Source organism: Canis lupus, chromosome 20, assembly GCF_003254725.2.
Source record: "Canis lupus dingo isolate Sandy chromosome 20, ASM325472v2, whole genome shotgun sequence".
Lineage (NCBI taxonomy): Eukaryota > Metazoa > Chordata > Mammalia > Carnivora > Canidae > Canis > Canis lupus.
The window spans coordinates 19,854,198-19,978,054 of NC_064262.1; the positions used below are offsets into that span (position 1 = coordinate 19,854,198).

At 41.9% G+C, this 123,857-nt stretch overlaps 1 protein-coding gene and 1 long non-coding RNA gene across 2 annotated transcripts; one reads left to right on the plus strand and one right to left on the minus strand.

Annotated features, from left to right (window-relative positions):
* The first annotated feature begins 5,976 nt into the window (after positions 1-5,976).
* LOC112666072 (RING1 and YY1 binding protein) lies at positions 5,977-85,999 on the plus strand. The gene is made up of 5 exons (XM_025456580.3): positions 5,977-6,161; positions 7,024-7,149; positions 81,192-81,368; positions 81,459-81,557; positions 81,962-85,999. Exons 1-5 carry the CDS (start codon positions 6,130-6,132, stop codon positions 82,212-82,214), a joined length of 687 nt encoding a protein of 228 aa, XP_025312365.1. The 5' UTR covers positions 5,977-6,129; the 3' UTR covers positions 82,215-85,999.
* A 28,865-nt stretch (positions 86,000-114,864) lies between these two features.
* LOC112666071 (uncharacterized) lies at positions 114,865-118,311 on the minus strand. The gene is made up of 2 exons (XR_003140714.3): positions 117,146-118,311; positions 114,865-116,614 (listed from the first exon to the last, which is right to left on the minus strand). It is a non-coding gene; the product is annotated as an uncharacterized LOC112666071 (long non-coding RNA).
* Positions 118,312-123,857: the final 5,546 nt, after the last annotated feature.

Genomic DNA, 123,857 nt, shown 5'->3' on the forward strand with positions numbered 1-123,857 from the left:
CTCTTGAGACCGGCTTCTGTCACTTAGGATAACGTATTGGAGATTCATCTGTGTTGCATATGTCAGTGGTTTGTTCCTTTTTCTCGCTGAGTAGTATTCCATGGTAGGGATGGAGCCACTCTTTGTTTCTCATTCACCAGCTGAAGGACATTTGGGTTGCTTCCAGATTTGGGTGATATGAATAAAGCTGCTATAAATATCTGAGTACAGGTTTCTGTGTGAACATATGTCTTTATTTCTTTTAGTAACTTTCTAGAAGTAGGATTGCTGGCTCATATGGTAAGTGTATGTTTAACTTTATAAGAAACTGCCAAACCGTCATCCCAGAGGAACTGTACCATATTGCACTCCCACTGGCATTGTGAGGGTCGCTGCACTTCCTCCCCAGCACTTGGGATTGTCAGGATTTTTTTGATTTAAGCCATTCTAATGTGCAGTGGTATCTAATTGTGCTTTTAATGCGCATTTTCCTAATGAATAATGATGCTGAGTGTCTTTTCATGTGTTTATTATTTATTTTCATGTGTTTATTAGCCAGACACATATGAATGTCCATTCAAATCTTCTGCTCATGTTTTGTTAGGTTGCTTATCTTTTAGTGTATAGTAAAAGTTCTACATATATTTTTGCATGTGATTCCTTTATCAGATACGTGCTTTGCAAATATTTTCTTCCAGTCTTTGACTTGGCATTTCATTTTCTTAACAGTATCTTTCTAAAAAGAACAGTTTTTAATTTTGATAAAGTCCGAACTATCAACTTTTTCTTCTATGGATCACATGTTTTGTATCACGTCTAAGAAATCTCCGTCTATCCAAGGGCACAAAGGTTTTCTCCTGTATTTTTCTCCCAGAAGTTTTATAGTTATAGGTTTTACACTTGGGTCTATGATCTATTAGGAATTAATTTTTATTAATGGCATGAGCTATAACCCAGGACAATTTTGACTGGTGATATTTCCTACTGTGCCAGAAGCAGATCAATAAAACTTCATAGCTCTGATAAGCACGTGCACAGGTGACACTGGCTGGTTGCAAAATCTGGTTAAGGTTCAAACACAGATGGTCAGGGGAGCTCCACCTCTCTCTGACTCCAGGGCTGTTTCTTCAGACGTTAATCCTATCCTTAGTATCGCTCTGCAGATGTCCCCAGTGATACCAGCACAAGCCTGAGTCTTTCTGTGAAATAAGCTAGGTTCCCCCCAGTTCCTGAAACACTATGTGCAGTTAGTTGCTTTGAGAAACAATGTTTTCTCTTAAGCACTGAAGAACATTGAGTGCAAAGTAGGGCATTAAATCTTAGCCATTAGGGTGGAAATCTTAACCTTCCTAGTTTCTGTCCTGTTTGGGTGGCTTTGTTAGTCACCAAATCATGCTGTTTTTTTCCTTCCTCTTCTCTGTAACACTCCCACTGAAAGTTTCATTAAAATCGTTTAGATTTTGGTATGCTTAAAATGTCAAGAATAAAATTGGTGAGGAGAGAAGGTTAGAAAGTCAACATAAGGGTGCCTGGCTGGCTCAGTCAGTAGAGCAGTCAGTAGCCACCTCCACAATCAAGATGTAAATTGCTTCCATCTTCTCCCCAAATTCCCTTTTGCTGTTCTTCTCTTGGATGAAACCCTCCCTTAAGCACATCCCTGGGGTTGTGAGTCTGAGCCCCACACTGGGTGCAGAGATTACTTAAGAAGAAAGAAGTCAACATAGAATTGTCACCTTGTGATGTGGCCAATTGAGAACATTTTAAGAAAGACAACTAATGTCTACTATTGCCTCTATTTAAAAAAAAGGCATTTATTTATTACATCAAGAATGATGAAACAGAAAAAAGCAAGAGTATTTGAAGGGGTCTGGCACTATTTCTACAAGAGTATTATGTCTTTAGTTCAAGATAGAAATATCGAATTCTTACACTGGTCTAGTGCATGAATCTGATGCTCTCACTCAACTATAAACAAGCCAAAAAGTTAATAAACCTAGAAATATATAAAAAAAAAAAGAAAGAAAAGAAAAGAAAAAAGTGGGGGGGGGGGGGCGGAGGAAAGGGGGCATTACATTATTCAACCTTCCAAGAAAAGAAAAAAGTTGGAAGGACATGATCTCATTATAAAAAAATACTCTTTCCCAATAATCAATTGTTGATAATTTACTTGAATGTAGGAAAGTATTCATACATTTGCCCTTAGTTTACTTATTTTCCCTCACTGCAGACCAGTGAAAACCTCACACGGAAACCCAGTTTGGGACTCAGACCAGAATGTGAAACATGGATGGGGTGGGATAAATCGGGAGATATTTAGAGAAAGACTTTTTTCTCTCATTTGTTTATAATAACTATACTGGATATTCCTAAGGTTCAAAGTCCTACACTTAGTGAGTATGTAAGTTTTCTGCCTAGAAGTAGCACTTGCAAATTTAAAGGTAGAAGGCAGCAGAGTCGATAACATTCCAGACCCTTCTTTGGTGAGGACCAGTCATTTTTGCTTCTTTCTTGAGCAAAAGAAAGGAAGTTGTTGGAGCTGCCCTCCTGCTCCAACTATCAGGCCAATTTAAAGGTCCTTCATGACCTCCCCCTCCAGGGGGATGCTGCTTTCTCCCAGCATCTCATTTATTAAGGCAAACTACAAACAGTCTCAGGTGCAACAAATATTCTTGGTAAACTCGTCAGTGGCTTCCATGGCACTTGGGATAAAGGCCCTACTCCTTCAATGCCTGCTTACAAGGCACTCTTCAGGGCACTTATGTAGAATAGTGGAAAGGAGAAAAACAAAACAAAACAAAAAAACAAAAAGAAAAAAATCCTTGCTGTTACGGAACTTATATTCTACTGGGCAAAGATCTGCTAAACAAGATAAGTACACTACATGGTATGTAGATGGTGGTAAGTGCTAAGGAGAAGAAAGTCAAGTAGTCAAGGGGGACAAAAGCAAAGTAGTTGAGGCTTCAGGTTATGGGTTGGTGTGCGATCTGTTTAGATAGGGTGCCCAGGAAAAACCTCACAGAGAATGTGACTTTTGAACAAAAACCTGAAGGAAGTGAGGCAGCTAAGAATGTGGTTATCTAGGGAAAGAGCATTCCAAGTAGACAGAATAGCAGGTGCAAAGGCCCTGGGTTGGGGAACATGAGTGCTCCAGGAACAGCAAAAGAAGCCAGTGGTCTTTTCTTCTGTCTTGTGTATCTGTGGAATCATTTACATCGGACACTTCTTGGGGAGTGCTTCTAACCAGTGTCTATTCTAAAGACCATGGATTTCAAATGGTTTTTAAAGCAGTAGAACCTTTCCTTCAAATGAAACTGGAAATGGAAGTTCAAAATAGGAAACAGAGGAGCAGGGGAGGTGCTGTCTGTCAAATCCCACTCATCCCTACACCTCACAGGGGTTCAAGGCAACACCACAGAGGAAGATTTGTTCCCCACACAGGGTGGTAGTGGTGCTGCCTTGAGCCAAGGTATTTTATAGCACACTGCTCCAGTAGTCTTGTTTGGCTCTTGTACCTACCAGGAGACTTTCAGTAGATATTTACCTCCAACAAGGGAACGAAATTAGAGCCTCTACAGTTACAACCACATGGTGATGTGTGGGTCTGATATGTTCCTAGAAATTAGGAGCTCTATTCTGGAGCTTCTTTTTTAAAGACATTAAAAAAAAAAAAAAAAAAACATTGTTTTTTGAAAAGGTGAAACAGGTCAAAGAATTTAAAAAATGCACTAGAAAAGTTAATCTCTTAGGGATAACTACATTGTTTGCAATGGAATTCCACATACTTAAGCAAGCAAATAAAAGGGAACTACTGATAATAGACAACAAGATAGAGGAATATCTCAAATATTACGTTGAGTAGATACACGAATACCATATCATATAACTCATGTCTATGACACTCAAACAGGCAAAGCAGATCTTTGGTGACAGAAGTTGGAATAGAGGTTGCCTGAGGGGAGGGGAATTACTGGGAGGATGAAAATGTTCTATATCTTGATCCGGATGGTGGATACAGAGGTATAGTAGATATCTATAAAAATTCACGGAGCTGAAAAATGATGTATGCATTTTATTTCGTGTATATAATAAAGTCAGTCTCCTTTCCACTATCTCGGCTCCCAGCTACCCAGTTCCCCTACACAGAGGCCACTCCTCTAGGGATTTCTTTTTTTTTTTTTTTTCCTCTAGGGATTTCTTAATGCCCCCTTCCTTTCATTACCTTCATTCATACCAGGGGTGGAGTCCTGGGAGGAAGCCAGGCAGACACCAGAGGCCAAGGCTGTGGGCACCGGGCCACGGCTTGTGTGCATGCCCCCTGGCTTCTTCTGGCCCCTTTGGCCCTCTGTCTCCCTCCTCTTCCTCCTTTTCTCCCTCCTTTCCTCAGAAAGCAGGGGTGCGGAAGCCAGGGAGGCCCCCCGCAGGTTGCTGACCCTTGCTAAATCCTGCTGTCCCTCCTGGCTCTCCAGGGTGTGCCTGCCTGCAAAGGACAGCATGTGCTGATCTAGCTTATCGTTGACACATTCATTCCCTCCCTCTTTTATTCTCCTTTCTGTTCCCTGGAATGATCCTAGGACTTCCTGCTCCTTGGGTGATTCGGTCTCAGTGAGCTTCCCCGGGGTCTGGTCTCGTGCCTCCCTCGGTGATGTTTCCCTTCCAGGGGGCAGTCCTGATAACCCACTTTGTGTTTGCATGTAAATATATCTCAGTAGATGTCGTGGGCCTGTCTTATCTTCCCTCCACACCCCTATCCCCACCTCCCAACTTCTGGCATCATTCTTTGACCAGTTCCCTACCCCCTACCCGGAGCTTCCGCCCAGCCGAACCTTTTATCTAATCATCTAGGGTCCTGACTCCCCGAGGGCAAAGGGGCCTGAGTCACGTTCAAGTCAATTTGGCGAGCATTCCCGAAGCTGGGCAGAAAGCAAAGGGTACTGACTGCTGCTACCTGTTCCTCGCCTTCAGGAATGTCCTGAAGCTGGGGGAGCCGCTCGGTGCTCAACCCAGACCCACTTAACGGTAGTTCTTAACCCAGTACTTTGGACTGGTCCTTCCTCAACGCCAGGCACCGGCTTGCGTGCTTTCGGTGGATTATACCCGAATTCCCCGAACGGTCCTGGGAGGAAGGTTGCTCAGCCTCACCTTGCAGGCAGGCGAAGGAGCTGAGGCACAAGGTTAGGCTGCTGGCACGTGGCCGCCGGGGATTTGAACAGCAACTTCCCTCGGGAAACGCCCCAGTTAGGCTCCGGCGGGGCGGGGAGGGAGTCGGCGGCCCCGAGCTCGGCGTCGGGTTTCGGGGGGACCCTTCAGCCGTGCCACACCCTTTCTGCACAGTCCTGCCCTGCGCCGCGGGCCGGGGCGGGGGCTCGGGGCCGGAGTGTCGGCAAGGAGGCCGGGGCTCCAGCAGGGGCCGATACAAAGCCCCGCGTGGCGGAGCAGCAGAAGGGCGCGGGGGCACACGGGCCCAGAGAAAGAGGCCCTGCCAAGCTCCCGGGGCTCGAGCCTCGAGGCGTTGCAAGCGGCGCGGGGCGGCGCGGGGCGGCGCGGGCGGCGCGGCGCGGCAGTTGCGAGCCCCGGTGGCGGGCGCCAACTACTGCGCCCAACTACTTCCCCGGGGGCGGCCCGGCGGCCCGGGGTCCCCGCGACAGCCCCGCGGGGCGGGCACGCCCGGGCGGCAGCCCCGCGCCGCCCCCCGGGCGCGGCCACGTGCGCCCCGCCGGGCTCGCACGCTCCGCCGCGCCGGGCCGCCGGGCCACCGGCAGGCACGCGCGCCCCCAGCGCGCACACACTCCCGGGCACGCACACCGACGGCCCGGCCCACGTCCGCCACGCCCCGCCCTCCCCCGCGCCCCGCCCCCGCCCTCGCGGCGCCGGCCGCCGCGCTCCCATTGGCCGCCCGGCGCGTGACGCGCGGCGCCCGGCCCCGCCCCTCGTCAGTCACTCGGCGGAGGCGGCGCTGGCGGGGACTAGTCTCGTCCGGAGACTGGCGGCGGCGGCGGCGGCGGCGGCCGGAGCTCGAGCCCCAGCGGCGGAGGGCGGGCGGGCGGGCGCGGGGGAGGGAGGGGGGCCGGTCCGCGACGACTCCCCGGACGGCGTTTCTCCTCCGAGCGGCGCCGGGTTCGGCTTTGGGGGGGGCGGGGGTACAGCCCATCCATGACCATGGGCGACAAGAAGAGCCCGACCAGGTACCTGCTCGGAGCGGAGGGGGCGGAAGGGGCGGGAGGGCGGGGGGCGGGCGGGGGCCGGCGACGACTAGGCCCCGGAGCCACCCGGGGCGGGGGGAGGCGCTGCTAAGATGGAGATCCGGGGGCGGGGGGAGGCGGCGGCGGCGGGCGGTGGCGGCGGCGGCGGCGGCGGCGGCGGGAGGCGGTGTCGCTCCGGCTCGGGGCCGGCGGCCGTGCGCGCCGCAGCCATGGCGGCTCCTCCTCGGCCGCCCTCCGCCGCCGCCGCCGCCGCCGCCGCCGCCACTCCTCCCAGACAAAGGGAGATTTAACCAGGTGGGGAGGGAGGGAGGGAGGGAGGGAGGGCGCGAGCAGGGGAGGGGAGAGCGAAGGAGCCGGCCCACTCCCCGCCGCCGGCCTCGGGCTGCCCCTGCGCGCCCCCTCCAGATCCGGCCCGCGGCTCCCCTGCCGGCCCCCCCAGCCCCACGCTCAAGTCCACAAGTCCGCCCGCTTCCTGCGCCCGCCGCGGCCCTTCCCGGGGCGCCGCCGCCGCCGCCGCCGCCGCCGCCGCCTGCCGCCTGCCGCCTGCCGTGCGAGGCAGCGCGGCCCCGGCCCGGAGGTTGCAGGGTGCCGGCGGCGGGGGCGCCCCCTGCCCTCCTCCCTCGGTCCCCGGAAAGGGGGGGAGGGGGGAGGGGGGAGGGAGGAGGGAGGCTGGGTGGTCGCCCGAGCGAAGTTTCCAGCGCTGGATCCCTGCGGAATCGCGACGGCTCACCAGCGCCTGTGTTGTGTTTTTTTTTTTTTTTTTTTTGCCGTTTCTCCCCCCCCCTCCCGCCCGCTCCTCGTCTCTCTCGCCTCCCCTTTCCCCCCACTCCTCACCCCTTCGAAGGCCAAAAAGACAAGCGAAACCTGCCGCAGACGAAGGCTTTTGGGATTGTAGCGTCTGCACCTTCAGAAACAGCGCTGAAGCCTTTAAATGCAGCATCTGCGATGTGAGGAAAGGCACCTCCACCAGGTACTTGAGGATGTGTGTTAGCTTTTGTTGAAGGACTTTTCCTAATTTTTTTTTTTTTAAAGGTGGGAGAGAGGGTACAGAGCTATACTTTGTGCCCCCTCTCCAACTTGTTGATTATGGCTTTTTTTTTTTTTTTTTTTTGGCATTTGGGGGTGGGTGATGTGTGGTCTTGGTTGTGTGTATTTCGTGTTGGGTGCAAAGCCTCCTATGCACTGAATGATTTATGGGAGGGAATTTTTCCAGGTTTTCGTCTTATTTCAAACAGGCTGGATTTATTTGACACTTGTATCCATTGGCTTATTGGTATTGGCTCAAAAAGAGAGGAAGCAGTGCTTTTGCTATGGATTGTAGGACTTTAGACCTTTTATTTTTGCCATGTGTAGAATGTTTTTAATTTGCCTGAACTGAATTATTTTTTTTCTTCTCTGAGCCATTTATAGTTATCTGAGGATGCTGGTGGTTGTGTGTGTGTGTGTGTGTGTGTTTTCTGCCTTGAGCTGCAAACGTCTGTTATTTTCTTGGGCTTGAAAATAAATGTTGGGGATTGATAAAGTGCATTTTTTTTTTTTTTTTTGGAAGGCCGAGCTGTCAATTTGTGTGTGTTTTTTTTTTTTTTTTTCCGATTAGCTTATGCAGAATGGTGATGGAGGACGATTTTGCAAAATGGTGAAATGGATAGACTGTTTTGAAGTTTTTTTTGTGTGTTTTAAAGCTTTATTACGACGCAAAGAATGTTGAAAGAATTCCTTTTCCTTCTTGGGAAGGTAGTAAATCCCATCTGGTATCAAAACGAGTTGAACTGCTCCACATTTTAACATTTAGATATATTTGGGTAAAACGTCAAAGCTGGATTTTGTAGTCTTCTGGTCATCTTTTAAACTGAATCTGGAATTTGTGTCAGTGATGTTAGAGTTTGAAGTTAAACTATTCTTGATACTCATTTAATGGGAAGACATTGTGCTATATGTATGTGAAAGCTGGGGAGAAGGAATGAGTTCCTAGTGGATCCTTGAAGGCTTAAGTTGATTGCCAGGAGTCTTCATTTCATCAGGTACTTGTTTCTGAGTTGGTGGTGTTCCAATATGACTGTGTAGTAGTACTCCATAGTTCTAACTGGATGTTATTCTTTGACTAAATGAAGGTGTCCTGTTAGGGTTTCCTTGCTTTATTTATACCTGGGATTACATAGGATATTGGATCACCTGAAGAATTTAATTCCGGGATGAATTATATTGGTCCAATTACTTTACTGGTGGAGCAGTTCTGTGACTTCCACTATTTAAATAATGAGTGATTTGAAAAAAAGTACTCAAGAACTAAAAATATTTCTCCAGAAGTTGTTTTTCCAGCAAATTCATGTCCGTTTTTGTATTAACCATAGAACAAATTTAGTTAAAATAAAAAGCACTTATTGGGAGCTTAATAGATTTTGTTTTGCTCTCTGAAACAGGGAATTCCATCAAATGGCATGAAAGTTTAGAAATGTATTTATTATTTAAAGCAATAGTGATTGTATTATATTTATGAGTAATGTTTTTTTACATGTAGAATCCCTCAGGGGCCAAACCTCTTTATTGTGGTTTTGCTTTGAGTGTTACCGTAGATGATGTTCAAGTAAATGACTAGGAAACTCCTAAGAACTTGAGAACTTTACTGGTGAAGAGCAAAACCAAATTCAAGTTTACATCTGATGTATTGCTGGGAATGATTATCTTATAATGAAATGCATTTCAGTTTCTACGTGTATTTAAAAAATCTGACTTATCAACTTTTTGGAAATAATGTGGGAGGTTTTGATTTTAAAAGCAATAGAAATGTTTATAAAGTTTTTTTCAGAGTTACAGATGATGACAGTGAAATTCAGTTTTTTAACAAATTGAAGATGAAATATTTTAAAGTCTGTTCAGGAACAGGATACTTTTCTCTTTAAGGGTTTTCCTGTAGTTTTTTGAGGTCTCTTATTGAGTAGAATTTGAACACAGATTTCCAAGATCCAAGGACTTAGACGCTTATCAAATCGTGATACCTGTATGTGGCCTAAGTTTGTTTCATCTTGGTTATTATCAGTGTTTGGATGTTTGAGATCTATTCTTGAAGGCATCATTAAGTGGAAAGTAAACAATATTTTGGCTTTCTTACAGTATGAATGGGTTTCATGTAGAAAGGTGAATATCACAGGTCTTCCTTCAGGCTTATCAGGTGTAGAAAACTGTTGGTTAATTTCTCTGCCATACTAGTTACTGCTGTGTGATTTTTCCTGGGTCTTACTCTTGTACTGTATTTGGTACCTCAAAGACTTTAACATTTTCTGCCTTGCATAGTTTTAACCAGACCTGGTATTGATGACAGTACAAAACTTGTTGGGTTTTGGATGCTGAGTAATAGGCAGAAATTTGTGATTTTAGAATGACTTTTAAAAATAATAAAAGGGCTTTGTTAACCTCTGTTGACTGGTATAGAAGTTGGGTTTTATTGCTCAGAGCTGGTGTTTGGTATTCCTCTTATACAGCCTAGCTGGTGGCCTCGCCAGTGGTCATTTGGAGTTTGTTCATCATTTTTGTCATTGTTGCCATTATCTACCAAGTCAACCAAGGAAGTCAGGTTTTAATTAGTAGGTCTGGTAGGACACAGAACTGTATGCACTCTTTGAGGATAGAATTGATGTTACTTAATTTGATGAGGAAAATATTGAGTGTTCTACAAAGAATGTTTATTAAGCTCCTAAGATGCAAAATACTGGTCAGGATAATTGGCGAGGGGTGGGAGGGTTGGTTGGACATGTACAATGATGATCAGAATCCAAGCTATACAGGCTCTGAGAGATGTATAAGTGAAGTGCTATGGGAGATTGGAGCAGTCTGAGTTGGGGAATCAATTAGAAGGATTCCTTCTCCCCATTTCTTCTGAAAAGGGAATTGATTTCTAAAAAATCACCTGCCAAATTTTTATGGTTATTGTCACGTGTATGTTATATATTGAATTCTGCAGGTAGATTTGTGAAAGTGATGGATAAGGCCTTTTTTTCTTCTTGCAGCAGCATAGAGCAGAATGAAAGTCGAGGGTCAGATGCTCCCAAGGAACATGTTAGGGGAAGGAGGAAGAGATACTTAATGAAAGGCTACTTGGAGGCGCAGGGGGCAATAGAGATCTGTATTTTGGATGTGTTAATTATATGGAGGGTCTCTGGGTCTTAGATACACTCCTTTTTCTAACTATATCATCCCGCTCTCTACCTTTTGCTGGTGATTTTTTTTTTAAATATAGTTTTATTGAGTTTTATATACTATAGAATTCACTAATTTTAAGTGTATATATGATTCATTGAATTTTAGTTATCTTAAAGACTTGTGCAACCATCACCACAAACCAGTTTTAGAAGATTTCTTCATATCATATGGTTTTCTCCTGCCTGTTCTGTGATACAACTTAAGAGATTGGAGGGGTCACCTGCAGCCTCCTCCCTGTGCTGAGAGAACTCCAGAGTAAGCCGTACAGTATAGGAAATAAAGGAGTGTGTATATAAGGTGGCTGTGGGTGGGGAGGAAACACTATCCCTTTCCTAGGTGATAAATTGAAGATAAAGTGGGATTTCCCAGCCTTGTTTGCCAGTCTCATGAAAGATGATAACCACCAGTTTTCTGAAGGAAAAACGCCTGCAAATTAACAAATTTACTTAGCCATTTTGTTAAGTTGAAGCTCTTGAGTGTTGAGCAGAGTAACTTCCTATACTTGGTGATGAATAAAATATACTTAGCTTTGGTTTTGCTACTTTTATGAATCCAACCATGTTTTTGTTGGAGATACAGATTGCCAAGACCCTGCTGCAACTCTAGCTGATTGGTGAGTGGTTCTTTGATCATAGTGCTGCATTTTGACCTTCAGCTACCGCTTAAATGACATTCATTTGAAAATGGGTAGATTTTTGCTCTGGGTAGTTACCATAGATTTAGAACTTATCCAGTCTTTAGTGCCAGATTTTATCCTGATACTGGGTTCAAATCATGTTTATTTGAATACCATCCCCCTGAAAAGTGTACTGTTTTTAGAGCTTTTGCAGACAAGTAGAGGTGAGGAATTTACTTTAGATATGTAATAAGATCATGGCCATTTAAAAATAAAAAATGTTGGTATTCCGTTTGTAAAATGCTTTTTCCTTGTTCAGGAACTTGTATTTCAGTGTTGTAAATTTGGATGTTTTCTCTTCCTTAAGTTCAGATAGCCTAATAACTGAATATCCATTGAATAGTCATGAAGTACTTCAGTTTTAGGGGAAAAAAATACATGATTTGTGGCAGTTCCGATCTCGCTTCAAAAGTGCATCACCCTGAGTTACTTTTCAGATAGGAAAACTCCCAGAAAGCAGGGGTGGGGGTGTACCTAATCTGGAGCAGAGCCAAGCCACTTTCCTATGGTTTTGGATCATCCACCACAGTGGTTTTGCTCCTTAGGTCACATTGGTTTTACTGTAGTGTTTGTCTTTTACAGAATTTCTCCATAAAATACATGGAAAAATTACCTGTCTTCCGAACCATCAAACCTTACCAAACCTTTCGGCCTCAAAGCTGGTAGAGTTTTTAAAGATCACTCTTATCCAGAAACAGTGATAATTTATTTTGTATTTGCTATTACATTGGACTTACTGATTTATTGGTACTAACTTGATCTTATGTATACTTGGTGACCTTAAAGTAAATTACCTGGGTAGTTGTGGTTATTTGACAAGTTTTTATTGAGCTCACAGCTAAATGGGCTCTGGATATACAGTAGTGGAAAGACAGACAAGGTGCTTGTTCTCATAGAGTCTGAATTACTATGGAGAAGAAGAGAAATAAACAGAAAAATAAAGTAATTTTGGCCAGTGGCAAGTGTTTTGAGAAATTAGAGCAGAATGTGGAACTATAGAGTGATGAGAACTGGGGGAGTGACTGCTTTCTAGACAGTGTTAAGATACACATTTGCCTTTTTAGGCAGCATGCATGCTGCTTTCTTTTGGAACAAGGGGATAGTTATTTCTGTAGGTTATTTCTCTAGCCTGTGCCATCTAGCTCATTGGGTTGGGGACAGTTTAGAGTTGGAACCTTTGTGTACAGGCTACTCAGCTTTTCCTTAGTTGCATGCCCTATACTGAGGCCAGGCCAGCTAACTTGTCAGTATATCCTGTTAGTTACTGGGATGGGAGGTTTGAATGGATTATTCATGTGGCATACATTTATCCTGTGCTGTCAATGCTGAAGAAATGCCAAGATTAATAAAAACTATTTTGGTAAACAACAGCTACTTGAGGAAGTTGTCGGCACTAACTCAGTTCATTATTAGTACTTCAGGTAACAGTGGGTCTCTGTCTCCTTTGCAGTTTGAACTAAAACATTCTACAGTCTTTCTGGCTCTCATTTTCTCTTTGGCTCTGTCACCAGGGCCTTTTTTTGTTTGTGGCATCTTTTATCCTCCCCATCAGAAATGTTCCCTTCCTCTTTTTTAGGTAAAGAGGTTTTTTTCTTTTTTCAGGTTTATTTATTATTTGAAAGATTTTATTTGTTTTGAGAGAAAGTGGGGGAGGAGCAGAAGGAGAGAGAGCGCACTTGATTTAACGGAGTGGGATTAAGGGCTCAATCCCATGATCTGAGCCACTCAAGAGATGGATGCTTAACTCACTGAGCCACCCAGGTGCCCCTTTAAGTAAACTTTTTGAACAGTAGCGTACATATGGAGAAGTGCACAAATCAAAATTAAAAGGCTTGAGGGACCTTCATAGGATGAAGACACCATGTATCTTGTACCCAGGGTAGGAAAACATTACCAGGACCCCAGAGTCCATTGTACACTCTTAGGACGGTCACTTCAGCCAGTGTCCTAACTTCTAACGCTGGAGAGGAGTTCTGCATGTTTCTGAACTTCGTATAAGTCATACAGTTATGTTCACTTCTGTGTCTGGCTTCTTGAGATTCATCCATGTTAGTGTATGTGGTTCTTGTTTTTTCAACCAGTGTTGCTGTTTTATCCTAAGAGTATCTTAGAGCTCAACTCTGCATGTAGACCCTTCAACATTCTAGAGATAGGATCTCTCCTTGATAGCTTTTTATTACCTATTTAGTTGAACACAGTTGTTTTCTTTCAGCTGTAGTGTAAATTCACACATCATTAGGTGTAAGGATAAAACCTGGTATGTGGAACTTTCTACAGTACAGAAATGGAGTAAACTTTTGCTTCTCATCAGATGTAGTGTTTATCAGTCATTTATATTTCAAGTCATTGGTTAAGTAAACAGAAAATTCCTGCTTTCAGAAAACCTAACAAATGTTGAAAAGGTAAGACGGTAAAAAGATGTTCAGTGATGTAAATAGGCATGGAATGAATGAGCACATGGTAGAAATAGTCTGTATGGGTACATTGGGAAAGGCCTCACTGAATCTGGAATTTAAATGAGGCCTTTATGATTCTGTAGAGTTTCTTGTACCGGCTAATAGAAGTTGTTTGCTCCCTCCTACATCCTTTTCAGCTCTTCCTCATTTCAGATGTCATCCATACCTTTCCATTTCTCCCCACAGGCTGGTAATTCTAATACACTATTAACCATCCATCACCACCCTTATGCATGCATGTTCATGGCTATCAAATCCAACTGATTTTGGGGCCTCTCCACTTGGTCAACTTATATCAGCTCCTATTCTTATTGCCTTCAAGATACAAAGTCCAAATGCTGAGCATCACAATAGTCCTTTCTTGTTCCTTTAGGATTTCTGGAAGCAGACTGCCACCACACCCCATCTGCCCTCCACATACAGCATGTGTGTGTTTCATGCCAAACTGCTTGTTTCCCAAGCATGGGCCTATCTCATTTCCATACCTTCACACCTTCCCTTCTCTTGATTTTCTCTGAAGTGCTTTCCCTTGCTTCTGTGTCCTGCCTAACTTCTATTTGTCCTTCTAGATGTTTCAGGAGGCCTTTCCATTGCCCTCCAACCAGGTGTACCTCATCGTAACACTTGAACAGAATTTTTATTTGATCACTTACTATGTTTTCACCTTTTCGGAGGGCAGGACCTTTCTTTCTTTCTTTAATTAATTAATTTTAATTTGAGAGAGAGAACGGAGATTGAGAATCTAAGCAGTCAGTCTCTCCGCGCAGCCTCAGAGACCGATGTGGGGCTCCATACATCTCATGACCCTGAGATCATGACCTGAGCGGAAACCAAGAGTCTGATACTTAAGTGGCTCAGTCAGTTAGGTGCCCCTTAAGGGCAGTACCTTTCGTTTCACAGCTTTATTTTTCTTGAAAATCTAGTACAGTGCCTGGCACTTGACGGGCTCAGTAAATGTATATAGAATAATGAAGACTAAGAGTTTAAATTGGGAGTTCTCTTTAAAACTGTTCCAGTTTAAAAGTTTTATCTAGGGCAGCCAGGGTGGCTCAGAGGTTTAGCGCAGTCTTCAGCCCAGGGTGTGATCCTGGAGATCTGGGATCAAGTCCCACATCAGGCTCCCTCTGCCTGTGTCTGTGCCTCTCTCTCTATCTGTGTTTCTCATGAATAAATAAAATCTTTAAAAAAAAAGTTTTATCTAAGAAATATGCTTTCATACTGAGGCTTGGATCATGTATGTGTAATGTTATTGGTTTAGGGGAAAGTTGTCTTTATGAAGTATGTCCTTAAAAGTGGTATTCCTGTTTTTCTGGTTTTGTTTTTGTAAACGTGTGCTGGTAATTAAACACGAACCTTCAGCGTTCGCCGCTGTAGGCAGTGCATTTTTTTTTTTTTTTTACTTTTAGGCAGTGCATTTAAAGTACTTCCTGGAGTGGTTTGGAGCTTTATAGCATAGGCACATTTACCTAAATAAGAACTGTGACGATTCTTTTTGGGTGCCTATGTGGGAACTAGATGGGTGTGCTTGTTTGTAAGCTGGCATTTAAAGGCAGTTTAAAAATGGGCACAAAACGTTTTGAGTGTTATTATGCTGTCCATTGTATAAGTTGTGTTAACGTACCTATAAGTTGGAAGTTGTACCTTGTACATGGAGAATATTACTATCCTGTTGAGTAATTTGGATTAAGCACTTCTGTTAAATTGAAGTTTTGACTCATTCACTTCATTTATTTAGCATTAATTTCAGTTCCATGCAGTGATTGACACAGACTGTTGTGTCAAAGAAGAAATCTCAGTTAAGGCAATGAATGTAGTAAACTACAGTGTTAGAAATCATGAATAGTTGAAATCACAAGGTAAACAGGTGAAATTTTAATTTTTCAATAGCATTCGATACTACTGCTCTCCTTCCCTGCCTCCATCAATTTAGAAAAACTAAATTATCTTTTGGTTGGAAAAAGAAATGGTGGAAGGGATATGTAAAAAATAAAATCTTAAAACTTTATAATTTAAGAACATTAACAATATATATTAAGATGAAGTTCACTTTGAGAGGGACAAGAAATTAAAGGTGATGTAGGATGCTAATTTCATCAGCCTATATTGGATCTAAAACCTAGTCAGTACGTGGTGGTTAGTCATGGAGGAAACAAACTTGGTGACTGCTTTCTTTTTGTTTTTGTCTTTTGAAGACTTTATTCATGAGAGAGACAAAGAGAGGGAGGCAGAGACACAGGCAGAGGGAGAAGCAGGCTCCATTCAGGGAGCCCGATGTGGGACTCGATCCCAGGACTCCAGGATCACGCCCTGGGCCGAAGGCAGGCACCCAACCGCTGAGCCACCCAGGTGTCCTGGTGACTGCTTTCTAAGAAGAGATCAGATTTCACATATAGGTTATAAGGTTTATACTTGTTCATTCCTTTATAGAACTAAGAGTTGTTTAGTATCATAAGTCTGCCAGAATATTCAGGGTTTCAAGAAATAATTCAGCTCAAACTATCTTAAGTCAAAATAAAACAATTTTGTTGTCTTGGGGCATCTGGGTGGCTTACATGTCGGTTACATGGTTGCCTTTGAGACTCAGGTAATGATCCTGGGGACCTGAGATCTAGCCCCACATCAGGTTCCCTTCTTACTGGAGTCCGCTTGTCCTCCCCCAGCCCACATTCTCTCACGCACACATGCTCACTTTGAAGGAAATAAAACAATAAGGTCTTAAATTGTTTTTGCTGTCTTAACCAGTAATGAGAAGGATACCATTTAAACTCAGAATCAACTGCAGGAATCAGGACTCCTGTTAACTTGCCCAATTCCCGGGCCATTCTTTGTTTCCTGGAGGTTGGGACGGTTGGATTGGCCAAGGCTAACCAGTCTGCAGAGTCTTACTTGAAGAAAAATGGAACACTTAACCAAGTGGATAGGAAAATAGCTACCATAGTAACACACCTTTGTAACTGGGTAATAATACTCATATATTCAGTTCGAGTTTCAAACTATAATAAACTGGATGATTGGAACTCTGTTTACCTGGTACTTACCCATTTTTATCATACAGATAAAGGAAAGATTATCAGTGCTTTGGTAAAATTTAAAAAATCTGTATGTTATAGGTTAATTTCCTGTACTATTACCTATGATCATGGTTCTCTTATTTTAGTTCTGAAGATGGTAATACATGCTTATTATAAGAAGTTTGAGGACAAAACAAAAACATAAGCAAAGGCCACCTATATTCTGTCATGCAGAATTTTTTTTTATTTGTTGACCAATTTATTCATGCTCTGGACCACAAATATTTGAGTCGCTATAGTTCTCCATGTGCTGTTTAATATGCTAGTTCATTGAATTTTCAGAGTATTGTAGGTGGTAGTTCCATGTAGGAATAGGAATGTCAGGCAGCGTGCGATACAAAACATTTAATCTCTGGTTTGAAGGATATGCATTCTGACTTGTTAGTTTTATGTGGTTTATTTTGGGTTTTTCTTCTAAGGGAAATTTTTTGTGAACACTTAATGGTTTGGGGGATTCCTTTTTGCACGAAATAAAGCTAACATCCAGTTTCCAGTTTTCTTTTTGAATTGTTTTAATTTGGGGGAGAATGAAAATACATCATTGAATTCTTAATATCTGGTGTGATTAACTTTGCTGAAGTCTTTCATGCAAAGAATAATGAAGTATACAAAGCAATCCAGATTTAATGTTTTTATATTAAATTCATTTAGAGTGGTGATTCTCATACTTTGGCATGTATCAGAATCACCTGGAAGGCTTGTTGAAACACATTACTTGATTCCCTACTCTATCCTCCACTTTCTGGGTTTTTATTAAGTAGGTCCGGGTAGGGTCTGTGAATTTGCATTTCTTAAAAGTTTTAGGTGATGTTAGTGCTGCTGGTGCTGGTCTAGGGAGCACACTTTTCAGAACTATTGGTTGAATGACCTTTAATTCTCCTAAAGAAAAGCCAACTTCTCTTAATGAAACTGGAGATAGTTTTTGATATTTGTTTTGGAAAATTATGTGTTGGCATTTCACTGGGATTTTAAGAGAAGTGATCAACATTCGTGTTTTTAATGAAGAGCTGGCATTGGAGGTGATTTCTTAATAAATAGGTTGTGTGTAATATAGGAATATTTAAAAATTGCTACCATATCAACTAGTTTCTTTTATACATTGGAAAATCAGGATACTGTCTTGCGTTAATACATCAATTGGATTTCAGATATATGTATTTTTAAAATCTTTGCAAAATATGCTAGAACCAACTTTTACAATCAGTAAACCAACATTTCAGTAAATAGTTGCCAAAGAACAGGAATAGGTAGTTAATAAAAGAACTACAAATTAAGTCAGTAAACATGAGAAATTTACAGCCTTCCCATTACTTAAATAAATACAAAGTAACATTTTTGATAAGCCACACTTTAAAGATTAAAAATTTTTTAGTGAGTCTAGGAAGAAGTGGACATTCTCACAGACACTTGGTTGCTGGGGAAGTTGCTTTACGTTTTCTGAAGGCCATTATGACAGTTGATATCAATTCCTTTAAAAATGTTTGTACCTTGTAACCCAACAATTCAGTTTCTAGGAATTTAGGTGATCTGCATATAAAAATATCTGTGTATATATATTAATTACATCATCATTATAACAAAATGACTGGCAGGCTGATGGACTCAACAAGTGTTGATAGTGTGCTACATGAGGGGCAGGTCTTTTGCTAACACCACAAGGTCTTTGGCCCAACAAGTGGAGTTTGATAGTAATTCTTGCTGCAAGTTAAAAAATTACCTGCATAGGAATCAGCAGGGAATTGTTAAAAACTATGGACTAGCTCTAAATATTTTGCAGATCTAAAAAATGTTTTGAGTTCTTTCATACATTTGTGTTAGAAATGTAGAATGATAAAGCCACTCTGGAAAGTAGCTTGGCAGTTGCTTGCAAAATTAACCATATGCATACTGTATGACCTAGTAGTTGCATTCCTGGGCATTTATCCCAGAGAAAGGGAAACTTAGGTTCACAGAAAACCTGTTAACCAATACTCATGGCAGCTTTATTTGTAATGCCCTAAAACTGGAAATAACCCACATGTCCTTCGGTAGATGAGCGTTACGTTTATACCTCATGGAATACTACTTACTCAGCAGTTGAGAAGAAACAAACTCTTGATACATACAGCAACTGGCATGGATTTCAAGGTGATGATGTTGAGTGAAAAAAACCAGTCTCAAAAAAAAAAAAAAGAAAGAAAAAAAACCAGTCTCTAAAGGTCATGCACTATAGGTGACCAATTAACATTTTTGTAATAACAAAATTAGAACAGATTATCAGATTATTGGTGCCAAGGATTAGGGCTGTTGGGGTGGGAGGGAGATGGGTGTGACTCTAAAGGGATACCAAGAGGGAAAGTTTTACGTTGATGAAATCTAATCTTGATAGTGGTGGTGGTCACGTGAATCAACGCATGTGATGAGGTGAAATAGAATGGTTACACACACATCCCAATGTGAACTTTTTTTTTTAAAGATTTTTTTATTTTATTTATTCATAGACACAGAGAGAGAGAGGCAGAGACACAGGCAGAGGGAGAAGCAGGCTCCACACAGGGAGCCCGATGTGGGACTCGATCCCGAGTCTCCAGGATCACACCCCAGGCTGCAGGCGGCGCCAAACCGCTGCGCCACCGGGGCTGCCCCCAATGTGAACTTCTTGGTTTTGATGTACTATAATCCAGAGAATGCAACCCTGCCTGAGAAATGGGGTGCAAGTTATGTAGGACCTAGTACTACTTTTGCAATGTCTTGTGACATTTATTTCAAAATAAAAAGTTATTTATTTCAAAATAAAAAGTTATTTATTTCAAAATAAAAAGTTAAGTTTTAGAGTATGTAATAGAGGAAATGTTCATAATATTAGCAAAAAAACGGTTCAAAATGATATGACAGTAAGATCCCACTTTATATTTCATGCCACTGGGATCCCTGGGTGGCACAGCGGTTTGGTGCCTGCCTTTGGCCCAGGGCGCCATCCTGGAGATCCGGGATCGAATCCCACGTTGGGCTCCCTGAGTGGAGCCTGCTTCTCCCTCTGCCTGTGTCTCTGCCCCCCCCCCCTCTCTATCATGAATAAATAAATAAAATCTTAAAAAAAAATGTTTCATGCCACTTAATCTAATATATACCTGGAAGTAATGAGTGATCAAAATATTAATTCTGAGCAATAGCACGATGGATTCTTTCGTGTGTGTGCTTTTCTGTAATTTCTGCAGTGTAGATTAGTTGGTATCACTTTGTAGTTGGCAAAACCAATTTTCGTGATAGGAAGTTCAAAAAAATTAATTCTGGAATATTTAACATTTTACATTGAGATTGTAAAGTTTTGTTTATATTGGTTACACTAATTTAGCATTTAAATAGCTATTAACGGAGATTGGAAAATATATTTATACTCTAAAACATGTTATGTTTGTAAATTTAAAGCTGTTTTGTGCTTGTGGTATTACAAAAACATACAGTATGATGTTCTAACATCATAACTTATGCTGTCCAACATAAGTATATGCATTGCAAACCACACGAAATTATAAACTTCATTAGCCACAGTGGGAAAGTAAAAAAGCAGGTGAATTATTTTGAAGAATTTATTTTAATCCATTATATCCAGAATACTATCATTTCAATATATGATCAGCATAAAATTGCAACGAGATATTTTACATTCTTTTTAGTGTACTAGGCCATCATACTTTGGTGTACATTTTATAATCACAGTGCAACCAAGTTCAGACTAGCCACATTTCAAGTTCTCAGTAACACATGTGGCTACCATATTGAAAGTAGTAGTAGGAGTTGAGAGCCAGGGCTTTGGTGTCAGGCCTAAGTTAAGTAACACCAACTCTTACTTGCTAATCTTGTGATCTTGGGCATGTTACTTAACCTTGTGCTTCAGTGTTTCATTTGTGAATAGTAACTTCTCCATGGTGGTATTATAAGGATTAAGTGAGTGAATGTGTTTAGCAACTTGGCACAGGACCTAGCACAATAAATACTGTAAAAAATGATAAAGCTGTTGATGGATTGTATTGTATTGTATTGGATTGAATGACTAATCATTTTAAAGGCACAACTGGTTTCTTAATAATATTACCAGTGAAAATACATAAGTAGTACGTGAGACCTGCGTTTTCTGGAATTCAACTTTTGGGACCTAAGTTTTAAATGATGATCGAATAAATGGACAAATATTTGAGCACTTATGTGCAATGTATTGCGCTAGGCACTTGAACATTTAGACTGTAAATCTTAAGATGATATTCTCAAATATTATATATTTGCATAGCACTTTACATTTACCATACCAGTTTTTTATCTGTTTTCCCAATGTAATACTCAAAGCAATCCTGAGATAGAGTTGTTATTCCCACTTTCACAGTTGAGGAAGTTGAAGATCAGAAAAGTGAAGTAATAACTTAGTTGATTTCATACCTAGCTAGTAGAATAGAAGAAATAGAAAGTTGACATAATTAAATGGACAAATTAATATTGTACCAAAGTGTTTTAACTGGCTTCTTTTAATTCCTTCCCTTTCTCCTTTGCTGTCTCAAGAGAGAATACTTTTCCAGGGCCATTTAAATTAGATAAGGGCAATAATATAATGTCCACTTTATTGAGAATTATCCTGAGATTTATTAGCTTAACCTTATCTATAATATAAAAGGTTAAAATAAGTCTATATAGGTTAGGTGATTTATTGTGCTTATTGTGATTTTTTTTTTTTTTTTTAGAACGTTGACTTTTTCTCACTCTGTCTCTTGGTGAAATATACTCCGAAAATGGGCTGAGAATATGCAGTATATACTGTCTGAAAAATAAACTTTGAAGTAGTTTGTCATGTGACTCATTCAGAAAATGACACAATTCTTTGAAAGAACCTGGCATGCCGCCATTAAAAATCAGTGGTCAGAGGCAGCAGTGGGAGGTACCTGCTCCTGGGCAGAGTCTCATGGAGCACATGTCATCAGGCATTAGGTATCTGTGTTCTCTAATATGTAGAATCTGCTTTCAGTGTATGCATGGCTGTCTGTTTGTGGGATTTTTTTTTTCCCTCCAGTTAAGAAAATTGAGGGAGTCACAGGAGGTCTAATTTGCTGTTGAGTACTCTGGGACAAAATGTATGACAGTGAACTTATCCTGACATGTACTTTTGGTGTGCATCATTGAAATGTATTTATAAGAAGGAGAATTAGATTTTGGTGCTCAAGACAAGAGTGATAATAGGGGGAGGTGGGAAGGTAGGTAGAGTGTTCTTTGTTCCCTTGGTTTTTTCTCTGCCTTTTCTTTTTTCTGGCTCAGCATAATGTGCCTGACAATGCGTCTCTTCTTGTCTATCTAAAAGAACCCCTCAGAATTCTATATGAAAAACTCACTTCTGATCTTTGTGAATTTTAGCAATGTGAAATTCTGCAATTAGAGTTTTCTTTCCCTTCATTGAAGGGTTGTGAGGCTTGTGGAATGTGGTTCTCTAGACGGACTGAAATTCGACGTAATAGGATTCAAGATTTTTGTTTTTTCTCCATGCTAAGGATGTCTTAAAAGCTTGACTGTACATAGTTCCTGTATATTGAAAGTAATTGATTTGCAATGTCTCATTTCTCCACCCTCAAGATATGTCAGTAGATATTTATATATTTCAGAATCTCTGAATGGGAAGGCTTTATCTTGCTAAAACTTTTGGCAACGGAATGTGTAGTTGAAATTTCCTTATTTAAGTTATAGTTAATGCGTTTATTTTGAAATCCTTCATTTATGTACTTAAATATCTTTATCCCTCTCTTTCCCAGTCTAAGAAATTAAACTCATCACAGACTGACCAAAACAGTAGATTCAGTTAATCTCCTATTTATGGATCTCTAAGATAAGGGCTTTCTGTCACAACACTTGATGTAGAGGGTATATTAACTACAGACAGGTGTACTACAGCCCTAAGGGTATTCTTAGTCTTTGTTATTTCATTTAATTAAAAGAAAACTCCAATGCTTCTCTTGGGGGGCGGGGGGGGGGGCGGGAGTTTGTATTACTGAAATAGTTAATATTGTGTCATGCCCCAAGGCAAAGCTTGTTTCTAATAGAACAGGTGTACATTTGTACTTTTTTATGCTTAGCTTTTATTGAACAGCCATTATTGAGTGAGTTAAGTACTATAACTGAAACACAGACCTAGGAATTTCATTGGTTAATAGGAAGAAGAGTGAGACACAGCTCTTAAAAGGCTTCATCAGTGACCTGCAACTAACCCAATAATAATGCTGATAAGGGCCAGCATTTAATGGGCATTTGGCGAATAGCAGGCACTGTATTAAGCCTATTTCATGGATTGTCTCCTTAGTCTTTTTTTTTTTTTTAATAGATTTTAATTACTTATTCATGAGAGACACACAGAGAGGGGCAGAGACATAGGCAGAGAGAGAAGCAGACTCCCTACAGGGAGTTCAGTTCGGGACTTAATCCCAGGACCCTGGGATCATGACCTGAGCCAAAGGCAGATGCTCAACCGCTGAGCCATTCAGGTGTCCCTCATTTAATCCTTTTAATGGTATGATATTGTATCTCCATTTCACAGATAACAAAATGAGGCTTAGAGTTTATATCCCCAGCCCGAGTTTATATAGCACAGTTGCACTTGACTCGGATCTTTTCCAGCTTCACATTAATATTATTTCTGATGGTGACGCCCGGGTGGCTCAGTGGTTGAGCATCTGGCTTTGGTGTAGGTTGTGATCCCAGAGTTCCAGGATCGTGTTCCACATTGGGCTCCCTACAGGGAACCTGCTTCTCCCTCTGCCTATGTCTCTGCCTCTCTGTGTCTCTCACGAATAAATAAATAAAATCTTTTTTAAAAAAAATTGTTTCTAATGAGTTTTTCTCTGAAAATGGCATTACCATCTATACATACACCAGTCTATGGACATCACTTTAGACACTCAGCTATAGCAGTCAGATGTCAAATTCTGTGGCTTTATTCCTCTTGTATTCCTGTTTTACCGCCTTTAGGTCCTCAATATTTCATTTTTTATTTCAGTGTGAACTTCATTAATTGCAAGTCTCTATAGTCCAGGCCTGCTTCTGGACTATTGTAGTAGCTTTGGTCTGCCAGGTATTCAGTGATCTCTAGAAAACACATAGATCATGTACCTTGTCTGTCTAGAATCCTTGGTTATTTACTGCCTTATTGCCCAAGGAGGTATTGCCTTGTCTCCTTAAACGACCCGTGAGGCCTAGCATGATCTGGCTCTGTCCTATGTACCAGCTCATCTTTGCCACTTCTTACCATGCACCTTCTGGTCAAACTTGTGTTCCATCAGCATGTTCTTTCATGTCACTGTGCTGCCTGGAGACTTTTACCTTAGTATTACTTAGTAAATGCCACCCGTAGATGTAAGATACAGCTCATGTCAACTCTTTTGGGAAACCTCTCTTGATTCTTTTTTTTCCTGTGATCATTGAAGAACTTTGTGCATTTCTTTAGCATAGCACGTCTTCATTTTGTAGTGAAATTTGTTTACGTTTGTTGCCCCAAATTTAAATTTGAAGCCCTCATGGGCAAGGATAGTACCACTGACACATTGTTAAATCTTCAGAGGCAGGATCTTAATGCCTCTACTGCTTTGTACTTTTAGGTGTACCTTTTAAAGGTTAATCCATTCTTCCAATCTCCAGTTTAAAATGTTTCCTTTTTAAAATGTCATATTGGTTAACCCTTTCTGCAAATAGGTTATGTCCATTAAAAAAAAAAAAGGCACTTGAATGACTTGGAAATACTGCCAGCATTCATTTACTTCCTCTCTTTAGTTTCTAATTTTACTTTTTGCATAGTCTGTTAACATAGGTCCTTTTATTAGCTTCCTTTCAAGTTCATACCTGCTCCTCTGCTCACAGCTGAGACAACAGTTTATTGCAAAATCGAGTTCATCTGAACTAGTGTCTGTTTTAAAAAGGTTCACCTTCTCAGGAAAACTAAAAAATGCCTTTCTCTTAATGTTTTGTGCTTGCTGGCTTAAGGTTTTAGAAACAGAGCTATCTTGAAAGGTTTGTAGAAAAGTGACTAGAGTGGTCTAGATGCACTATGGCTTAAGGAGGAAAAGGGTTAAAATGGACAAGATGGTGAAGTCTGTCTTGGAATTTTGCAACTGAATAGGACTCAGAATGGCTGGAGTTTTTTTAGCAAAGGATTTTTGAGAGGTGGGCTGGAAAGTTTTTTGAACTGATAAGTAATGTAGATACTGGTGGTTTTATCTATTATTTTTCAGGATTGAAGTCCTAGATGCTCATTCCCTTTCAGTTGGTACTGTTTTGTAAATGAAGATCCTTAGTTGTATATCAATATTTTTCAAAACTCATTGATCTAAAAATTTCATGAAAGAAGATGCATCTGATGAATTGGAATCTTCTGGTAAAAAGAATTTGTTACATTTTAAATTAATCTGTTAATGGGGTGCCTGGGGTCGATCACTTCGTTAATCTGCCTTCTTTTTGCTCAAGTCATGATGCCAGAGCCCTGGGATTAAGTTCCATGTAGGGTTCCCTGCTCAGTGGGGAGTCTGCTTCTCCCTCTGCGTGTCCCCTACTTGTGCTCTGGTTCTCTCTTGCTCGTTCTCAAATAAATAAAATCTTTAATCCGTTAGCTATTAATAAGCATTTAATTACTGGAGCACAAACTTTGAGAATATATAAATTCTCAAAAATAGAGACTAATGCTGAACTGCAAAGTTGGCTTCTAAACAGATTTGCAGGCAAACTTTTGCAAAATCCATACTTAGTTTTAAAAACATTTGCATCAGGGAATGTCCTATACAAACATGAATAAATTTAGTACACAGCAACGATGTTGATCCCTAACTGGGGAACTTTTGCTAAATTTAGTATGGGGCTTAATCCTATTAGTTAAACCAGCTAATGGTAACTTGATGAATCATTGTGATCCTCTTGTGGTTTTGAAAGGTGTATTTTCAGAATTAATTTTATTCATAACACGCTTAGAAAATTGTATAAGGATATTGCTTTGTTTTTCTCTGTGACCAGTATAATCTTTACTTTTCAGTTTTGTTTTGCAATCACCATAAGTTTGTTTTGTTTCCAGTTCATTGATTTGGTCAAGTAAATAGGCCCTAATTATCTTATCCCATTTCTCCTTCCTTTATCCAGGCCCTCTAGTTTTATATGATATAATGTTTTAGAAATGATAGTTGTATTTATAACTTATAGTTCTTAGAACTCTTTGCTTTTTCAAGTGTCTTATCCATAAAGTGAAATTTAAATATTCAGTAGATGTCTCCAAAGTCTTAGTAATAGTGTGGTAAAGTGGAAAAATCTTTGAAATTCTAACATAATGACAAATATATCTTGGCTATTTTTGTCTCATTTTAACTTTTCTAACTTTAGTACTAACAAATCGGATTTTTGAGGAAAGACTTTGACTTCATGGTGGTGTCTGCTGCTACTTAGTCTTTCATTGTAAAACCCTTACCTTTATATAATTGAGTAAACATATCTAGATTGTAGAGAATAAATCACAGAATGCAGCTTTTTTTTTTTCTTTAGTGAACAGCCTTTTGGGCTGATGGATTGTCCTTTAGAGTAATAATATTTGTAGTTTTCAGGTAAATCAGACTTCTTCTATAAGTCCATTTGTCCTAGAAGATTATAATTTGACATTCAGGTTAGCAAATATTTGTATTAAAGTGTGGAATACTATTTATTATATACAAATGAATACGTTTTTTAAATCTTGCCACTTGGCTGTATTCAAAATCAAGAAAACAATCTTGTCCTCCTGCCTCTGCTTTACAGCAAAGAGTGGCCTAAGAGTGATGAGTGCAGAACAATTAGTGCCATTTTCCACTTGTTCTTTTATGATTTAGACTTCACATAACCTTCACATAACCTTCACAAAACCTGAAAAATTCATTTTAATCATTAGTTTAAGCCTTTTCATCACCACCTGACCCCAGCCCCCAAAAACCAACCAACCAACCAACCAACCAACCAACCAACCCAAGCCCTGGAATTTAAAAAAGAAGGCTTCTGGCAAATTAAGAGTTTCTTCCCTTACCTCTGGCTTTTCAAGACTCAGGGATTCAAAAGTAGTGAAAGAATACCCACCTCTCCCTGTGTCCAGCCCCACAAAAACTTTGAGATGCTATGAAGCAAGAAAGAGGTAACTAGAATATTGACCCTTAAGTAAACTTAGCTTGGCTATGTTTTTTGCCTTTCCTGTCTTTTCACATGTTTTAGACATAAAAATATTTGGACCAGATACTGGTATGGAGATCAGGAAGAGGATTTTACTCTATTAATAGGGAATATAAGAAATAGCATAGTGACCCCGAAATTACATGAAGCTGTAAACAAGTTAGGTTAATGAACTCTTCCAGCCATTAGGAAAACCACTTTATGCCTTGGTGAAACCCTGGTGGTACAGATTGTTCCTGAAGAGGTGCATGTTATAATTTATGGGGTGTGTTTTGTGTGTGTATGTAATGGTAATGATGGTATTGATAGTAAATTTACAGCTAAAATGTTAGGTACTATTGCCAATTAAAATTACTAGAAATGAAGATAGAGCATTTAGAAAATACTTAAGAGCTAGTGAGAAAATACTTTGCTCTATAAAAAATGATGTATTTTTAGCATTTCTAGAATGCACTCTCAAATAGTACTAAACAAGTAGATTTGACCTCCTGATTTAAAAAAAAATGATGAATAATAAAACATAGATTAACTTATATAGTAATGGATAATTACTCTATTAAATTCTGTATTAGCCCCTTAAGAAAAACTAAAAAGTACTGTAATCAGGAGAAAAAGCATGGCACCTTGTTATCTGGGTTTAATTCTTTTTAGCTTTGTTAAAATGTAATTGGCCTATAAGAAACTTCACGTTTGAAGAATAACCTGGGAAAAGTACCACAAATAAGATAAATATTATATCTTTCCCCCGAAAAAATCTTCTCTTGCCCCTTGGTAGTTCCTCCTACCTTTCTGTTCCCAGTCTACCATTAATCTGCTTTCTACAATTACACATTAGTTTGCATTTTCTTGAATGTTGTATAAATGTGATCCCATGCTATGTACTTTTGGGTTTTTCTTTGGTCTCTTGCAGTCCGTGTGCTTATTTTGAGTTCATCCATATTTAATTCCTTTTTGTTGCTGAATACTATTTCATTGTATGCCTGTTTTGCTGTTTATCTGTTCACCTGTTGATGGTCATTTGAGTTTCCAGTTTCTGGCGAATAAAAATAAAGCTGCCTTCTACATTCCTGAACATATGTGTAGACATAGGCTTTTGTTTCACTTCGGTAAAGCAGTGGAGTCACTGGGTATGTTTAACCTTTTAACAAACTGCCAAACTTTTTTTTTTTTTTTACAGTGGTTGTATATTTTAAATTCCCAAAACAGTATGTGAGAGTTCCAGTTGCTCCACATTTTTGCCAGCCTTGATGTGTAGTCTGTGTAGTCTTTTTAACTTTAAGCAAATAGAGGGAGCCTGATGGTATCTCATTGTGGTTTTGTACCTTTTCCTAATAACGATCATTGTTTTGTTTTCACGTGCTTATTTCCCATCTGTATATTTTAAGTTCCTTTTTAATATCTTTTACTCATTTTTAAGTGATTGTTCGACTTACCGAATTGAGTTCCTTGTTCTAGATTCCAATGTATGTTTTAAAGTATTTTTTTAAAATTTTTTTTTATTTATGATAGTCACACAGAGAGAGAGAGGCAGAGACACAGGCAGAGGGAGAAGCAGGCTCCATGCACCTGGACCCCGATGTGGGATTCGATCCCGGGTCTCCAGGATCGCGCCCTGGGCCAAAGGCAGGTGCTAAACCGCTGCGCCACCCAGGGATCCCCAATGTATGTTTTAAAAGTGTTGAACACTAGGTTAGATGAAGTCCAATTTGTTATTTTTTCTTTTATTACTTTTTACTTTTTGTGTCATTTTTAAGAAGTCTTTGCCAAACCCAACATCACCAAGATTTTCTCAGATTTTTGCTTGTATGAGTTTTATAGTTTTAACTCTTATATTGGGTCCTTAGTCTATTTTGAACTGATAATTGTATACAGATTTATAAGGATGAGTTAAATGTTTTATTTTAAACATACAGCCATCCTGTTATTCTGGATCATTTATTGAAAAGATTATTTTTTCTTCATTGAATTTCCTTGGCATTTTGGTGAAAATCAATGGAGTGTATATATGATGCTGTTTCTGGACTCTCTTCCATCAATCTGCTTGTCTTTACATTGGTACTATGTTTCTGGACTCTGTTCCATCAGTTTACTGTATTTTACATTGGTACTGTACTGTCTCAGTGTGTGTGTGTTTAAGGTCTTGAAATCCGGGATTTTGGGACTTCTAATATTGTTCATTCTTAAAGTTATTTTGGCTTTTCTGGGTCCTTTGTATTTGCAAATAAATTTTAGAATCACCTTGTCAGTTTCTATTTAAAAAGCCTGCTGGGATTTTTATTGGAATGCATTGAATTTGTAGAAAACTGACATCTTAACCACATTAGATTCAGTATTCCAATCCCTGAAAGTCATGTAGGTCTCCTATTTAGATCTTCTCAACAATGCTTTGTGTGTTTTAGTCTATAAATCTTTTGCATATTCTGTGTCAAATTCATCACAAAGTGTTTCACATTTTTTGTGCTGTGTAAGTATTTTTACTTTAAAGATTTCAATTTTTGGTGGTTTTTAGATGATTTATACAAATAGTTATTTTTTAGTCTTGTACTGCATCTTTACTAAACTTTCCTATTCTACTAGCTTTTTTGTGGATTTTGCGGTTTTTTCCATAGATGATTTTATCTGAATTTTCAATTTTACTTTTCCAATTTGGATGCCTTTTATTTTTCTTGCAAACTAATTAAGCAGGTTAACTCTTCAGAACAGTGCTGACTAGAACTAGTAAAGAGTTGACATCCTTGCACTGTTCTTAAATTTTAAGGGAGTAAAGCATTCAGCCTTTTACTGTTAAGTATGGTATTAGCTGTAGTTTTTGGTAGGTTGAGGAAGTTCTTTTCTAGTTTGCTAAGGGCTTTTGATTAAAGAATTGACAAGTACATTTCCCTGCTCTGTATCTCCTGCATCTATTAAGATAGTCATACAGTTTTTCCATACTTAATGCTGAATTACATTGTACAATTACATTGTACATAATCAATTACATTGATTTTTGGATTTTAAACCAACCTTGCATTTCTGGGAAAAATCCCACTTTGTCATGATGTATTTTCTTGGCAGTAATCCATGATAGATTATTATTTTTTTTTAAGGATATTTGTATCTATACTCATGAAGGACATTGGTCTAGTTTTCTTACCTTGTAATAATATATGTGGTTTTGTATTCAGATTGATGTGGGTCTCAGAAGGAGTTGAAAACTCATGATTTTTCTGGACGAGTTAGTATATAATTGGTATTATTTCTTCTTAAAGGTTTGTTATAATTCATCAGTGAAGCCATCTGGGCCTAGAGTTTCTTTATGGAGGTTTTAACTACAAATTAAATTTCTGTAGGTATATAGGAATATTTAGATTATTTGTTTCCTTTTGGATGAGCTTTGGCAGTTTCTGCCTTTAAAGGAATGTCGGAATTTGCTCATTTTATTGAAGTAAAGCTGTTGATAATATTCCCATATCATCCTTTTTAATATCTGTAGCAGCTATGGAGGTATCACCTTATTCCTCACTGGTGATTTGTGTCTTCTCTTTCTGATGAGTCTGGCTTATCAAAATTGTATTGATCTCAACAGGATTTTGATTTTACTGGTTTTTTTTTTTCTTTGTTTCTCTTGTTCTCCATTGATTTCTAATTTGATCTTTATTTTGCTTATTTTGAGTTTCATTTGCTCTTCCTAGTTTCCTAAAGTATCAGTGTGGTCATCTATTTAATAACTCTTTTTCATGTATAGGCCTTTTTAAAAAAAAAAATTTATTTATTCATGAATGAGAGAGGCAGGGACCTAGAGGGAGAAAAGCAGGCTCCCTGTGGGGAGCCTGATGTGGGACTTGATCCCAGGATGTGGGGATCACATCCTGAGCCGAAGGCAGATGCTCAACCACTGAGCCACCCAGGAGCCCCTAATGTATAGGCATTTGATGCTATAAATTTCCTTCTCAACTATGACTTTAGTTACAATCCATAAAATTTGATAATGTATTTCATCTTCATTTGGTTCAAAATATTTTCTGATTTTCCCTTTCTCTTTTGGCTGATGGATTATTTTCAGTTGTTGCTTCAGTTCCAACTATGTGAGGATTTTCCAGTTATCCTTCTGTTTTTTACTTCTAGTTTAATTTCTTATATGGATAAAAATCTAGAATTGTCTTGAGGAACTGAGCCCTGTGTCATTATAAAATCACCTGTGTCACTGGTAATTTTTTTTTGCTGTGATACTACTTTGTCCTATATTACATAGATTCAATAAATGAGTAGGGTTAGCATGGTATATCTTTTTCCATATTTGTATCTTTATATTTGACATGGATTTCTTATAGGCAGATATAATTGGGTTCTTTTTTGTAGTTAAACATCATAGTCTTTGCCCTTTTTAAGAGACCATTTACATTTAATGTGATTATTGATACAATTGATTTTATTTTATTTTATTTTTTTTATGCGATTGGTTTTAAATCTCTCTTGCTGTTTGTTTCTATTTTTCCCACTCATCCTCTTTCCCTTTACTTCTTGCTGTCTTTGGCTTAGTTGAGTGTTTTTTTAAAAATCCAGTTTATGTCCTTTCTTTTTAGCTATAACTCTTTGGTTTTAGTTGTTGCTTTAGTATACATCGTTAATACCACAGATTATCTTCAAGAGATAAACTTCTTTACATATCCAATTGACCTTTGAACACCCTGGGTCTCAGGGGTGCTGACCCCACATGTAGTTGAAATCTAGATATAACTTAGGAATCCCCCAAAACTTTAAGTACTTAATAGGCTATTTACAGGAAGCCTGATCAATAACATAAACAGTCAAATTAGCACATATTTTATATGCGATATGTATTATACAGTGTATATTTATAATAAAGCAAGTTAGAGAAAAGAAAAAGTTAAGGAAATCATTAGGAAGAGAAAATACATTTACAATATTGTGTTTTTCGAGGGAAAAAAAAATCCACTTGTAATTGGACCCGCGCAGTTTAAACCTGTCTTGTTCAAGTGTCATCCGTCGTATAAGAACCTTAGTGTCGTTCACTTCCACTTTCCCATACCTAGCCTTTCTGCTGCTACTGCTGTTGCCATCCTGCATAACGTAATTTTTATGTAGTCAACTTATCTTTTAATGAGATTGCAAAATATGACAGAAGAAATCTTTTATACTCTTCCACATATTTACCATTTCTGGTACTCTTCATTCCTTTGTGTGTGCAGATGTCCATGTGGTTATATTTCTTCGGCCTGAAGGACTTCCTTTTAATATTCCTTATAGTTAGGGTCTGCTGGTGATTCTTTGGTTTTTTACATCTCAGAAGTTTTTCTTGCTTTCTTCTGATAACAGCTTTTTGAAGCTGCGATGCATATATTATACAGTTCATCTATTTAAAGTGTGTAGTTACTGGTGTGTAGTATATTCACAGAATCATGAACTGTGGCCTCATTTCATCACCCTCAAAAGAAATCCCGTACTTTCTAGTTGTCACCTTTCAGGGTGCCTCCACTCCCCACCCACCACACAGCCATCCCCACTCCTAGGGAACCACTGTTAAACTCTCTCTAAAGATTTGCTGGTTCTGGGTATTTTGTGTTAAGTGGAATCATAGGACGTGGTTTTTGTGACTGGATTCTTTCACTACCATAATATTTCTAAGACTCACCTTGGAAACACGTATGTTGTAGCATGTGTCAGTACCCATTCCTGTTAATAGCCAAATAATATCCCATTGTATAGATACACCACATTTTGTTTATTCGGTTGGTGATTATTTTGAATTTTTCCACCTTTTGGCTATTATGAATAATTTTGCCATGAACATGAGTATACACATTTTTGTATGGATACGTGTTTTAATTTCTCTGAGGTATATACCGAGAATTGGAGTTGATGGGACAAATGATAACTCTTCAATTCTTTGAAGTCTACCACTCTTTTCCAGAATGGCTGCACCATTTTATATTAGACCAACAATGTATGAGGCTTCCAGTTTCTTGTTCTTGTTTTGAAAGTTGTTTTCAATGGGTATAGAATTCTAGGTTCAGTGGACTCCTTTTACTAGTTTAAAGGTATTATTCCATTATTTTTGGGTTTCATTATTTCTGACGAGTAATCTACTGTCATTCCCCTTTTTCCTTTCTCTACGGAGTGTGTCTTTGGTTGTTGCTTTTTAAGATTTCTCTATACCTCTGGCCTTTAGCAATTTGATTATGATGGCCTTGATATTGTTCTCTACGTGTTTTTTGTGCTTAGGGCTTGTTGAGCAGCATTGTGCTTTCTACTTAAAGTCCATATGCAATTGGGAAATAAATAATGTACAGTTTTATAAAACTAGCTAATGTTAAATCCACATTCATAATGGCTGTAGTCCTATCTGGCCAAGAAGAGCTAGAATTTTTTGAATTGCCCTGGGCTACTGTTCTTCCTCCATGGAAAAATTTCTTTCTAATGGGCCTTTAGAGATATTTTTATCCAGCCATTCCATCTAGAAAAACTAGAATTTGGTGAGATTAAGTAAGTGACTGACCCCAACTCATGAAACAGGTTAGTAGTAATGGAACCTGGGCTAGCTTTGTCTTCTTGCCACTCAACTGTACCACCTTTCTGACAAACTATGCATTAAGAAGATGATTAGAGGTATTTCTCTGCACTCTATGCAGTATGAGTGTGACTGCCTTAGATTTTAGGGTTTTTAACATTTAAGATTCAGAACTATGGTAGGCACATGTGTCTTTCATAATGAAATAAGAATGGTTTCTTAATTTCCAGCTCTCATTTTTCTCTCTTTAGGCACTTTTGTGAAATACTCCTGTAGTAGCTCATAAACTGTTTTAACTATCTTAGACTTTCAGTGCTTGTATGTTGTCATAAGAAGTCTGTGATTAGGTTTGCATGACAGGGAAATTTGATATGAGGGGATTCAGGGTGTGAATTAGCTTTCTCTTGATATGTTTCTGTTCTGCTCACCTAATTTCTCCCAGTGGGAGGTATGTATGAGTGTGGGTTGGAGGTTTTTTGTTGTTACCATCACATGTGTAATACTCCCTTACCCTTTGTAAGATTTCCTTTGTTTTTAGGGATCCCTGGGTGGCGCAGCGGTTTAGCACCTGCCTTTGGCCCAGGGCGCGATCCTAGAGACCCGGGATCGAATTCCACGTCGGGCTCCCGGTGCATGGAGCCTGCTTCTCCATCTGCCTATGTCTCTGCCTCTCTCTCTCTCTCTCTTTGTGACTATCATAAATAAATAAAAATTAAAAAAAAAAGATTTCCTTTGTTTTTAGAGACCTTTTATTTGATTATTCCTCTTGATGATTTTCTTCATAGATAATTATGGAGCACCTGTAGTACTTTGGCAGAGGTGGAATGTTTTACATGCCTTTATCCTTTTTGAAGCTTATCTGATTAGCTATACAATACTATGCATTGGAAACAGATTGTCTAGTCATATGGAACATTCGGTTGTCTTTTGGAGTTGGTTTGATCAAACTGGTTTGGTTATATGAGGTTTTAAGGGGGCCGTTTAGAAGTACATGATGAGAGGAGTTAGAAACGTTTGGATTGAATTTGGAAAACTGAAACGTTAAACAATTTGAAAGAAGTATATGAGAAAAATATGAGAATTTCTTTTTTAGGTCAGATGTATAGAGGTACTCATATACAGTAATATTAATCCTTTTTGGTTACAGGTCTGTCAATTTTATGAATTTAGCCTTGTAATTACAATCAAAACAATATTTGCATCATCTCCAAAAGTGCCATTTTGGTTTTGATCAACAGTGTAGAAATCCCCGTCTCTATGTGTCCTCAGTATTTGACATTGCCAGTTGTTTGTTTGTTTTTAATAACCAATATATTAGATGTTAGTGGTACACCATTGTAATTTTAATTTGCATTTCCTTAACAACTAATGAGAAGTCTTTTTTCATGTGTTTATGTAAGTCACCCATGTATCTCTGGAGAAATTACTTCAGATTTTTTTTGCCCATTTTTAAATTGTGTTCAGCTTTTAGAAGTTTTCATATATTCTGAATAACAGTTTTATTAGATACGTATTTTGCATGTTTTTTATCCTAGCCTGGGTTTTCATTTTCTTAATGGTGTCTTTCAGGGGGAAGAGGGAATTCGAGGAAAGTGGTCAAAAGGCACAAATAACCAAGTTTTAAATAAATACTAAGGATGAAATGTACAGCATGATGACCATAATTCTGTTATGGTGTATAGGAAACTTGTTAAAAAGAGTGAATTCTGAAGAATTCTTACCACAAGGAGAAACTTTTTTCTTTTTATTGTATTTATATGAGATGATGGGTGTTAACCGAACTCGTAGTCATTTTATGATATGTATAAATCAAACCATCATGCTCTGCACCTTAGACTTATACGGTGATGTGTGTCAGTTATTTCTCAATAAAACTGGGGAAATGGTGTCTTTCAAAGAATGGAAATTGTTAGTTTTTTGAAACTCATGTGTATTTCTTCTGCAGTTTATGCTTTTAAGATCCAAGGAATCTTAGCATAGACTGGGGTCTTAAAGATTTTCCTTTGTTTTCTCAGAAATTTTATAATAGCTTTGAAATTTTACATTTAGGTGTTTAATCCATTTTGAGATAATTCTTAATATATGGATTAAGTATGGATTGAAGTTCTTAATTTTTACGTATAGACGTCCCAGCTTTTTCTATACCATTTGTTGAAAGACTCTCCCTTATCGAATTACATTGGTATCTTTGTTTAAAAATGATCATATATATGTTTGTATATATTTCTGGACTTTGTTATCCTTTTGCCAATACCACACTGTCTTTAAATACTGTAAGAAGTCAGCATAAATCATGAAATCCAGTAACATCAGTCCTTCAGCTTGGTGCTTCTTTTTCAGAATTTGAGTATATGAGGTCCTCCTGTTCCATACTTAACTCCTGTGAAATTTGGTGGGATTTTGACAGGATTGCATTGAATCTGTAGATCAGCACAGTCCAATAGCGATAGAACTTTCTGTAATGAGGGTAATGTCCCCCCTCCCCAATTCTATACTCCTGGGCCACTAGTACAATATTGACTAGAAGGCTTAGTTTGCTGGCTTTTTAAAAGTTATGATTATGAATCATGTTGAGTTTTATTGATGCTTCATGTATTACTACGAGCATACAGTTTTTCTTTAATATATTGGCATAGTGAGTTATTTTCGTTTTTCAGATACTGAAACAATTTTGCACTCGTGTAAACTCACTTGTTCATCATATATTACCTTTTTAGATATTGCTGAATTCAATTTTCTAATTTCTTAAGTTTGGGTTCCATGTTCTTGAGAGAGAGCTCTATAGTATTCTTGTGTTGTTATTTCTGTTCTAGTAATGCTGGTTTTATGTCATTGAGTTGAAAAGTGTTCTTTTTCTTGTGGAAGAATTTGTAGAATTCTTAAATTTTTGGTAGAAATTCAATGACGTCGTCTTGGTTGGGGGTTATTTTGGTTTTATTGTTTTAATTGTTGAAGTTTTTAAGTACACAGCAGTTTTTAAAATATATGTAGGTTTATTTATTTAATACGTCTATTTATGTTACCTGTTATATAAACTTTGGTAATTCGGAAAAGTTTTATCAAACTTACACATTAATTGTTCATAAGTTTCCCTTATCCTTTTGATACCTGTAAGACTTGTAATGTCTCTTGATTTCTGAGAGAACTTGTATCTTTTTTTCTTGGACTTAATATACTACCCCCTTTTAAAACATTAGGAAAAAAAATCTTTTAAAATAATAGAAAAACACAAAAAGTAATATATACCTATCACCTAATTTTAATAAATGTTAACATTTTTCCTATATTTGATTTGTATAGTTTTTATTAAAATGTTTAGAGAACATCTAGCAGAAATTTAAACAGTGAGAACCTCTACTGACTTTTTTTCCCCTCAGTGCCTTTCCCAACAACTATTACTGAAGGAGATGTATATTATTCTTGCATATTTGCCTGTTTTTTTGGTATGTGTTTGTATGAATTCATCATCAGTATAAACCTTTTTTTCCCCTCTAGTTTGGAAAGACTAAATGCTGTACTGCGCATAACTTTTTGCACCGTGTGTGTGTGTGTATGTGTGTGTGTGGTTTTCTTCCCAGTTAGCATTGTCTGAGATAGAACCATGTTGATAGGATCTAGCTTGCACATTTGAACTGTTATGTAGGGTTTCCTTGGATAAAATACAGGTTATCCTTTTAGGTAGCTTCTCCTTGTCCTTAATACGAATTCCACTGTTGTGAGCATCTTTGTATACATCTTGTGACAAATACAAGAGATCTTTAGGTTAGAGATCTTTAAGTGGAATTACTGGATTATAAGATATGGGCCTTTTCAGCATTAAGAATTATTAAATTGGCTTCTAAAGTGTTTTTGCGAGCAGCAGAGTTCCAGTTTTCCTATATAATATCAACAGTTGGGGTTATCAGATTTCAGATTTAGAAAAGAGAGTGGAAAATGTAGGGTGGGAAATGGTATTTTTATTCTTTTAGTTTACATTTCCCTTATCCAGAAGTTTACTTTTTGTATGTTTGTTAGATGTTTGAAATCCTTCTCTATTTGTTAACCATGTTGGAATGTTAAGAAGGTTTAATCTTCTAGATATTGTCCCCTGAGTTATAATTTGAATTCTGGTGTTCTTTTCTTTTGGTTCCTTTATAGTCTCTTCTCATGTTTTCTATCCTTTGTCTTTAGTTACCGGTTTATTTCAGGGTGCAAAAGGACTACAGTATGTGCCCACCTTGCTTTTCTTTCTGTTGTTATAAATATCAGGTAATGTTATAGTTTTCAAATGGCTCCTTTACTCTTGCTCTTTACTTTGAAATGGAGAGGAAGGTTTCCCACCTTTACTGTCAGCCCTCCTTTTCCTGGCAGCTGTCCATTGCATTTGAAGACTTGCTGGGTGCCAACAGTTACTAGATTGAAGGGATATAGCTTTGCACACTTTATGTGGAGTTGAGAGATGAAGATGAAATTGAGCTCCTAAAAAACTAAAGTATAAGCAGAATGGCAGTTTATTGTGATACTTCTCTCCACTAACCAGGCATCTTAACAGATGGGAGTTTAAGGTGTTAAGGCACTAAGAACCCAGCTTAGTGATTTGAACTCACTTGATAAACTTGAAATTAATAATGAAAGGTGTGCCTTTTTGTGTGTCCTATAGTCTTGAAGGCATGGCTTCATCTATACCACACTGTAGAAAATACCTTTCTGAAGAAATTGTTCCTGGGTTTTTGGTAAAAATTTAAATCTACCTCTAGAGATTGTTTTATGCAGCTTGGTGTAGAAGTTTTAAGTGCTGAATTTCTTTCCTGTCTTTGTTCTCTCGTGTTTAAAAATCAGTAGTTAATGATTGATTTGGTCTACTGCTGTTCAGAAGGTTTATACCCCATTAAAAAAAAGAGTACTATATTGCAACATTTAAATGTAATGCAGCCTCAGAATATTTGAGGTATCGGTATTCCAAGAAGTAGCAGTACAAATATACTATGTTGATTATTTTAACTTAAAAAAAAAACTTTATCTTGAAATAATTGTAGATTTATATACCGTTGTAAGAAATTCTTTCAGAGACATTTCAGAGACCCTTTATCCTGTTTTTCCCAGTGATAACATCTTGAGTGACTGTAGAACACAATATTACATCCAGAAAATTTGACGCTGACACAATCCAGACTTTATTTAGGTTTCTAAGTTTTACTTGGACCTATCTGTGGTGTTGTGAGATAGAGGAAGTGAGAGAGAATGAGAGTGCATGTGTGTATACATATTTAGTTGTAGGTAATGTTACCATACGTGTAGTATGATGGCCACCATCATAGTAAAGATACAGAATAAGCCATCACAAGAAACCCCCATGCTACTCTGTTAAGAGTTACAGTGCCCTCCTCTGCTCCCAGCCTCTCTGACAACCACTACTAACTGGTCTCTATCTCAATGATTTTGGCATTTTAAGAATGTTTTGTAAATGGAATCATATGTTACCCTCTAAGATTGGATTTTTTTCACTTCTAATCTGTTCATGTTGTATGTATAAGTAGTTCATACCTCCTTAGTGGTATTCCATCATATGAATGTACCAGAGCTGTACATCCACCCACTGAAGGACATTTGTGTTGTTTTCAGTTTTAGACTATGATCAAATAAAGCTGCTATAAACATTTATATACAGGTTTTCATGTAAACATAGGTCTTTCTCCAGAGTAAATGCCCAAGTGTACGAGCAATGTATTGATTGGGTTTTGTATAGATGAGAATGAAATATCTTTTGTGTTTGGCATTGCTAAACAATATGCCTTAAAAGGAAAACTATCATCTTGAATTCCTTTTAGTTCTAATACAATTTGTGTTTGAAAACATCTGTTATCTTTGGTAAATATGAGAGTATTCTGAAAATTAAATTAGCTTCTATATTAACTTTTTGGAGGGTTGGGTTAAATTTTTCACTTATAACATCTTTTTTTACATTATAATTTACTATACAATTCACCTGTCAATTTTAATGAATTTTAGCAAATTTATACAGTTGTACAGTCGAGTTCTGGAATACTTAGATCACCTCAGAAAGTTCCCATTTGCCTGTTTGCAGTCAGTCCTTACTCTCCAGGCAGCAACTGAGCTTTTAGTCTCTGTAGAAATAACTGGAATAGTTCTGTGTGTAGTCTTTGATGGCTCACTTCTCTGACTTAGCATAATGTTTTTTATATTTGTCCATCTTATTGCTGGGGAGTATTTCATTGAATGGTTAAGCTACATTTTCATTACTCACCAGTTAATGGATCAGGATTGTTTGCAATTTCTGGCTGTTAAGAGTAAGAGTAGTGCTGCTATAAATATTTGCACAGACTTGGGTTTCTCTTGAGTAGATAACCTAGATAAACTGCTGACTTGTAATTTCATGTCTAACCTTTGAAGAAGCTGTTGAACTGTTTTCCAAAGTGCTTGTACATTTTATATTATACCAACAACATAGGAGGGTTCCAGTTTCTCCATGTCCTCACCAGCACTTCTGATTATAGCCTAATTTTTAGTGGATGTATTGTGGTTTTAATTGGTATTTTTCAAATGACTGATATTGAAGATCTTTTCTTAATGCTTATTAGCCATTTGTATATGTTCTTTGGTCAGATGTCTATTCAGATATTTTGTCCATTTCTTGAACTGTGGTGTTCAGAGTTTGTAATACTTTTTTCTATATCCTGGATATACTGTGTCATCTATCAAATATATATAATATATATAATTTTTCATTTTCTTACCTGTGTCTTTTGAAGAGCAAAAGTTTTTAATTGTGAAGTCCAGTTATATTTTTTGTCTTATTAAAAGGTAATTTTGCCAATGAAAGAACAATATATATTTATATTTACATCATGAACTTTTATTACTGTTTCTAAAATGATGCTGGGTTACTGCCTCGAGTCTTTTCTTTTTTTTTTTTTTTTTTTAGTTTTCTTACCCAACAATGGAAAAAACAGCTTATAGTATCTATGTTTCTGCCCCAGAACCTTCTGAATGGATTCTAAATCTTGTGTGAGCAGTTTTGTTTTCATCATTTGTTTACCATGAAAAAGCAAGTAATACTTTCACCGTAGGCCTGTTCAGGACATTTTCTTGAAGAAAAATACCAGCTTAATTGAGATGCACTATATATATATATATACACACACACACACACACACATATATATATGTATACACACACATATACACGCATTCTAGAATGAGTGCCACATGCCATCCGATTATTATTAGAAAAGCAGGCTAGTGGGGAACCAGTGTCTCTGAACTGTTTCTATCTTCACTCTTTTTAGAACTCTTAGGAGAAGAAATAAAAAGGCTCTCATATTTCTCCTTTTTGAGGCTTTTTAATGTAGACTTTATTGTTGCAACAAGCTTTTTAAAAATTGCTATCTGGAAATAAATTGCAGTGTAATTGTGGCTTCAGAGGTATTAATTTTTTGTCATCTTTTTTCTTCCCTTCATACCTGAATGTCTCCATTTCATCTTAGTTTGCCATCATCAGTTTACTAGTAAAATTATCAATGCAGGGCAGATTTTTGAGTAAATACTGTTAAGGATAATCTTTAAGGAAAAGAATGCAAATTATAACCTAGTTATGGCATTAGTGTTGGACTTCTTACCCATTCATCATCTTAATACATAGAAGTTAGCACGGATGAAAATTAAAAGTAAACCTCTTGGGTGCATATCAAAATGGGTACAAGTTAAAAAGATACTTGAGTACTTCTTCCATATACTTAGCACTGCCTCATATCAGCCATTTTTTATGAACTCTTCTGTGCCCAGAACAGTCCTGCTTTGGGATCATATAAACATATACAGACTTACCCAGTTAAAGTGACTCTGAGAATGATCATGAGAAACTGGAGGGGTTCAGATCGCCTCTCAGGACAGGATGGACTGCAGAGTGTGCACTGCTGGCTTCACAGGCAGATTGTTGCTTGCAGAAGTTACAGATTTTTCTTGGTACTAGGAAGCAAAACAACAGATCTCAAGTTTAATGAAAGGATGAGGGGAGGTTTAGTAGGAATTTAGTAATTGCTTCACTGAAAAGCTTCTTACATGAGAATTCTGTGAAAGAGAGAGAGTGCGGCATTTGGAGTAGTGTTGGGTAGAGTAACATGTTAAGCTCATGGGCAGAGTCATTCCCACCAGAGAACTAGATGTGCCTTTTTGCCAGGTGTCTCCTTTGCTGGATATTATACACGGCTGTGTGGAGGTTCATCTTGTAGATATGGAGGGTTGGCTTCTGTAGACCCACAACTTAGTTAACAGGTTTTTTTCCAACGTAATTGATACACAGAAGTAAAAATACGGGAAGGTGTTTTAATAAGCATGCTATAATCTTTTAAACATCTACTGTCTTGGAGTTTGCCAGAAACAGATTTCAGGGAACAGTTTTGAGGCCTTCTATGGTGACGGGTCCTATTGCGTTAACCCCAAGCTTTTAGTTAGGCTGCGGCTAGCACAGCAGCACCTAGCTGTGTAGGCAGTCTGATTCTGTCCTCTTGCCACCTATTGTCTAGGAAACTGAGTGGATAGGGTCCTGCTCAAAAGCTGACGTGGATGCTTTCCCCCAGTTATGAACCAGGAAACATATTTGTAGGCTGTTGAAGAAAGGTGGGTAGTGGAACAAGCAGGTGACTAGAATTAATAACTTCCTTGCTTTAATTTTTTTCCCCAAGCGCCATGGTTTTGCTCACTGGCTACATTTTCACTGTATGAGTTAAGTTTTTCTTCACAGCATTTAGTTGGAGTTGATGATGGATTTTGTTTTTCTGTTTTTGAAGAATATTCTCTAATAACACTTGTTTGTTGGTGTCTTTGGGAGTAGGAAGGGGAGGGTGTTTGGGCAAGGAAGGCTGCTGGACTACATTTAAGGTATAAATGTGCTGTAAAAGGTAAACCTGCTAACAAATAATGGAATTTCTTTTGGTGCAATACAGGAAAAAATGTGTATTGTTTCTTATTCACAAGTTAGTATAGCTGCACAAGGATTGATTGGAATCCTGAATCTTCTGACAATGATAAGAGTGAGCCACCTTCATTTTTGTCTCCCTGTAGATCTTGGCCTTTAGTTTAGCATTGCCAATGTGTGTGTATGTAGTAATGGTCACTTATGAAATGGTTTCATGGTACGTGGGAGAATCCTCTTTTAACGTTAGTTTCTAAAGATACCTATTAAGGAAGCTGCTCATCAGATTTATAATTGGCTAAATTATCCTTAATTTTTGCTATTCTAGAATTTTTCATCTGTGCTAGAGTTGATTAATCATTTTCCTTATCTGTAAGTTGTTCTTAGGTTTGTGTTCTGAGGTATCTGTGTAGTTTGGGATATACTTTAAAGTTTCTAAATACATCACAGCAACCACTAGGGTAGGTAACAACCACTATTAAATGAAATAATGACAATACTTTGACTTGAGTCAAGTAAATTCAGACTTGGATTATTCATTCTGGTAAAGCAAGTTAAATGAGACACAAGATGTTATTACAGTTGAACTTGTGAAATATCTTCTTATAGAAACCATAACGATGTAGTGGGTTTTTTTTTTTTTTAATTCCTACAAAATTGGTATCTGTAAGTTCGATGTTCTTAGCATATTAGAAAATACTTCTGGTAGTAATCTGTTTCTCACTGATGAGGGCAACAATGTCAGTAATAGAGTAAACACATTAATAGTATTTTTAGACTAAACTAATAGCGAAATACAACCAGTTAAGCTTAGTTGTTGTAAGATGTGTTCGTGTGAATGTAAATACTGTTTGGGGAGTGTTATAAAGTAATACTTTTTGTTCCTCATCATTGCTTTTGCTCATTATTGCTTCATTATAAAGTCTGTTTTTTGAAGTGGGGTATGTTTCCTAAAAAGAGGACAAGTCGTTACATGGAGAATGCCTGGGAAGTCTGGAGTTCAGTGTGAGGACTGCCTGAGCACCACCTGTGACTCTGGGCAAGTCGCACCTTCTCTGGCTTTTGTTTTCTAATTTGTACAATGAGAGGCTTCTACTTATTAGAGCTCAGCAATGCTTTTCAGCTCTAAATCCTCCAATTTGCACTCTGTAATTTTTTTTTTTTTTTTTACAAAGCTTTGTTTTAAATAAATACATCATCATCTGAGAGGCTTACTAATTGCATTATTTGCAGATATCTCAGGGACTATGGAAAATAGTGTATCTTACTGCTTTTTTCCCTCTCCCCTCTGAGAGAAAAACACAACAGCAATGGAAATTCCTCACCATTTACTAGCATTCAGATAAGAGCACAAACCTCAGGTTGAGTTATATATCCGTTCTGTGTTCGGTACTAAGATAAGTGCAAACACAGCGTTCTTAAGCCCAGCAGCCTTTCTTAATCGGTTCTGGAGAGAATTGGCTCCACTGCTATAAGGCTTCCATTGGGTAGTGAATTACCTTCTCTGTGCATTTGGAATCATACTGGTTATTTGTATCCTTGGGAGAATTGAGGAAATAAAGGAAATAATCTCTGAAGTCATTTTTTGAGTTGTGTGGTTGAGGTGGAGACAGGCTATGGAGCTAGAAGAATACACCATGATAGAATCAGTTCTCATGTGAATTTACCACTGCAAAACAAAGCTGGCAGCAGAGATGGTCTTTGTACTTGAGACATCACCACCAGGCATATGCTTGTCGTTTTCCAGTAAACCAAGTACTTAGCGCCTGCAGTCCTTTGTAATCTTCAGTGATAATGTGCTTTAGCTGTCCAAATGAGTGGGGGGTTTCCCACACTTACTTGTCTCTCTCCCCTTACATAGATATTTTTCCCTCCTCGGGATGTTCACTTGGTTCACTCATTGAAGATTCCCTCATCGTTTCCTTCCCTCATCTCCTAGGGCAAAGTTGGTGTTCCCTCTTTTTTTTGTGCCACAGTACCTAGTATCCTCACCAGCATCTTTACATTTGAAATTAATGTTTTACAGAATTGGCCACCCCTGTTCCTATCCATCTCCAGAAGGCAGGTACTGTTCAGCTTGTCAGCACTTAATGTGTGTTGGTTGACTTTTGGCTGAAGCATTCCAGTCTCTGGCTCTGGATGATGGTGGGCATTTATAGGAAGGTTTTGCAGCAGTAACAGCAGCAGCATATCTGGGCACCGAACAGGAGAACATCTTAGTCTACATGGAGATGGAAATGCAATCTTGGTTTCTGTAACACCACACTCAAACCACTCAAACCCAGAACTACTGCTACTGCCTGAAAAGAGCACAAGAACATGAAACCATGTCCTTAGTGCTGTAAAACTATAATGCATCAAACGCAGGTATGTAGTTAGTGGCAGAGGATAAGCCGAGCAGGGTCTTCTAAAAATAAAAAATTAGGGATCCCTGGGTGGCGCAGCGGTTTGGTGCCTGCCTTTGGCCCAGGGCGCGATCCTGGAGACCCGGGATCGAATCCCACGTCGGGCTCCCGGTGCATGGAGCCTGCTTCTCCCTCTGCCTATGTCTCTGCCTCTCTCTCTCTCTGTGTGTGACTATCATAAATAAATAAAAAAATTAAAAATAAAAATAAAAAAATAGAGTATCAGAGGAGGGGTGTACGAAGAAGATTTAAATAAGGTTACCTGCATTGTCATTAGCTAGGTCTTAAAAAGGTCCATACCATTGGTGAATCGCTCATAGTTTTCTCATTTGTGAAATTGTTGTTTTGTGAGAATTATTTGAATGTATGAACAACTATGTTGAAAGTGAGAAAGCAACAAAGTACAAGTGTGAAGTGTAGTGAAACTGAAAATTCTAGGTTTGAATTGTGGAGAGGTTTCTAGCTGTCAGTTCCTTACTGTCAGTAAGAGGGGCTAATACATAGGTCCTTACGTATATCCACTATATAAATATTTGTCAAGTCAACAAAAGGAGTCTCAAGGTATAATTAACAAGAATGACCTCATGGGTTGAAGTGGGCAGCGGAAAGAGTCGTCTGGGAAAAGGGGACCACTGGAAAAAGTCTAGAAGTGCCAGTGCTACTGAGGAAGGATGGGTCGTGAAGTTAACAGCTTAGATCTAGCCCCATAATGCGTGTGGGGAAATCAGGCTCATGCTTTTTGAGTAAGGGAGTGGTATAATAATCAGTGACCGTGAAAGAATGAACTTTGGAACCCTGTGATAAAAGAAAGGGATGTACTCTAGAGGTGAGGAGGTTTGTTTGTACTAAATAGCTCAGGTGAGCTGTAGTTTGATCTATAGCAGGAGGTGGGATAATAACTATTGAGTGAACAATAAATCTCCAGTAAGTTTCCCAGGCCTGGGAAAAGGCATTTTTAGGTGACTCCTTTACAGTAGTCATGAAGGTCCCTGGTATCACTCTCATTTTAAATCTTTTTTTTTTAATTTTTTATTTATTTATGAGGGGGGGGGGCAGAGACCTAGGCAGAGGGAGAAGCAGGCTCCATGCACCGGGAGCCCGACGTGGGATTCGATCCTGGGTCTCCGGGATCGCGCCCTGGGCCAAAGGCAGGCGCTAAACCGCTGCGCCACCCAGGGATCCCTCACTCTCATTTTAAAGATAAGAATAGCCTTAACCCATCCAGAGCATACATATAGTCAGTATGATATACTGACTTGAGTTGCAGAGGAAGGAGCTACAATGAGAAAAGTGGGGGAATGGTCTCAGTGTTGTTGTGGAGGATTGCCCTTAACTGCGGCCCCACCTCTTCAGGCTTTGCCTTTCCAAATATGGTGGAGAACGAAGGTGAAGCTGATTTTGATGTCTTTGGAAACATTACTTGTTTTTACTCAAATTATTTAGTAGTTACTATCTCAATAAGTCAGACCTTTAAAAGTCTTTTTGTTACATTGAACATCAGTCTTACTATGAGGAAGGATCTTTATGTTGAAAATGCATAACCATTTTTAAAAGATCATCTGATATGATGGATAAATGTTAAAAATTTGTGAATTTGGGGAGAAAAATAACAGCTACATACTTTTGAAAGTAAAACTAAGATCTCTGTCCAGTAATAAACTTCCCACTTTGAGTAACTTAAGCTATTTACATTAACCACCCAAAGAAGAAATGAGAATACAATTTTTACCATTCAGGTACTTGGCTGAGCACACACTGTCAGTTTTATATTCCAGAGCCCCCTTTCTTGAACAGATTAGTTTCTCCCTCTCAGGTCTTCACACTTCTTTGCCTTCTGTGGATGGTATAGATTTCTACACAGTAATCCACTTCATTTGTCTCCTATTCAAGCCTTCTTTCTAATTACATTTATTTCTGAAATGTCTTTTATCAGCTTGTTGCCCTCCACCCTTTGTCACTAACCCCAGAGATTTGAGTCACATAGATTCCTATAAATGTGTTCAGCTACTCTGTAGGAAATCTTTTTTTTTTTTTGTAGGAAATCTTTAGGATGTATTGCAACATATTGCTATTGCTAAGTATTACAATATACTTTGCATATTAATTGCTATTACAGTATACTTTTGCCTGTATATTTACCAGTTCACTGAATGAACTATTTAGCTTGCACCAGATCTTTTGTGTGTATGAGTGTGTGTGTGTGTGTGTGTGTGTGTGTGTGTGTGTGTTTTAACTTTGAATGCCCTGAATGTCTTGTGTTGTCTGTTGGTTTAGAATATAATCTCCAAAACAGAATCAAAGTATCTTTCATTTGTTTGGCATTGAGCTTAATCCAGTGCAAGCAGGCTCATTACTTTAAAAATAGCTTTTAGTAACAAGTAGTAGTTTAACGTTTGTGTGTTTTCACATACAGTTGGACGAAATACTAAAGGTAGAGGAAATGATTTGAGTAGTATGAAATTTCTGACTTTTCAGGGGCACCTGGGTGGATCAGTCTGTTAAGTGTCTGCCTTCGGCTCAGGTCATGATCTCAGGGTCCTGGGATCAAGCCCCATATGGGGCTGCCTACTCAGTGGGGAGCCTGCTTCTCCCTCTCCACTGCTACTGTGCTCTCATGCTACTGTTCTCTCTCACTCTCTCTCAAATAAATAAAATCTTTAAAAAAATTAAATTACTGACTTTACAGAAATAATTTTTAAGTAACACACAAAGAGAAATGTATTTGAAAATGCTGCCTGAAGCATGATAGAGTAATTTTGCATTGTTTTGCCAGTCCTAAGATTTATATTAAATTATTATTTTAAATACAAAGACATACCATTGCCTTAATGGTGATGATGGGATAGAACATATTCCCAAGAATGCAGCCATTGTTAAAAGAAATACTTAACACAGAATGGTGTTTTTTCAGTCATCCTTTTTTTGAGAGTGTAATTATGTTTGGGGAAGGAAATAAAAATCTAATTGAAATGTGTTTTAAATTATGTCATCAAAAGGCAACCTGCCATGCCCTTGTTCTGGATTTAAAGAAAAAGAAACATCTCATGTATGTTTGAAATTTAGAAGTTTGGATGTGGGAGGCATTTGCTGAGCAGACATTGTTTATTTAGTTCATTCATTCAAGATTCTCCTTAAAACTATGTTAGACTGACAAACTACATGTGCTACATATACATAGTTCAGATGCTTTGCCAAGTGTTCAGCCTTTTTAGCTAATAGGAAGTAAAGGCATTAAGCCCAATAATGCATTCTCACTAAGCTCTATATACTCTGGTCAGTGGAACCCAAGAGAGATTGTGCGCATTAAGTGGGATGGGAGGGATCCCTGGGTGGCTCAGCGGTTTAGCGCCTGCCTTTGGCCCAGGGCGCGATCCTGGAGTCCCGGGATCAAGTCCCACGTCAGGCTCCCAGCATGGAGCCTGCTTCTCCCTCTGCCTGTGTCTCTGCCTCTCTCTCTCTCTCTCTGTCTATCATAAATAAATAAATAAATCTTTAAAAAAAAAAAGTGGGATGGGTAATGAAAGGCACTTCTGCCATTGATGTGAGATTCCATAAATGAAAATGACTTGAAATAATGGTGCCAGGATGGTGTGATTTACAGTTGGCCCAGGTTCATCTTATAACAGAAAGTTCTTGGAGAGAGCTAATTTTTCTCATTGTGTCACTTGTCATTGTTCTTAGAATGGGTTTAGTTTTAAAACAGAGAAGGTGAAAGTGGATTGCATAAATTTTATCAAACCCTGATTTTTTATATGTAAAATTGCCTATATTGTGATTAAAATTTCTTTTGTGCTTTGCACCTCAACCCAATACTGGAAGACGTGTGCACAGATAATCCAGAGTAGCCAGTGAAATCTAAAATTGTTCATAACATGCACCTAATTTTGATTTATTTTAAATATTACCTTTGTATATAACCAGCATTAGGGATATAATCTTATTAATACAGTAACATTGATTAACAGTTTTCTTCTATTACAAAACAAAAGCTATAGCCAAAATCTCTGTCCTTGAATTCAGGCAATTTTAATAGCTTAGGAGTCAACCTACATTTGACTTATATTTAAGGGTGTTTTTTTTTTTTTTTTTAAATTTATTCATGAGAGACACAGAGGGAGAGAGGCAGAGACAATAGGCAGAGGGAAAAGCAGGCTCCCCCAGGGGAGCCCATAGTGGGAATCCATTCCAGGATCTCAGGATCACACCCTGAGCCACCCAAACGTCGCCATATTTGAGTTCTTGTAACTGTTATATGCCTACAACTTTGGGAGCAATTTTGAATGTATTCCTCTCTTTTGAATTTCTTGGGACTCTGCTGCCTATACTGTTCTTTTAGTTTCTCAAAGCTCTTTGCCTGGGAAACAAGCAAATATGAATCAAGTGTTTTCTCTTTTCTAGTTTTTTTCTTTTTTGCTAATGATGTGGCAGATTGTTTTGTCTTGGACAGAATACACTCATCTCATTTTGTCTGCCACCTTAAGGATTTTACCCCTTTTGCACAAATTAGAATTTTGACTAGGGTATTCAAGACTGAACTGGGTTACTTTAAGGGTGGTTTTTAAATTCCAGTTCAACACCTCCACCCGCTCTTCACTTTTTATAGCAACTTGCTTGTTTGAAAGGGTGTAAAAAGAATGAATATAGTTTCTGGAATGTAGGTACACAGATGTGTTTGGGAACACCAGCAGTTGGGTTAAACCTGGGGGGTGGAGAAGAGGGGAGGAGGGCGTATGTCTAATGCTTTAAGGAAGAACTAGGAGAAACACAAAGCTATTTCTAAGAAGTTTGTTGGGAGAACTATCTCTAAGATAAATGGTTCTCTACCTAGACTTCACATTAGAGTCTCCTAGGAGTTATTTAAAATAATTTTGCTCAATAAAATACATAGGAATAAATTTTGTTAATCCAGGAGGTGAAAAACCTCATATTTCCCCAAACTGTAAGGCATTGAAGTTGAAGACAACACATGGAACGGTATACCATGCTCATGAATTAGACGACTTAGTATTGTTAAAACGTCCATGCTACCCAAAGCAGTCTACAGATTCAGTACAATACCTATCAAAATACCAATAGTATTTTTTCACAGACCTAAAACAATTCCATAATTTGTATAGAAGTACAAAAGACCTCGACTAGCAAAATATTCTTGAGTAAGAACAAAACTGGGGGTATTATAATCCCAAATATGAATAAATAGTACAAAGTTACAGTAATCAGAACAATGTGGTACTGGCACAAAAAATAGGCACAGAAATGGAACAGGATAATGTCTCCTCAGGCAGGGGATACAAAAGCAAAAGTAAACTACTGGGACTATACCAAAATATAAAGCTTCTGTAAAGCAAAGGAAACAATCAAAATAAAAAGGCAACCTAGTGAATAGAAGGTATTTACAAATCATATATCTGCTAAGGGATTAATATCCAGAATATATAAAGACTCATCACCAAAAAACATTCCAATTTAGGAATGAACAGAGCATCTGAGTAGACATTATTCACAAGAAGATTTACAGGTGGCCAACAGGCACATGAAAAGATGTTCTAACATCTTTTCTAACACGTAATCAGAGAAATGCAAATCTAAACCATAATGAGATATCACCTTTGCCTTTTTGAATGGCTAAAATCAAAGACAAGAAGTAACAAGTGTTGACAAAGGATATGGAGAAAAGGGAATCATCATTCATTATTAGTGAGAATATAAATTGGTGCAAACACTGACAGTATGGCGGTTCTTGAAAAATAAAAAATAGAAATACCAGAGGATCTAGTAACTCTACTGACTTTTTACCCAAAGAAGCAGAAACACTTAATTCGAAAGGATATATGCATGCCTATGTTTACTACAGCATTATTTACAGTAGCCAAGTTAATGGAAGCAAGCCAAGTCTCCATCGATAGATGAATAGATGAGAAAGATAAGGTATGTTGACATTGAAGTGTTGCTCAGCCATAGAAAGGAATAAGATCTTACCATTTGCAGCAACATGAACAGACCTAGCAGGCATTATGCTAAGTAAAATAAGTTAGACCAAGAAAGACAAATACCATGTGATTTCACTTATGTGTATAATCTAAAAAACAAAAAGAACAGAAAAGGGAGACTTAAATAGAATAAATTGGTGGTTGCCAGAAGGGAGGTGGGTAGGGAGATTGAGCAAAATAGATGAAGAGGATTAAGAAGTACATACTTGAAGTTAGAAATCATCAAGTCACAGAGATGAAAAGTACAGCGCAAGGAATATAGTCAGTAAATTGTTATAACATTGGTGACTACACTTATTGTGAGCATTGAGCAATGTATAGAATTGTCAAAATCAATATGTAACATGATACTGTAAGCCAATTATACTTCAGTTATAAATAAAAACAAAAGCATGTAAACCAGGAAAAATAGGTAAAATAAAATGCATTTGCCTAGGTGGCCCCCATCTTTGGCTCATTAAATTGGTATTTCTGTTGGTGGAGTCAGAGCATCATTGCTCTTTAAAGGCTGGCTCCCTGATTGATTCTAATGTGCAGTTAGATTTGAGAACGCAGATTTCTAAGGGTAAGCATGATTGGGAATCATTGATACAAGTTTGATACGATTGGCGCCCAGGCTGCTTATTTCTTTAACAACTTGAGTATTTAGTTTAATATTTCAGCACATTTTTGTTGATATATTTAACTTCATTCAGCAAGTAGATTTTAAGTTTTTGACTATAATAGAATAGGGAATTCATGGTGAGTGGAATATATGATCCCTAATTAATAGAGCCTATCTGGCTCCCTGCCTGCTCTTCTGGCCTCATTTTTTGCTGCCTGGTCTTTGCAAATCAGCCACCTTGGTCTTAGTATTACACAACACCAGAAGACTTTCTTTCTACCACAGTGCCATTTTCTGTGTTTCCCCTACCTGAGACTTCTGTCCTTGACTCTTTCCTCCTTATATCCCTCAATGACTCCCACACCTCAAGACTATGTTCTCTGAATATGCCATTGATTGTTTCTTTGGAACATTTTCCTCCTTTGTAATTTTCTGTTTGTAATTATTTGCTGGATGACTCTATTTAGATGAAACTCTTTAAGAGCAGAAATCAGCCTGTTTTTAGTCACTGTTGTATTTCTAGCATCTAGCACAACGCTTGAGATACAGCATATGTTGAATGAATGAAAAATGTAAGTGCAGAGTAACTGGAAAAAAAAATTCCACTAGTTATATGTGTCTATGGAATGAAATAAAGAGTAGGAGAGCTAATAGGAGCTGGAGGACTGCTGAGGCTGGAGATCATATCATGAACAGGAGTAGTCAGGAAAAGCTTTGGAAAGGAGGTAGGAAAGGGAATGGTTGTCATTTTAGGGGGTGAACAGAGTCAGTAGCCAGACTTCAGTCGGTCAGGGGAAAGACAGGGTGTAGACTGATGTTCCATTGTGGGCTTTAGGATTGACTTTATAGATAGTTGAAAGGCAGTGAAGATCTTAGAGGAAGGATCATAGCCATATTTTAAAAGATGATTTTGGCATTAGTATAGAGACTAAAGTGGGAAAAACAGAAGGAATTGGAAATACTAGGCATGGGAAAGAATAGACTGGGTTTTCTTTTACAACTTCTTGGAGTGTAGTTTTTAGGATTCTGAAGCCTTATCTGGTCTCTCTCATGTTTGCTCTGGATTTGGAAGGGAGAGAATGGGTGCTGGTTATGTGTCATTCCTATTTGTGGGATGAGTGGTAAGGAGGAGTCAGTGTGAGAAAACTTGTAGAGGAGAAATAATAAAGAGCAGTTATTTTGTAGTGGAACTGTTAGTCAGATGGTAGCAAAATCTATTGACTTAAGATATGTGTGACTTCATTGGGTGGGTTATTTTTGAGATGGAGATAATTTTAAGTCCAAAATTGGCAGGCAGACCAATTGTTTGTTAATTTTTTGATTCTTATTGATGGCAGATGAGTCTTAATACAAATTTCTAATATGTAGGAATGTTAAATTCAGGATATTTATATGAAATTTTATAAGGAAGGCAGTGTTAGGCAATACTAAAAGGCATGACCACTGTACCCCCAGGAGTTAGGAGAGACAAAATAACAGTGGAACATTTGGAAAAGCAGTAAGTATCTGCATTTCATTTTTGTCATCTGTAAAACAAAAGAAATTGGAGTAAATATTTTCTAATTGTGAAAGAACCAATAGAACATGGTTACCTGCTATTCTTTTTTTGTCTGGATTTACCTCACTGCTTTAAATAAGACACAGCCTAATAAACTGAGGAAAAAATTATAATCATGGTTGGCTCTTTTTTTTTTTTTAAGTTCTTTCTGTTTTTAATTGTCCAGGGAATAAAATACACAAAGATTTATCAGTATTCTTTGCTAATGACTGGCCTTGCCGGAAGCTTATGCTTATTTAGTGGTTAAACTCACCGGAAAGCATTGGCAAAGCCGGAATATCCATGGCAGTATCCTGAAGACCTTTCTGTGATGCTGGTGGGCTCCTCTTCTGAAAATTTTCCAGGTGAGAATCACCTTAAATGGCCTATGATGCAAAACTCTTGGGAGGTCAGTTCAAGAACTTGTCCATGTGCTGAGATGGGCTCTCCAAATTAAAAACTGAGACACTGCCTATAGCTTTCTCTGCTCTTCACCCCACAAGTGGGTAGCTGGCCTGGTTTTAAGTGCCTTAATTGTCATACCTCAGCACTTACCTTCTGTTTGATTGCTAGTATCTAGCCCTTATCCAAAATTTTCTGCTGTAATTGATTGATTAGTTTCTCCCCAAAATTGACAAAAACAAAAAATTTCTGATATTAGAGGAATATTAAACTCCTTAGTCCTTTTACTCTTAAACTCTCTTCTTTAATGTCAAGTGGCCCCAACCAGAATCTGTTACTCAGTGGGTTTCATATGTACCCAGGAACCCTGGGAAACTCCAAGCCAAAATTTGAAGTTTGATGAAGTATAGCAACAGTTACACATTCTTTGTCCTAGTCCTCATTTTCTGCTTTTGTTTTCATTTAATATTTTTTTAATATACAAATAGTTCATCTGTGATTTAAAAAAACATTGTAAGCCATCTCATCCTTTGTAGAACACAGAAGAAGGAAAATAATGGTCAGATTTTTTAAGTCCCAAATCATTTAAACATTAGTTTCATTTCCACTTTACTCTGAAACATTTAAGTCTTTTCTATTCCTTCTTCAACCCTCATTAATTTGTGGAATAGATTTTATTTGGAAAATGATGATTAAACATGGCACAGCACTAAATTTATTAAGAAATAAATTCAAGAAAATGTTTTTTTAAAACATTGAATTTTCCTAAAGCACTTAATATTTTTCAGTTTTAAAAAATTTCAATATGGACTCTAAGTACATTTGCAACTTTATGCTAAGTATATCTAAAATATTGAAGACTTTAAACAGTTTCTCAATACATAGTATGCTTGGATTCAGACTAGATCCTTGTTGTCACCATATGCCAAAGATAGGATAATGATGTCTTCTTCAAATGCTTTTGGTCACCAAGCAGGATACTGTGTAGCCAAGTGTAAGACTATATATAATTTCCCAATAACTTGATACTGTTATTTTCCTGTAGGCTTTTCAGGGTCTTTGATTGGCCCGCCAGACTGATTTCAAGTTCTTGAGTGATATTTTCCTTTAAGAGAGTGCATTTAGCAGGAAGCCTTTATGGGGGGGGAGGGGAAGAATTCTGTGGAGATTACTGGGTCTGTAATGTTAGAGGCTGGGACAAAACATTGTCTTAAGGCAAATTAATAAGGAATTAGACATTGCCTACGGAAAACGTTTCACTGACTTAGAGAATTCTCCTAGTATGAGCTCCTAATAAGCAAATGGAGTATTTTCTAGACCTTAATTTCTTTATATTTTCTTGCCTTTTTTTTAGTGTAGCACTTGCTTACCACCTATTATCGCTTAAGGAGACAGAACTTACTTTAGGCTTCTTACCTGTTTAAAATATATGTCAGTCATGAGTTTTTAACCACTCAGAAGATTCAGGTGTAATAAATTGTAGTTCTGTCACGTGGAATATGAATCTCAAAGAAAACAAACAGCTGGGCAAAGACTCAGCAGCTAGTCCAGAGTGTAAGGATTAGATGTTGGAGGTCTCCTGAGTCTTCCTATTGTGATGAGAGCTAATTTAATATGATTAACTTCATTCCAGGGACCCATTGGTGTAAGTCAGTCAGTGTTTACAGAGCTGTGTGCTATATATATTATATAATATTATAAATAATACAGAGCTGTGTGCTATATATTATATAATATTATATATTAGATATATATCAATAAAACCTTAAAGGGAAAAAGAGTGTAAGATATACATTTAAGTTGCTATTTGGGGGATGATTTGTTACACAGCCATAGATAACTCATACATAGACACACACACACACCTCTCCACATTTCCCAAATATACAATAATTATGTATGCACACAAAATATTGGCTAACCCATTCGTCATTTTTGCTACTCAGACCTTTTGTTTAATGATAAATTTATTTGCCGGGAGTATTCCCATTATTGTGCTCTTGTCCTTAATATTCTTACTGAAACAAGTTTGTATTTCTTCCAGTTTGACAGGAATGCTATCTTTATTCTTCTGACTTTCGTGTTGAGATATTGTTAACTTGGGAATGGCCTTACTGTCTTAGGAAAATAACAGCCACTATAGTTTGTAAGGTTTGTTGTTTTTTTACTAATATTTGCATAATGTGCAGCCTGTGGGGAGGTCCTCTGAGAGACACTAAAAGTTTGGGATTGCTTTAACATGAAAGACCATCTACTTCTTGTAGTCTATGCTAACCACCTGTATTTAGAGGGCCTGGGATTTCAGAATGGTCTTTACATTTTTAAATGATGATTATATAAGCATGTCCATAATCTTTATTTTTGCCTCTTGGCCTACAGAACCAAAAATTGTTGCTATGTAGTTTACATCAAAAGTTGGGTGACTCCTTGTCTAAAGGAATACAGTAACTATTGTGACAGTACCTGATTAAATATCTGAAGAGTTGACTATGAGATCAGAGCTGGCTTACTTAAATTTAAGATTCACTTCTAGCTTCTTCGGATTAACCTTTATTCTCTCTAGAGCAGATGTGATCAGGATGTTTAATCTTAAAGGTTTTATAGAAAATAGTAGATTTTTAAAGGCTTTTTTCCCCTTAACTTTATTTTTTAAATTACCATATATTTGGAAAATGTGGGAGGTATGTGTCTATATATGTATGTATGTATGAATGAATAAGTTAACTATGGCTGTGTAAGAAATTATCCTCCAGATAGTGACTTAAACATACTATCTTACACCCTTTTTTCCTTTAAAGTTCTATTGAGATATAATTGACATAACAGAACTAGTAAGTTTAGGGCATATAACATAATAATTTGTCAAATGATGACCACAGTAAATTTAGTTAACATCTGTCACCTCATATAGTTTAAAAAAAAAAATGAAGAGGGAAGATTTTTCCTTGTGATGAGAACTTTTAGGATTTATTCTTAGTGACTTTCAGATATACCATAAAGCAGTGTTAATATATTCATGTTGTACGTTACGTCCCCAGTACTTACTTAATCTTATAAGTGGAAGTTTGTAGCTTTTAACCACCTTTATAATTCTCACACGTTCTTCAAGAGTTAAGAATCTAGGAATGGTTTACCTGGTTCTGGCTCAGGGTCTCTAGGGACCTGGTAGCAGAATGTTGGGTTGGGTTGCAATCATCTGAAGGCTTGACTGAGGTTGGTGGTCAGCTTCTCAAAACAACTTTATGTGACTTTGCTGAAGAGCTCAGTTCCTCGCTGACTGTTGGTTGGCATGGCAGGAGGTCTTGGTTGCTCACCATATGAACCTGCCCTTAAGGCTTTGTAAGTTTCCTATGACCATGACTGCTGGCTTCTCACAGTGGTCCAAGAGTGGAGCAAGGAGGAAGCCACAATGTTTATATTCTGAGCTCAGAAATCTCTTAACTCATACTCTGTTAGATTCTTGTCACTAGGTGTAGTTCATGGTCAAAAAGAAGAGATAGTTAACAGTGGAGTACTGTTTTACCTGGAAGAAAGGCTGCTTGATGGGAAAGAGTAGGCTCTTATCAGGCATGTTGAGATTTCATTTGGAGGACATCAGGAGAGGCCATATCTCTGCTCTGGAAAGCTGCTTTGCCCTGAACTGGGATTATCTTGCCTTTCTGTCTGTGGCTTTAGGAAATGTGGAGAGGTGTGTGTGTGTGTATGTATGAGTCTTCTATGGCTGTGTAACAAACCATCCCCCAAATAGCAACTTAAATGTATATCTTACACTCTTTTTCCCTTTAAGGTTTTATTGATATATATGTATAATATATGTAATATATAATATTATATAATATATAGCACACAGCTCTGTATTATATATTATATAATATATTAATTATATATATTATATGAATACACAGGTCTGTAAATAAAAAGAAACTCTTTGGGAAATGTGGAGAGGTGTGTGTGTATGTATGAGTCATCTATGGCTGTGTAACAAATCATCCCCCAAATAGCAACTTAAATGTATATCTTACACTCTTTTTCCCTTTAAGGTTTTATTGATATGTATGTATAATACAATATAATATATATTATTATATAATATATAGCACACAGCTCTATATTATATAATAATATGAATACACTGGTCTGTAAATAAATTTTTGAAAAGGGCTTGTTAGAATATATTCCAAAATATCTCTATTTGAGAGGACTTGAGAGTATAGATTTTGAATTCAGGGCTAATGTTCAAGGTGTCATAGAAAAGAAACACAACTTCTCTCAATCCTGTGATACTAGATGTTGGTAATCCCCTTCATCTTCAAGGTAATATTTTACAGAGGCTCAGATTTCAAAAATAAATATATGAACTATTCTTGATCACAAAATAGGGAAATTAAACACACAAGCAAAAACTCAATTTTAGAATATATCAGCAAGTTTAAAAATAAAAACTGTGCTAATTTCTTTGTAATAAAAGGCAATGACATGGCTGGGTGAAGAAGGAAAGATAGAATGATTCTTGGATGTGGATACTAAATTAGACCTTAGTGGAAATAATGTAGGTGACTTACAGAAAAAGGGTAGGATGGTATTTGTGTATGTATGGCTGTTCTCAATCATTTTAGTTTAGCTATATTTTTGGATACTATTCAAGGTATGATCCACCTTAAATGCTAAATTTGTAGTTCTCCTAGAGGATAAGAGAAGATCAGTGAGCTTGAACATTAACATTCTGAGATTCTGCAAGTTACAGATGGAATCTTGGCCAGTCCTCCCTATTCTTGTTTTTCTATAAATCGATATTTGTTGGACCAGTTGTAACAGTGGGACCTACAAATCTGAAATTGCACACAGATACTTACTTGTTTGTGCACTTTTTTTCTGAGTAGGTTAATAACTTTCCCAGATTCACAAAAGCTTCCATAAAAGACCCCACCCAACCATGCATGTTAAGTACTGAAGAATTTATTTAAGGTAGTATTCTTTATTTCTGTTTCCTAGACACTTAGCACAGTGAATAAATCTATCCCAGGGACACAAGTTTGGTATTTTTCTGGGAAAATTTATTACTGTAGATATCCCATAACTCCCTCTATTGATCCATGCTCTTGCTTTTCTCTTTGGGCCCCAGAACAGCAGAATAAAACGCAGATCAGGTTTTTTTTAAAGATTTTATTTATTTATTCATGACACACACACACACACACACACACAGGCAGAGACATAGGCAGAAGGAGAAACAGGCTCCATGCAGGGAGCCTGATGTGGGACTTGATCCCAGGACCCAAGGCAGATGCTCACCCAGGCGTCCCAATGCAGATCAGTTTTAAGAATACTTTTGCTGGGTCATTTGGAAATTTTTAATTTTTTAAGGTACTTTTTTAAAACAGTTGACAGGCATATGGTAACAGCTACTTCCCTGAAGCTTTAGGTTATGTATTAACTATTTTGGAAGGAGGGAGTCCAATCTGACTTTAGAACTAGAATATTGGAGTATTTTTAAGTTAATTCAGTTTTATTTCTAAGCACTATATCTATCACAGTGTTAACTATCCAAGGCAAGTGTTAAGTGATCCGTAGGAATAAATCAAATCATACCCTATTTTGCCTGTTCTGATACATCACTTTCTCATACTTTAATCTATCTGAAATAGTAACACATATTACAATTGTTGACATTGCAGTTGGTGTTAGAAAGTGGGAAGTGTAAAAATTTCCCTTTGACACTTGGTAATATTAAGAAAACATGACATCACTTGGGCCTTGGAGTAGATGAGTAAGACTTGTTTTATTTAGCAGTGACCCTTCTATTATAAACTGAGAAAAACGTTTACTGGGAGGCTTGGTTAGGTACTTATGTGGTTGTTACTTTGTGTTAAATGAAACTCAGATTATTGAGAAAATTACTAGTTACCTCTAAGCTTCGTTCATCAGTAAAATAAAGGAAATTATTACTATGAAAAAGAATAGATCTTTCTTGACTTACAATGGACTTATATCCCAATAAATGCATTGTGAGTTGAAAATATCTTAAGTCTACAGTGCATGTAATAGTACCTAACCTGTGGAACATCACAGCTTTGCCTGGCCTACATCAAACATGTTCAGAACACTTAGATTAGCCTGCAGTTGAGCAAAATCCTCTCTGACAAAGCCGTTTTTATAGGATGTGCATATTTTATAATAATACCTCCTGTAAGGGGTCCTGGGTGGCATAGTCAGTTAAGCATCTTGACTCTTGGTTTCAGCTCAGCTCGTGATCTCAGGCTCGTGAGATTGAGTCCCATATCAGGCTCTGCACTGAGTGTGGAGCCTGCTTAAGATTCTCTCTCTCTCCCTTTCCATCTGCCCCATCTCTTCAAAATAAAAATAAATAAAATAATGAGATCTCTGGGTGGCTCAGCGGTTTGGCGCCTGCCTTCGGCCTGGGGTGTGATCCTGGGGTCCCAGGATCTAGTACCATGTCAGGCTCCCTGCATGGAGCCTGCTTCTCCCTCTGCCTGTGTCTCTGCCCCTCTCTCTCTCTGTGTCTCATGAATGGATAAATAAAATCCTTAAAAATAATAATATCGCCTGTAATTTGCTGAATTCTGTCCTGAAAGCAAATAACAGAATGGTTGTCAGTGTATTGGTTGTTGACCCCTGCAGCTGCCCAGCAACACAAGAGAGGATCATACCAAATACCACTAGTCATGAAAAAGATCCACATTCAGAATTTGAAGAATGACCTCTACTGATTGTGTTGCTTGCTTCCCCAACCATCAAGTCATACCACTGTAAGTCAGGGACCCTTTTCTTTGCACTTTGAACAAAAGAGAGAGTATTGAACTTACTAGCGCAAGCTCTGTGGGTATTCTCCTCTATTAACAATTTTGGAAGGCATTTATAATCCTGTAACTACAATAAGATTACTCTGGGAATTGTAATGTATAAAATGTTGGCAATTGGCTACTAACTCAAACATAGGCAGAGGTAAAAGCAGGCTCCCTGCAGGGAGCCTGATGCTGTAAGTAATCCCAGGACTCCAGGATCACTACCTGAGCCAAAGGCAGATCCCTGGGTGGCAGCAGTGGTTTGGCGCCTGCCTTTGGCCCAGGGCGCGATCCTGGAGACCCAGGATCGAATCCCACGTCGGGCTCCCTGCATGGAGCCTGCTTCTCCCTCTGCCTGTGTCTCTGCCTCATTCTCTCTTTTTCTCTGTGACTATCACAAATAAATAAAAATTAAAAAAAAAAAATTCAAAGGCAGATGCTCAACCACTGAGCCACCCAGGTGTCCCTGTACTTTTTTGGGTAGATATCCTATAGTACCTCATTCTGGTCCCTGTCATATTCACCCTCATTTTGTTGCAATATTTAGTATGAGACCAAGTTTGCATTAGTAGACCCTGAAAAATGTATAGACTTGAATTTCCATCCTCCCTCATAAGGAATTGAAGTATCTCTCATTTCTGTTTTTTTTCCCTAATAAGTGCTGTTGATTTCCTCTTAGTGGTGCAGCTTTGCATAGGCAGAATTGGGGCTTCAGGCAAGATCTTTTTGATCAAGAGATGGTCTTATCATGAGCTTGGGTGCATGTGGAAGTTGGCAGTAGCCCAGCCCTCCTGTCCAGTCCAGTCATTGCAGACTGTGTGTGGAACTTGGAATGTAGATAACTACTCGCGACTCAGAAAATTAGGATTGGGGGAATTGCTGTATGCTGTGTCGTTCCCCCCCCCCCACACACACACACAGTTGAACCACTTGCTCTGCTTATTATTCTGTTCTAAGCATGTTCATATATTTCTTAACTCCATGAGATAGTTTGTTCAGTTTTGCCAAAAGCTGGTGAGCACAAGGGGCTTATCACATTCTTCAGCAGATAAAAAGATAGAATGACGCTAATTCTATTATTCACAACAAATAAGTTAAATTGATAATATTCATTAATATTTAATTTTGTGCTTTTCTAATAATTAAGAATTTGCTGATTCTTTCAAGAAAAGATGGGTCATGTGTTGGATAGAAAACACCTCTGTATGATTAGGATTTTAATGGTTAGTCCTGATAATGTCCTCACCCATTTCCCTACCAATTAAAACTATATTTGCTAGCTGCTGTTTGAAGGGAACAGATTTGGTCTTGATTTCCTGTATTTGTCATTCCTGTGAGGTATTTCCTACTTTAAGAATAAAGATGACTATTTATGTGTTTGTCTTTTTCAAGTTTTCCTTACTAGATTTTAGATTTGGGGTGTGTATACATATTGAGATAACATGACTGTGACTTATTACTAGAAGAGTTTATAATTTAATTTTTATTTTTTTAGAGATTTTATTTATTCATGAGAGACACACGAGAGAGAGAGAGAGAGAGAGAGAGAGAGAGAGAGAGAGAGGCAGAGACATAGGCAGAGGGAGAAGCAGACTTCTTGTAGGGAGCCTGATGTGGGACTCGATCTTGGGACTCCAGGATCACTTCCTGAGCCAAAGGCAGACGTTCAACCGCTGACCCACCCAAGCATCCCTTAAGTATAATTTTTAAATGTATGTTTAATGTTTGATGGATTTAATGCAGTAATAACTTATTTAGGAGAGCAAGTTTCTTGAAAAGTCGTTTGGGAAAGATGCTGGATTCGTGGTCAAAAATTGAACGCATAGTAATCTGCTTCTGAAACAGTAGTATTCTCAATTCTAGCATGTTATTTTATAAGTGCATTCCAGGTTCCGTGGGTGTGGATGGCTCCTTATTAACAGTAGGAATGATGGACAGCTGCTAAAGTAGCAGAGATGGCACTACTGTGGCACTATCATCAGCATATACCATGAAAACTGGCATGGACTGTAGGGGGTTGGAGCTGCTCTGCATACTTCTCCAGGGAATCTCACTGTAATCCAAAAAAGGCTAAATTATTTCCCATGTAATGTTTAATAATACGAGAAATAAAATTTATAATTTTAAAAAGCTGATTTTATTATTATTATTTATTTAACACTGTTTGATTCTGGGCAGATTTACTTACCTGGAAAATTGACTTATCACTGGTAGTATGCAATAAATGTAGTGTGGCAATGAAGGCTTACCTTTTTTTCTTCTTGGGGTATTTATGTATCATCAACCCTCTGAGGCATATATTGATGTGAAACTTGGGGAAATATTCTTCCATTTTTACTAAAACCAAAGTTTTAAAAACTTGAATATGCAAAAATGTGTGAATGTGAAAACCAAAATAGGTCTTCTATTCTTGTCTCCCCAAGTGTTTGTTTTGCTGGCCCAACATTTTATCCTTAACCTTATGAGAGGAATGTGGGACTGGTGTTTTCTCTTTAATTGAGGCTGAAGGCTGTCATTCTTCTAAGTTATTCTGCAAATTGATAAAAGAACCAGAGCTAAAATTCCATTTTCTTAACATCCAAGAATCTTTTCACTAAACCAGTTATGTTTAGATTAAGAAATACAAGAAGCAGATTTTCTCTATTAATAATCTATTGTGTGAAATCTTATTATCTGATCTCAAATCCATCACTCCGGTTTGCCTAACCTCTTCAGAATTTCATTCTGTCATATAAACTGGTAGCTCTTCTTTTCAGTCTTGTTACCTGTCGACTCTCTGCATCTTATTTACTAATTTTTACAAGCTGTTATATATAGTGTGTACACTTTTACTCATCTGGGTCAAGTGGGTAGTTTATAAGAGTTCGTTCATAATAGTTTCTTAAATGTCTAGTTCAGAGAGTCAAAATTGCTTTATTTCATTACTCTGACAAAAGCAGACAAGTGGTTTCTTTACCTCATTCTCTTTGAGTTCTTGTATATCAGTTAAAACATTAAGACATTTCTCTGGCATGCAACCCCAGCAGGTTTCTGGTTTATTTTTAACAAATGCAATTTAAACACAAAAGTAGAGACAACATTCTCCCTACCTATCACCCAGCTTCAACAGTTAACATTGGCAAACTTCTTGATCTTCAAGAATATTATAAAATCTTACTGTTTCTGGTAAGTCATCAACTGCACTTGTATAAAAGTACATCCTAGGCAAAAAGTTGACTGAACATTTTTAGTCTTTGGGGAATTGCATGTTAAAACCACATCGAGATACTACTGTACACCCACTAGAATGATTCAAAAAGACTGACAGTACCAAGAGTTATTGAAGATGTGGAGCATTTGGAATGCCCATACTTTGCTAGAGGAAATGCAACACAGTGCAAACCCTTTGAAAAATAGTTTGGCAGTTTCTTATTAAGTAAAATATATGCTTGCCATAAAGTTTAAGTATACATTTGCCATAGGAATTTTAGCCAAAAGAGATGAAAGAAATGTCCAAAGACTTGCACATGATTGTTCATAGCAACCTTATTCATGATAGCTAAAAATTGGCAACAGCCCAAATGTCCATCTTTAAGAGACTGAGCAAGCAAAACACAGCACCATGGGTGAATCTCAGAAATATTTTCAACAAAAATAGCTATACACAAATGAATATATGCCATGTGATTTCACATAAATTAATATGAAACTGACAGATTTATTTTTTTTAAAAGATTTTATTTATTCATGAGAGAGACAGAGAGAGGCAGAGGCATAGGCAGAGAGAGAAGCAGGCTCCTTTCAGGGAGCCCGATGTGGGGTTTGATCCCAGGACTCCGGGATCATGCCCTGCCTGAGCTGAAGGTAGACGCTCAACTGCTGAGCCACCCAGGTGTCCCGAAACTGACAGATTTAATCCAAAGTGACAAAACAAATGGATAGCCTCCTGGAACTCAGAATGTGGGTTATCTGGAAGCGGTACACAAAGGAACCATGATTGGGGGTGATTACTGCTGTATACATTTGTAAATTACATTTTGTTTTATGTAAATTGTGCCTTCTTAAAATGCATTCTAGGCAAAAGTTGTTCCCGTTAGCAGAACACAGCACCTTTTACTCTTCTACCTGCTTCCCTTGATTTCTATCTGGATGGCAGGTGATTGTGCACCTATAAGCAATTGGGGAGTCATTTTGAAGATGCCACTAGTTGTTTTTTCTAAGGCTGTGGACAGAGCTGCACCGAGGGTACAGGAGGGGTTTCTTTGTTTCCCACACTACAAGCTGCTTATTCTTTGGAACATGCACTCAGCTTTGGCTTTTGTACCCTTTCCTATTTCCAGTTTCTTCCAGAGCCTGAAACCTGCCTCCCCTCCCCCAGTGCCAGAAAAAGAAGTTTTATGTTTTAGAGAACACTTTCTGACTAACTAGAATCCATCATCATTCCTCTTGACAATTTTACCTCTGGCCACAAAATGTTTGATGATCAAGTGTGTCTTTAGAAACGCAGTAGTTTTCTGTTAGTAGAAGCATTAGATTAGTGAGTATATTTGGAGAAAATGTGCTCTCTAGCACTCCCATTTGCTCAGACATCAACCAATTTCTATTAATAGTTCTGTATGGAATGTAACACTGATTGGTATAGGATGTAATGATTTATCATTTTATGTGACTGATAAATGAGAGTTGTTTATTTTCTAGCTGGGCTAAATGGCTTTGGGTACAGTGCTTAGGAATGTAAAATAGTCCTACAAACAGTTGATCCTAAAACCTGGATTTTAATGGCTCAGAAAAGGATGAGGGCATGTCCAGAGAACTGAACCTGAAGGAGCTACTGATAGCCAAAGCTAAGACAATTTGAGCAACAAAATAAATAATGGTAGTTTTGGATTTTAACCTATAAAATAAAGTGTAAATATCCGTGAATTTCTACTGATATAAATAAGTGGAGAGGAGACAGCTCTAACCTATAGAATTCTAGTTAATAAACATAAAAGACGGAACCAGAAAACCACCATTAGGCAAAAACAAAACAAAATAGTAATTTTTGCATAATCCACGTTTAGACACGTTTAGATGCTGAAGTTAACGGGTGCAAGTTTGAGAAGAAACTGCATGCATACATACATATATACATATATACACACACTCAAGATACCTCTTTTAGGATCTTTATTTGAAAGACAATACCTTTAGGGCACCTGGGTGGCTCTGGCTGAGCGGCTGCCTTCTGCTCAGGTCCTGATCCTGGGGTCCTGGGATCAGTCCTGCATCAGGCTCCCTGCAGGAAGCCTGCTTTTTCCTCTGTCTCTGCCCCCTGTGTGTGTGTGTGTGTGTGTGTGTGTGTGTGTGTGTGTGTCATGAATGAGCGAATGAGTGAATAAATACATAAATTCTTAAAAAAAGACAATGGCTTTAGAGAAACCTGATTGGCACCACCTCAGCCAAGTGTTTATACTAAGACATGTAAACATGAACCCTTTGATACTTGATACAATGCATGCAGGAGGACACGTATATTGGCTGTGGTGTAGTCAAAATGGGTAACCTCATTTTGATCATGAGAAAACATCAGACAACCAAAAATGAAGGAAATTACAACAAGATAAGTGACTGGTGTGCTCTTCAAAGTTATCAAGGCCATCAAAAACAAGGAGACCAAGTAGCTAATGAGAAGTAACAACAGAATGCAATGCAGGGAGCCTAAACAGGATGCTGAAAGAAAAAAGGGACATTGGTGAGACAAGTGTTGAGAATAAAAAAGGGTTCAGGAGCATCTGGGTGGGTAAGTGGGTTGTGTCTGACTCTTGATTTTGGTTCAGGTCATGATCTCAGGGTTGGATCAAGCCCTGTGTTGGACTCTGTGCTGGGCGCGCACAGCACACCCTGCTTAAAATTCCCTGCCCCACCCCTCTCAACTCACGTGCATGCATGTGGGCTCACTCGCTCTTAAATGTCCAGTTCAGTTAACAGTATTGTACCGTGGTGTTAATTTTTTGGCTTTGATAGTCATGTTTATGGAAGAAGTAAACATTAGGAGAAAGAAGCTGGGTGAGAGGTATATGCTAACTTGTTACTATTTTTGCTACTCTAAATTAGTTAAAAGGGAAACATTTACATTTATTTTCAGACTTAATGAAACAAAGCATTTGAAAAATCTGTTTTATCTTTCCAAGTTAGTGAATCAGATTTTGAACAAGAAAGAAAGATTTATACAAGTTTGGCTTAAGAGCGGGGGAAAAAAGTCTTTCAGAGACGCTTAAGAATCATTTTTGGAAATCTACAGGCTCTTTACCTTGTTGGAAACTTGTTACAAGGTGTGCAAATTGACTTGCATTGATGCTGAAGGCAGATACTTGATTTGTAGTAGAGTGCCAACCTGAAAATTTTCTTCTATTGAAATAGTGTGGATATTTGGCATGTATGCACTATAACATCACCTCAAATTTGTACAAATACCTTTTTTTATGTAAGCAAAGGATTTAGATAAATCTGTGTAATTGGAGAGCTTGCCGGAAGTAGGGAGACTCTCACTTGATGACATAGTACTTTTGTGATGTGGATTCTGTAAAGTTAAATAACCCAACTTATTAATTTTGCTATGCTTTGAGAAGTCATTTGTTACTACCTGTAGATCTTACTTTGCTAAACAGAAAAGATCAAGAGTGTTCTTGGGCTTGACTTCCTAAGAATTTTGTGCCAATTCCTTGGCCCTAGATATTTAAAAATAACAGCCATTGTACAATAGAATGTCAGAGTCTGTCTTCTTCACACATACATAGTTGTGAGTGTAGGTTGGACATGTTGGAATAGTCGGGATATTTGAGGTAGGAGGGGTATATATGTAATGTAGTGAAGGAATGGAAGAGAAGGGGTATATATGTAATGTAGTGGTATATATGTAGGGGTATATATGTAATGTAGTGAAGGAATGGAAGAGAAACCTCTTTTGCAAATGCAGCTCCTTGATTAGCAGATTCATTCAGTCTTAGTTTGCTGCTGCAGCTTTAAATATTATTGGCTCTTCTTTTCTGGAATCAGTCTCGCTCTTGGTATACTATTCCCTTTTGTTATCCTCACTTTCATTGGCTTGGGTTCACTTCAGCTTCCTAATCAAGGTTCACTGGGTGGACAGTGTGGGTTAGAGGAAAGAGCATAAACTTGGATTAAACTCTACCAACTCTGGCCTTCCGTTTACTGTTGGACCTTCAGGCTTTGGTTCCCTCGGTGACTTCAAAAAGTTGTGAGAATTGTGAAATGATACATGCAGGACATGCAACACAGTGCCTCTTTCCAGGACGCATCTCATTGCCAATTAATTTCCTTGCATCTTTCTTCCTCTCTTTTAAATTGGGAGCTATTCTGTCCTTTGGGGTAGGTATTTATATTCATTGAGAACCTACTGTGTCCTAGGCTTTTTGCTGGGGAATGGCAATATAAAAGATGGGTTGTACAAAATCCCTCAGTTCTGAGGCCCAGAGAGACTGTTAAGTACAGTGTTCTAATACTAAAATCTTGTGTTACATGCTGATACAGCATCTCCTGTCTGCACCATGTGGTACAGAGGACATAGATTCCTGTAGCCAGCATTAACCAAGGTACCGTCAGGGAACAGGCAATTACTTTGAAGCAAGTTTGGGAACTATAACAACATTTAAAATATCAGTATTGCCTCAGAGATGTTCATAATCTAGTAAGAGACAGGTAAATAAAGTGGTATTCTAAGGTAGGGTATTTAGTAGTAGTGGTAGGTCAGAGCCATTTGGGTACCCTGAAAATCTGGCCATAGCCTGGAATTAGGGTTTTGCACATCAGATGTGGGGAAGGACATTTCAGAAGCTAAGGGATCAGTAAGAAAGGCAAGCAGAGCAAGTGGTAAAAGGTATCTTCTGAAAAAGCTGAGCTAAAGTATGCGTGGCTTAAGCTCTTAGAACTCAGGAGGAAGCTGAGGTAGGTGGTGGTGAATGTGGAGGAATGGTGAGCTAGAGAGGAATGTTGGAACTGAATGTGGGGAGTCCTTCACATCAAGTTAGGGAGTTAAGACTGACTTCTGTAAGCCACAGGCAAGGGCAGAGCTTTTAGACCGAGAAATAAGCGATTGCATTTGTTTTTCAGACCCTTGGTCTCAATAGTGTCATGTGAGATTAGCTAGAGGGAAGACTGAAAGTTACCAGTAGGACCCTGAGGAGGGAGGAAGTGCTTAGGTACTGAAGTAGAATGGAGGAAGACGTGAGAATGGAGAAGATAGATTAGGGTAGGGTGGATTGAGGTAAGTGGACAGTGTTCTGAGGTAATGATGAAAAATGAGGAGAAGGAGAATATATGAGTATTCCCAAGAAGGTGTTCTGAACACATTAGTGTGTTTGACACCGAAAACATCAGGCAGCACCCATTACACCCATTATAATAACATTTGTATGACATCGGTTCGCCACACTTTCTTGCTAGGAAAGTTCTGAGAATTTTGCTCAAAGAAAAAAAGTACTCATAGGAGGGTCTGTGCATAAACTAAACTTTTTATATCCAAATGTTTGTTACTGTAATGTCCTAAATACCTATTTTCTTTGGCCCTTCAGAATTCAAGGGATCCATTCTATAAAGAAGTGGCTTTCAGTGTTTTCCAACACATTTTCTTTATCTGAAGCAGATTTTGATACTTGCCCGACTAATTTCTTAGGCACTGAGATAAGGTGCCTGCTTAGACTTGTTTGGGTGTGATATGTGACTGGTGACAGCATATCTCAAAATATTCTTGTCTTTATTTAGGTTTCTATTCTTATTCAAATAATTCTCCTTATTTTCTGGTTAATTCAAGATCTGTTTCATTCATTGTAACAAATAGGACAGACATTTAATTCACAGGTTTATTGTACTGTTTAAGTTGATACCTGAATTCCTGTCTCCAGCCTGTGCTACACTATTCCACACTGCACCGGCAAAACAAAATTGTACTTATTGAGTTGAAGGAATTCGCAGACTCCATTGCTTGTTTCTCTGAGAGCTACCGGTGGTTTCAGAGTCTTCATCTTCTTTCACGTCTAATTTTTCATCTGTTTGAGGCAATGAAATACCCTAAAATTTCCCTTCGTTTATTGAAAATAAAAACTGTGATTCACCTAAAGTGCCTGAAATCTAGATGATCTTAGTTGTCAGAATTGAAATTGTATAGAGATTATCAAATAGCCTTTCCTCTGGCATCTCTTGGTGATGGATCAGACTGGTCTCATGATTATTAGTATCAGTTGCTTTACAAAGCCCTTCAGATGCTTCTTCCTAGATCCCAATCTCTGATAACCCCCAACAATTAGAATAATGAACACATTACAGATGTTTTTGGTGGATATATTTTGATAAAATTTTAAAGGAACTACTGTTATCTGGGCTCCTGTCCCATGTTTATAAGTATTTCTACTTTTCTATATTTTATTCTTGTACACACCAGTGGTTTTCACCTGGGAATGAGTTTGCCTCCCAGAGAACATTTGACAGTGTCTGGAGAAATTTTTGCCTATCAAAATTTAAGGGTGGGGTGCTACTGGCATCTGGTAGGTAAAGGCTGGGGATGCTTCTAAATATTCCTCGGTGCCTAAGCACAGCCCCGGCAGCAAAAAAACTTTGAGGTCCAAAATAACAGTGCAGAGGCTGAGAAAACCATGCAGTAGACTGCCTTCCAGAGTGATGGTGGGCTTTATTGTTTTGATTACCAGTGATTTAAGAAACTCATTATAACATGATAATTTGACCAGGAACTAGTTTGTTAGTTAGAACTGTTATTTTCTAGTAATGTACGTTTTTTGGTTTTGTTTTTAAGGATTAGAGTTGAAGGAATCCTTAAAGATTACCTTAATTAAGACCAGCCCTTTAATTTTACAAGTGAGGAGGCCAAGACCTGAAGGACCTGACTTGTTAGACTTCAGATCCTTTGAATTATCTAATCCCTTTTTCCCCTTTGAAGATTTACTAATTCTTTTTGTATGCTTTGCAGGTCCCAGTTTTGTGACATGAGCTGTGATTTCAAAGTGGTTAAATATATTTTAAATGGGATCTTTGACAGCTATAAAGTAATGTGCAGAGTAGATTGGATTGCCTCAGTATAGTGTTTCTTGGAGAGAGAAAGACTTGGTTCATCATTGGGCTTATTTGCATCTGAAAATGTGGTTTGCTTAGAGATCTGTGATTTCTCTTAAATTATTGATATGATTTATAAGGTAATTTTTTGTGTGTCTTTTGCAGGAAGAAAGGTCCTATCAGAGTCACTAAACCAATATAGTTGGTATGATGTACCTCATGATGTTTAATCCTGTTTTTTTTGTTTTGTTTTGTTTTGTTTTGTTTTTTAAGAAAGAAGCTAAATGAGTTACAGCATAAACTGAAAACTTGCCTCTACCTTGAGAACAAACATTCTGTTTAGTTGTCCTTATTAAATATTGAATACAGGTGTCTCAGTTAAAAGAGCCTTAGAGATCACTGACCTTTAATCAAATCTCCTTTGCCAGTCAGGAAACTAAAGTTTAGAGAAGGTACTGAACTCATCCAAGGTCACTGGGTTAGGTTCCAAAATAAATACAGAAAGAAAAGAGGAGGAGACCTTATGCATCTCACCTGTTAAGTCCTATAATCCAGCTTGTGTGACAAGGATCACCCCATAAAACACAGAGGACCCTCACCAGTGATCTGGGCCACTGGAATCTATTATGTCATACCTTATCAATTCTTTGGAAAATGAGCATATATTCCCACACATCCTGAGTGCACAGCACCCTGACTTGACATATAGTAGGCAAAAAGAAAAACATGTTCAGTGAATTTGAAAACAAAAGCCAGAATACCAGAGGTGAAACTGGGAGAGAAGACAGCACAAGCAAGGCATGCCACATCTCTCCTCCTTTACTCAGATGGGGTTTGAGAGGTAGAAGATGCTAGCCCAGAAAATAGGGATTGGATTCCTGCGTGGACTTTTCCTCCTCTAAACAGGGCAGGTCTCCACCACACCTGTAGTCTCAAGGACAGCAGCTCCAGTGATAACGCTACCTCCAGTGTGGCAGTGATCCTAAAATCCAAATCCTCAGTAAGTAAAAGACCCTTTTCAGACTGAACACTGAAGTCTTTTGCTATCGAATTAAATTTATATTGAAAATGATGGAGGTACCAAAAAAAATTCAGTTAGCCATCTTGAAGAAGGTCCAGTTTAAAAACAATTTAGGAAACAGTTTTCTTTACATAAAGTCAGCTAGTACATTCTTTATCAGTGAGTGGGCTTACTTTTGAGAAATGGCTGTGGGAGATCTAAAGGGTGTGTTTAGGGATCCCTGGGTGGCGCAGCAGTTTGGCGCCTGCCTTTGGCCCAGGGCACGATCCTGGAGACCCGGGATCGAATCCCACGTCGGGCTCCCGGTGCATGGAGCCTGCTTCCAGAGGGAGCTCTGCCTGTGTCTCTGCCTCTCTCTCACTGTATGCCTATCATAAATAAATAAAAATTAAAAAAAATAAAAATAAAGGGCGTATTTATTATGGGACATTTACTTAAAATATTTGAATGACCACAGTAAAAATCTGTTACGTTAGGCACCACAAGAGAGAGGAAATAGAAGGAAGCCAGATTTATAGTCTGTGGTTTAAATAGTTTAAGCCCACTCCTTAAAAGTTGTTCTGCTGTTTAGTAAAGTTGAAAATTTTTCTTTATTTTCATACCTTTTTTAACGTGAATTGGAAGTATTGTTGCTTTTCTTTTCTTTTTTTAAAGTTTTGTTGAGGAAGAATTTAAGCTTGAGTTATTTTAGAAGCTGCCTTTTGAAGTGTCTTCTTTCTTTGCTTGTAATACACCAGACTTGCACAGTTAGAAAATCTGGCATGGTCCTAGGATAGCAGTTCTCAAGCTTTTTGGTCGGAAATTCCTCCAACTGTTGACACTGTTGATAAAATTATTATAGACCCCAAGAAGAAGCTTTTGTTCATACTGGTTGTATGTATAGATATTTTCCATATCAAAAATTAAAACTGAGAAATGTTTAAAACACAAAACTATATACAGTTGACCTTTGAACAACATAGGAGTTGTAGGCACTGACCCCCCCCCACAATCAAATCTGCATATAACTGGACTCCCCTAAAACTTATAATTAACTGCTTACTTATAGCCTACTGTTACCATTTCTCACTGATAACAGTTGATTAACACGTATTTTGTACATTATACGTATTACTGTATTCCTACAATAAACTAGCGAAAACGTTAAGAAAATCCTAAGGAAGAGAAAATACATTGACAGTACTGTACTAGAAAAGACCTGTGTATAAGCAGTCCTATTTAGTTCAAACCTCTGTTGTTCAAGAGTCTGCTATACAAACATATTTCATTAGGTGTCAGAGCAGTGATGTCACATGTCATGTAATCTTTGGAAAGTGAAAAAGCAAAGTAATGTCTTAGAATTGTGGAAATAATTATTATGGAAAATAAAATTATTATGGAAATAGTTTTGGCCTTTGTAGTAGGTAGACCCTCCTTGAAAAGGTCTGGAGGACCACCAGGAGTCTCAGGACCACACTTTGAGATCCATGAGGCTAAGACACTTACTGCTACCAGGTTGTTTTATAAACTAGGTATCTTCCTTTCAGGACCCCAACCTGTAGCTCCTTTTGCCAATTGAATGTGTTTCTAAGGTCTAGAAAAGTTATATAGTGCCTATACTTAGCGGTTATTTGTAAAGTAAGTGTGTTTTCAGGGCATAAGAGACATTTGAACATTCAGAATGACCATTTTGTATCTAGAATAGAACATTGCTGAATCTGCTGTTTATTAATGATGTTTATGTTAGTCTTTTGGAGCCAATTGTTCCTAACCAAGTTGTATCTGGTGAGAGTTTATTTATGTAATACCATAAGTATTGTGCAATTGAAGTCTGGTGGCTTCCCCTAAAAGCATCCTCTTTTAAAAAGAAATATCTGCAAAACCAGAATTCTCTCTGACAGGCAGAAGTATTGGTAGCTATGTTGATGAAGGATCCTTAGTGCTGCTGTTGCTGCTAAGTAGTATAATTAACTTTAGGACACTAACATATGTGAAGGATTTATGTCTTGAGCTAACTAGGGCAAGGCTTACCAACTTTTTTGACTTGTAAATCTTGCCATTTGCTTCCCAGTTTCTGAGGAAGGGTGGTAGACACATCTGCAGCTGGAAAAGTAGTGCTTTGAAATGTATATATTACTTGTAAGGGGAATTATTTTGTTGAGTATCTATGCAATCTGTGTACATGTACTTTGATAAGCTAAGTGAACTTTGCCTCTTTTAGTCTTGACTTCAATTGTATTAAATTAGATATGGCCCTGTTTCCATTTTGAGTAACTATGACTACTGAGCTCTCAGTAGTAGCAGGGCCTATTTAAAGTCCAAGAGCTGTCCTATCTATGTCTTAATCCCAGAGTCTGTGCTCTCCCTTTCAGTTGTGTGTTGAAGATGGCAGAAGGAAAAATATAGGAAATGAAGGGGATGGGTTTTGTTTTAACTGATAGTTGGAGTCAGGTTTGAAAGTTTTAGTTTTTGGTACAGAGTAGAGTGGTTACCCTGAGTCAAGGATGTATACTGTTGGGAAGGAGTAACCTAGGTTGGTAACTAAGACCCCTTAGATCACTTACTTAATGGTTCATTCTAAAAGATGAGCCAAAGGATTTGAGAAATTTCATGAAGACAAGTGTCTACATGAGAGAGGAAAGAACACTTTCTGTACATTTAGAAGGAAAAGAACAGCAAGAAGAGATACTATTTGGGAAGCAGAGATAATAATGCCATACTGTGTGTGATCCTAGCAAAGTTGGGTGATTCTTAAAGTTGTCCGTATTATAATAGTTGGCTTTAGTGAAGGTCAGTAGGTCATGCAAGTTTCTTTTTACCCTGGTGCAGCATTGCCTGATGATGTGGCAAGCAGCTCTGGGGAAGGCCATGAGTACTGATCTTCCAGAGCAAAGCCCAGCTAGGTCCTAGTAACATTGACATGGACCCTAACCGGCAATCTTGAAAGGGCACCCTCATCATTGAGACTAACAGCTGGTACCAACAAGGTCTTGTGTGTCCTGCATCAAGGAGGAATTAGGTTGGAGGAATTAGGTTTCATTTATATTCCCATAGCTGAATGTATGAATATTTGTTCAACGGTCTGTTAAGATAATCAGTCCTTTGAAATAGCGGAAAGGAAAGCATGTACGTAGAAACTCCCTTGGGATTTAATTTTTTTTGGGGGGGGGGGTTACTTTTAAACCAGATTATCTGCTGTATTTCTTCATCTGTTATTCTTCATTGGGCTAGTTGATCATGTTGGTGATTCTTAGTAGTTATACACTACCCTATAACACTGCAACAAATATGTAAAAGTACAGCAATTTTTAAGAGATTAAAATACTTTATTTAAAAAAGTCTCAAAAAAAAAAATAAAAAAGTCTCAGCCTCACATGATATAGCTGAAAGAATGCCACGCTAATAGTCTGGAGATTCTCCTTCTCATTGTAGTTGTTAGCCTTCTCATTTTTTAAAACTGAGACTCTTATTCTCTAACTTACTTTTTATAATTGTTGAGGATAAAGTGAGGCAATAGTTGTTATAAATTAAAAAAAAAAGCATATGTGGAGGGGGAAGAGCCCTAAAAGTGGCCTTATAACCTTAAATCTATACATGTCTAGATTTTATTTTTATTTTTTTAAATATTTTATTTATTCATGACAGACACAGAGAGAGAGAGGCAGAGACAGAGGCAGAGGGAGAAGCAGGCTCCATGCAGGGAGCCTGATGTGGGACTCGATCCCGGGTCTCCAGGATCACACCCCCGGCTGAAGGCAGTGCTTAAACCACTGGGCTACTGGGGCTGCCCCACATGTCTAGATTTTAAAAGTCTTACATCACCTTTTAAGTTTCCACGGTCATTGATGTTGGAGCTGGAATTCTAACTACTTCTGTTTCTGTTTGCAGCATTTCTCCTCTGCATTATCTTTGGTATTTAAAAAAAAAAAAAAACAAAAACAATAGGTCAGGAGCTGGTGTCTATAATGAACAGAAAACAGGTTGTACTTGTAGGGCCTCTTTCTATACTAGTCATCAAAGCCAGGGCTATTAGTGTGTCTTGGACATTGTTGTTGACCCAACATGTACATTGCCTTAGAAGTAAATGCAGACCTTGCTGTGCTCCGAGCTGGTGTATTTTTGTTTGGGGGGATCATTAATGTAAAAATTCAGTCACTGTTTTTTTTTTTTTTTTTTTTTAAATTCAGTCACTGTTGGGTGGGGTAGAATCTGAGCTGTCCCAGTACATATGTGTAGGATGACCTTTTGCACATGGGACAGGAGAATGGGTCATGTGAAGGTTCCTTTTATATTACCATGCTGATCCATCATAAAGAATCATGGGCTCCTGATAGGAATGAGCTAATAGTGGAAAGGTACTCTGAGAACTGTTAAATCCTTGATGTTGCTAGTTCTTCAACTAACACATTGCTAAGGGAAGTAAAGGATTGGGGGGGAAATGTAAATGTCCAGAGAACTTGAGGACATTATAAGCTGACTTAGTGATGATTTGTAAGTTTGTAAAGTACCTTTTTTTCCCTTAAAATGGATGAATTGGTTGTCTGATTCCAGAGCCTTGGGGGGGGGGGTATTTTAATTGAAAACACCAGATGGAATTCTCTAAGTTGGCAAAATGCACAAATGATAATTTAGGAAAAGCTGAACATAATCAAGGAAGATAGTTTGTTAGAGATTTCTTCTTGTTCTTTGTTGCCTGAACCACAAGAAATGGGTTTATCTTGTTGCTTGTTTGGTAGCTGAGATACAAAGAAGTGCAAGAGAGAGAAGTACATTTCTGAGTACACAAGCAGACACAGAAAAGGGTATATATGGTGGAAACACCTCTTAAAAATAGGTTTGACTAAAATTAAAAAAAAAAAAATTGTGCTCCTCCAAAATGGCATGAGTACACAAACATAACAAAAACAATTCAGAAAGATAGTTTTGTGCTCATTCATTCACGTATATTCAGACTCTGAAATTTTTCATTTTCTAAAATTAAGGCTGTCCCTACATGAAGATTTGCTTCGCTTGTTATAGAATGGACACTTTTCTGAAATATTAGCTGTGTTAAATGTAAATAAACAGGCATACTTTTCTGATGTTTATTGAAATTTCACAGCAAATTTCCATTTGTACAGGTTATTGAAACAGCAACAATAAACCTATAAAATAATATTAAGAAGACTTTTTTCCCATTAAGAAGTCTTGAAGAAGATACAAATAACTTGGTTGGTGTCAACTTTACTCTGTAAGGAAAGTAGGCCCCCTGTTCATAGCACTTCTCAAATAGGGTTTTCCATTGTTAGTTGATTAGCTTTAAATCAAGGCTTAAGGCATCTAAAGCTTAAGCCATGTGTTTTGATCTACTGCTTTCCACTGTATTGTGAAGGCTATTAATTGCTTATTTTAAATTTGTTAGTTGGGAAACAGGTAATTTTGAAGAACTCGGAGTGGCAGCTGCATATTGAAGAATTGACTTTTTGCAACATGTTAGAAGTTTTGTTTGTTAAATGCACTGTCTGTTATAGGACACTTAGAAGACACATTAGGCAATATAAATCTGTGGGAGGTAATGATTTCTCACTGATCAGCACTATCCCCTTTCATGATAAAGGTTCACTCCTTCCTGGGAATGTTCTATAGACAGTGGAAAGCATTCTTGCCAGCCCCCGACCCAGCCCTCTTTAAGAACAACCTAAGTAGTCCTTGCCAGAACAAGGATGGTGAGGCTAATTAAGCTACTGACATTCCCTTGTCTAGCAAAGCTGCAGCCTGGATTGACCTGGGCTTTTCATCCTTGGTACCCCAGACCCAGTGCATACACATAGACACACATTCTACACACACACACACACACACACACACACACACACACACACACACACGTCTGGGCTCTACAACAAGAGTCCAGATAGATTTGGGTTAAAAATCCCCCAGCTCAGCTACTTGTTAGCATTAGATGAGTTTCTTTATCTTTCTGCTCTTCAGTCGTTGTAAGATGGAGACAGTCCATCTCTCCTGTAGAGGTGCTGTGCCCAATCTTACTGCATGCTGTGCCTCTGCCACTCCAGGCTGTTCTCAGTGTCTTGTCTGGAGAAGCTGGCATGGCCTCACTGGAGCAGAGTGTGCTGTTCTCACTGTAGATTGGACATTCTCCTGCCACATGCAGTCACAACACAAGCCTAGGAACAAGAAGAGGACAGGTGGCAGGAGCTGCTGGAACAGTTTTGACAGGGTGGCACTTTTATTTGGTAGGTTGACACTAATGGGCCTTCTAGTTTTCTTTACTTTGCCCTTCCAAAATGTTGGCTTCACTTTTTTGAACCAGTAACTATGCACTTCGTTCAGAAACACTGCACCTCTTAAAAATTGGTTAGGGGGCAGCCCAGGTGGCTCAGTGATTTAGCGCCGCCTTCAGCCCAGGGCGTGATCCTGGAGATCTGAGTCCCACGTCGGGCTTCCTGCATGGAGCCTGCTTCTCCCTCTGCCTGCGTCTCTGCCTTCTCTGTGTCTCTCATGAATAAATAATATCTTTAAAAACAAAAAATTTAAAAATTGGTTAGGTGTGGGGCACCTGGCTGGCTCAGTCGGAAGAGCATGCAACTCTTTATTTAGGACTGTGAGTTCAAGCCCCAAGTTGGGTATAGAGAGGACTTAAAAATAAAATCTTTTTAAAAAGTGGCTAGGTTTATTTCCTACCTCATCCTCTGTGCTCTAATTCTAGAAGTTCTATAGGACATGTTGGTGGGGGACAGAGAAAAAGCTGGTTTGGTAATTTAATAAATGCTTATCTATCATTGTGGAGGTTGTGTGTATGTGTAGGATGGAAGTAGTACCCAAGGAGTTAGGTTGTTACTTTAGAATATATATGACATAAAACAGCAATATTTTTGAGATGACACAGATGCTTTTAGCAGACACCTTATATTTCTTGATTCTTTGCTTATTATTGGATCCCAAATAGCCTTGGGTCCTTTTCATTTATGATGTGTTGTGGCTTGGTTGGCTTTTGGAGGAGAACAACACTTCACTATTCTAGTCAAATACTCATTTTCTTAGGAGCAAGTAAGAACAGTCCTATGGCTGTGTGTACATGTGCCGCATATTAAGAATTACAGCTGGATTTCACTTAAGTACATGTAGGGTTTTTTCCTGTAGATACTGGATCATGGTGCATGTGCTGAAAAAGAAGTCTGACAGTGTATTTGAAGTGTTAGGGAATGATCACCAGGGGAAGAAACACACGGACACCTAAGCTGTTGTCCACAGTGTGCCCAGAGCCTCAGCAGGCTGGCCTCATTTGCGGATACTCGGTCCTAGACAAGCATGAGGTCTGGCTGGTTGAGACCTGGTTGATGGGCCCCTACACTCATGCCTTTAAGGGCAGTTTGTGATATACAAGTAACTTTTTGATGGAAGCTACACTATGGAATTGTTGAATCACCTGACAGTAATATAACATTGTATCTCACCTTTACTCACATTAAAAAATTAAAATGAGCAATTTCCTTTTCTCTCTGCTCAACATCAGCTCTCTTTTCTGCTGTTAGTGCCTTCTACTCAACTGAACCAGACACCACTTCTAATGTCCATGGTTTCAAAATCTCTTCTCTGACTTCTCACTTCTAATTTCTCTCTTCATAACCCCTCTTTATCTAGCATCCCTCTCCTGCCTCAGAAGAAAAGTGTCCCTATTCCTTTCTCAGGATTTTTCTCAATTGTAGTTTGTCTCTGTCCCAGGAGTTAACTCCTCTCATTTGCCTGCCTTGAGACTCTTTCAGCATATACAACATGATTTAAGTTTCCTTTTCCTATAGAACGGTGAAGCGTGGCCTACTGTTTTCGATATTGGCTAGAGCCACTCTCTCCCTCAGCACCATGATGCTCAGAGAAGGGTTCCAGTTTCCCACCTCTGTACTAGTCCTCGTGCAGCCTGTAGTCCATCAAGTCTTTGCAACCCTTAATCTCATGTGGCCTCCTCTCCTGGAAGTAGTCATTGATCTCCTTCTGATCACCAAAGCCTGGGCCCCCTTGTCCATCCTCATTTTACTTTGTCTTTCTCTGCTATATTCATTTATTCTTCATTCATCCAGTAGATAATGTTATTGAATACCTGCCACTGCTGAACGACATGGTGACAAGAATGATTAAGATGTGATCTTACCACTGAGGAGTGTATGGTTGATTGGCAATTAGAGTACAGTGTTGTAGGTTACAGAACTTTGTAGGGTATTCTAGAGTGAGACAGACACCTCTAACTCAGATTGGGTGGCCCTGTTGATGAGGCTGGCTGTGACCTTTGATTCTGTCTCCTTTGAAGGTTCTCATAGACTCCTGTCCAGGTGTCCCCTCTTGTTTTTGCACCTCAGAGTTCCCTGGAGTAAAGTACATATACTGGCTTAACTGAAATTCTCCCTCAAGGTGTAGTTTTTTATAAAGTTTTTATGGTTTATTCACAGTATTAACTCTGATCGAGTTATTTCATTTTGATGCCTGAGTAGTATATGGCATTTTGTTCTAACTGATTTAAACTCCTCCGTAATCCCATTAGACAGCTGATCTGTTTGCGTCCCCGGTGAGTACTTGTGAAATGTTTGGGTAGTGGTGATTATCTTCTTTGTAAGTATTAACACATTCATATTTAATCTTAGGCAGAGTAGAATGTGTTAGAATGGCTGCTGTTGCTGCTACCTTTCTCAGAACCTGTGGGAAACAGACCTTTCACATGGTGTCCTGTGTGTGTTTAGGGACTGGGGGCTTAGAGTAAGTACATTCCTCCCTTTCCTTAGGGTACTTTACTTCTGTGTTTGAATCTCTTGCCCAGTGACAAGAGACTGTGGTCCAGGCTGAGGTGTACCTGTTGACTGGGTTTCACAGTGTGCCTTTCCATGACCAAGGCAACATGCTCTGAGATTGTGCCTTTGTTTGGTCTGTTTTCAGACAAACCCATACTAGCTCCAAACAGGTACTGAAACACTCAGAGCAAACCCAGCGCCTTCTGTGTTCAGGCTCACCTTGATGAACTCACAGGAGTTCAGGAGTAAGCCATTTATCTCCTTGTCCACACCACACTTGCTCTTGAGGAGCTCCAGAAACTTAAAGGTTAACTTAGGGGTTCAGCATGTCATGTATCTAGCAGGTGTTTGTTTTGTTTTTCCAAATTTGTTGGTGATGTGTCCTCCCTGCTCCCCCTGCAGTGTTCCACCACTGGCCTTCCCACTGATGAGCCAGACCTATGTTGTCTGGTTGGTTGTTTTTTATTTCCCAGCCCACTTCTCTGTCCTGAAGGTGATGATTACATTGTGGCAGCCAGTCGTTCACCTCATTAGTGACGCATCTGGGTATTTGTTTCCTACCTTGTTTTTGGAGACATTATTCTATTACAAATGGCAAACTGGATGGGAATGTCTTTGAAAATGAATATTGTATAGAAATAATGCATAGGCTCCTCTTTCTCCCTTTCCTGTTTGGGTCTGAATGCTCATGCATTGTGTAGAGTGTTTGGCAGCACTTAGAATTTGTAAACAATAGTGTTAAGAGCCAGTGTCAGTTGGAGATTGGCGGGGACAGAATGGTTGATGGCACAATGAATGTATCACTTGTCTGAGGTTTTTTGTTTTTTGTTTTTTTTTTGTTTTTGTTTTTGTTTTTTTTTTAATAGTGACTTTCCATCTTTCACCCCCTTGGGAACTAGTATGAACCACAGTTACCTTTTATTGCTCTATGTGTGTTGTCCATGCCAATCACAGAGCTGCAGGGGAGCAGACCAAGTTGGAATAATTAGATTGAGGAGTGAATGTCACACTTCTAATTTCATTCTCCTTTCAAGGGATTACCAGTGTCCATTTAATAAAATGAGATTAACCCTCTGCAGCAGGAGTATTTGAAAGCTGTCACTCAGTATAATCTTGACAGCTCAAAAGAAGTCTGTTCTCAGCACTCTTAGAAACAGTGTAATGTTTTATGGGCTGAAAGACTTTTTTTTTTTTTTTAACTGCAAAGGGATGTGTATGTTTGAGCACATGTGTATGTGTCATTAAAGGTAGATAAGTATATAGGAGGTGATTGAAAGAGGAAAAGTTTCATGGACTTACTCATACTGCACAGAAGCGATAATGTAGAAATAACAAGTAATTTAGTTTTGAGGTCCCAGATACCAGTAATAAAATATCTAAAAATGATAAAATTTTTAAAAATGAGAGAAATAATTTATAAAGCAAAGAGTGATGTGTCTTTTCTTGAATGTTTTAGAAAACCTCGGATCAATTCTCAGCTGGTGGCACAACAAGTGGCACAACAGTATGCCACTCCACCACCCCCTAAAAAGGAGAAGAAGGAGAAAGTTGAAAAGCAAGACAAAGAGAAACCTGAGAAAGATAAGGAAATTAGTCCTAGTGTCACCAAGAAAAATACCAACAAGAAAACAAAGTAAGTTCCCAGCTAACTCAGCACACTATATTATTTTGCAGATGAATTTAAACTATGTTTTAAATGTCTCTTTTTGTATCCCCACCTTAGACCAAAGTCTGATATTCTGAAAGATCCTCCCAGCGAAGCAAACAGTATACAGTCTGCAAATGCTACAACAAAGACCAGTGAAACGAATCACACCTCAAGGTACTTGAAACTAGAATGAAATATAGCATTGGTGCTCTGATTTATTCACTTTGCCTAGTCAATAACCCCCGGGGGTGGTTTTGTGCCTGTGGGTTTGCAGGCTGAGATGGGTGTTAGGAGGATGAGCTGGATGTGGGCTTTTAACTTTGAAGACACACCTGTGTATATGCAGGCTACTTCTGTGTCACTGTGGCCACAACAGGAGAAAGATAAATTGATGATAATTGCTTTGGTGCAAAAGCTTTGCTTATTGGTGGTTTCTATTGCTAAAGTAGTAAGCTTTGGACATGCAGTGACAATTTAGATTCATCGCCACAGGGTCATGCAGTCTCCTTATATTGATGCAGAAGTCACTTGAATCCATAGCTTATTTAATCGGCTGTTCCCTGGGGTGTTGTTTTCAGGCCCCGGCTGAAAAACGTGGACAGGAGCACCGCACAGCAGTTGGCAGTGACTGTGGGCAACGTCACCGTCATTATCACAGACTTTAAGGAAAAGACTCGCTCCTCCTCGACATCCTCATCCACAGTGACCTCCAGTGCAGGGTCAGAACAGCAGAACCAGAGCAGCTCGGGGTCGGAGAGCACAGACAAGGGCTCCTCCCGTTCCTCCACGCCAAAGGGCGACATGTCAGCAGTAAATGATGAATCTTTCTGAAATTGCACATGGAATTGTGAAAACTATGAATCAGGGTATGAAATTCAAATCCTCCACCTGCCCATGCTGCTTGCATCCCCTGGAGAATCTTCTGTGGACATCGGCCTCTTAGTGAAGCTGCCAGGATAATTTCTGCTTGCCATGGGCATCTGGCCACCAAGGAATTTCGCACCCTGACGATTACTCTTGACACTTTTATGTATTCCATTGTTTTATATGATTTTCCTAACAATCATTTATAATTGGATGTGCTCCTGAATCTACTTTTTATAAAAAAAAAAAAATCTGCTGTGCACAATTTTCCATGTACATTACAACTGGTTTTTTGTTTTTGTTTTGTTGGGGGGGGGGTTGGGAGGGGGAGGGAACTTTTATTTATTGTGTTCACAAACGCCATCTTTTCAGCATATCCTTTTAAGTTTAGTTCTTTCTTCCAGTTATACTATGTACTATCAGTTTTGATATAACTATATATATATAAATATAAAATTATATATAAAGGGTTATTTGAAACCAATCCATGGCAACGCTGGTGCTTGATACACTGTGAAGTGAATACAACATTGAACAGTTACAGATCTGGGACAGTCCCTTCTATGAAAGTGCTGAAATTAAATTAAAATCAGTCTTACATGAAGTATGTTCCAACCCACGTGGGAACTTGACTCTCTCATCTGTCTAAAGAGTACTGGACGATAGAAAAATATATATATTTTTTGAACAATGTGATCTCAAATTTAAAGACTGCTCCAGATAGCCTGCATTTGCAATGGAATAACTGACAAATCACAAATGGTTTAGTGGGGAGGGCTTTGATCATTCACAAGTAACTAAACTAGCTCCAGAATGCCAAGTATTCGTATAAGTTCCGGTTCCATGTTAACATTGCTGTTCTTACATAGGCACTCATGAAAATATGGTATTCTGTAACTCGAATTCCATCCATTTTCCAGACCTCAACTCATGACTGAGGTAAATCTATAAATCGTCTCTTAGTTTTAGGATTAAAACCGTCTAAACTGTATTTTTGGTCCATACAAGAAGCAACTCCCTATTTCCACTTGGCACGTGACATTGCAGTCATGGTTTTCGTAATTAAAATTGGTTTGCCTCGTGTCTCCCCTCCTACCAATTTAGTTATGAGAATTCTTTTTCTTTCTTAAAATCTACTCTTGTTTGTTTTACTGAACAAAGGTTATCAACCGCACATCCAGTCCGGACATGGAGCTTTTCAGTGTTTGGAGACATTTCTCAATTCCCTGCTGTGGGAAGGAACTCAAGTGGTGAATGGTTTAAGCACTAGCAGCCAGAATTGCAGGGAAAGCTCATACTTCCTGCAAGCCTGTGATCTTTTTCTTTCTCATCATAAAGATAGCTTGAGCAAACTCTTTCGAAGTTTCTTTTCATTCATTTTTTTTACTGTCTTGCAAAAACAAACAACAAAGACCACTAATACGATTCCACTCCCTCCTTATTTTTCAACTGTTTTGTTTTGCTTTGTTTGGAATTAGCGTCTCTCTTCTGTTCGACTCTTAAGGTTCATATCCACACAGTTCATAGGCTTCAGAGTCATTTCAGGCATGGGAACTTGGTGTTACCTTCCTTTATTTGATCATACTGAAGGACTCACGGGAGGGCAGCCGATTTGTGATGAAGCACCACCATTTTGGTGTGGTGTGAAAAGCCTGGTTTGCTTAAGAACAGAAGTACGTGTCTGGAGGCAACGAGTAAAAAAAGAAACAATTAACAGCTTGATTTGAGTAGCCAACAGGAAAGGTTCCTTTCACATTTACATTAAAACTATTCTGTAGTCACTAATGTACCATAATTCAAATTCTGTTCTCAAAGGTATAGATTATAAAGCAGTGCCATTTGTTGCTGTGGTCCTATTCTCAAATGCATGGACAATTGTTCCCCTCTTTTTAAAATAATGCTTGTATCTGGGATGCAAGCTATGCTATCTTTTTAAATACATTTTTAAAGTATTTATTAATGAACCAAAGGAAATCAGATGCTTTCTGTAAGCATCAGAATATATAATACATAGTGATTTGACTATGAATTTTAAATCCACATTTTAATATTAGTGGGATATTGCAAAGACATTCCTTCTAAAGTTTTAATATTCCTTTTATTAAGGGTCTCAGGGAGGGTAAATTAGTCAGCCATATTTATTTTCCAGAGATGTAAGGAATTGCTACGTTTTTTAATTAACTTTTTAAAAAAATTTTAAATGCCACCAAACTCATGTGGGTTGCACTGCTTTTTGAACCAATAAGTGTTGGTATGCACTTTGTTCAGAAACACTGTGTACTTTTTCAAAATTAGTTTCATGTAAAGTGATTGGACCCCTAGATTAGTGGAAAAAGCTGATTAACCAGCTACTCATAGGCTGCTAATTAATTCATTGCCAATGTCTTGGTTTTTTCAGTTTTGCCTCCGTGATAAATCAGTAAATGAAAGAATGGGAAGGGGTGAAGGAAGGGAGGATTGCTTTAGAACAGGTGAGATGAAATTGGCATTCTGATAGAAACTGCAGCTAACAGTGGGACTTCTCTCAACAGATGTTACCGGGCCAGTCCTCTAGCTGCCGTTGTGTATTCTGTTGAGGTAGTGAGGTGGTAGGTACCTTAAACTTTTAATTTCCGAAATTGAAGACATCCCTCAGGCATGTATTCTGGAAATGGAATTCCTGTAACTTCCTGCATTTGCAGTTTGCCCTACAGTTAGTAGGCAGCGTGTAAAAACACTAGTGTAGATTATAAAGATATATATTAAAAGAGGACCAGAAATACTTGGTATTCAGTGGCACAGTAAGCAGGTTATAAAAACAAAACAAAACAAAAAAAAAACAAAAGCACAGTGTTAACGCTTGCAAGTTTCCATTTGTTTTAATACCACACGATCCTTCACACTCGTGCGTGCGCACACACACACAGAGCTTACCTGACTTGCTCTGCTTGAGTCATGCAGTTTTAAAAAAAGGTAAAGACGTCTTGACACCCACAAAATATTTTAATCAAAACCTTTCAGTTTCAATCTGGATCTTTAAAAACATTGGCAGAAGCTTCTGTGAGTTTAGTTCCACTAAGATGTTCCACCTGCCTTATCAAGACCATTCTCAGTCTACTTTTTTAAGCTACAGTATCTTAAATTATTGAAAATTTATTAATTGCTGAATATATAATAACCTTTGCTTGTATGTAACCGAAAATGGTTTAAGAGCCAACATTTAGAGTATGACAATGGAGCTGAACAGTTTTTAATGCGCAAGCAGTTCTGTTCTTGTGTATGACTTGTAACCTTAATTTACTGTGTAAAGATGGTTACATTATTTCCTTAGCTTTGTTTGTTGGAGACAAATAGAGAATGCTTGTTAAGTATGTCAAAACATAATCTTATCTTGTGAATTTTTGTTAATGTATTATACGAGCTATATTTTTCATTTGCCCAGAAAGACAGCTTGTATAACGCTTTGGGAAGTTTCTGCTCTGTAACGTCTTTAGAGCTGACAGTCTGTTAGGTTTGTTTTTTTCCTTCATGCTAAAGTGTCAGTTGGTGGTTTTGTGAACTGGTCAGAAATTCACAGGTCTTAAATGTTTTGGGAAAATTTATATTGGACACTGCTCTTTGTCTAGCAAATAAAAGATGTTAATATATTCCTGTTACTGGCATGTGCACGACTATGTTATTAGAAGCCACTTTATCATTTTCCTGCTTTAAATAGAAATGTCTATTTATGAATTCTGCTTGTAGTTTTTTCACAAATAAAATAGTAAAATTTACACGGAAATCTTTATTTTCTTGTGTATAGATTTTAGCCCTGAAGAAAATGACCACTTTTCATACAGATTTTTAGCTTGTGGGATTTTTCCAATGGGAACAGGAGGCTAAGGAGGAAGACTCCTTGTTTATCAGAAGCGCAAGTTGATTTGGGTGTCTCAGGACACGTCTCTAAGCTACAGCAGCAAACGTAATTGAACAAAAGGATGTCGAGGTGAGGGGGAAAAACCCCACTAACCTGTGTGTGTTCATATTTTGAGATTGGTGGCAGTAATTTAAAGCAGGAGACGGTGGCCGAGGACAATTCAGTGGATGACTGGACACCCGGAAGACCCATCAGTTTCTGGCCAGGTGCAGTCAGCTACTCTGACTCGGATGTCCGCAAAACACAGCATCAGATCTAAAAGTCACACCAACAGAGCTGGGGGGCTGCTGCCCAGATGCCTCGGCAGTTGCTGAACCCTTCCAGAGAACTCGGAAGCCACTTGAGACGCTTCAAGATCTGCCCCTACCCATCACTCTTCTCTGTCCTGAGTTTGCACTTGTACTGAAAGGAAGACCATGTAAAGTGCAGGATGCCGAGTTGGAAAGTGGTCCTGCCCTGGTGAAAGGAGACTTAGCAGACTATGGTCTCCTCTGTCCTAACCCAGTCTGGCTCCCTAAAACTCTCAGGTCCTGGAAGGTTGGAAGGGCAGGGATCAGATGCTGTCTCATGTTTCCCAAGGGGTCGAGGGCAGTGTGGGCATGGACAGGTGATGGCTATGGACTGTACCCCTCCTCCCTCAGCTTTCTCTGCTGCCTCAGGAGTCCTGTGTGAGGGTCCCCGCTGCTGTTGGCACTGACTCCACCCTTTGGAGGAGGATGGAAACTGCCCTTCACCCTAGATAGAGGCCTACAGCAAGAGGTTGGCCCTTTCAGTGAAAGCGCAAGGACTTCTTTTAGGGAAAGAGTATGGATCCTTCCCAGTCAGGACAGGAGAGGAGGCAAAGGCTCCCTCCCTCTTGCCCTCAGCTAAACCCCAGCGTTGACCGATGTCCAGGCTCCCCATTGAGGAACACTGTGGCTAGGGTGTGACAGCACGGTGAGAAGTGGCTAAATTCCTCTTGGTCAAGGATGGGATGGTCTCTGAAGCTGGAAAGTGCCCAGGCTTGTGCTCCGCTTTCATAGTCCTGCGACAGGACAACCAGCCAGCCCCAGCCTGGGGCAGCCAAGAGAAGATGAAGGGTTTCTCTTCTTGGAGGCCCTAGGTCTCTCTCATCCCTGACCTCCCAGCAGGTCTGGAACCTTAAAGTCACAGGAAGGAAAGGCTCGGAACCACCATTGTATTAGAATGAAAAACTTGATCAAGATCCTACCAGGAAAAAGAAAAAAAAGATGCTACCAGAGATGCCAGGGTCTAATCTGGCTACTCCTAATGGTGTGTGTCAGGAAGGCACAACCTTTTCCCCAGCAGTCTGGGCTCTGCTAAGTGCAATAGAAATGGACCCTCGAAAACTGCAGGGAAGGCTCTGCTCTGATTTTTCTATCAAAGGTCATTAAGTCATGTCTGAAAAGATGAAGGAAGGGCTCCGGTCTGGTCAGACCCTGGAGTGACATCCAGGTGATCTGTTCAGCCTGGTAAACCTGCCTTCCCTCCAGACGTCAGTCACAAACACAGCAAAGTGCGTGAGTGTGTGGATTCAGACTGAAATTGGCCCAGTCTTGCAGGTGCTTTTGACCTGGCGTACCAGCGACAGCCTCCACCCCGTCCTCCCCATCTTGAGCCTATGCCAGGTACCACGAATCAGTTATAGGACTTTTTTTTTCCAGCTGAATTCAGACTCTGAATCTTCAACACAGCTCTAGAGGCTTCATGACCCCATGTTCCTGTGTGATAAAACTCATTTACCATTCCTGCCCTGGACCAAACCCACCCCAAGCAGTTGGGGGAACCCTACAAGGCTGATTTTCATCAATTCTTCAGTTGTGGGGCACTCCTGGGGCCAGAGGAATTCCAAGCCGAAGCCCAGCTGAGAGGCTTGGAGGAGTTGAGGAAAGAAGAAAACTAAATATCCAACACCAACTCTTCAAAAGGCTCAGCTTTCCTGTTCAAAATGGGACCAGAGGAGGCGGCCAGTGCGGAGCACTGCAGCTTTAAATGCCAGACCCAGAGGCCTGCTGACAGTGATGGGTGTCACCATGTAGGCTAGACCGGGACCTGCCCAGGCTGTCACACCGGTTCGGCCAACCCCAGAGACTCAAATAACAGGGCAATATACCAAACGGATGTGATTCCTGGAAGCAGCAAGATACACCCTTGGAGTTAGAACTGTAGAAGGCTCTCACCTCTACCTGACTGGGTGATCTTGGGCAAGTCAGCCTCTTAAAGCTCATTTTCCTCATCTCTGAAACAAACCCTCCTCCTCTGCCTTGTTCTCTGTTCCCAGGGACAATGGGCCAGTGCCCCTGTGGTGGTTTCTATTTTGTCTTTTTTTTTTTTTTTTTAAACAACAGGGAGCAACATTCATCTTGGAACATTTACTAGAATGCTTCAGTGATGTCAACACTGTGAATGAGTGAGAAAGGTCTGTTCTGTTTTGTGATTGTTTTACCTTTTTATATTTTATATGTTACCCCTAGCCCAGAGCAGTTGGGTGCAAGCCACATGTAAATCGATGCCGGTGGTATTTTTTGACAGCTGCTTGGTGTTTCTGTATCTACAGTGTTACAAGTATGGCTTTTCTTCTTCATTAAAAGTCTGATTTTTTTAAAATGATGTTCACTGCTCTGTTATTTCCCAAAGAGAAAAAGTTTCAAGTCAGCGGGAGAATTTAAGATCCGCTACATTATGGAGTGCCTGGCATCAGTACACCATAGGAGCAGCTAAGCACTAGTTGCGGGTTGTGCACATGTACTGTACCTGCATATGTATATACGTGCCTACGTCTGTATATATGCACATGTGTATTGATGGAGAATGGGATTTTTCATTCATGCATAAATGTCACGAGCTCCTAGCATAGAGAAGTTTGAGCTACAGGCCACTAGATCAGCCACAAATACACTCATGGAGAGTGAATTGTAGATGAGAACCATTTTTTCAGCCTGAGTGATTCAGCCATCAGAGCAGCCCCAGAAGGAGGAGAGCTCCGTGTATGGGAGCAAGGCAGATATATAAATTGTATTCATTGCCTCTTCACATTTAAAGGAATTTGTACCCGTTTGGAGAAGTCTACAGTAGAGTTATCTCATTGGCTGGAATTATAACAATCTGCCAGAGTGGAAAATGTGTGAATGTGAGGCATTCCCAAGAGGCAAGACCCTCTAATAAATTATACTGTAACGTTCGAAGTGACTCCTGCGTGCAGAGATCATCCTGACAATGCAGACGAAGGCAGCAAACAAATAGGCTAATAAGAGGGAGGATTGCGAGCACCTCCATTCATCTGGGAACAGTCAGCAGCCGCTGCTGGACAGATGGGCCAGCTCGCCTGTGTGCTTGGCAAGAGGTGGGGACCACTCTGGTGGCTGCTGAGCAGAGGCAGGGTGCCAACAACTGGCTGGGCTTGCTACTCTTCTGTAGAAGCCCGTAAATCCCAAGTGGGAACTTACGCTTCAATGGTACTGAGTGAGCTGGGAATGGTGGGTGTGAGTGGCAGATTCTGGGAAGGACACTTGCCTAGGACCCTTTTTTTTTTAAATCGATTATTCTCAGCTTTATGAAGATTCCTCATTTCATCCTGACTCTGAATCCATTCTACTCTATGTGCAAGGGCATTACTTTAGCAAACTTTATTTAAGTAGCAAGGACAGCACACTTTCTTGGTACTGTTTTTAGGGCCTTACTTAATCCTCACTTAATATTACCTCCCTTAATCCTCACAGAAACCCTATGGAATTACAGTCAGGGTGGGCAAGCTATAGCCCGTGGGCCAAATCCTTCCCCATTGCTTGTTTTTGTACAGCCCATGAGCAAGGAGTTGATTTTGCACTTTTAAATGATTGAAAAAGAATTTTAAAGGATAATATTTGTGATGTGAAAATGATATGAAATTCAAAGTTCAGTCTCTAAATGAAGTTTTATTGGAATACAGCCATGCCCATTCGTTCAGGTATTGTTTCTGGCTGCTTTCCTGCTACAAAGGCAGAGTGGGGTTGTTGCAATGGAGACCCTGGGCCCACAGAGGAAAAACCGGACTGGCCCCCTAGGGAAAAACCGGACTGCTCCCTGGAACATACACTGCCATCTGTCACATTCTATGAGGTAAGCACTGACATAGCCCTCAGAGTCTAGAAGGGTTACTGGCAGAGTCCGTGCTGGATAAATGGCTGTGGAATGAAGGAATCGCTGCCCGCCTATTTTACAAATGAGGAAACTGGAGTGCGGAGACCTTAAGGAACTTGCCCAAGGCCACCCAGCTGGTAAGTGGAGGAACTGGGATTCGAATCAAGGCCGTCCTATCCAGAGTCCTGGCTTTTCGCTTTCAAGAGCCTGAATGGACAGCTTCCTCCAAAATATGTTCCTTGAACACAACTTAGGCCAGATGCCTCATGGGGCCAAATAAATTTGGTGGAAATCCTGTTTAATGTAGGAGCCCTCTTGGAGTTTCCCGATGGTCATTAGCATATGAAAGGCTCTGAGAAGTCATGCAGGAAACAAACCCATTTCACTTTCTTTAATATGGTATTTTAAAAACTTATTCCAGCAACTAGTATAACTCTGAGGGGGGAGCATTTGTGAAAAGACTTGTAGTTCAGCCACGGATGGCCCGTGGCCGTGAGAAAATTATGGAGCCTCTTTGAACCTCTGTTTTATTTTCTCTCTGTACAATGGTAACAGGCATGATAAAGATTTAGTGAGGCTGGTAAGTTCCTGGGTCCTGGTAGACACCTACAAAATGTCACTTCCCCGTTCCGCAGGGTGACTCGGCTGTCCTGCACACCTGCCATTTCCTACCTTTGAGGCCCCACATGGAGCCACAGAAGCTTTCCAGAGGCATGGCTTGTGTCACCTTCAGGTGCCTATCCGAGGACCACACTGGGCTCTAAAGCAGAACCCCCAGTGCAGGAGAGGGGAGGTCTGGCATCCTAACTACGGACTCTCCAGCCAGTGCAGCCAGCGCAGCCAGCAGCTGGCTCAGCCCTGCCAGCCTGCGCTCGCCTCGGGGGCTTCCCCTCTGTGCCTGTCCCCTTCTGGGGACATCTGACCGTGCGCTCCGGAATCTGCTCTCATCTCAGTCACACTCCTGCTGAAGTGAGTCCTTCTTGACTCCCTGGCCCCCCGCCTTTCTCCCTGACGGCAGGTGATGCGCTGGCAGCCTCTCCACGTGGCCACCCACTTCAGTGCCTGCGAAAGCGCCCGCCGCCCGCCACCCAGGCATCTCAAGAGTTTGCTTAATAGACTCGGCTGCGCCAAGGAGGGGTGTCGGGGCGCGGGGGGCGGGGAGCTGCTGCGCCTGGGTCCCCGCCCGTTGTTCCCTCACCGGGGCCGCCTGGGCCCGGCCGGGGAGGGGATGGGGATACAGGGACCCGGCCCGGGAAGAGGGCGGGGCCGGGATGGGACCTGGGCCAGGTCCGGGGACAGGGCGGGGAGGAGGCCAGGGAAGGGGACCCGGAGGGGGGAGGGGGAAGGAGGGGGAGCCAGGTGGCTGCCCCCGGGCTGGCAGGAGGGGCTGCCCCGCTGTCCTCCCGCTGGCCGCGTGCGCTTGAAGGATGGAACCGCAGACCTGGAAGCCCTGTCGCGTGCCCCAGCACCGTCCTTCCAGCCTGCCGGCGCGTCCCTGCCGGGCCGGGGGGAAGGAGGGGGACCTCCGCCTGGCAGGTGGAGCCGGGGCCTCCTCCCAGGAGCGCCTCTGGCAGCCCGCGCTCGCAGGGAAGGCCGCGCTCCGGGGCCGGCGCTGACCTTGCAGCCGCTGGGGTCGAAGGGACAGAGCTCGGGCGCTGCAACCGGAGACCCTCCCTCCCTCCCTCCCCCCCCCAGGCTTGGGGAACCGGCTCTCCCGCCGGGGTCACAGGAGCGCAGGGGCAGGCGTCCCAGGAGGCCACAGCTCCTCTGGCGGGGACCCAGCTGGGGGCCAGCCCTCCGCCCCGCCGCCCCCGGCTGCCGCGCCCCTCTCGGTCGGCCCGCCCCTAGGCCCCGCCCCTAGGCCCCGCCCCCTCCACAGCCCCGCCCCTAGGCCCGCCCCCTTCACAGCCCCGCCCCTCTCGGCCGCCCTCGCCCCGCCCCTAGGCCCCGCCCCTAGGCCCCGCCCCTAGGCCCCGCCCCCTACACAGCCCCGCCCCTAGGCCCGCCCCCTCCACAGCCCCCGCCCCTCTCGGCCGCCCTCGCCCCGCCCCTAGGCCCCGCCCCCTCGGCCTCGCCCCGCCCCCTCCGACTTCAAGCCTCACTTTTGCCTGCCCCTGCCTGGCTGCTCTCCGTCGGCCCCGCTCGCTCGAAGTGTTTGCCTGCAAGAGTCCACCCTGGAGCGAGTCCGACGGACTCCCGTGAAACGACCATCCCAGACCCGACAGGATCCCCAAAAGCCTCACACCCTGACAGCCCTTGCCGCGTGTGGCCGGGGCACGGCGGGGTGCAATCAGTCCGATGAGAAGGGCCAGATTGGAATATAAAAGCAGAGACATCTTCCAGTTTCGCATTAGAGACCCCTAATGTCCTGGGATAATGGGGGGGGGGGAGGCGAGCATACTCTTAAGTTTGCGCGATTCCTCAGACTTGGGGCTTGGAACTTGAAGGTGATGGCGGGAACTCTCCGTCATCACGGGTCGTGAGGTCACCTTGAGGATGGAAGCTGCATAGTAAGAGTTAGAAGAGCTGAAAAATACAGTTCCGATGAGTCCATGGAGCGGTCTGTCGTCCCACGGTGCCTGCCTAGCTCCCGACCCCTTATAGGTGAGGCATAACTACTCTTTTACTTAAACCACTATGTATTAGTTGGGGCTCCCCAGGGAAAAAGAACCAACCGGTAGGAGATGTGAGTCTGCCTATCTATCAATCATCTATCATTTATCAATCATCTATCATCTATCTATCATCTAGCAATCATCTAACATCTATCTATCTATCTATCTATCTATCTATCTATCATCTATCTATCGTCTATCTACCATCTGTCTATCTCCACTGCAGGCCAAGAAGGATCCAGACAATTTTGGCATGACTCTCACTTCCTATAAATGACTTTCTCCCTGAAGAACAAACGGTGTGTATTAGGCAGAAAACGTGGTGGGCACATGAGTTCAGGGGCAGCTATCAGGCAGCTTCAAGCGACAGAAATCCACACCCAAATCAGGCAGCTCAGGCCATGTTCTGGTGCTGTAACAAGACACCTCAACCCAGCGAAGCTTACAAGAGCAAAGGTTTGTTTCTCACCCAGGCTAAGAGTCTCTCTCAGCCCCATTTCCTGTCCCCTTTCCTCTGGAACAGGGCTCGCTGTAGGATGTGATTGTCTGTCTTGTGGCAGAAGGGATAGCAAAACATGCCTGGCTCCTTCCGGCCTCTGTTAGAAGTGACACACCTCACTTCCACTCACATTTTATTAGCCGGAGAATCACATGGCCATACAGGATAGGGATGTATAATCATCCTCCAGGCTGGATGCCACGGGGTGGGGCAGCAAATGTTTTGCACATTAACTGGTCTACCACACCATCTTGCTGGACTACAAGAATATAAACAGAAACGGACCTAGAATTAGAAAGAACCAACTCCAACTTCACTTGCCCCATTCCAATGCCTTCACCCAACTGTAGCCAAGGAGAGACTCTGAACAGAAAAGCCAGTTTCCCATTCTGGCTGCATTGTTAACAGTGGGAGGCAAGTGAAGCCCGGTGGCAGCACGTGGAACTCTGGGAGAGCCAGGCTGAAGACTAATACGGCCCCATGTTCCCACTTACCTTTTGCTTCTAGTCCAATTCCTCTAAACTGAAAACTGGGAAATGTTCCTGAAGTGGGGGAATTCTGTGGTCTGAGGTTTGGGTTGGGGAAGAGATGAAATTTCAGTTACACATGTAATTGCTTCTGCTCTGGAAGATCTTTGTGTGAGTCTGGTCCATCTCTGGAGCCCTTGATGCTGAGTCTCTGGTGTGATCCAAAGGCAAGACTCATGAGAAGCATATGTGTAACCGATGTCCACCCTTACCCATCTCTTTATGCCTCAGTCCTGGCCTTTATATAAAGATGCTTTAGCATATAGTGGATGCTCCCTAGGTACCCCTACTCCACAAGCCCATAGTCCAAAGAATCTCCTGGATCAGCAGGTCATGTTAAGTGTTATGGATTGAATTGTGTTCCCCAAAATTCATATGCTGAAGCTCTAACTCCCAATGTGACCTATTTGGAAATAGGGCCTTATCTATCTATCTATCTATCTATCTATCTATCTATCTATCGAAATAGGGCCCTTAAAGACACATGTAGGGGCACCTGTATGGGTCAGTTAAGTGTCTGCTTTCAGCTTAGGTCCTGGGATTCACAGATGTTGGGCTCCCTGATCAGTGGGGAGTCTGCTTCTCCCTCTGCTGTTCCCCTTGCTTGTGTGTGCTCTCTCCCTCTCTTTCTCCCTCTCTCTTTCTCCAATAAAGTTTTTTTTTTTTTAAAGACATATGTAAAGTTAAGAGTGAGGTCCCTTAAGGGAACTGGTCCTTATAAGAAAGGTAGAGACACCAGAGACCCGTTGCTCTCTCATCACACACAGAGAAGAGGCCATGTGAGGCATAACAAGAAGGCAGCTGTCCACAAGTCAGGGAGAGGGTCCTCACCAGAGACCGTCCCTGCTGCTGTCTTGATCTTAGATTTCCAGCCTCCAGAACTGTGAAAATATAACTATCTGTTCTAAAGAAAAAGCCACCCAATCTGTGGCGTTTTGTTGTGCAGTCCTAGCTGACCAGTACTTTAAGAGTAACAGCAACCCCAGCTTCCAGTCCAACTTTTCTTTTCTTCCATTTCCCCTTCTTTAGAGGAAACTCTTTTTTTATTCTTTATCACTATTACTTTGGCATTTCTTTCCATATGTCATAAGAATCATGCCCAGTGGGTTCCTTCCTGAATTTTCCATCTTCCATGGTACTTCTTGACTTCTGCTATGGCAAATGAGATTTTAGCTCTCTTTTTTTCTGCCCATTTTCACTCTACAATGCGGACTTCTCCCTGCCCCTGACCTGCTCTCTGTATTATTATGTCATATTTGATTAGATTAATAGCAGTACTTTTATTATTTTGACTATATATGTAAGTGTACATCATGGTGGAGTTTTATGGCAAAACTATGATTACTTTGTCTTTTTGGTTTGCTTTTCTGGAGGAATGATTTTTGTGTGTTTGCTTATTTCTCTATGCATTTATCACCAATTCAAAAACAAACATACACAGGCTTAGGTCCCTGGTCAGAAAGAGCCTGTCACCAACACATGGGCTTTCAATCCAAGGACTGTACATGAAAGGTCTATTCAGAGAGGTGTGGACAAGGATGGAAGGCACCCCTAGACTTTAGCAACAGTAGGAAACCATTACCAGTGTCAGGCCTGAAGAGCAAAGGGGGAAATAGGGTTACTGGATCCCAGCAGATTTGGAGCTGTAGAGGAGGGGCAGCCTTGCAGGATTTGTAGTCAGGGAAGGATAATGTAGCCACTGCCAAGATGGTGGCATCAGAGCAGGAAGAGAGGGGCACGAAAGACACTTGACCTCCCTTGCTTCCTTGCCTCTCATCTTCTGCCAGTGTTGCTCATTAGCCAACCCAACAGGAAGCTGAGGGCAAGGGAGCCCAGAGTTACAATCCACAGAGATGGCCTCCTGGAAGCTGCTGGTCAGGAAGGGGAGGAAATGCAGAGGGGACGGTGAAACTAAAGGCTAACTGGCCTGTCCTCTCATTTTTTGCCAAGGATTCATTGGCTTCAGGTGTCCTAGTTTTAGCTTCCTGGAGACATCTGTCCTAGAGTGTCCTGACCTGTTCCCATCCATACTCTCACTGTGGGACCTCCCTTGACCATCATCCTGGAATGTCCTTCCTTCTCTGTTGTATCTCCCATTTTCTGTCACCCCAGTCTTCTTCTTTGTGGCTTTACTTCTTCATTTTAGGGGAGCTCATCCTCCAGTAGCTTCCTGAGAAAGGATGTGCATGTGAGAACTTCATTCTTTGAGACCTTGCAAGACCAACAATGTCTTTATTCTTCCTTCACACCCACCTGGCACGATCCAATCTTGGAAGTAATTTTTCTTCCTTACATCTGGTAACACTGATGAGAAGCCTAAAGCCCCCTGGTACCCAATCCTGTGCATTGGACATATTTTTTTCTCTTTGTACATTTAAAGAAGCTTATCTGGGGGCACTTGGATGGCTCAGTTAGTAGAGCATGGGACTCTTGACTCAGGATGTGAGTTTGAGTCCCACACTGGGTGCAGAGTCCTTAAAAATAAAATCTTGGGAGGCCTGGATAGCTGAGTTGGTTAAGTGTCTGACTCTTGACTTTGGCTCAGCTCACAATATCAGGGTCATAGAATTGAGCTGTAGGTCGAGCTCAGTGGGGAATCTGCTTGGGATGCTCTCCCTCTCCTTCTGCCCCTCCCCCATCTCTTAAATAAAAAAGTAAATCCTTAATAAAATAAAATAAAATCTAAATTAAAATAACAAAGATTTTCTGTGTCCCCAGTACACTGACATTTCATGACTATGCTCTTTGGTGTGGGTCTGTTTTCACAACTATGCCGAATGCCCAGTGGGTGCCTTCAATCCCTAAATTCAAATCATTCAGTGTTGGGGAATTCCCTTAAACTAGTTCACTGATGACTTCATTTATCTTTTTATTTCTAGAACTTCTGTTATCCAGATATTGTACCTCCTCTGATTTTCTTGTGATTTTTGTTTTGTGTTCATTTTATGCTTTTGTTCTTTTTAGAAAGAAACGACCTCATCCTATGAACTGCATTATGCCCTGCAAAAGATGCTGAAGTCCTAATCCCTAGAGTCTGTGAACGTGACCTTATTTGGAAGTAGGGTCTTCACAGAGGTCATCAAGTAGAACTGAAGTCAATAAGGTGGGTCCTAATCCAATATGATGTCATTATTGCAGGGCCAGTTTGGACACAGGGATGGACCTGCATATAGATAGAATGCTGAGTGAAAATGAAAGCAGAGATTGGGGTGATGTTTCTAAGCTACAAGACACCAAGAATTGCCAGTAAACCACCAGAAGTGAGGAGAGAGGCAAGGAACAAATTCTCCTTATAGAGTCCTCACAAAGAACTAATCTCTGCCAATACCTTGATTTTGGGCTTTTGGCCTCCAGAACTGTGAGACAATAAATCTCTGTTGTTTTAAGCACCCCAGTCTGTGGAACTTAGTTAGAGTAGCCCTAGGAAACTGATACACCTCATCTTTGCCTTCCATTTCTTCTATTAAGTTCTTCATTTCTTCTGTCATGTTTCCAATTTCTAAGAGCTATTTTTTGTTGTTGTTCTGTGCATTTCCTTTTTGTCATTTCCACCTCTTATTTCATGTCTGCCGTATATTTTCTCATCTGAGAAAATTAATGATGATTTAAAGCTTTCTTTTCTCAGACTAGGTTGCTGTTGTTAAGTTCCTTGTTTTATATCCTGGTAAAGGCTCTTCTCAGGTGTCTCTAAATCTCCTATTTAAGAGAGGAAGGCTAAGAGGCTAAAAACACCAAGCCAAGAGTAGAACTTGTTAAATGTAGAGGAATGTGAAGGAATTCTTTTTTGGGGAGCCTGGAATGTAAATGTCTTTAGGTCTTTCATTTTGGGCTCATCAGATCCTTCCAAACTCCTGCTTGGAGGTAGAGATATACAGGAAGCAATCTAAGGCCTCAGTCTTTATCATGGACAGTCACACATCCTTTGCCTCACACTCTCCTGGGGAAAAACCTCCTTTCTGGAGGGGGGTGGGGGAGGGGAGGGTCCCCTGCATCCTAAAGTGAGAGGTGAGCCTTGGGAGCAGATGTGGGAAGCCATCACTTTTTTTTTTTCCTTTTTTAACTGGCTTTTAACCAATTCCCTTTATTCAGTTCTCCCCACCCTTCACCTCCACTTCTAGAATTACATGAGCAATGAATTCCCGACTTTTTTGACGATTTGGTTGGTTGTTGGTTTTTGCAATTTGGCTTAGATTTGGTTTTCTGCAGGCAGTGGTTGCCTACCCATCTATTTTCCAGCTTAAAATATTTTCTTCTATTGTCTCCTCTTCATTCTCTCAGAACTGTGGTTTTTTGCAAAAAACAAAACAAAATAAAAAACTTTTACTCCACTTTAGATGGTGTTCCAAGAGAGAACAAAATGATATGTGTATTCAATGCTCTGTCTTTATCTGAAAGTCTTGAGGTCTCTTTTTAAAACTAATTTTCACCTTTGTGATATAAAAACAATCAACAAACTAGGAATAGAAGAGAACTTTCTTGGGGCCCCTGGGTGGCTCAGTCAGTTAAGCGTCTGCCTTCAGTTCAGGTCATGATCCCAGAGTCCTGGGATCAAGCCCCATGTTGGCTCCCTTCCAGCAGGGAGTCTGCTTCTGCTTCTGTCTCACCCTCTGCCCCTTCCCACTGCTTGTGCTCTCTCTCTCTCTCTCTCTCTCAAATAAATAAAAAAAATCTTAAAAAAAAAAAAAAGAAATTCCTCAAACTGAATGAAAGACATCTATGAAAACCTCACATCATACTACATGATGAAAGACTAAATACTTTCCCTCAGATCAGGAGAAAGGCAAAGATGTGTGCTCTTACCACTTTTATTCAACATTATACTGGAATTTCTAGCTAGGGTACTTAGGCAAGAAAATGAGATAAAAGGCACCCAAATTGGAAATTAATAAGTAAAATTATCTTTGCATCTGTCATGATCTTATTTGTAGAAAATCCCAAGGAATCCACTAATGAAGCTATTGCAACTAAGTTCAGCAAGACTGCAGGAAAAAAGAACAATATTCAAAAACCAATTGTATTTCTATATATCAACAATAATAATCTGAAAATAAAATTAAGGAAATTCCATTTTACAACAGCATTTAAAAAATAAAATACTTAGAATACTTTTAACAAAAGAAATGCAAAACCTATACTATGAAATGCAAAAACTATAAAAATTGTTGAAAGAGACAAAAAAAGACCTAAATAAATGGAAAGACATCCTATGTTCATGGATCAGAAATGTAATACTGTTAAAATGGCAGTACTCCTCCATAATCTATAACACAGTGCAATCCTATCAACATCCCGGTTGGCCTCTTTGAAGAAATTGACAAGCTCATCCTAAAATTCATATGGCAATGCAAAGGAACCAGAATAGTCCAATCTTTAAAAAAACAAACAAACAAACAAACGAACAAACAAACTTACAGGACTCACACTTCATACACTAAAAACTTATTACAAGGCAACAATAATCAAGATATTGTGATACTGGCATAAGAATAGACATATAGAGCAATTGAGTAGAATTGGCAGTCTAGAAATAAACCTCACAGTCAATTGATTTTTGACAAGTGTACAAAACAACCGAACACAGAAAGAATAGTCTTTTTGACAAATGCTGCTAGGATAACTGGATGTCCACATACAAAAGAATGAAGCTGGATGCTCTACCTCACACCATATACATATTTAATTCAAAATAGATTGAAAACCTAAATGTAAGAATGAAAACTATAAAAGAAGAAAATACAGGAATAAATCTTCATGATCTTGGATCCAGCAGTAATTATTTACATATGATGTCAAAAGCACAATCAAACAATAAATTGGACTCCATAAAAACTAAAAACCTTTCATGCTTCAGAAGATGCCATCAAAAAAGTAAAAAGAAAGGGATGCCTGGGTGGCTTAATGGTTGAGCATCTGCCTTCGGCTCCGGGCATGATTCCTGGGTCCTGGGATTGAGTCCCTCATCGGGCTTCTCCCTCTGCCTATGTTTCTGCCTCTCTCTCTCTCTGTGTCTCTCCCGAATAAATAAATAAAATCTTTTTTTTTTTTAAAGTGAAAAGACAACGCATAGAATGGGAGGAAATATTCTCAAATCATATATTTGATAAGGGACTTTATACAATATATGAGGATTGCTTACAACTCAATTGTAAAAAGATAATGTAATTAACAAGTGGGCAAAGGATCTAAATAGATGTTTCTCCAATATACATATACAAATGACCAATAAGCACATGAAAAAATGCTCAACATCATTAACCATGAGAGAAATGCAAATCAAAACCATGGTGAGATACACCCCTTAAGACGGCTATAATAAAAAAGATGGATGATAAAAAATGGTGAGGATGTGGAGAAATTTGAACCCTCATACATTGTGGGTAAGAATGTAAAATGATGTAGCCATTTTGGAAAATAGTCTTGAAGTTCTTCAAAACGTTAAACATAGTTACCATACAGCCAGCAATTCCTGGTACATACCAAAGAAGTGAAAACAGGAAAACACGTACACATGATTATTTAGAATAGCCAAAAAAGTAAAACAAACAAACGAACAACCCCCCACCCCCCACCCCAAATATCCATCAACTGATGAATGGGTAAAATAGAATGCAGTATAACCATAGAATTTCCAATGTTAGCAATAAAAAGAAACACAGTACTGATCCATACCACCACACAGATGAATCTTGAAAACATTATTCTGACTAAAAGGAACCAGACACAAATTTTATATATTGTATGATTCTATTGATATGAAATGTCTAGAACAGGCAAATTTATAGGACATGTAAAGGGACTGCTCAAGGGTACAGGGTTTTTCTGGGGATGATGAAATGTTCTTTTTAAAAAATATTTTATTTATTTATTCATGAGAGACACACAGAGACATAGGCAGAGACATAGAGAGAAGCAGGCTTCCCGCAAGGAGCCTGATGTGAGACTCAATTCCGGGACTCCAGGATCACGCCCTGGGCTGAAGGCTGGTGCTTAACCGCTGAGCCACCCAGGGTGTCCCAATGTTCTGAAATTGATTTTGGTGATGCCCACACAACTCTGTGAATATGGGAAAAGTCTCTGAGTTGTGAATTTTAATGTTTGAATTCTGTAACGTGGGAATTATATATAAATAAAATTGTCGTTAAAAAACATCAAATTTAGGGGCACCTGGATGGCTCAGTCAGTAGAGTACATGATTCTTGATCTCGTGGTCATGAGTTCTAGCCCCATGTGGAGGTAGAGACTACGTAAAAAAATAATCTGCATTTCTACTATGACCCTTTATGTTAATTTGGGCAGTAATTGAGCTATGCATTACAAATCAGCATAATGATGGGGTGCCTGGGTGGCTCAATTAAGCATCTGACTCTTGGTTTCAGTCCAGGTCCAGCCCTGGGACAGGCTCTGCATTCAGCATGAGTCAGCTTGAGATTCTCTCTTTCTCTCCCTCTGGCCCTCCCCGTCCCTGCTCACACTCTCATTCTCTAAAACCAATCAATCAATCAATCAATCAATCAATTGATTGATTTTCTTAAAAAGAAATTGATTGATTTTCTTAAAAAGAAAAATATCAATGTAATGACACCATGGATTTGGATGGAAGTAGTCGGGTCATGGACAGGGGGTCAAGCACACCTGTCACTTATTAGCCATGTAGTCTTGGAGGACTGACTTAACCTCTCCTCTCCCAGCCTCGGTTCCATAGTCTGTGGAATAAGATTAATAATAGAAGCAGAAGAAGGGATTTTATGTTCATAGTCAGAACGCTGTTAAGTAGACTATAGGAAATTTGTTGAGATGCTTCTTGCCTGTCTTACACCCAAGCAGAATGTATGGAGGGACATATGAAGCAGGACTCCTTTGGTTGTGAAAGATAGACAACAAAACACAGTAGCTTCAGCAAATAAAGGGAATGAATTGGTTTGTGATGCTGGGAAATGCAGGTTGTAGCTTCAGGCATGGCTAGATCCAGGGGCTTAGCTGATGACATCTCTCCTTCTGTCCCTTGCTCACTCGATGGTAGCCTTAAGAGTGAAGACTCTGGAGCCAGATTGCCTGGATTTGAATCTCACTTGTTCTGTGACATGTGGCAAGTTACTAAACCTTCCTATGCCTCAGTTTCCTCATCTATGTAAAATGGGGATATGATAAGAGTACTGACCTCAGAGGAGAGTTGTGGGGATTCCGGGAGGTAATATACATACAAAGTATGTTTAGCATACTGCTTGCCAGAGTCAATACTATATAAGGATTTAATATATTATTATCATTGTGATTTATTTTGTGGTTCAGTTGCAGCCAGGATCACTCATCAGGCAAGAACACTGGTTCCTAGAAGCTCAAGTGTATATCCCTACAGGGAAAAATATTTTTTTTTTCTTTCCAAGAGGAGGGCCATCTTTACACACTAGGTACGAGTCCCAAGGACTTTGGGTCACGTGCCCACCTCTGACCTGAACAGAGGGATGCAGTCCTCCAAATGGCCCAGCCATGATGCCCGGGGACTGGGTACCATAATGACCCCGTGGAGACATACGGAGCTAAAGAGACCAGAGGAAGCAAAAAGTGGCCAGGCAGACAAAAACCTGTCCACCTCACACCTGCTGTAAGGAAGTTTCTAAACATGTTTGGAGAGAACAGAAGGCTTCTGGGAAGGCTGCATTGGAGCCACGGCAAGCAGGGAAGTTCCTGGCGCAGCTAACGGTGGGGAAGACGCTCAGCCTTGGTGCTGGGGCCCTACTCTGTGCCACGCCACTGTAGTTATCACTAGAAAAATGAGGCCTCGCAGGCTTTCTTGAGGCTGAGGAATGCCATGTGGTATGCATTACCCGCCAAGTAATAGACCGTTTACCTTCTCCAGAGCTGGGAGCAAACAGACCTAATTGGTGTAGCCACTGGAATATTGTATGTCTCTCATTGTGGTCCTGGAACTTGAGACCCTCTTACTTTTGCAACCAGGACAACATGTTGAAAAGATGGTGGTCTTCAATCTAAATGGAAAAAAGCACCACCACCACATTTTAGACGGGTTGGGGTGGTTTGAAGTGGTTTCTGGCCAGCCCAGCTCCATCAGGCCATCTGAGAGGTTTGCTGCATCTGGGGGCCGTGGAAGGAGGAAGTGATTTCGCTAAGCCAGCCCGAGTCTGCATTCCCAAATATGGAGTTCAAGGACTCATCTTGAAGAAAATGAAACAGAAGCTTCCAACAAAGGGTTCTTAGAAGTCGGTTTATAATTAACCTTTCCGTGTAACATGAGATTTCTGAACTAAATGGAGGGGGAAAAATAGATTCAATTTTTACAATTAACAGATACTTGTAAACAGCAATGTGCTCTACAGAGCATTGATTACCATATGCTGGGGATATTAGTCGACCGGCATGTCTAAACTAATCCAATGAACGTCTTCTTTTTGATTCGGGTTTTCCCCTATACTTGACAAACAGGCCAGGCCTTGTCGGGCTCTGCAGGGAGCCACTGCCCAACCTCTGGAGCCTGGGGTACAAGCGCCACAGGGAGGCCCTGGCTCCAGTACCTGCCCTCATTTAATCTGTGACCTCGAGGACTCATCTCCAAACCATAATTGAATTCCCATTTGATCTGCTTGACCTCTGCTTCCCGCAGAGCCAATTCCCAGTGGAGAGCATGTGGCCGGGACTGGGGAAGCACGGCGCTGCCACCTGTGCCCTCTCCCCCAGGATGCAGCCTCCAGACAAATTTCATCTGGCCCATCAGGGTTGAAAAATGTTTTTGGATGCAAATGCCTTCAGATGCCGCCTAGTCTGCTCCTGCTGCTGTCACCAAGGACCATAGACTTGGGGTGGGGGGTGGCTTCAAGGACAGAAACTAATGGTTTCACAGTTTGGGGGGGCTAGAGGTCCCAGATCGAGGTGTCGAGGTGTCAGCGGGGGCCTTCTGAGGAGTGTGGGGGCAGGATCTGTCCCAGGCCCCCTCTCCTTGGCTGTTTTCTGTCCATGTGCCTGCACATCACCTTCCCTCTGTGTGTGTCTCTCTGTGTGACCACATTTCCTCTTTTGATAAGGACACCAGTGAGTCACATTGGATTCGGGCCCACACTAACAACTCTCATCTTAATTTAATCTGCAAAGACCCTCTCTCCTAAGAAGATCATATTCCGAGGTACTGGGAGTTAGGACTTCAACACAGGAATTGCCAGGGAATACAGCTCAACCTATAGTGCACACTGTGGGGCTTCATTTTGCCACCGTCTCTTTTATTCACTAGCTCCTGAAACTAGGTGCCTTTCACAAATTCTATTTCCTCCAGACCTCTGTACGCTTCTGGACTGTGGCTCTGCCCCTGTTGGGTCATTCAGTCATTGATTCATTCATGTATTCCATCAAACATAATAGTACCGACATTGCAAGATTGTTGAGAAAATGAGAAAACGTATTTACATTTTTAGCTTAATGTGTGGCATATGATAGTTATTCAACTGTGTTTATTCAACCATTCATTAGCCAATATTTATCAAGCCCATCGAATGCCAGGAACGGGGCTGCGCTTGCAAGGCCAGGCAGTGTCTCTGCCCCCAGAGTGTAAAGTGAGCTGGAGGATGCAGACATGCTCCAGGAGCCCCAGCAGATGCATGTGAACAACTGTGGTAAGGTCTCTGTTAAGCTGGGAGCAGGAGTCTGGTGAACATAGTGGCTGGAGCAAAAAGAGAGGGGCAGGAGGAAGGCACATCGTGGGCTCCTGGGGGCAGGCCGTGCAGAGCTGTGGCCTACAGAAAAGTGGTGAGCTTCCTCTGAGTGTTGGGAAGTCTTCTGATAGCTTCTCAGTAAAGAAGCTGAGACATAATACTGAGAGATAATCAGAGCAGTGCTGCAGGGATGAGGTTGGAGCTAGGTGAGAAGGGGCTCCAGGAGAGCCCCCGGGGAAGCAGCAGCAGGAGCCCTGAGGGAGGGGTGGTGAGGATGGGCAGAAGCGGTTGGCTTAGGGAGATTAAGGGGAGACTTGGCAGGCCTAGGGAGTGGGTTGGTGGGAGGTGCCAGGGTTTACAAACCTGGCCAGGGGGTGTGGCTTACAGCTGAGAAACACAAGAGGGTCTGGTTTGCAGGGACATGGTGAATTTGAGGCAGAGGAATCTGGACTTGATAAAGCATGAAGAGTTATTGTCAACCATGTATTCATTCATTCCCCAAATATTTATGGAGCACTTGTGCACAGCGAGTAGAGTGTTGGGTGTCAGGGATGCCTCAGTGAGCAATTCAGAGTGCAGTGGACAGTCTAACGGGGAGCTGGACAGCAAGCACGTGAGCACATGGATGATCTCACTGCGGACTATGGCCAGGACACATGGCCAGGTGAGGTAAAAGGGAGCCACGGGCGCTACCTAAGTTTTATTTATTGATTGATTGATTGATTGATTGATTGATTTATGATAGTCACACAGAGAGAGGGGAAGAGACACAGGCAGAGGGAGAAGCAGGCTCCATGCACCAGGAGCCCGACGTGGGATTCAATCCAGGGTCTCCAGGATCACGCCCTGGGCCAAAGGCCGGCGCCAAACAGCTGCGCCACCCAGGGATCCCACTACCTAAGTTAGAGGAGGAAAGGAAAGGCCTCTCTGAAGAGATGACAAATGAGCTGAAGCCTGAAGGGGAGGGTGAGCCAGATACAGATACAAAAGAGCTTGGGGCGGGGGTGGGGTGGGGTGGGGAGAAACATCCCAGGTGGAGGGCACAGCATGTGCAAAGGCCTGGATGAGAGAGAGGCAGGTTCGGGATGAGGGAGTGAGAACCAGGGGCCAGGTCACGCAGAGACCGAGAGGCTAAAGGAATGCATTCACATTTTCCCCAGGGCTGCAAAAGACCTTTCAGGGGGCCTTTAAGCAGGGGAGCACCAAGTCTGAAAAAAACTGCAGTGGAATTCTAGGGACTCGGCCCGTATATCTCTCCTTTTGGCTTAACTTGATTTGAATTGAGTTTTTGTCACTTGGAGCCCAAGGGTCTTGATGAATGCATTTGGGAAGAAAAGCTTTTCTGGGGAGCATTGTTGAGATCCCAAGAATCACACAGAATGTTAGAGCTGGATGGGGCCTCAGGGATGAGCCAGGTTAGTAATGTTCTCACTTCTCCCTGTGAGGACTGAGCGTGCCAAGACCCAGACCTCTCTCGTGTGCAGCAGCTGCTCGGTGGTTATACACATGGAAGCCTGCCTCTGCTCTCTCCAAATGGTGTCCTTGCCTAAAATTGGAGACCTTTGAGCCAAATGTATGCTACTCCATTATAGATGGCCAAACTGAGGCCCAGGGAGATTTGTGAATGCCTGAGGCCATGCGACTGGGAAGAGGTCATGCCAAGAGCAGGACGTGGGTCTGCAGCCCCCTTACAGTGTGCTTTGCAGCACAGCAATCTGCTCGCCACCAAGGCCTGGACTGGGGATCTTGCTGCAGGGCCGGAAGGTTCAAGGTTCAAGGGTGCTCTTCCTAGATATGGCCAGTGATGGGCTTGAAGAGGCTGCAGCTTTGGATCATCCTTCCCCGGAGAGGGATGGAGCCATGGCCAGATTCAGAGACTGGGGCAAGTAGTACAGAATGAGGAGAAGGAAGGCCCTGATATTGAACTTCTTTTTGGGGTTCCATATAAGATGGAGGTGAGTCTTGCCGACCCAGCATCCTCTGGGGCTGACAGTGCCCAGGACTGGGCGGTACAGCCCAAATTAGGGATTTGGGGTGCAGGCTTTGTAATCGGAGCTGACTTCAGGTCCTGGATCTGCCCCCCTCTGGATGTGGGGTGTGGGCACATCACCTGAAGCCTCTGAGTCTTTGTTTTTCATCTGATGTAAAGCGTACAGCAGCCTCGCGGGGATGGGGTGAGCGCTAAGGAGATGCTGCACAACCAGTGTCTAACGCGGTGCCTGGTACCTGCCGAGCACTGGATTTGCTACTGCTTTGCCATGGTCATTGAGCCAAGGCCAGGCTTTTACTCTGAGGTCCACACAGCAGGGCTAGGGAGAGGCAGAGCCGGATAAAGGCTGGCCCAGTGGCTGCTCGGCCAATGGGCATCAAAGCCCCACCTCACAGGAAATTCCCAATGGACATGAAAAATGGGAGTCGAGTGTCTTCCCAGTTAACGGAATTGAGACTTTTCATCCCGCCATGGTTCTTCCCCACGGGTTCAAGTTGTAGCAACTGCCAGCACTGTTCACATGTCTTTGTTTTATTTTTATTTGTGTGATGAACCGTCAAAGTAAATAAATCGGCTATGTGATTTCAAGTAACTGAAACAAAACAAAACAAAACAGAAGAGAAAAACCTGCCTTGCCAAGTTCCAGATTCCTTTCCTCCCAGGTTCAGGCTCCCGGAGCTTCTTTGCTGTGGGATACACACATGCTTCCCGCAGGAATTTCCCAAGGCTCGGCGGAGCAGACTGGACACATCTTTACTCCTCCAGGCATTTAAAAGATAGAAGACTGACATTTCACTACACCAGGCGCCGGAGTTGTGTTTTATGTATATTCTCTCAATTAGTTCCCCCAAAGCCAAGGATTAGTATTATTCCCTCTTGCAGATGGGGAAACTGAGGCTCAGAGTGACTTGCTGGAGGCAACACAGCAGCTGGAAAAGATCCTGAGAGGGATGCTTGGGTGGCTCAGTGGTTGAGCATCTGCCTTCAGCTCACGGGTCCTGGGTTCGAGTCCTACATTGGGCTCCCCACATGGAGCCTGCTTCTCCCTCTGCCAATGTCTCTGCCTCTCTCTCTGTCTCTGTCTCTCCATGAATAAATAAATAAAATCTTAAAAAAAAAAAAAACAATGATCCTGAGAGACCCCAGATGGAGTGTAAGGCAAATTGCAGGACTCCAGAAAAGATGCTGAACCCCCTTTTGGCCTGGGGAGACTTTCTCGGGGAGGAGTTGGGGTATGACTGCTGTGTTAAACTACAGTGGCTTTCTGGGTTCCCAGGGGATGTTAGCAGAATACATACCAGCCACAGCTCACAGTAGTAACTTCCTGAAAGACTGTGGACTTCAAAGAATCGCGGTCTCCTCCTACGTAAAACCTCCTAAACTTTCATAGTGCGTTCATCAAATTTTGCTGTCAAAATGCCAAACAACGAGCAACTCCCCCCAAATCTTAGGAGCCTAACAAAAACAACAATTTATATGTCCTGCTCTTGGGTCTGTGGATCATCTGGGGTAACTCTGCTTCAGGCTGGGTCTGTGATTGGGTATGTTCCATGTATTTCTTTGCTCTGCAATCTGGAGTTACCCTTTTCTGTCTTTCTTTTTTATGATTTTATTTATTTATTCATGAGAGACACAGAGAGAAGCAGAGACACAGGCAGAGGGAGAAGCAGGCTCCCTGCAGGAAGCCGGATGCAGGACTCGATCCCAGGACCTCGGGGTCATGCCCTGAGTTGAAGGCAGATGCTTAACCGCTGAGCCACCCAGGCGTCCCCTTCCCAGAGGATTTCTTATGGTAAATGGCAGAAGCAGAGAAGACCGAGTTAATAATGAAGCAAACACCTCTAAGACTTCTGTTCCCACACACTCACTTACACCCTGTGGACCAAAGGCAGTCGAATGGCCAAGCACGCCATCAGTTCAGGGAGAGGTACAAGCCACTTGCTCGACAATCCAATCCACCACACAAAGGCAGCTCACCCCAAGGCCATCTTGCCTTGCTGCCGTGGGAGAAGGCTTTGCCTCCTTTTTTCATGAGGATGAGGCTGGAGATTATCCAGTGGAACTTTACCAAAGACTAAAGGGAGAAACAGGCGGTCATGGATGCCAATTGGTTCCACTTGCCAAGAACCTATTCTGCTGGTAAATGATTCCTGATTTCCCTGTGCTGAATCACCTCCTGGCAGAGGTTGCTGTCCTGACCCCTCACTGCAGGGGTAGGTCCATTTCTGGCCAGTGGGAATGAAGGCTGAAACCCCTTGATCAAATGATGGGTTCTGGGCTGGTCATGTGATTCCAGCTGGGCCAATGGGAATGATACCCAGGACTTATGCTAATTAGAATTATTAGAACAGAAGGTCTTGTTTCCAGTAAATTTGTAAAGCAGGGTAGAAACCTGGAGCCTCAGGTAGCCACCTTTGGACTTCTGGTACTATAAAGTGAAGCGGATCCTGAGGAAAACAGAGCCAAGGGGTGAGTCAGAATTGTGAGAACACTGAGCAACTAGATCCAGCTGTGCCTGAAAGCCCAACACTCTTACAATAAATTCTTTTTGGGAAGAGAGGTGGGCTTAAGTTTGAATTGGATAATTGTTCCTTGCAATCAAAAACACCTTACCAACTCAGAAATAGAGTTAAAGGTAGTAGAGTGAGGTGGCTAGGGTGAGCCCTGGGTTCAAATCCTGACCTTGTCACTTAGAGCCGTGTCAGCTCATTGTGCCCCTGTCTCCTCATCTGTAAACCTGATGACCGTTGTGCTGGTAAACCATATAAAACGGGTCGTCTGGGTTTGACAAATTGTTGATCCTCAATGCATGATGTTTATTGCAACCAAAGGATTCAGAAGCAGGCTTCCTGTCCTCCCTGGGCGAGTATCCAGCTTCACGGTTTGTTTGCCCACAGATCCCACAAGTCACACGACACCCCTTCCTGTCGCCCGTGGGAGGCTGGGGTTGGCACAGGCTCTGAGCTCTGGCAGGCTGTCCCTTCTCTCCCGGAGCCTCTCTCTTGCCTGCCCTCCCAGCCAGCTGTGGGCACAGCGGACTCGGCACCTGGGACATGCAAGCCGGCCAGCCCCAGCCCCACAAGTACCCCTGGGAGGAGGCCCCCCCTTCTCCCCCGAAGCACAGGCTCTTGACCGCAGGGGACCAGGAGCACTGGGAACTGGATGCTTTCTGCTTTGGTGGGGCTCTCGGGGCCTTGAGCCAGGAAGTGGCACACCCAGAATTCAAACCCTGTCTCTGCCTCCACCCTGCTCCCCTGGGAGGGAAGGGCGGGGCTGTGTCAGCACTTCCCCACCTGGGGGTCACAGATGATTTTAGGGGACATGCCAATACACGTTGTGACTTTTAACAGCTTTGTATTTATTTGGGCAGTTATCCTCCAGCCTGTTCCACAGGAGGATGCCCGGCCCATGAGGATGGGGATTCACGTCTGCGTCACCCCGACTGCGTTTCCAGAGCCTTGAATGGCATCCAGGACGTAGTCAGTGGTTCACTAATGTTTTGGGTGGGGGTGGGGGGGCGGACGTGATGAATTGCAAGTGGTACTGGTTTCCCCTACTCACAGGTGAGGTTCTCCCTGGAAAGACACTTGAGTAGGGGAGCGGGTTGGGTCCCCTGAACACACATCGAGGGAAGAAGAGCAGAGCGGCATGTGGAAGTGAGAACAGTGATCAGGTGGAGTTGGGGGGCCTGGATTCAGCAAATGTCAGGTGACTTGGCCCTGGTGCCCCTTCCAGCAGGCAGTTCTGTGGTTCTCAGAAGCCTGACCTTCACGGGCCGAAGCAGGCCATGAGCCTGCCCTCCCCAGGTGTATGGGTTTCCTGCGGCTGTCCGAACCAATTAGCCACACACTGGGCGGCCCGTAGCTCCAGAAATGTATTGTCTCAGGGTCCTGGGGCCGGGGCATCTGAGATCAAGGTGGCGGCAGGGCCACACTGTCTCAGAGGGCTCTAGGAAAGGATCCTTCCTTGCCAGTTTCAGCTTCTGGGGGCTCCAGGTGTTGTGGGGCATGTGGCCGTGTCTCTGCCTCTATCTATACATTGTTCTGTCACTTAAAAGGACACTTGTCATTAGATTTAGAAGCTCCCCCAATAAGCCAGGATGATCCCACCTTGAGATCCTTAATTACATCTGAAAAGACCCTTTCCCAAATACAGTCACAATCACAGTTCACAAGCTCCAGGCCGCAGGGGTGGGGGGGGGGGGGAGGGTGAGTGTGTGTGGGGGGCTTGGACGTGTCTTTCTAGTGACCACCATTGAGCTTCCCTTACACCTGGCATCTGGATCTGTCCAGCACCAAACCCAGTCCTGCAGTGTCACCGTCTCCAGGGGAGCCCAGCTATGTTCCAAAGCCTCTCAGGGACAGGGAGCTTGGGGGGTATTTGGTGGGGCCCGAGTGAGGAGCAGCCAAGTCCTCCCTGGGGAGGGGGCTGGGCTCGGGAACCCATCAAGGGGGAGTCTCTTCTCTGGCCAGTCATTTCCAAAGAAGGGAAGAGGTTCAGGTGCTAGAACCTGGTCCCTGGGGAATTCATTGAGGGCAGGGGCTGGCCTGTGCTCTTCTCAGGACTCATCTAGTCCCTCTGCAGACTTTTATGAATCTTGGTTCCTGAGTGCTTGTGGGAAGGACAAGGGGACAGGAGTATCTGCTTGAGGAGGTGGCTGGGAGTCCCGTAGGCCTGGATGCCAGCATGCGTGTGCTGAGGTCACTCAAATATTCATAGACCAATTTATAGATCATCTACTATGAGCCAGGCAGAAGATAAAGCACTCATCAACACAGCGACAGCCCTTGCCCTCGTGGGGCTTACAGCCTAGGGCAAAAGAGAGATTAAAAGTGAAAATAGAGATAAATTAATGACAAACTGTCATCACTCTAGAAAGGAAGCAGACCAGGTATGGGGATGCAGAATAACAGCAGGGGAGGCCTTTCAGAGGAGATAGTATTTAAGCTAAGACTTAAAGCCCGGGGTGGGGACACCTGGGTGCCTCAGGGGTTGAGCATCTGCCTTCAGCTCAAGGCATGATCCCAAGGTCCCAGGATGGAGTCCCGCATCGGGCTCCCTGCATGGAGCCTGCTTCTCCCTCTGCCTGTGTCTCCGCTTCTCTTTCTCTCTCTGTGTCTCTCATGAATAAATAAACAAAATCTTAAAAAAAAAAAAGCTGAGGGTGGGGTATGGGGGCAAGCATTCCAGACATGGGAACAGCATGTGCAAGGGTCCTGAGGTTAGAAAGAGCCCAGTACATTAGGTAAATGGAAAAATGTCCTGTGTGCTGGAATGTAGTCAGTGGGAGTGAGGGTGGGAGAGGTTAGCAGCTACCAAATCCTGCTGATGCTGTGGGTTATGGGAAGAAATTTGGACCTTATTCAAAAGATTTTAAACAGTTTGCATCATGACTTGAATTAACATTTCAAAGGATCCCTTTGGGGAACAGGCAGAGAATAGATTATAGGGCAAGGGTTGTGATCTTTCTCTGCAAAAGTCCAGATAGTAAATATTTTTGGCCTGGGGGACTGTGTTGTCTCTGCTGTGACTAATCAGCACTGCACCAAGCAGCCAGAAGCCATCCATAAGTGACCAGGTATGGCAGTGGTCCAATTAAACTTTATGAAAAGAGCAGCTAGATTGTCCTCTGGACAGTGGTGTGCTGATTCCCCTTGCAGGAGGACAAAAGCAGAAATGAGAACACTGTGGCCCTGAGCAAGTGACCTAACTTCTCCGAGCCTCAGTTTTCTCATCCATGGAATGGACACACCTTATCTCACAGGAATGTTGTGAAATTGCTGAGTCTTAGGAGAGATAAAGTGCTCAGCACAGAGCCCTGGCTGGTGGTACGTACCGGCCATACCCTCGCGGCAGCTCTATTATTATAGTGATCCGGGGTGAGTGTGTTTGTAAAGCAAAGGCTTTAAAACATGGAGTTAGGGGCACCTGGGTGGCTCAGTGGTTGAGCATCTGCCTTTGGCTCAGGGTGTGATCCTGGGGTCCTGGGATCGAGTCCTGCATTGGGCTCCCTGCAGGGAGACTGTGCTTCTCCCTCTGCCTGTGTCTCTGCCTCTCTCTCTGTGTCTCTCATGAATAAACAAATAAAATCTTAAAAAAAAAAAAAAAAAAGACCATGGAGTTAGTAGAGTTAACCAAGTGCTGGTCCTAGGATGCTTTAGTGACTGATTGAAATGTTTGTGTGCACAACTAAACAAATGCTGCAATGACAGTGATTGGGGCCTCCCCTAAGTAAAGCCAAAAGGCCTTCTGCAGATCCTGTCATCCTCTTCTTTGGGGAGACACCCTTGCAGCTGCCACTGCACTGGCCCTCTGGGCTGCAGGCGGGGCGGGGGGAGGGGTGGGGAGCGGTTAATTAACCCTTGATTACACCTTCCCATTGCTTTCTTCCCTTTCTCCCAACATAGGAGATTCGTAGGCTTCAATTTCTGGTAGCTTGGTAGGAAAGAAAGCACAGAGAGGGCCAAAAGGTATGTTTTTCTTGAGAAGTCCTGGCTGGGGACAGGAGAAGTAGGGACAGAAAAGTTGGGAAAGGTCTGAGAGCACATTTGCCTTCATCTTCTGGCCAATGCTGAGGGTACGAGGCAGGAAGGCTAATGCAAGGCCTTTCCCACTACACTGTGGGGGTCACGGTCACAGGTATTAACCTTTGAGAGCAGGGACTTCGGGGTGGGGGGTGGACCCTCTTACGAAATCTGGAGATCCAGAAGCCAGAGGGATGTACAGAGAAGCAGGGGGGTGGCCAGGATCTCGGGGCAGAAAACTGGTGGTCCAGAGGCCAGAGAGGGGAACAGGGAAAGAGAGGGAGAGCGAGAGAGCGAGGAAGCAGCAGGTCTTTGTCAACAAAGATTTTGTGGACTCCATTCATCCGTCAACAGAGATTTCATGAGCACCAACGATGTGCCAGGCATTTGTCTGGTGCTGATTACACAATGCCAAGTGAAATAGGCACACTCCTTGCTCTCACGGTGCCCTCATTCTGTTGTGAAATCTAATGCCCTGGGCCAACAGAAACTATTTTTATTCTGCTGGTTATTTCCTAGGGTGAGTCACACAGAAGCCCACAATTACCCCATCATCAAGCAGGAGAAGGCAGAGGGCAGGGCCTGAAGGCCTGGTACCCGCAGAAGTAAACTTTAAGAGGCTGACGGGTATCATTGAGCCAAACCATTAATGTAGCAGGGTCAGACCCACTCGGGTTCAGATCTCTCGCTTGGTCACTTACTGGCTGTGTGGCCCTGGACAAGTCACTCTACCTTTCTGAACTTCAACCATTTTGTTGAATGTGCGTGTTGAGGATATGGCAGTGAATGAGGTAGACAAAAATCCTGGTCTTTGTGCAGTTTAAATTCTTGTCGGAGGAGACAGAAAATAAACAAACACACACATCTCTAATATACCAGTTGGTGATGAGTGGAATGGAGAAAAATAAACCAGGATCAGAGGAATGAGGACTACCAGGACATGGATGAGGGGTTTCATCTGAGCAGACTCTTGAGGGAGGTGAAGGAAAGCTCCATATGGATATTTGGGGGGAAAGCATAGGAAGCAATGAATAAAACAAGTGCAAAGGCCCTGAGGTCAGAGGCACTTGGCAGGTGTGATTAACTGAAGGATCTTGAAATGGGGAGATTATTCTGGTGAATCCAAGGTAATCACAAAGGTCCTTATTAAGAGGGAGGTGGGAAGCTGGGGAGGCAGAGGCAATGTGCAAATGAAAGAAAGAGAGGGGAGTGATAAGAGGCAGAGACCACAAGTCAAGGAACAGAGTTGGCCTCTGGAAACTGGAAAAGGCAAGGAACCAAGAAGAGTGCAGACCTGCCAATACCTTTGATTTCAGACTTCAGACCTCCAGGACTGCGAGAGAATACATTTGTGCTGTTTTAAGCCCTTAACTTTGCGGCAATTTCTAACAGCTGCAATAGAAAACCAATATAAATGTAGCTTCTTTCTTTTCTTTTCTTTTCTTTCTTTCTTTCTTTCTTTCTTTCTTTCTTTCTTTCTTTCTTTCTTTCTTTCTTTCTTTCTTTCCTTCTTTCTTTCTTCTTCCTTTCTTTCTTTCTTTCTTTCTTTCTTTCTTTCTTTCTTTCTTTCCTTTTTCTTTTCTTTCTTTCTTTCTTTCTTTCTTTCTTTCTTTCTTTCTTTCTTTCTTTCTTTCTTTCTTTCTTTCTTTCTTTCTTTCTTTCTTTTTCTTTCTTTCCTTTTTGTAAAATGGGACAGTGATTGCCCCTGCCTGAAGCCCTGGAGTGTGAGGGGAGTGGGGAGCCCAGCTGGGACTGGCTGAGGGCCTGGCCAAAGCCTAAAGGATCATACATACAACTTCGAAAAGGACCTAATATTGTAGGCCCCTACGGCCTCCTTCAACCAATCGCAGACGCAGTAAAACTCTTCACAAAAGAACCTCTACGACCACTTACATCCTCTATATCAATATTCATTCACTTATATTCTGGGACTCAGGAATCAGGGTCTTCGTTCTGCCCGCATCCCACCCCAACCAGGGCTGAGGGCACCTTTTCCTGCCCACCTGGGATCTGGGGTGCCCCCAGATGCCCATCCTGTCTAGCCTCCGGGTCTTTGCATGGACTTTCCCCCTGTCAGGAGCCCCCCAGCTGATGCCGTCTGTCCCTCTGCTTAGCGCTAGATGTCTCCGATGCCTTCTATCCCTTCCTCCTTCCTTCACTGTTTCTCCCATTAACGGAGGTCGCTTTCCTGCCTTCACTTAGCCCCTAGCACATCCTTCGTATTTAAATGCTTGTTTCCTTCTTTGGTTTGCCCATAAGAGTAAGACAAATAGTTCCTGTTTATTGAGCCTTTATTGTGTGCCAGACGGGGGCCCTATGAAGAGCTGTGGAGGAGGCCGTGACTGGTCACCTAGGACATGAGTCGGGGCCGCAGGATCGATGAGAGGTGGCTGCAACTATGCTAAGTGCCTGTTAACTCTTCCCGACAACCCTGTGACCTTATGGGTGCTTACGTCCCATTTTGCGATGATGAAGCAGTTGTGGGGCCGAAGAGAGAAACTCTCAGCTCCTCGAGTCTTACATTTTTTAAAGCATTTAATGAGCATTTTGTCAAATCTTCACCATGACACTGTGAGACTGGTGCTAGAGTCATCCCCGTTTTACCGAGGGGGAAATTGAGGCTCTGAGCCAAGAAGTCACTGGCCTAAGGTCACCGATCCAGTAACTGGCTGAGCTGGGATTCAAAGGTAGGCTTGTAGGAAATCTTAAGCCACACGAAGGAATGAATGAGTTAGAGGGCAGCCTTCTGTTCCTTGGCTGTGCCGTTGGGGAGTCTTCATTACTTGGTTTTAATTTGCAGCTATGCGTAGCTGTGAAGGTCAAATGAGCTCACATCCTCAGCAGCTCTTTGAGAACAGGGTGACTGTGTTAGTGTGGGAGGGATTTTTTTCTGGGCTCATACCTGGGTTCTCAGCCTGCCCCGGTTCAGAGGAGAGCCTGGGTTTTCCTCCTGGCCCTGGAGGGCCCGAGACCCTGGGTCTTCCTGGAAGAGGCCCCATGCCCCACGAGGGCCTCCTTATGACAGGTAGGTCCTTGGCTCTTCCCAGGGGAACCCCAGAGAATTTCTTCCTGTTTTTACCTCCCCGTCCCTGGGGACCAGGCCCCAGTAGCTGTAGTGTCAGGAGCAGCCCAAGCCCCCAGAGAGTCTGTGGAGTCCTTTGGGGGGTGGGGGACAGGTGGCATTTCAGGGTAGCTGGGGACAGCCTCGCCAGGCTCAGGGAAGGAAGGAGCGGTTGCCAGGCTGCACAGCTGCCTTCCAGCACTTTGGGGCTGAGCTTCGTGGCTTCCCAGGTACATTCTCAGGGAGGATCTTCACGAATCCTTGCATATGCCCATGAGATGAGTATCCATAATCACGAATGCTCATATTCCTTGGTGGTTTACTAAGTGCCAGGCACTGAGGTGAAGTCTTTGGATTCTGTTTTCTCCTCTCTCGAGTTTATAGAGGAAGAGCCATTATTCATATAGTTCGCACTTGTGGGTGACAAAACCATGCATACGGCAGGTGGTAGAGGCATCTGAGCTCTGTCCAACACCTTCCTGTTAGAAATGTGTTTAACAGATGAGGAGACTGAGGCTCAGGAGGTGGAACGTCTTGCCCAAAGTCCTCAACTCTGCCCCTGAAAACCAGCCCCCCAGCGCCTGCTGGGGCAGCTGAGGGAGGGCGGGAGTTCACTGTTATCCTGGGCTCAGATGGGGAGGCCCCAGGAGTGCCGGGTTTTGGGAAATGCTGTGGGCCTCTGTTTCCTCAGCTATAAAATTGAGGAAGTAAGAGAGGTGTGCCTGACAGACACACTGCTCCTTCCCAAGGCTTCCCCAGCCCCACATTACAAGGCCTGAATTTTCCAGGGCAGAGTTTGGCCCCTGTCCAAGCCCCCTAACCAGCCGACCCGCCCCCCCCCTGGCTTTCCTTCCTCCCCTTCCCCTCACCAGGCTCCTATAACGGAGTCCTGTCAGTGAGTTATTGGCTCAATATTTTTATAGGCTCCCCCAGCAACCTTCCTCCCCCTTCGCCACCCCGTTCCCCCCAAATAAAGGAGCTATAAGACTAGAGCCAAAAACACAGCTCACCGAATGTGCGCCAGGGACCCAGCCCCTGCAAGGGTGAGGTGGAGAACTTTCCATCTGGGCCCAGCCCTGGGCAGGGCCTATTCCCGTTCTCCCTCTGGCGGCTCCTGCCTCCGTCTTCCTGCCCCAGCTGCTCCACAGAAGCCGCTCTGTCCCTCAGGCTGGGCTTACTCCCTGTAGGGCCTCTCACGGTTCTGGGACAGGTAGGGACTGTGTTTACAGGCCAACCCAGAGGCCGTCGGCCAGGAAAGCCGGTCAGTCAGCCTGTCACGGTCTCACAGTCAGACTCTGACCCGCAGCCCGGGCCACACAGTGAGGCAGGGCCACTCGCGACACGAGTCGCAGCAGCTGCGGTCAGCCAGTCGCCCGGCCGGCCTCCACCAGTCAGCTAGTCAGGCAGTCAGCCACTGACTCACAGTTGGACTCAGTTACACCCAATCACAGCTGTTCACACCAGGGGTCATGGTCACAGCCAGCCGCTCAGCCAGCCCGCCCAGCTCAGCCAGTCAGTCAATCAATCGTTCGTTGTCTCAGAGGCAGACTCCGCTACACAGCCAGGGCTACATGGTCAGACGTGGCCTCTCACAGTCTGAGTCACAGCCGTGGTCAGCTGGTCTCCCCCAACTCTGGTCAGTCTCAATCTGTTGACCAACCGGCCAGTCAGCCAGTCGAGGCAGGTCAGTCAGCCTCCCTCATACAGCCAACCAGGCCCCCCATAGTCATCTGTCACCCAACGGCCAATCAAAATCGGTCAGCCAGTCAGCACATTTAAAGCATGTCAGTTGGCAGGGTGCTGTCTCACAGCTAGGCTCTGTTCCCCTGGTCATCAGGTGGTCTATAGCAGTCAAGGCAGCCAGACACTCGATTTTCAAGGACTAAGGCAAATAGCCATGTCACCCAGCCAGACCCATCCATTGGGCATAGTCAGTTTCTGCCTGTTGGTCAGTCACCAATAGTTATTGGCAGCTACAGTCCATAGCCTGGTCAGTCATGGCCATGAAGGAATAGCAGCCGGCCAGCCAGTTGAGAGTCAAGTGTGCACTAAAGGGCACCAGTCAAGGTTCTGGGGTCGTTGTCAGACATCCAGTCCTCAGTCTGAAGAAGGCTGTCAGTCTGAAGAAGACAGCCACTCCCCCAGCCAGCTAACGTCACTCAGGCAAGATCATCACTCCATGCTACTGGGTAGATCACTGTTAGTCACCCAGTTTTCGAGTCAGTTTGAATTAGGAAGCCAACATGTCAACTACCCACCAAGTGCGTTGTTGTCAACCAGTCAATCAGACTTGGAGTCAGCAAGTCCATCTTCTGGTCAACCAGTCACCTAGCCAGTCAAGCTCGATCCATCCACCCAGTTCAGTTGTCCTAGTTAGTCACAGGCTTCCATAGCCTGGGGCCTGGTCAATCCCAACGACAACCAGCCAGCTACCACCAGCCCGTCCCTCATCTCAACTCATCAACACCAAGACAGGCTGGCTTCTTACAGAACCAGATGAATCATTAGTGAATCACAGACAGAAACCCTAAGTGGAACCAGAAACATGCCCGAACCCCTTGCAGCAATGCCCAGAATTAGTGGTCCCAAATCAGCCTCTTGCTCTTGATTCATCAGGAAGGAGGGGTGTGGGGTGGGAAATAAGCCAACATGTAACTCCGATAAAACCCACTTGTCAGCCAGAGAGGCCACAGGCTGATGGCCAAGGAGATGGGGGAGTCCTTGGCCAGCTTTCTACCCCTACCACCTGGATGATCCATGAGGCTTTCCTCAGAGCAGGGACCCCTGTGCTCTTCCAGCGGAAGGAGGCAGGGGACAGTGAGAGCATGAGATGCCCCTGAAATCCCTGGGGTCTTCCTTTTCCTCCCTCCCCTCCCCTTTCTCTCCCCCTCTTTACTGCCCCCTCTATCCTCCATTATGAGCTCCCACCTGCCCTGCTCAGATAAATGCCTAACCCTCCCCATCTGTTCACATCCTGCCCTTGACATCCCATTGTGCCACTCACCTTCCCTACACACGTGCGCACACACACATATACACATGCGCACACACACGCACACACGCCTTGTTTCTTGGCTTGCCTCCTCATTTCAGAACATCCTGTTCCAAGCAGTCTGGGAGAAAACACTGGGCCCCCTCTCTGCCCCGGCCCCTCCCGTCTGCTCTTGAAGCAGTGCAGGGGCCCCTGCTGGATCCCCATCCTGGCATGAGCATCCCTGACCTGGACCTGGATGCTGGACGCGGGCAGGTTTTTCCTCCTGCAACCCCTCCTCCTCCAAGCCGGAGGAGAGGAATGTCAAGGAAAAGCCTGGGAGGGAGGTGTCTCACGCACTGAATTCCTGCGCTTGGGCCTGGGGCTTTCCCCGCAGCCAGGCAAGGGTTCCCCAGGCATTCTGGTACCTGCTGGCTGGTCCAGCCAGGATTTCTACGCCTAAGGGGAGAATGTTCATCTCAGAGAGACTAAAGTGGCTTTCTGCTGGAAAGGGGTGTGCTTTTGGCAGAGAGGACTCTCTGGACCCCTTCGAGCACCTGAGCTCAACTGCTTATTAGCCTTGTGACCACACTGGGCACGCTGGGTGTTTAGAGCCTGCGCACCCTCCTCGTTCAGATGGAGATGAGAACAGATCCCACCTCCTAGGCCCTGTGCGAGGATGAAATTGAAAAAGTGTGGAAAGGATTCAGGGCATTCTTGTGACTGCCAGCCTGCTGGGACTGGGTTTTTCCAAGTGGGCAAAATGATAGCCGAGGCCAAAGGGGCTCCTAGAAGCTTCCTCCCCTGCGGCTTCCCTCCGCCTGATTCCACTCACCCCTGCTCTGTCAGAGCTTCTAGTGGCTGAGGGCTCCCTCTGGGTGCTGCACTGCTGTGTGTGCTGTTGACAGTTCACACCGCCCCCTTACAGTAACCCAGGAAGTCCGTGCGCTGGCTATGCCCATTTCACGGAGGAAGAAACTGAGGTCCCAGGAGTTGGGAGCATTTGCCCAAAGCCACCGGTAATGAGGGGCAGAGCCAGAACCTGCTGACTCCTAAGGCCCACGAGATGATATAGGGCACCCCCACCCCTTGTGCTGAAAGCCGCGTGTGTATCCTGCCCCTGCACCCCATGCCCTGCTCCCCGACATCTCGCTCTGGTCTTTCCCCTTCAGAGATGCCTTACACCTTTAGCCCCCCTTTCTTCCTGGCTCCCCTATCGACATCGATCTCTTCTCCCTCTCTCTGGGAGCCTGATGCTCTCTGCTTAATGTCTGTCAATATTCTTCGTTCTTTAGAAATTGAACTTCCAAATGTTAGGGGGCACCAGGCCTCCTGAAATAAAGATGACGTTCCTCAGCTCTCCTTGCTGCCAAGTGTGGACAGATAGCTAAATGGTGGCTGATAGGACCCAAATTGGGGCTGCTCTCTGCCTTTAGGATGTCCTTTTGGTGAACTGGAAAGAGCTCCTCCTCTGAGCAGCTGCGGCTCCTGGGCCCAGGGCTTGGTGAGTCTCTGCGGGATGGGGTCAGCAGGCGGAGGGTGCAGCCCCGCGTCGGGCACTCAGGTGAGGGGCAGGATGGAGACTGGCCTTTCTGTCTCCACTCCCCCAGCTGGGGTGCTGGGGTGGGGGCTCAGGGGGCTAGGTCCTCAGGACTGTCAGCTCTCCGGCTCTGCGCACTTCTCTGCAGAGGGCGGGCAGGGTGGCGGTGCAGTACTGCCCTGAGCTGTGTGGCCTGGGACCCCAAGGCTGCCTGTCCTGGGGCCTGCGACTGTCCCTCTGTCCCCATGAAGCTTGCTTGCCTCCCTCCCACCCTCCTCTCCTCCTTCCATTCTTTCTCCCTCCTTTCCCCTCCTCTCACCTGCCCCCTTCTCTTCTCCCTTCTTCCCAGTTGGTCTGTTCTCGGTCCTCCGCCTCCCCTGACTCTCCTCCCTCCGCCCTCTGTCTCTTCTTCTCCCGGTCTCTTTCTGTAGATCTCTAATCTTCTCATCATCTTTCCCTCAAGTGCTCTCTTCCCCTCTCCCTAATTCCGCCTGTAGGTTCCTTTTGTCTGTTTCTGAGTCTCCTTTGGTTTTCTTTTTCCTCCTCTGGGGAATCTGCATGCTTCTGTGAATTCAGTTTTGCAAGAGCTGCCGGGGCCTGTATATTCCCCCAGGTAACCCGGGCCTGACTCCGAGCTCCTGTCCCAGGGCTGGTGGGACTGGCCCTATGGAGCCACCCCACCTCTTCGCTGCAGGGTTGGCCTACAGAACAGAACTTCCAGGCCCTTCTGGCCTTTCCCCACACCTTGGTCCTTAGACATCTCGGGGCTGCTCCTCATCCATCACCATCTGCCCCAGCCTGACCGCCCCCCTGCTGGTGCCCTGAGCATCTTCTGACTCCATCCCCTTCCTAGGAAATCATTCCTCTTTATTCCCCCTGGAAACCCAGCCTAATCTAGATTTCATGGCAGCGGGGACAGGCTGTCTCCAAGCCCTGCGGCCACCCCAGAGGGCCTGGCTACCTCCTGGGGCCTGCTGAGAACAAGCCCCAGACAGGCTCTGTCCTGATTCTTTCCCAGCAGCAAAGACAAAACAAACACACACAGACTGAGGTCTGAGTTAAACACCTCTCACACCGCCCCCCTCGCCTTCCTTCTTGACCTACTCTTGACCTCTCTTGTGCCAAGCGGGATGCCCGGGAGGGGGCGGTGCAGCAGGACCCCCTGGGGAGAACCCAGTCAACCAGGCCAGGGGGCTGGCTCCTGTCAGGTCGACCACTCAGTCTTCTAGGCTCCACCAAGGAGAATCTTAGGGCTTAAAGACCCCCTAAGCTTCTTGGAAAGATTGCTAGGGCCCCCGGGGGAGTGGCTGCGTGCTGTTTCCTTGGCTCCTGGCACACCCCTGCACTCCGCTCCTCTCTCCCAGCCTCTGCTCCATCTTTCAGTTCCCTGGCAAGGTGCTCGTGGACACATCTATTCGTCTAGGACTGGTGAAAAACCGAGTGGGTACTGGTGGAGGCAGGCGGGGAGGTGGCGGCCTGGGGACACCTCAGAAACTCCCGTTTGGGATCTGAAAGGAATGTAGGGGAGGACTCTGGGAGAACTAAAGAGGATTTTGGGACGTCATGGTGGTGCTAGGAGAAAGGCTTGTGGCATCCAAATTGCCTCAACCTGTGGGGCCCTGCTTAGATAACAGGGATCTTAATGACTCCACCTGTCAGCTCCTTGCAGGTGGGAGGGGACATCTGAATCTAGAAACCTTCCCATTCCCAGTGAGGACCTGAGGGTTCACCCTTGGGCCTCCTGAGACGGGGCCACCCTGTAGGGGAGATTTCAGTAAGCCACCCTCTGAGGGCCCTCCAAGCCACCCCCAGCAGCTCAGTGGAGGCCTTTCTTTATTTGGATTTGCACTTGGCAGTGAGGACACTTTTTGAGGGGCCTGCGGGGTGGAAGTCAGCCCAGTAGAAGCCCTTCCTTCCCAGGCCCGAGGGGGCTTTGCGGAGACAGCGCCTCTCCCTCCCGCTGAGCACAAACCCACCATTTCCCTCACTTCCAGGCTCCAAGGGGGAGGGCCGGGGCCCAGTGTGAAATGCTCTTAGAGGAATCCCGCTGGGGTGACAAGACTCACAAGAAAAAGGCAGATGGCTCCCCACTGCCCTCGGGCTAACATCCAAATGGCCTGCCTGCCGATTAGCACAGGAGCACAGGCCGCCGTCCTCTCCCGCCTCCTCGCCCGCCGCACGCAGCCGGCCCAGCCAGGCGAGGTCTTGGGTCTTCAGGGCAGGCCGCCCGGCCCCGCTCCAGCTCCACCGCTCCGCAGGGACCGCCCTGGCCTCCTTTACCTCTTGGCTAACTCCTCTGCATCCTTCAGGACTTAGATGCCACTCCCTTCAGGAAGCCTTCCCAGAATGCCTCACGGGAGAGGCAGTAGAACGTGATTAGAGTTCGGGCCCACTTGGGTTGGACTCCCACTCACTGGCTCTATCAGTTGCCTAGGGCTGCAGAAACAAAGTGCCAGACTTGGGGACTCCAACAAATGAGATTCATTGTCACACAGTTCTGGAAGCTAGAAGTGTGAGATCAAGGTGTCAGCAGAGTTGACTGTCTGAAGGCCCTTGCAGGAGAATCCGTTCCAGGCTTTTCTTCTAGATTGTGGTAGCCTCAGGCATTTCTTAGCTTGTAGATGGCAAGCTCCCTGTGCTTCCACCTGGTCTTTTCCCTGTGTGATGTGTCCAAATTTCCTTTTTTTAAAAAAATAAGGATGCCAGTCATATTGCATTAATGCCCACCCTAATGAACTCAACTTAACGACCTCTTGGAAAACCCTCTTTCTAAATGAGGTCACATTTTGAAGTGTGGGGTGGGGGTTACATTTCAATTTATCTTTTTGGGGAGATACACTTCAGCCCATAACACTTGTGACATAGAGTATGTTGCCGAATTTCTCTGAGCCCTGATTTCCTCATCTATTAGATGAGGATTGTGAAAGGGAGAATTGCCCCAGGACCCTGGGGACTTTGGTTCAGGCTCAGTTCCATTGACCAGCGCTGTGACCTCAGGCGACTCCCCTAACCTCTCTGAATCTGTGATCTGCTGCTGATCTGTGATCCCCCAAGTTTAGTGGCTTAAAACAACCATCATCATATATTTTGCTCACAAATCTGCAATCCGAGCTCAATGGGGAGAGTTTTTCTCAGTTCCCTGTGACAAAAACTGAAGCAGCTTGGTTGGGGCTGGAGGGTGTACATCTGAGATGACTCAGTCATGTGGCCA

Coding starts and splice junctions, on each gene's coding strand:
- LOC112666072 (XM_025456580.3), top strand. CDS start 6,130: ATGACCATGGGCGACAAGAAGAGCCCGACCAG. Junction 6,162..7,023: donor GACAAGAAGAGCCCGACCAG/GTACCTGCTCGG, acceptor ACCCCTTCGAAG/GCCAAAAAGACAAGCGAAAC. Junction 7,150..81,191: donor AGGAAAGGCACCTCCACCAG/GTACTTGAGGAT, acceptor TGAATGTTTTAG/AAAACCTCGGATCAATTCTC.